Raw genomic sequence first — 144179 nt, 5'->3', positions numbered from 1 at the left:
TTCTCCCATGAATCCCCTAACTCCTCTCTATCTCTGGGCTTCAGTTTTCTGAATGTAAAATAAATATATTATACCGGGTCAGTCCTAAGGTCACTTCTCGCACACCATGTGTCTGTGATTATGACCATGGTCCCCACTGTTCCTCCTAAAGTTCTAATTCTACTATTTCAGCCTTGGCAGCTCTGGATCTCAGTTGTTTCATCTGTAACAGAAGAATGTTAGACTCAACAAAGTCACTGTCAGTTCTAAAATGCTGCAATTCTATGTGCTTCATAACTGCTTTGGGAGAAGGATAGGACAGTAACAATTTGCTCTAATTTATAAAGAAACCAAGACCCAGAGAGGTTAAGTGGCTTGCCCAGAACCACACTATGAGAAGTACAAAAGCAAAAACTGATAGCTCAGGCTCTAGAAGTCCAACTGAGGCTTCTGTTTCCTATATTATTCTGTCTCCCATTTCCTTTACATTCAGACTGGTTATGTGACTCTGTCTTCCTTTTGCATGACTAGTCACAGCGTAGCCTTAGGCCCGTACTTTGAATTCAGCAGCAACTGACTGGAATGCTAGCTAGTACCAGAGGTTTCAATTTGTGTCAGGCTCCTGACCTCCTGTGTCAGGGATGAACCTGTTGTTGCCTCAGGAGAAAAGATTGGACTTATGATACAATCCGTACTAGATTGAGATAGTTTATAACAGAGTCTCACTATGTTCTTCTCAATGTCCTATGCTCATTTCGCTTTTGTGCTTTTAAAAGGTGCTTCATGTTCCCTGTCCATTTGGACACAGATCATATTTGGAAGGACAGTTCATTCACCAGGAAGTTTTGCTTGATCAAAAACACATGATTCAGCCTGGGGATGATATCAAATGGGAGAAAAGCCACATAATGGGGAGCCCATAGGTAAGTTCCCCGGCAGAGGAGAACAGCCACATGAGACCTTTGCAGCATACCCAAAGTAGCATATTGGGCCTGTTGACCATGTCGCACAGAGAGAAACTGATTCTGTTGTTTAAAAAGGTTGCTAACAATCCCCTTTCCCTATTCTGTGTTTTGACTAGCTGGCCACATTCCAACCTCCTCCTGGGGATGAATGGAAATACATCAGTGGGCCTCCTAGGTGGTAGACCAGCACATCCATTCCCGGACACAGCAAAGGTCAAGCAGAGACAGGCAGCAACAGTTGTCCGTGGGTTGCACCAGGCATTTCAGTTCTGACACATCATGCAGTGAATGCAGTGAACAGGGAGACTGCACAAACATTATTCCTCTTGGCTACAGCACTCTCCTCTCCTGGGCATTTCCCAAATGTTTCCCTAGAATTACCTAAGGTGCTGTCATCTCTAGATTGTAAAAAATTAAAGGCAAGAAGTGGAACATAGAAGAAGATTAAGAGAACTAACTAGGCATAACTTAGCTTAATGAAAATGCCAAGGGACCTGAAAGTCGCCTCCAAGTATTTGGTGTGCCTAGGTAATTTGACAAAAGGCAACATCTAAATCCATCAGTGGTGGAAACAATGACTGCTTAAGGTAGGGGAAGAAATCAGAAGTAGTCAAAAGAAGCAATATTATCAACTTTTTATTGAGCACCTGCTATGTGTCCCACCCTATGCTGCATACCAATGAAGACTTAAGACAAAAGCGAAAGGAATTACAACACCACTGTGGGAGGACAGCAGAGCCAAAAAGACAGAACAAATACCCTTGAACAGAGTCCAGAGAACAGACAATATTCTAAAAAAGTTCAGGGCAAGGAAAGATCCCCCTGACCGGAGGTGGCCAAAAAGCCAGAGAAATGTGTAAGAACCTGATTTAAAGAGTGTTGTCTCCAAAATGAGTAAATGTCTCTAAAAACCAACCTGGATGAAGCCCCAGAATCACAAGGTATGTCACTGAGAATGCACTGAACGAATGCTATTTCTGATTTCTTTGATTCCCAGGAACACCCTGTGGCTCAGATAGGGTTGATTATAAAACAAACACACTCACAGCCCAAGGTCACGGGGAGAGCACGTTCATCACTGTGAGGGAAACTTCTCAGAAAGAGGCTGCAGTTCAGTCTCCTGATGGCAGAACCAGCATATCTCTGTGTGCTTGATAATTAGGCGGCTCAGTTTAATTCCAAATATCTGGACGACAATCGATAGTGGGAGCATGAGGGGTGTGAGGCTGGACTGGTTTATGTGACGGGTCACACATTAGGTGTCTAATTGATGTGGTTTCTCTGGATGTGGCAATGCTGCTTACGCACACCACTTTCCTATTACTAGGCTTAATGGTTCATCTTTTGATTTCTGCCTCACTCCCAGCTCCATGTTACTTAAATAAGACCCTATTAGGAAATTTATTTATCACAAGGAAAAGATTTATCCAGGAAAAAAAATCTACTGAGACACAGCAGTACCCTTTTCAGAGGTGCCATAATAAAGAAGACAATAGCAATATTTTTACTGTTTAGGTCGATACAATTATAGGATGGGAGAAAGCAAGGAGCAAAAAGTATAAATTTCACACTCAGTGACCTAGTAATTTGTCAGTCATTTTCTACATTAAACCTAATGCACCCTCTGGGACTAGGGGATACCAGGGAAATGGCACTTTTGGCCTGGCCATGTTCCGAATTCCACACCATCTTCTCCTTTATCCTCCTTCCTTCCTGATCTTTCTCTGTATGTGTTAAATTGTCTTTGTCTTCTCGGTTCCTGTGCTTTCAATGAAAGTTGTCTTTAGTCTTTTATTCTGATACCAACTGGGAGAAAAATAATTTCCTCTTCACCTACCAAATGAACATTTTGTATTTCTAAATTGGAAGAAAGGAGCCTAATGTGGGATGGTGAAAAAAATCTTCACATTGACCAATTAAACTTTGCCAGCCATGGGAAAAGAGGGCAATCCTGTTCTTCCTGGGTTTCCAGGCCACATAATCTCCATTTTTTCCAACATGACCTTTCTTCCCTACACTTACACACTTTTCATTCAGCAATGAATGCCCACTGTGTTTTCAGCTAAGTATTGGGTCTGAGAAGTACACAAAAGAGGGAGAAGGGAAATTGTTCCTTCCTAGAGCTTACACTCTATATGAGGAGACGAGACACACATGGAGCATAGAACTGAGGACACTGTGGGAGTAGGGTGGACAGTAGATGGGATGAACTGAGTAGGTGTGACAACTGTATCCAAGTGTCAGAAGGACAGTGAAGGGCAAGGAGGAGTAGATGTCCTGTGGGGGCTCTGGGGAACATGAATGGGATCAAAGCATGGGATCATCAAAGACAGAGATGTTAGGTTGACATGAGGAAACCTTCTCAATCCATTAAGTGGAGTCATCTGGCAAAAGAAGATGAATGACATCTGTGAGGGCTATGGGCGTAGAGTTACTGTACTGGACAAGTCATGGGACTGGGCCCGTTTAAACCCCACATTCTCTGATGTGACAAATATGTGCTTTAGGAGTCTGCAGAAAGAACACATTTGTGAGGGCGTTAGTTATCAAGGCAGACTTCAAAGAAGAGGTCATTAGTTCCTATGTAAGAGCTGAACTGCTGGAGAAGATATGGGGAAGGTGCTTCTCAAGAGGTACAGCACATATTCACCTTGAGCCCACACTCCTCCACACCCACTGTTTCTTACAATTCTTCATCCAAAGAGTAAATTTACCTCTTTTAGGCAGAGAGACAGTAGTTCATTACATGTTTATCTATCCCACCAAAGTGAAGGAAGAAGCACAAGAAGTAGACTGAAGTTTTTAAGTTGATGCCTTTGTTTTTTTTTCTTTTGTCTTTCCATTCATCTATTTTTCTGTCTTCTAAAACAACTTACTGAGGATCTAGGTACTAGGGCCCAGTGCTAGAGTATAATGATGTGCAAAGACAGATGTGGTCCCGGCCCTTAGAGGGTTTATGGTCTATCAGGGGAAAAAGACATTAGCCAAGTAATGTCACAGATATATATATATATATATATTTACGTATATGTGTGTGTATATATATATTTACATATATATGTATATATATTTACATATATATATGTGTATATATACATATATATTTACAAATGGCACCAAAGGAGAATACAGGAAGAAATGAGAAGACATAAGAGAGAGTCCAAATGTAGGCTGCAGTGGAGACATAACAGGCTTCCCTAAGGGAGGGATAGTTGAGCTGAGATCCAAGGTTAGGGGATGGTAACAAGGTGAAAGTTAAGAGATTCAGGAGGTAAGGAGAGGAGGAATAAATTATTCCAGGAAGAGGGAACAATATAAACAAACACAAGAAAAACTACACATTTAGAGAACTCAAAGAAAATTCTAGGAAACACCAACATGGTACCTATCCACAATGGTAGAAAATAACTGAATTAAGATCATGATTAGTGACCAGAGATACAGGAAGGGAATAGGGGTAAACTGATGAAATTTGGGAACCTGAGATGTCTGTAAATAGTACAGTCCTCCTTTATACAGTTCCTTGGGAAGACGGGAAGATTAGTGTTCATTTTATAGGTCAGTTGTGTTACAGAAATTATTTTGGATTGGGGTCCACTTGACTTGTTTTAGCACAATTCTCCTGTAGGCCCAGACAGAATTTAAGCAATAATCTCTTAATTATCCATGCATGCATCCTCCCTAACTTGGGCCCATAAGTGGTTTTCCTTTCTACCATGTTAGTAATCCTCAGCAGGACAAGAAAAAGAACATATATTAGATGTAGAGACATCCTGAGCTGGGTACCAAGGAGATGGATGTATCTGAGAGTCTGAGTGTGGTAGGCGTACATGAAGCCTGTGACTAGTGGGGTTTTTTCACACCTCCTTCCAAGATTAAACATAGGTCCCTGTATTATCAATCTTTTGTATTAATTTACCTATGGCAGCTTAGCCTGACTTTATTCTGAAATCTTAGAGATTTTAAGTCAAACGGACAGACTAAATGATTTGCTAATTGTTTTCTTTCTGAGATTAAAAATATTTTTAACAAGATGAATGGGGACTGTTTTAAGAAGGGCATAATGAGTGGAGATGATGGGAATTATTTGTTCTCAACTGCTCTCCTTCCATTATGAGAAAGAAGCAAAACTCTTAGCTTTATCTCTTTAATATCTAAGGCACTTGATGTAATTTTTGGAGGGGGTAGGTTTGAGGCAAGCTATAAAGTGAATGAATAATTGTTCTCTTTAACATCAATACTAAGTAAATATAAAGACAAATTACCTGTGCTATAACCAGTAGAAGTCGCTGATTCAAGCTTATCTCAGCTATTGATGTTCTCTGGCTCACCAGTCCAACTTGTTAGCATTCTATTTACCTAATCAGTAGTCTTCAGGAATCCCCGGTAAATCAATCAGTGAAGCTTCTAGACATTGGGAGCAGGCTGATTTCTGAGGAACCTTTGGAAATAGACAGGGACTGGATAGGCTGGCTTCTGGGTATTGGTGTTAACAAAGGTTATTTTGATTCATTCCTCCAGTTACCAACTTGAGTAATGTTGACTGTGTGGCCAATGCTAGAGAAAAGCCATATAAATAATAGTTTTGACTTGTGGAAGTTCCCAGTTCAATAGAGCGGACAAACATGTAAGCATATCCTCAGATCTCTGGGGGTACTATCCCTGAGTCCTGTCTGGTGGAGTTGGAACAATATCCCCAAAGCTGGTGGCATTTAGCTATCTAGTGGGGTGAGGTTGTTAATGCCCTGGTAAAGCCACTGCTTTGGTAAAAGACAATTTCCATAGAAATGACCAAAATGAAATTAGGAAAAAGATGAAATTTTCATAATTTCACCCTGTGCACTGCCCACCCAAGCCCTCACTCCCCACATGGCTCAACCTCCAAATTATCTGTGGTTCTCCCCTCTCAAATCCCAAAGGATTTTCAGCTGTGTATACTGGGAAGCATCAACTAAGAACACCAGCTGAAGCATGTCAGTGACTGATCACTCCTATGTATTTTTTTAAAAGATGTGTAATATGTTAAATGGATCATATATTAATGGAACTGCGGGAAGATAATATCATGGAACAAACACTTGAGGCTGACCTGCCTTTGAGACATGGAGACAGGGCCCTTTTACCTACTGATTCTGTAGCCTGGGGTAGAAAGATGCTCATGCATTTCTGCATTAATCTCTTTGAGTCCAAATACCCTAGTCTATGAAAAGATCATACCTGTCTCTTGCAGGGAAACAAAGTACACAAAGCACAGGGCCTGGAACATAGTAGGTGTTCAGTGAAGGACAACTTATAAGGCTGATAATGATTCAAATCTCACACAGATGTAAGAGACCATCTTTTTCTGGCTGCCAAGGTAGGTTGGAGAGGGGAGGCATTTTTGGATAGGAAGCACAAAGACCCCTGCCCTATGCTCATACTGTCAGAGTCTCCATAAGGCTTGCCCTGGCTTCAGACAATACCTGGGTCCCAAATACCTAAGAATTATTGTCTGAATGTTCCATTCCATCTCAGAGCCCTGGGTGGGCTGACCAGGTTCGGCTGCTGGGGAACAGTCAGGGCAAGCTTACATCCAAGGCAGTAAGAATCAAGGAAACCAGAGGGATGAATCCCAACCTGGGTACACGGGAGAAGCTGACTGCTAGAGACCGAGAAGCAGTTGCTGTAAGAGTCGGAGGGCAGTCCATAACTGCTGTGAACACCTGAGGGATGTTGTGGTGGCTCTGATGGAGAGGAGCTAAGGGCTTTGTGGACACATCAGTTTTCTGACTACATTACCATGCACCAAAAGTATAGCTGTGCTCAGCAAGCTGTGACCTTCCATGCTCAAAAAGTCCAGAAAGACAGTTTCTATGGATCCTTGTACATACCCCTTGCCTTCTCCAGGTCTCAGTTTATAAGTCTGTACCATCGAAATGACACAGGTATTATTAGAGCTTTTACTAGGACCAAGTGAGATCATGGATCTGGAACAACTTTGTTCCCTACTATAGGTGACTATGACTATGACTGTGAATATCTTATTTTCAATGATCATCACTGTACAGGGGTGCTAGTGACACAGCAAAGCCCACTCAATGGACTTGTATCCTCTTTACAGAATTTTCTAGAGTGGGATCGTCTCCCACTTATAGATGTCTTGGACGAAACCCATCACATCAGCATAGATAGCAACAAATTCGACTAATGAGGAGTGGATCAGAATCAGGAATGATGTGGAAGGTGGTTGAATCTGAGACCAGAAAGCTGGCTCTCCCAAAAGTCATGGCTGGAGGAAATAAAATGTAGGCTAAAAGTCTGGGTACAAAGAGATAAAGATACAGATTAACAATGATATAATAATTAGTGGTCTGGATTAGTGGTCCTTGAATGTGGCCAGCTCTTACTAGAATTAGCCAGGAACAAAATACAGACCTAGTGAATCAGAATCTCTGGATGGTGTTTGGGGGGCCAAATCTTTTTGAAAGTTCTCTAAGTAATTGGTATGATCCGCCAGGTTTGAGAAGCAGAGGTCTGAGCCATCAGCCCTACAAATTTGAGTGCCCAGAAGCCTGGGGCCTGCAGTCATCTGGACCACTACAGGGATACCAGTGTTACATGGCAGGGAGGATGATGAGGGCAGACTTCACTGGCCTGTGGGTTTTGTTTACTTGCTTAATTATAGAGATGTGGGAGCTAGAGTTCAGGATGTTGGAGAGGCTGGGTCTGTAGGCTTGAGGAGAGGGAAAGCTACAGTTAGGATGGGGAGCCTTGGAGGAGCAGCCGAGACAAGCAGGTCTTCTCTTCTCCTGACTTTCTTTCCTGAGGCAGTGGGCTTAGGACACAATTTATTTTTTTTTTTTTACCACTCCTATCAGGACAGGTTAAGAAAACAGAGCTCGAGGGAGAAATACGGTGGAATTATAAGAAGAGGGAGAAAAATAAAAGTGTGCGCATTTGGATTTTCCTCTTCTTCACCCCATCCTCCACAACTACAGTCAGGAGCAAGGAGAAGCCACGGGTGCCCTGAGGAGGGTAACGCTCCCAGGCTCATGTTCTCAGGTGTGTAAGAAGGAGACTGGCTTGGTGGGCTGACAGGATCCTGGAAGAAGCTGTTTTCACACCTTGGTGAAGGGCTTGGACCTGCCACATCTCAAGACTTCTAGAAAACCCTTGCTGTCAGACATGGCGCTTTTGATAACCACAACACAGGAAGAAAAAGAGAGAGAGAGAGAGAGAGACATGATAAAGTTTGTGAATCAGCACAGATGAGAGGGTAAGGGTCCTATAATTCCCCAGTCAAGGTATTCGATTGTGCATATCTTCAGTTTGAAAAAATAATAAAAAATAAACTCTTTGAAGGAGAGAGAATGAGAGAAAGGTTTAGTTGTCTATCCTTTGTCCCAGTGAAGTGCCAAAATGAGGATTCCACATTAAATTCTCCAAAAATTTGCCAGAGGGACTGAGTTGCAATGAAGAGTATGCTTCAGTAGAAATGAACTTTATCTTGCTGGCCAAAGCCTCACTACCCCTAGAGGCCACTCTTTCTGGAAGCAGTGCCTGCTTGAGTTCAGATGAATCTTGAAAGGGGAAATGTTGGTGAGGATTCTCAGAGCCCCGTGGTCCATCAGAGGAACATAATAAAATACTGTATCATAAAACTTGACTTGGTTTAAGTAACCTTTCTTTACCCATAATTAAGTGCATAATGTGGGACCAAGGTGGCACAACATAGAGAAAGGACTGTGAACTTGGACCACCAGGTCCAACCCTGGCTTCTAACAGTTCTAGTTATATGGCCTTGAGCAAGTTAATAAACACCTGAAAAGTGGACACAAGAGTACCTACGACCGCCACCTAGAGTTCTGGAGAGAACCAGATGACAGAATGTGTATACAGTCGCTCTTGACGGCGTCTTAAGTATAGCAGGCAGGCATCAATGGTATGCCTTAAATATGATGCCAATTCACTAATCTGTGATCCCTTCCAGTTTTCAGCCAGTTATGTGTATTTCTTCAATGTCCCCTGGATTTTTCTGCATGTAGAAGGTCACAGTTGGGTCTAAGAAAAAGTGATGTTTGAGCTGAAAGGGAAGTGTCTGGCTAGATGAGGAAGACCAGAACTCCAGGCATGAGCTAAAGGAAGGCCTTTCTAGAGGGCTCTTTTGAGCTGAAGTGGAAGAGTGTGCAGAGGTGGGAGATAAGCTGGGAAGATAGGTCAGAGTCAGATTGTAAATCAGAGATAGGAGGCAGGGCCCACTTCAAGCATTGCTTCCAAAGTGGCTCTCCAGGGCAATGGCTCCAGCTCCCACTCCCCACACTACACCCCCTCTGCCCCCTTCCCTGCCTTCTGCATTGGCCAGTTAACGCCCAGCCTTTTGGTTCGGATACCTGTGGGGTGGGAGGCCCCAGAGCCAGAGTCTTCCTTTCCTGGGAGGAGATAGGAGCACCCAGGCTGCATACCTCCATGCCTTTGGCTCGCCAGGGTGCACCTCCACGATCAGGTGCTTATCTCCAGGTGTTCGCCTGAAGGGAGGTCATGAAAAATCAACACCAATCAGGGCAGTTTCCTTGGAAGCTGAAATTATCTTGCAGGCATCTCAGAGCAGGTGCAGGGCTATTTTGGGCCAGCAATCACTGCGTGCAGAGGAGGGAGCACCACCTCTCCTCACAACGAGGTAGCAGCCTAGAGAGAGCCAATTATGGCAAGCCGCTTCCAGCTCCTTCCGTCTGTGCCTTCGAATGCTGCAGAGCAACCTGGTACAGGTTTCAGCTGTCTGACCACTGACCCCTGTTGAGGGCTTCTCTCCAACTGGTGAAATGATAGGGGCTCAGTTGCCTGGTCCAAAAAGAGCTTCTCTCGCCTACAGGAAAAAGTTCACATCTCTTAGCTTGAAATTCAAGGCCCCCAGTCTCCAAACTCATGCAGTCTCTACTCAGACTCTTTGCCCACATTCCCCTTATGCTCTTGGCCAGCCCAAACCCTCCACTCCTATCAGGAGATGTCTTCATTTTAACCAGATATGCTTAACCCGCCTCTGGACCTCTGCCCAAGCTACCCCTCTACCTCCTCCCTTCCCGGATAACCTTACTCTGTTTGATTTATCTTTTCTCCAGATTCCCCTTCTTCATCAAAGTTACTCCCTCCCCTGATGGCCACTCCAGCCGCACAGAGATCTCTACCTTTTCTGCTCTGCCACTGTTGGAGCCACAGAACCCAATAGTTCTTCTCTGTGCACCCCTTAACCAGCAAGGATGGCTTCCTAGGTGTGTTCTATACTACCTCCCCTGGAAAACAGAAAGTGACTCAAGGGTCTTCTACTTTTTGTGTCCCCCACAGTACGTGGGACTAACGTCTAGGCATTGAATAACTTACTAATTCAATTTCTGTCCTAATTCCTGAACCTTCTGCAGGGCTCAGCTCACCCCCACACCGCAGAAATGTCCTCTCACCACTCAAATGGTCAACACCAGCTACATTCATCGACAGCTTCTGGTGGTTTTTCTTGTCTCTCCAAGGAGCCCATTTTTGGAGACCAGGGCCCTGTCTTATGTGGACATCCTCATACCTCACCTCTACCCCAGGAAGTGGGTGCTCCATGTGTGTTCCGTTTGCCTAAAGGCTCTCCTTCTGGTGATCTGGTTTCCAAGGAAGGGAAACACTTGGAATGTAAACTGATTTACTAAAATACCTGCCCACCATTCTTGCCTTTTAGAAGCCAAAAATCTAAAAATATGCCACAGGGAGAAAGGGCACACAGACAATTGAAAAGACAAGAACTAGGAGCAGACAGTATCTAAAAATATCAGGGTTCTGAACAGAAAAGGGAGGTTTTACAGTGTTCCCCACTGAAAGCTTATCCAAAGCAGACCTCTCTCCCTCTCTCTCTCCCTCCTCCCTCACCCCTAAATTCTTCACTTTTTTCCTCTTCACTCCCTCTCTTCTAATATTTAAACCTTTAAAAAGTCAAAACAGAACCCACTGGGCAGCAGGCGCCCACATCCATCCCTGCTTGTTCTCTCCACAGAAACTGGGTAGCACATTGTGTAGCTCCTGTCAGATCACTGAGATGAAAGTCTCCCTCCTTCCTCTGAGAGCATTTGGTGCCCTTCTGATGCAGTACTGATGAAGTGGTCCCGCACTGCACTCATTGTATGTGTGGTTTTTGCCCTGATTAGCGTACAAACCCCTTCACAGAAGGAACCGCGTCTCATTCACCCCAGGAGCAGCAGGACACAGTGCCGTGGTTTTGGTATAAGAAGGTGGTCTTTTGCTAAAGGAATGAGTGAGCTATTCTTTGAAACCATGATTCTCTCCGGGGCTTGACAGCCCATGGACACACTGATATTAATAACCACATTTTGGTCCCACACAGCTCCCACCTACACAACCAGACAGCTGTCGCACATTGACTCCATATGAATCAGGAATGGAGGAAAGGGGCAGACCTACAGACAGACCCTAATATAAAAAACAGATGGGACAGGTTAAAATGTCTGGATTTGGCAGAAGGCTGCTTTGCAGAACGCAGAGGCTCCAGAGCAACAAGGGGGCCCCAGTGCTCCGTACCTGGACCCAAGAGGCCATCTAAGGAGTGAGAACAAGCAAAAGCCAAGCACGGCCCTGGCAGCTCACACTCCCTTAACCAGGGCCGCTCTGCTTCTCCCAGGTTCATAGTCTGCAGTTCTATATAGAACTTGATCTAAAGAAAGTCTTCCAGTAATTAGGAAAAAAAAAAAGATGGGTTACAAAAAGCTTCCTAATTACTGCTCCATGAAACAAAATGCCACTGTTCATGCCCACCTTCTTCCCAGGAGCACCCCTGACCACAGTCCCCTGCAGTATTAGATCACTGACCACCGGGGGGTAGAATTTGTGAGGGGAATCTGGCTATGACCTGCCCTCCTCCTACTGGTGGAACTGTGGAAAGTCACCTTTCCTCCTGCTCACCTATAGGCCCCCAGCTCCCCCACACCCCCCAGGCCCTCCCACAGGTTCTCATAAAAGCTCCGCATTATCACGAGTAACTGAATGTGAGAGACCCTCCTTGGTCTTGGAGATGGAGAACCCCACGGTGAATTCTAGACAGGCAGGGGAAAGGCCCAGTCACACTGTGAGACTACGGCTGTGGAGACTCATGCTCCATAGGGTGTCTGCATATTCAACAAGTTTAAAATCCCACACTGCAAGGAACCAGGGCGACCACAGAGGTTCAGGCGTCAGGCACTTCCAGACTGGGCTGTATGCGGTCCAAAGTAAGGAGAGCGTGGCTCTCCTGCAGTCGGACTCAGCCAGGGGGTCGTCCCCCATGCTGCCTGCAGAGTGCAAAGCCAGCACTGCAGAAACTATATTTTCTGAAAAACTGAAGAATTTCAGCCAAACGAGAGTAGGCTTCCCCTCCAAGGCCAGTATTTAGCCACCATCTTCCCCAACTGACCTGTCTCCGGCTTGTGCTGGAGCTGCTCCCCCAAGCTAGGGACAGAGCTGCTGTAGGGCCCAGAGCTGTCTGGCACCAGCCTAACAGCCTGCATGTGAATGGAATCTGCCCTGGCCTGGCATTTTTCTGCCTGCTCACAACCAGTCCTGTTGCCCCTTGCCCGCCCCTCTCCCCCGAAACCTCCCCCCGCCCAGTCAAGAGCGTTGTATTTCCCAAACCCCATTTCACGGCTACATTGTTTTATAAGGCCCCTCCGAAATACCTTGAATAGTCCCTTTTTATGGTTCCCATTTTCTGAAAACTCCAGCTGCTCTTCTGAAACCATCCAAATCTAATTAACCGCGTGAGCGGGAGTTAGGGAGAGTGGCTCACTTTCGGGGCCTTAGCATACCCATTCAGGCCTTCTTTCAGTATGGGCACAAAACCAGGAATTTCTAATAATTGTATCTATGGGCTTGGAAGGGGGAAAAAAAGAGAAAAGAAAAAGAAAGCAAGCAAGCTGCTAATAAGTAGGTCTGTGAAAGCAGGGAGATCAGCACCTCGCATGAACTTGGCAGCCTGGCCCCGAGAAAACTTGGAGACAATGCCATTGGGGGATCTAAAAAGCTTAGCCTCCTGACTCAAATCTGGTGAGAACGTACCCTGGCTGTGAATAGAGATCCGAGTCTCAGCTCTAAATTGTCCCGGCTCAGACTCATTGAAATGTCTTCTCACAGAATTAGACAAGAAGGGGGCCAGGAAAGTTTGCAGAATATCAATGAGGCTGTGCTTAGAAGTGCAAGATGGAGAAACGCAGAGGTTGATTCTGGAACACCATGGATTAAGACAAAAGCAACAGTTGGGTTTTTGCCAGGTGCCATTGATGGGAGGGACCGTGCTACTTGGGGAGCCAGGAATGGAAGCTACCTGGGCATGAACCATCTCCTGGGGTGTCATGCCTGAGCTGAGGCCTTGGGAAGTCACCTACTCAGTCCTCACTGCTCCTTTAACAGATGAGAAGAAAGTGTCAGAGTGGGGAAGGGGCTTCAGCATGCTGCCCTCACCCCGGGCTCCCTGCCTCTCTCTCGTTGCCTTGCCAGGCCGCCTTCCTCACCATTAAAATTCAGTCCCCTCCCTTACCGAAAGAGGCCAAGTACAAATAGATATCTGTACCCATCCTTCCAGACTCAATTTCAAATGCCAGCACCTTCCCCAGTCCTCACCTCGCACCCCTCCATGCCCCCTTTACCTTCCCCATGCCCCTCCGCCATGTCCCTTTATCTTCCCTGTGCCCCCCATGTCCCTGAATCTTCCCTGTTCTCCCCCATGTCCCCGTATCTTCCCTGTACCCCCGTGTCCCTGAATCTGCCCTGTTCCCATGTCCCTGTATCTTCCCTGTGCCCCCCATGTCCCTGTATCTTCTCTCTACCCCTATGCCCCTCCACCTTCCCTGTGTCCTCCCACCATGCCCTTTTATCTTCCCTGTGTTCCCCCATGCCCTTTTATCTTCCTCATACCCCCTGCCATACCCCTTTATTTCCCCTGTACCCCCATGTCCCTGTATCTTCCCTGTTCTCCCCCATGTCCCTGTATCTTCCCTGTTCTCCCCCATGTCCCTGTATCTTCCCTGTTCTCCCCCATGTCCCTGTATCTTCCCTGTTCTCCCCCATGTCCCTGTATCTTCCCTGTTCTCCCCCATGTCCCTGTATCTTCCCTGTTCTCCCCCATGTCCCTGTATCTTCCCTGTTCTCCCCCGTGCCCCTGTATCTTCCCTGTTCTCCCCCATGTCCCTGTATCTTCTCTGTTCTCCCCCATGTCCCTGTATCTTCTCTGTTCTCCCCCATGTCCCTGTATCTTCCCTGTTCTCCCCCATGCCCCTGAATCTTCCCTGTTCTCCCCATGTCCCTGTATCTTCCCTGTTCTCCCCCATGCCCCTGAATCTTCCCTGTTCTCCCCATGTCCCTGTATCTTCCCTCTACCCCCATGTCCCTGTATCTTCCCTATACCCCCATCTCTCTCTATCTTCCCTGTTCTCCCCCATGTCCCTGTATCTTCCCTGTTCTCCCCCATGTCCCTGTATCTTCCCTGTTCTCCCCCATGTCCCTGTATCTTCCCTGTTCTCCCCCATGTCCCTGTATCTTCCCTGTTCTCCCCCATGTCCCTGTATCTTCCATGTTCTCCCCCATGTCCCTGTATCTTCCCTGTTCTCCCCCATGTCCCTGTATCTTCCCTGTTCTCCCCCATGTCCCTGTATCTTCCATGTTCTCCCCCATGCCCCTGAATCTTCCCTGTTCTCCCCATGTCCCTGTATCTTCCCTCTACCCCCATGTCCCTGTATCTTCCCTATACCCCCATCTCTCTCTATCTTCCCTGTACCTCCTATGATGGTATCATGTACTTATGGTATTCCCCACGATCCTTTATGCTTAGGAGATAATTAATAAACATTGCTCGAACCAGCTACATAACTAACAAAAACGGAGTCTGGAATTCAGCTCTCCAAACTCTTAAAAGCAAATTTCCATACACTGTGCTTCAAGGCTCTTCCCCATGGTTGGTCGATTTACTTATTTCAGTCATTGCAAGGGTGAAAGTCAGATAAGAGCAAGAAGGTGGTAGCGCTTCTATAACAGTGGCGTGCTGAAGATGGACAAAGTAAAAGAAGAATTAATCTGTACATGAACATATATACACATGTATGTGTACCTGTTAGATATATAGGTGTGTGTATGTATACAAAGGTACAGCTATCTGTACATACATACATGGAGCAGGAGTGATTGTATCTATAACAGAGAAATTACAAGAGAGAAAACCGTTTTCTTCTGGAAAGGAGTCGATGGTCTCTCGTTGTAAAGAAGAACTGTAGGTTTTTACAAGCAGCATAGATTAGGCAACACGCAATTTTAGAATAGTGCTTGGCACCTAGCAAGCATGACACGTTTTTGTTCATTTTTATTATCAATGTTGTCTGAAGTCATTTTTCCAGGAGTGGGAAGGGTTGTCTCATGAATAGGAATTCACTCACAGAGCCTCACTAGTTTTTACTGAGAAGAACTAAAGGAAAGCACCATTCTCTCCTCACATCTTTGCTCTTGGTGACAGTGATTGGAAGCCCCACTGTAGCCCCTGATGTGAAGGGTGACAGACCCGGAACAGGATGAAACACAAGCTTTTTCAAGCCATGAAATCCTCAAATGAAATCGCAGACAGGTATATAAGTCAAGAGAACCCTCTCTCCCCTTTGCCCTGCCCCCGTTCCACTCAAACCCCAGTAGCCCCCGCAGGACACATAGACTTCCTAAGTCCCCTGGCTCAGAGGAACACTGTGCAAAACCTCTGTTTTCTTCTCATGTCCCAGCTTTACAGTTAGAAACGGTGGGGTAGGTCCCAATTCTGCCTTTTTTTAGCTTTATGGCCTTGTGAGATCTTTCCCTTGGAATAATTTTAGTAATCTTGCCTAGAAAATGGTCATTACAGGTACTTCTTACTTCATATACAAAATAGTGTGCATTGTCTTGTGCAGCATGAGGATCACCAAACACAAAGCAGGACACATAACAGTGAGACCTTTTGACACATAACAGTGAGACCTTTTGGTCTTGATAGTCTTCTTTGCTACTCTGATTATTTAGAGAAGAAGTTGAGGATAAGAGACAGCATTGTGCCCAGTCTCACAGATCCAGGTCACCTACAGCTCCCTACCTTGGTGCTTTTCCCCTGTCTCACTTGGGTTACACTCTTGGTGAGAAGACATCTGTCTTTTGATGGGGGGTGGTCACAAACTCTAGAGCCAGAAGGACTGGGTTCAAGTCATAGCTCTCTCACCTGGCTTATAATAACTACTATATCTGTTAGCTATTATTATTATTACTATTACTGTTGTTACTTTTCATTGTTTTTCCGGGACTGTGAATGGGCTCTCTCCTGTGCACTCAGCACACATAAGTTGTCTACTTAGCCAGTTTAGGGCTGCAACTGGGACTAGATTATCCCATAAACAGCTTAAGCATGTACACTCAAGCAAAGGAATCCAACAACAACAACAACAAAAAAAAACCTACAATAAGCTTAGTTTTATAACTAGAAAATGTCACCAGTAGGGGTCAAGTGAGTGTAACTATATATTTTAGTGTTTCCTTTCCAAAGGACTTACCACGAAGCAGAGTGCCCTGGAGGGGAGAACAGAGCACAGCTCCCTCCCCAGTCAGGAGTCTGAACCCAGCCTGTCCGCGGTCAGCCGAGCTCCATCAGCCCAGCTCCATCAGCCCAGCTCCTCCAGCTCCCTGCACTCACTAGCCACAGCAGTCACCACAATCGCAGTGTCCTTTCTGGCCTTGGTTCCCCACTTCACCCAGGGGCCTCCTTCCTGGCCTCCCTCCACATTTGTTCTCCTTCCGTTCAGTCCCCTCCCCAGTGTGTGGTAGCTGGATCAGCTGCAGGAAAGGTTTTGATGAGGACAGACTCTGAGATCTGTCCAGCCAGGAGCTACCAAGTGTGGAAGCCACTCTTGACAATCAAAGAAACAAAGGCACTAGAGTAGCTCATGCCAAGGACCCCTCCATCACCTTTCCCATCTATATCAAAGACAGAAATGTGCAAGATGGATCTCAGCAAAGAGTGAGCTAGAGAATTCTCTCACTTTCTACCTTCCTCTTCAGGGTCCTTCTTATTCCTTTAGTGCCTTCCCCTCTCCCACCACCCGGAAGCCCCCCACTGGCTGGCCTCTGGCTGCCCAGGGGAACTGGCTGCAGCCTTCTGCCTGGACCATACACCCACCTCCCCAGGACCTCAGACTGACTCCGTCTCCTGCTTCTCCCCCACCACACATACCTGGTGTGTCTCTCAGTATTGGGAGAATTGGCTCGGCTGGTATCTGGTAGAGTACTTGTGGATACAAAAGCATTCATGGTGACTGATAGATTCCATCTGCTTCATCAGAGTGGTCTATGCACTTCAGAATGGAACAGAGTTTATATATAAAGGTAGAATGTCAGGCCAAGTACTGGGCCAGTGGGAGAGCAGTTTAAGGACAAAGGCTGGGACTTGCTGGTATCCTTTCAAATCACAGGGCATGCTGAGGCCCTGCATGAGGAGCGAGAAGGAAAATCTGTCAGAATCACGGCTCCATTTGACTGAGGGGCAGGGAACTGGTTATCCGACAGCATGTAAACAGAAAAAGGTGTTTCTTTGACTGGAAATTTTCACTTGTATTTTATATTTTGGATTTGTAGTTTTGGGATTTTCAGTTTTGGATAAGAGCAGTGTTAAAACCATGAGGAACTTGGGAGGTTTCGTAATCTACCCTCCTTATTTTGCAGATGCAAAAACAACAGTCCAGAAAAGGGAAATTACTTGACCAAGGTCCCACAGTGAGATGGTGGCCTATGTGTTTGGCGAAAATTACCAAGATTGTACAAATGTAAAATGGAATAAGGTTTCTTCTACGTTATAGAGAGAATGAGGCCTCTTGCCTCAATATATCCTCCTCCTTGGTTTTGGGGTTCTCAGAAACTAGCTGAATCTGGCATGCCCAAGAACAAAAAGAAACTGCATGTGAAGAATTACCATCTTTGGACGTGAGAGATGATCTGACCGTGGTATCTGTCACCCCATTGCAAGCATTGAGTTGGCTAATCTGGCTGGCTAGGCAGGTGTCCCCTTCTTCTCTCTCCACTCCAAGTATACCCGTCCCAAAACTGCATGCTTAGTGGAGGAGGGTAATCTTTCCCAATAGAGGTTTCGGTCTTTGGTCCAGAATACATGAGTGGCTCTGCTCCCCTGATAGAATCTCCCAACAAGCTCTCAAGGTCCATTTGTAGGAGAACATAGGGTAGTCAAACTTCCAAGACTCCAGATACACCCATGAGGTGCTGCATGTATCAGTCTGCCTTTCTTAACAATAAATAAATAAATAAGGAATTAACATCTTCCCATTTTAAATAGCAGATTGATTAAACAGTGAGCAAGCACGCTGGAACATCATGTCAGACTGTGGTTTGACATTTTAGTGACCTTGTGACCTCGCAAAGGTCACTCTCCCATTGGTGTGCTGTAGCTGACTCACACCAAGCCAACTGTGCTCATCTTTCCCCAATTCCAGTTTCAGTAACTTCATGTTGGTAGCTTGAAATTGGTCATGATGGAAGTATTTACACCATGGAAATCAGCAAATGCTACAAATCAGAGCTTTTTGTTGATATTGAGCTGGGCATCAGCTTTCTCCCTTCCCAGGGCCCCTACTTACCCTGCTCTCAGAGGCTATTTTGGCTCAGCCTACTTCTGGTTCCTGAGTTGAGGAATTGTAATCAGAGCAAATCAGCAGCTCTTCATTAGAGAAAGAGACTGAAAGTTTAATCCTTTTTTCTTTTGATTAATGAAAGGCAAATGTTAGGCTCACTGGCTGACATCTTGGATCAGAAACATCTGGGGGTGGCGTGACCCTTCATGTCCCCTCTGTGCTCTGTCCATACTCGTTCCTCAATCCTACTGTGGGGCACAGGAGGTCAGGAACAACAGGTACATCCTTCGAGCAGATTTATCTAGGGAGGGCTGAGGGACTCTACCCTTACCTGAACGAAGGTCTTATGATCAGTGCTAAAGAGCAAGGCCTCCCAAAAGACTGACATCCTTGTGCATATGGTTATTCATTTCCTTTGAATGTATACTTTGGCTTGTTGTGGTTGAGTTTCATGACATTAGAATATATAGAAGAGGCATGAGTTGAGGGTGGCAGCGTGGGAGAGAAAAGAAGACTTAAAATAACAGCCATATCTTTGCTTACCACGAGCTAAGATCTCCTTGGTCCCTGGGATTCATTGTTAGCTTTTCCCTCAGTATACGTTTCTAGGAGTCAGAGACTGAGATGTGGGTAGATTTGATGACTGCTTCCATGGCAAGATTTAAGGAAGGACCCACGGAATATTTTCCATCACATTAGGTATACGACTTTATGTAATGTTGCTTCCCTTGTTAGCATCTGTGAAGTTGGGTTTCTTTCCATTTAACAATTAGTGATACTGTGCAAATGTCAAACCCAGAAAGGTTTTGGGCCTCCAGCGTTGAGAGCAGAGAGGAAAGGCCATGTGGACAAGAGAGAGATACAAAGAACAAATGTAAGGGGTTTAAGGCAAATCTCAGGTTCCTCATAATTTTGCTTTAATCTGGCTTAACCCCTTGCTTCTTTCACACCAAAGAGAAATTGGTCCTATTAGACATTGAAGAGTTTCAAATGATGTTAATAGCCAATAAATACCAAAGACCTTAACCACCGAACTAAATTAAATCTTTCTAAATTTTTGGTCATTCAACAGTAGAATGGTAGGCCTTAAGAAGCAAGAGCCATCTTCAGCCAAGAAAAATCCAAGCAACACCTTGGGATGTTGTAATGAGGGTTCCTGAATGAGTGACCACAACCAGCTCACCTGGGAGAGGCTAAGAGTCTCTGTTAGGCAAAAGTAATTATTCTTTGTGAGTCTCAGTTAACATGGAAAAAACAAATAAATACTGTCACTGCTCATCTTTTCAGAGGGTAACAACCCCTCTATCTATCCTGGTTTTTTTTCTTCCCTACCATATAAGAAGAAATTGGGCCTGATCACCTGGATCAGAAAGATGGGGTCAATCTCTGATGAAGACTCAGTTTCCATCTTTCTCTTCTAATATCCTTCTACCTACCCACTCCTCTTTAGGGCTAAACAAAAGGGTACTTGGTCTTTTCTGCCTATCTTAGGAAGTAATTTTTCAAACTAGTTCACATAAAGAATTTAATGTGATGCCCGAACCAGGGGCATTTGCATTTTAAAGGTGGTCATTAGGAAAATATAAGACTTAATCAAAAGAAATATCATACATTTAATGGTGAAATCTCAAGGATCCAAGGTGGGTATTTTATATATGGATGGGTTGGATGAAAAATAGTGTTCCAGTGGAGGGTAAGCTAAGATGAACATATATATGTATATATATGTATGTATATATTATGCTAGGAGCATTGTTTTTAGGGCATTGTTCATAGTGCTTTCATTTAATCTCTTTTAATAGTAAAAGCACGCTGTGACTATGTATATATATACATATGCACATGATATATTTAATATATGATCTTGCTCCAGATCATATTTTCATTGTTAAACACCTGCTGTGCACCAGGCACAGTGCCATACACTTTCTAAAAGGCCTAACCAGAACAAAATCAAGACTCCTGATATTAAGTCCAGTTCTTTCTACTATGTTATAGCTGTTTCCCAGGGAAGTTATAAAAAATGGCAAAAGCTCATATTGGTAGATTTCTGCCCCCAGAGTCACCCCTGGATTGCAATGAAACCGTGGACTGAAAACTGTTTGTTCCAAGCCAAGCTATTGTCTCTGATTGGCACTGAAAGAGTGACCTGATGCTTTCTCGATCTTTCCCTTCCCTGTTCCTGATACACATTCTTTCCTTACATCCTCTGCCAGGAAACACATAGAGGATAACAATGGGGTTAATCACTTCGTGGAAAAGAGTTTTAAAGACTGAACACACAGGGAGAACCCAAGGTCCTGAATGTTTAGCCCCTACCTCAACCACTCCCTATGGACCCTGTTTCATTTTTTCCTAAGATCCCCCAGAAACCCCAAGGAGAATCACCCACAAGGGGAAAGATTTAGGCAGGCCTGAGCAATGAAGGCTGGTGAGGAAGTGAATCCAGGCAACTCTATCATCTGCTCCGTGGGAGAGGAGGCTGGTGAGCTCGGAGGCCTGCTTTTCCCTTAACAGATGCAAGAAAAGAGCCGGAAAAGGTCAGAGATAAATGCAGCCCTCACTTTGTTCTGCATATTCAAAAGAACTTCTCTAAAGAAAGACCCAAAATATAAGTGTGTTCACTCAACCTTTTCCTGTCAGGCACAGGGTTCCAGATATGGAAATGACAGGGTAACTACTGATGAAATTTGTGCAGGTCTGTGCAATAGCAGCGTTTCTGAGCTGGGCCCCCCAAAAGAGTACACTTCATGCAGGACCCATCAATCTGGCTGGAGAAAGGGAAGCTTGGAAATAGCATATTATCTTGAGAAATCACTCCCAGAAGGGAGCAAAAAGTTCACAGGGAGAATGCCAGGGAGGGGGAGAGAGAGGGGGACTGGAACACTGTCATCAGAAGCAGCTGGAATTGGAAACAGTCCAAGACCTCATCATGGCTGACATCCCCGCGCATAATCAGAAATTCCTTTCAATTATGTGGGAAAAGTCTCTCTGCATTGTCAGCCCAGATGCCCCCGTGAAGAAATAGCATGAAATGAGTCTCAGGGAAATGTCAGCATGGGAGCGAGATCCGATTGCCAGTGGCTTGGTTGGGGGAAGACAGGCCAGAGAGATGAGGCTGATGGAATAATCTGTGGTACCAAAAGTACACAACACTCCAAAGGTAAAGAGGCTCTGCATCCTGGTTTGGTAGTGTAGACACCCATTTTCTTAGTGTTAATCAAAAATGTGTACTCCTGTAGCTCTGAAATCTCTTCCACCTCAGTTTCCACAACCAAGGACCCAACCTGCCTTTTCAACCATCATTCCCATTATACCCTTCTGTTCACCAAACTAGATGATCTACCATTTTGCAAATATGCCTAGGTCTTTCATGCTCCATAGGCTGCATGTTTCTTCTACTGAGGATCCCATCCTCCTCTCTTCCATCTCTCCGAACATTATTATACTTCAATAGACCATTTCAAATTCCACCTCCCCAGTGTGATGTTCAACTACAATTAAGACTTTTTCACCCACATAATACCTAGCCCCACACTATATTAGTCTCAACTAATAACGTTAATAATAAAATACTAATAACTAATATTTATCAAGCCCAACACCATGCTGAACTAGTTTAATCTTTATACAGTCTATTCAGTAAATAAACAGTGACATTTTCCCTATTTACAAAGAAATAAACAGGCTTAGGTAGTTAAAATTACTAATCTTTAACTATACATATGGGCAGAGCCTGGATCCTCCTGACTTGAAATGCTCTGCTCTTCACCCCTATGCTTTTCTACTTAATGTTTGCTTACTCTCTGTCTACTGAGAAGGAACTGATGAATGCCCATTTTGCAGATCTAGCCCAGCGAAGACGTTCAAAAAGGCAGTTGTAAATAATGCCTTTATGTCTGACCATTTTCATTACTCAGTGCATATAGTCCAAATACTTAAACCCTCCACTGCTCGCTTTATTAAGTAAATTTATTCATAAGTATGAATACTGGAATACAGTTTTCAAAAGAACATGAGACTAGGTTATCTGGTACAGAGTTAAATATTCTTGAAAAGAAGTGAAAAGATACTACTTTCTTAGACAAGACCTCGACTGGGAGCTAGAGACTCTAAAACTAACTGTTATGGCGAAAAATTAAGTTCTTCTACCAGAGAACAGAATTTCTGCAATATAATTATAGGGCCATAGTATGCTAGATAGGACTGAAAATGACCCTAAGGGCAGCTCCTTTTTGTCTTAGATGAGAAAATCTAAGGCATAGACTAAGGACACACCTTGTTCTTGATCCTTCAGGTAGTTAGTGTCAATACTGGCATTGTTTAAGTGTGAAGACTAGAAGAACAGCCCACAAAGGAGACACAGAACATTGGTGTTATCTAGTGCTTCTCAAACTTCAGGGTACATACAAATCAATGGGGCCTGCATTTCTAACAAGCTTGCAGGTGATGCCCTTGCAAATGGTTCATGGGCTAACTATACCTTGGGTAGCCTGGAGCTAATCTGGACCAGCACTATCTAATAGAAATATTATGGGGGTTCTGGGGCGCCTGGGTGGCTCAGTCAGTTATGCGGCTGCCTTCAGCTCAGGTCATGATCCCAGGGTCCTGGGATCGAAACCCGCATCAGACTCTCTGTTCATTGGGGGGGGAGCCTGCTTCTCCCTCTCCCTCTGCCTGCTGCTTTTCCCTGCTGGTGCTCTCTCGCTCTGTCAAATAAATAAATAAAATCTTAAAAAAAAAATATTATGAGGGTGTCTCAAAAAAAATATGGGGGTTTCTCAAAAAGTTAAAAATAGAACTACACACTGATCAATCAATTGCACTACTAGGAATTCACCCAAAGGATACAAAAATACATATTTTAAGGGGTACATGCACCCTGATGTTTATGGCAGCATTATCAACAAGAGCCGAACTATGTATGGAGAAAGCCCAAATGTCCATCGACTGATGAATGGGTAAAGAAGATGTGGTGTGTGTGTGTGTGTGTGTGTGTGTGTGTGTGTGTGTGTGTGTGTGTGTAATGGAATATTACTCAGCCATCAAAAGAATGAAATCTTGCCATTTGCAGCAATGTGGATGGAGCTAGAGCATACTATGCTAAGCGAAAATAAGTCAGTCAGAGAAAGACAAACCATATGATTTCACTCATAATGTAGATTTAGGAAACAAAACAGATGAACATATGGGAAGGGAAAAAAAGGAGAGGGAAGGAAGCAAATAATAAGAGACTCTTAATGATAGAGACCAAACTGAGGGTTGTTGGAGGGAGGTGAGTAGAGAGATGGCTAAATGGGTGATGGGTATTAAAGAGAGCACTTGTTATGATGAGCACTGGGTGTTACATGTAAGTGATGAATCACTAAATTCTACTCCTGAAAATGATGTAATATATGGTGATTAACATAACAATAAAAATTTTAAAAAAAATTCTACTCCTGAAACCAATATTACACTGTATGTTAACTAGCTAGAATTTAAATAAAAATTTGGAAGAAAAAAATATATAATGGCTCCACCTATGTCATTTAAAATTTTCTAGCAGCCACATTTTAAAAAGGAAAAAAAGTAAAATTAATTTTAATAATATTTACTGAATCAAATATATATACAATATTGTTATTTGAACAATAGAAAATATAACTATATGTATTGCATTCTTTTTTTCATACTAAGTCTTCAAAATCCAGCATGTAGTTTAAATTTATAGCACAATTTGGTCTAGTCACATTTCAAATGCTCAATAGACACATGTGGCCAATGGCTATCAAATTAGGCAGCACAGCTCCAGACCACACTGGTGTCAATCGTAGGTTATCTTGTGGAGTCTATTTCATTTTGTAGTTTGGAAACCCAACTAGACCAGCTCACCCCGCAGAACAGGGCTCATTCCTATGTATGTCCTATGACATCTTACCCAGATCTGGGCACATACACATGCCATCCGTGGAAACTTACTGATTTCTGCTCACCCTAATCTCTTATGAAGAGACAACAGCCTTTCCCAGCATCTTCACACATTTATATTGTTCAGCTTAGGGCTCTCTGGTTCCAACATTGCATATAACATTAGACAAGGTGACTTCCAAGTTTTTCTTCTTGCAAGAGTCTCTGATTTTATCCTTTCCAACATTAGGGGTAGTCATTGTATCAGATACCCTCTCAGCCTCCTCTCTTTCTTAGTGGCAAACAGTTCCTACCCTCCTCCCTCACTTCCCCTTTTAAAAACTCATTAATCACCCCCACACTCCCTCTGGAGCCAGCTTCAGGCAACCCTCAGATTTAAAGGCTTATGTGGAAAACGAGTCTAATAGAGGACAGTTGGGGGCATTATATCAGATGCTCTTGTTTCTACATGCCCTCAGAATTCAGTCTTGTGTTAATATACGGCCCCAAGAAAAATGGCCCTTGGTCAAAGTAGTAAGCGTCTGAGGAAGAGTAGCATGTACTGGTTAAGTGCACAGGCTGTGGGATCAGACAGCCTGGGATCAAATACCAGTTCAGCAGGAGGCATATATAAATTCTCTAAACTTCAGTGTCTCCTAATAGCTATGAGGTTAAATGAAATAAGCCAAGTGAAGGACTTAAGACAGTGCCCCTATGTGTCAGTGCTCAGTAAGTGGCAGGTATCTATTAAAGTTGGTGTTTCTTACATTACAAGGAAGAGAGCTGATCATTGCATGGTTCACCCAGAAGAAATGCGATGGCTCTTAAGGACTGAGCACATCTGATCATTCTTGTATCAAGACCTTCTCGTTGCAGCCCTTCTCTTAAAATCTTATCACTGGTTGCTTTCTCATCACCTCACTGCCCTGCACTCACTGGTGACCTTCACCTGGTGTTAAAGGGCAGATCCTCTCAGAGAGCCCCACGAACAGATCTCCTGGCTGAGGCCCTGTCGCCTTGCTTCCCAAAGTCACCCTCATGCACTTTGCAAATAAACAACTTCTCCCCTGGAAGAAAGAACAAATAGTTCATAATTGGCAATCTGCATAATGAGTGGTGCATCTATGCAAATATAACATTTGGAATAATCTATTAATATCTCGGCTGTGATGTCTGTGGGCCACCACTTCCCATACTAAAGAGCCAGAGCCAAATATTTTCTGACTCCTCTTGAGGTGAGAAGAGAAATTGACAAGCTGCTGTCTTCTTGGGGTTCCAATTAGAAGTCTGGAGACCACTAGGGTTGGAAAGGATCTCAGGAGCTGTTCAGTCCCTACCCCTACCGACCTCTCACATTAAGGATGAGGAGTCAGAAGTCCAAAGAGGCATGGGTGCTCCCAGGTTTCCTGTGCTGTTAGTAGGAGAACCAAGGTCACAAGCCAGTGACAGACTCCCAGTTTCAGCCCTCCATGAGATGTTAACACATGTCTCTCCTGCTGATTTGGCTTTTGCTGCTATAAAATGCAGCCTTCTACATGGAATTGTCTCTAGCTTTCCCTCCCTTGCCTTTTCTCTCTTGGTTGAACTCTCCTTGCTGATCTGGACTTCCAACCTAGAGAACCAACTTCTAGGGCTGCAGGACAGAGGTTTGGGGGACTCAGACCCAGTATCTGGTCCCAAAAAAGATAGCCATTTGTGAGTTAACTGAAAGATACAACTTCCTGTCTGGGCTGAACCCCTTTTCTCTTAAAGTAGAGAGACTCTTGAACACACATACCCACAAATAAATAAAGCCTCAGATTTACAAATGTGATACTACTGAACCCACACGCACTGGGGGATGCAGTGCAGGCTCTGTGAGCAATCCATAACGACATTTCCTTAACCTCTTCCCTTTTATCCCATGCCCTTCAGCCAGTCTTAGGCAGCCTCACCACATCCATCATGCTCCTCCCCTTCCCTAGAGACAACAGTGGCTCCTTCTGTCACCTAAATATCCAACAAGCACCAGTGCATGTCCCCATACCTGTTGGCCAGGGCAGGGTAGGAAGCTGTGTCAGGAGACCAAGCAGTCAGTTACTCAGTCAGGCAATTAACCACTGCCCAAGTTGGAAGAGAAACAGTGTGAATAGGGGAGGCTGGGGCTATATGCTGGCATGGATGCTAACAAGCTGTTAAGTTCTTGATATTTCTTTTAAGGCACAGGGAAAATAGCTCTTCCTCTCCGATGCTTTTTTCTGGACTTGACCTCATTTCCCAGATTTAATTAATAGCCCCTCCTCCAGCTCCAGCTTGTGCAAACCACTATTTTACTTTGTATAATTTATACTTTTCTGAGCTGTGTACATGTCTCTCTCCCAGGTTAGATTATGAATCTCCTTGTCTTCTAAAGTCCTGAGCATCTTGCACAGTGTCTGCCACAAATATATGCTTAGCAAGTGTTTGACAAAGGATGGAATGAGTAAACTAAGTCATAAAAACCTCTCCAGATTTCAGTTTCCACATCAGGAAAATGATGTAGTTGGACTTCCTCAACTTAATTCTATGACTCTAAGAGATTATTGTACCACTGTGTACTCAAATTCTACTAGGAGTTACTAGAATCAAAGGAAGTATGAAACCTGGTCCTGCCCCTCGTGAGTCTAGTTAGAAAGACAAACACATTCAGTAAAGAAAATCATTTTAGGCTAAACTTAGTTTTAGTTGATACAACAGAGATTCAGAGAAAAGAGAGATCTCTGCCAAGTAGGGCATTTAAAGAAGGTTCTTGATGGTGGTGGGTGGGTGGGCATAGGGGATGCTCTTGGGAGCATCCCAAGAGGAAATGACTGTGGGAGCCACAGCATGGCTTTGGGGTGGGTGTATAAGTCAGTTATCTGCAGGAGGGGAATGGCAACCTCAGGAGCCATGGACCATGATTTCTGACTGTTGTTTCAATAAGAGACATTTACAACTAGAATTTGGCTCTTTTATCTTCTTCATACCTTTAGCCTCTCACTTACTACCTACTTCTTCCTAAAGATAAGTTCTTATATCTCTGTCTCAACAAAGCATGTTGTCACCCATGCTATCCTCTCAAAATGCTCCCTTACAATCCTTAACCCCTTTAAAATGTGGCTTCTATCACTGCTTCCACTGCTCAAACAACCCCCTGAGATCTGGCTGCTGCTTCTGCCATGTGCTGATGCTACTTTCTAAAGGTCTCCAAAACATCTATAATTGCCAAACCTCAAAGCTGTTTCTTACTACTGATCCTCCTTGACCTCTGACACTGTTTGATCTATTGACCACCAACCTACCTTTCTTGAAATGTCTCCTCTGGTTTCTGTCTGCTCAATGGTGGCTTCTTCATCACAAACCTCATTCTCTGTTTTTGGGGGGTTTTTGTTGTTGTTGTTCTTTTTTACTGCCTTCTCTTTTTCCCTAAACACAGCTGAGGATCCTCAATCCCTTGATGGTTACATCTTTTCATATACTGTTGGCTTCTCCACAGATGACTTGTAAGCCCCTAATGTGCACTGCGACTCCTCACCCAAACTGTGGACACTGGTTTCCAACCACCAGCTAAACTCTCAGCCTGGCTTCAAAACCAATGTCTAAAACCCAGCCCTTCCTATTTGTTCTTAACCTAGCCTTTTTTGTCCCCAATCCATTCCTCCCTACTCCCCCTTTCCTTCCCTACTCCCCCTCTCCTTCTCCACTCCCCCCTTTCCCTCCCCAGCTGCATTTATTCCAAAGCTAAAGCCTTGTAGATTCTCCCACCCTGCATCTCAGATGCATCCTCTTCTTTTTATTTCATGTGTTCACCCTTTTGTTTGGGTAATCTCTACCTCTTAGACACCTGCCCTGTCACTCTTACTTCCAATCCATTAGAACTGCCAAATGCACCTTTTTTCTATGGTATGACTCTGATTACTCTTCTTCTCCGGGTGAAAGCCTTCCATAGTTCTCCATTACCTACTAAACTTAACATAAACCCTTGATTTGGGCATCCAAACCTCTGTCTTCTGTGATCCTATCTTCTAGTTTACCTCCTACCACTATCTACTCAACCACTCAATTATAGGGATCTTGACTATTTTCCAGAGTTGTCCTACAAATTCCCATCTCTGTTTTTCTCTCAAGCTCACCTATCTTCCCTGGAAGATCCTACCCCCCACAATTACCATAAAAAATTTACATATACATCAAAATTCCTATGAAATTACCGTTTCCTTCTTGAACAGCAACTACTGTAATCTCTCTCTTTATTTCTCCCCTAAGGCACTTAGATATTTTACTTTGAATATACATTTATCTGTGGGCTCCAAACTAGGCAGTAAGCTCCTAAGGCTGGGGGCTAGGTCTTACTTGTTTCTGAATTCTCAGGAGTACTTAACACAGTGCCTTAAAGGCTCCCATTAAGAAGTGAATTGAATTGAACTGAACTGAATTGAATTATTGGCAAAGAGGTCTGAAGACATTTCCCTTTATTCCTCATCTCCAGAGCAAAATCTTTGGGGAACTACTTCTTAAAAAGAATCTCTGAGCTACAGCACAGCTCACATTTAGAATTGAAATTGGATTACCATCTCCTTCTCTGGTGGAAACTGACTTCAAAGGGTTCCAGAAGTTGTTTTTCCTTTAAAAATCTTGAGATAATATAATAGAGGCAAGTGATTCAGCAGAAGGTATCTGGGCTTGGACAGTTGTCCTGAATTCTAATTTGTTCTTGCATATATGCCACATTTAAAGGCCATTTTACTGATGCTCTTTGGGAGGCAAAAAATTAGATTATGATATAGTTCCTCCCTCAAGTTTAGGATCTTGATGGAAATCTATAAGAAGAGGGTTCATGTCTGTTTTACTTACCAAGGTATCCACAGAGCCTGGGAAACATAAGTGTGCAATACATTTTTATCAAATGAATCTGATGGGGAGATGATACCTAACCAATGAGCTGATTAAATTAAAATCCAAGGTAGTAAATGATCAAATAAAAAACCATAAGATAGGAAAGTGACTGCATCTTATTAATCCTTGAATCCCCTACCTCACCGTCACTCTCACCTAGAATCTAACATAGTGCCTGGAATGACCCAGATGGGCATGTTAGAGATGGAACAGCCACAGGGGTCATGGAATAGAAACTTCCACCTGGTACAGGTTCTGCTCTCAAGTGTCCTTGACAATATGTCCTCCAGCTTCTACTTAAATTCTCTCAAGGATAATAAGCTTTCTGACATCTACATTGTTGGACAACGCTTCATGTTAAAAAGACAATTCCTATATTGAGCCAAAAGCTGGCTTCTTATAAATTCCACCCACTGGTCCTAATTCTGACTCCAAAGTAACATGGTGAATCTATTTTCTCTTCCATGCGATGGCCTTTCCCATGTCTGAAGGCAGCTATCATGTCGCCACCATGTGAACTATTCTCCAAGCTAACTTCTCCTGCCCCCATTCTCTCAGCCATTCTTCCTGTGACCTGGTTTCAAAGCCACTCTTCATAATCACTACCCTCCTCTGAATGTGCTACAAGTACACACCGATCCTCTAAAATGTGGTTCCCAGGCCTGAGCAAAATATTTACACTCTGTCCAAACTGCTGCCGCTCACAACTGAGCCCCATCCACCGTTTAATGAGGCCTAAGAGCACACCAAATTTTATCGAAGCTTCATTATTTGCTCACATTAAGTGTATGATTATGTTAAAACTTCATGCCCATTTTAGATAAAATCCTCCCCATCCTCTAATTTTATGTTTATCACGAGACTTGACCACAGCCAAAAAGAATGTTTTGCATGTACTCCGTGTGGTACATGGACTTGTGGGAGTATTATGGTAGACAGGGGAAGGAGCTATCCGCATACTAGCTGAGGACCATCACTTCCCATCTCCCCTATGGAATAGCACAGTAATACTGCCTTCCTCACCAGAGTAAATAAGGTTCAAATAAGATAGTTAGATTTGAAAGGGATTTGAAAAGTTGAAGTAGAGACTCAAATAGAAATTATTAAGTTGATTCATTCTCAAACCCCAGTGCCTTGCAACTCTCCTACTGGCTGCCACTATACTTTCAGGGCCTCTCTCCTATAGTGGTGGTGAAGGTCAGCCTTGGTCAGTAGTATTGTGTCCTGGAAAGAACGGGGGGCTAGGTACCATAAGACCAGCACCTACTAACTGTGTGACCAAGACAATCCATTTAGCCTTATGGAAATTCTCAATATCCTCCAGCCAAAGACCACCAAGAGTATACCTATAGTTAAACATGTTGGGCTTATTACTCTCTGCAGCAAGGGAGAATGCTCACCATGAGGAATCACAGGTCATTCAGTAATAAAGTGTTAGAAAGAACCTATTAATAGATTTGGGGCCTTGATTGGGTGATCTGAGAGAGGGTCTAAGAAAATAAAGATTTTCTCTAGATTGGATGCTATCAAAAAGTGAGGGGAAGTCTTAATCTCATTTATAGTGAGAATGAGGATAAATCTATAACTGGTAAAGAAGTAAAAGGTCACTCATTTTACCCAAGGGAGGGTGTTTAGCATTCATGGGTGGCATGGTGGCCTTGTTTTTGTCCGTATTTAGACAAAAATTATGAAGTGACCGTGCTTTGTCTCATTTCATTATGGTCTCAGAATACACTTGTCTGAGTTTAGTATTCTTTGAGATTGTTTTTGTCCAATAGGAGAATAACATGTGGATGAATAACATGATCTGGATGTGAGTGCCAGGCCAGCTTTCAGATGTCAGGAGCTGCTCTTTTTTTTTCTTTATCAAAATTAATTTAGCTATCTGTGAACCTCCTTGAATCTTAGTCTCCTCATCTGGAAATCAGAAATAACAATTCTAAGCATTGTGGTCAGGGGGCAAAAGTGGTAACATTTGTGAAAATGCTTTGTCCTCTCTACCATTGTTTGACAAACATGGAGCTTCCTTGTTCAGTTCTTTCTCCAGATCTGTGACCTGTGGAAGTTCTTGAGTTTTCTTGGGCCTCATTACCCTCGTGTTACCTACCATGCCAAAGCAAACAAATCTTCCTATAGCTACATAGCTTGAGTCTTCTGAGAAAGCTGCTCTTGAATTTTTCTGATAAACCTCACTCCATCGGTGAAACCAGCCAATTTTCTGCACTTGTTAGACAGTAAATTATGTCCTCCACCAGTAGAAGCTGAGCTCTCTTGCAGGAGAGACCCTAGCAGGCCGAATCCATCTTCCCATGTAAGGCAGTTGGATAATGATACTCAGCATATATTTGGTGAATTAATGATTGCACTCTTCAAATCAAAACATCATTGGGTATTAGATTTGGAAGACTCTAGCCATATTCTTGACCAAGCCCCTTATTTTATAGTTGAGGAAATTAAGGATCAGAAAAGGAAAGACCTCCTGAATTTAGTTTTCTGTGGTCTTTTGACTACAGTCATCCCAAACTGCATGAACCACAAAGACACAAGATGGGATTTGATATATTCCCTTTGCTTCCAGACCCTGACCTGAGCCAATTGAGAGCTTCAACATTTGAGTTAATATTTTAGTTTTTTCCTCTTCAGTGTGTCTTGGGCATAGCTCTTAGGTATCCAATAATAGGGACTATAAGTGCTTTAAGGGTAGGCTGGTTGGAGACAAAATTAGGACTTCAACTCGATTCAAGTAACATTTTGGAGTAATAATTGTGGTAAATGCTCTGTTAGATGCTAGTTTAATCATAGGAAATGATTAAACACAAATTCTTCCTTCAAAGAGCTTATACTTTCATAGGAAAGATAGTACGTGTCAGAATGTATTGAGGAGTATAATGGGTGTCAAGGACAATGAAAAACAATGGTTTTTCATTCTACCTGAAGATACAGGGAAAGACCATGCAAAATAGTCATTTATGCTAGAGTATGTCTGTATGATTTGTTCTGCAATACACCAGCTACCATATTATGTCTCCCAGATTCTCCCCAGTAAACTCTCTCCACCGTACTTTGGCTACCTGCAGACTAAATGATTACCCACACTGTACTATTAGAAAGAACCATAATGCCCTTATGGGTTGCAGTGAGTTTAAGTCAGGTGTCATTAATCCCTGGAAATATTTGTATTTTAGGCCTAGTCTCTGTGTAAAGAACTTATGAAAGTTCTAATCACTTGATAGGCACTTCATAAATACTTCTAACAGATCAAATCACACCAAGATTTTCAGATGTCTTTTTTTAATATATATATTTCATGTAGCTGTTTTGAAAAGAGCTGCTAGATATGCATTTGTTCTGTGACCATGGCAGTCTTGTGTAATATATGGCAGAGGAAGAGTTTAGTTTTGAACTGTGAAAACCTTTAAGATTGTCTAGTCCAGTGATGGCAAACCATTTTAATTTCAAGAAAAAGCTCTGTTTGGTTGATAATGGCTGTTTCAAATGCAGCGTTGAGAGGGATTCTGAGTCTTGTTCAATAGGAAAGATGGCTGTAATCTATTAGCACTATGTGCTGTGGGCATTGGCTTTATTTGTGCCACACATTTGCCTTCCCTGATATATTACAATGCCTATATTTGTCAAAAAAGCAAATTAAAAACTAGAGAGGGAAAATGACTTGCCCAGGAGGACACAGTGAGTTAGTGGGAAAAGTCAGACCAAGACCCAGGTCTCTTGATTCCAAGTATATTGCTCTTCCCATAACCCCATGCAGCCCCCAGATGCACCTGGGAGGTTCTGTGCAAGGTGTCTCTGGAAAACAGAGGAAATTGGCCCATTGTATACTAAAACAGCTCAGCTCCAAGTGGAAAACACAGTGACCATATGGAAGCTTCTTCAACCAAAGGCTCTTCAAAACTCCATCCCGCTCTTAGAATCCGAATCCCAGAGGCTGAGAGTTGAAATGGGCTTAGCAGTCATCCAGTAAAACTATCCAGCCGGGGCTGCAGTCTTTTTACAGCTTTTCTGATGGTCCTAAACAAAATTTTGATGTAGGCAAGATTTGTATTTATTACACTCCCACCTCCCTAGCCCTCTGTACTTCTCCCCAACCTCCTGAGGCTCCTTTCATGGGCCTCCAGGTGTTCATACCTTCATGATGCTCTCAGTCCAGTTTAGACCTTCAACCCAGGCTTAATCTTGCTCCAAGTTGTTCCATAATTCAAAATGTCTGAATCACTATCTCTGCTGAATGTTATATGAAAGCAATCTGAAAAATATCCTTGGGTGGTTGCCCTGAGCTCTGCTTTTCCAGGCTTCTTTACTTGCTCCACTTCTGGACCTGTCAGTTCTGTCCTCTTTCCTCCCTGCAGCTCCCAAGGGGCCCCTGACAGTGAGATGAGGTGCGCAGGATGAGTGAGGTTAATCTGAGATTCGTTTGCAGGATGGATTTGAGGAGAAGGACCTCAGTATCAAGGGTAAATTCCCAGAAACACAAACAAGTAAAGAGAGCCAAGGAGAGTCTCTGGGTTGAGTGAGGGGGGAAGAGAATTGCTCTTATACACAGCACATGTAGTGTAGGCACTGCGCAAGGAAATAGAGACTGGACGTAAATTACATTTCTTTGAAAATGAGAGAAGCCTTTACACGTTCTCTTAAACCACTGGGACCTAACCCACCACGCACTGAAAGGAAGAGTAAGAGCTTGAGGGGACCACATAGATCCTCTCCTCTGCTGACTGTGATATGCTGGCTTCACCTCCTGCAGTGGATTTCACCTTCAGAGTAAAGAGCAGCACAGAACCCTCCCAGGCCTGCCTGGTAATCCATGAAAAAGTTTCCTTGCTGTAAAGTGAATGGATTAGACCTTTGCTCTCTGAAGACTCTCCCTCCAGGGCTCTAGGATTTTCTGTATTCCTCAGTGGAAATCAGCACACAGCCTTTATAAAGGAAACATTCCCCACTTTCTTGGGGCTGCAGAGGACGTCCCAGTGTCATCCCCAACCTGCCTTGCCCTGTCTCTGAAGATAGGGATGGATTTACGATAGACTGTTAGGCACTGCTGCCCTCTGCTGGGTGGTATGTAGCCAACTGCCCCCACAAGGTGTTCTGTCCACCCCCCAGTTGCTCAGCCACGGCTCCTGTGTTCCCTATTGTAACCTATCTTGCGCCTCATATTCAAGCGGAAAACCACAAAGAAACTGAGGACCCGGGATGGTGTATGTACATGTGTGTGTTGAGGGAAGATGGCACATAAGTGTAAACCCAAATGGCCACTTGTCCTCAATTAGGTGAAAGCTCCCTATGACTTGAGCAAGACCTTAGCTGAGGTCTCACTCAGCGGACATCGCCCCGCTGGTTCTCAGCATGATACCACCTTTAAGCAAAGATGACCAGGGGGCTTTCAAGCTTCACCTGCCTTTTGCTATTGATGAGCTAAAGCACAGAAGCAAAATGTGAATAATTGGATAGCAGGGGAACATCAGGATATTGTAATTGTTCTCCTTGGAGATGAAAAGAGAAGCTGAAAAACATCTGCACACTGAAATCTGCTCCGATGCGCTAAGTGGGCCAAGAAAACCTGCAGCCACGAAGTGGGGCTAATTTACTGCTCTAATCACCAGCATCCAATCTGAAGCCAGACATTATCTTAAAGTACACACCAGTTCCAGGTGGTGCACAGCAAATGTTTGATTAGTGCTACCAAATTCCCTGCAACTTGATAACGCTTCCAAGCACGCAAGAATCACAGGGCTGCACACCGATGGCGGGGGCTGCTGCTGGCTCGGCAGCAGGCTGTTTCCCTTAGGTCACAACCTTCCTCAAGAAGCACAGCTCAGCCCTTCCCAGGGTGCTGAGGTGCTGGGTTTAAACAGGCAGGGGAGAGGGATAAAAAAGAACTTAGCAGGGGCAAGGGGAGGTAGATTTAGTAGATGAGGAAGAACCAGACTGTTTCCAGTGAGGCTTGAAAATGGACCAGAGGGAGCATGGGGTATTCAAAACCCATACAGTGTTTGCTGTGTGCCAGGTGCTGAATATTTTATATATTTAACCTCCTTACACAATAGTACATGGTTACATCACTGTCTTCCCATTTTGCAGACGGGAGGACTGAGAACTTGTCCAAGATAACTCAGCTAGGAAATTATGGAGTCATAATTTGAACCCAGGACCGACTTAAGAACCTTCAAAGTAAATGATTGTGATGGAAATAGGGGGTTCAAATGAGGTACTGCAGATGTTAGGATGTTCTAGAGGTTACACAGAAGAGTAAGAGGAACTAGAAGCCAATCAGTGACTTCAGAGGAGATGAAAAGAAGTGGACCAGAAGCAGCCAAGGTCTTCACTGAGCCCCTTCCATGCCCCAGGACTGCAGTAAGTTCCATGAGTGCAGTGAAAGGCATAGTGCCTGCCCTCAAGGAGCTGTTTGGGGTCTGTTTGAAGGAGAGGGGATTTGTTGGCCCAGAAAGGAGAGGTGTTTTGGGGTTCAGAGTTGAGAGCTGCACTGACAAAAAAAAATGATTCGAATGAGCAGAGAGAAGAACATCAGCCAAATGGTGGAGGTGCAAGTGATGGTGGTGAGTTATTCGGGGTAAATCAGGAGGCCCAAATGAGAAATTACATCTGTCTTGCTGGAGTGGGTTCAAAACCTGCAGCTGGAAAGTACTTCTGGCTGGCTTTTTAAAACCCAAAGCGAAGGGTCAGAGGTCTCGTGGAAATTTCATATCCAAAACCCAGAGATGGGAGGGGAGATCATATTAAAACTGAAGAGAAGACAGGGTAAAGAGAGGACTGGTGACAAGGAACTCTGTTTTCATGACACCTGGAGTTGGAGCTGTTTCCTGCAGTGTCTTCTAGAAATCAAAGACCCCCAGGAGGGTCTTAGAAAACCAGGGCCAACCACAACCTTGTAGTCTGAAGGCACACAGCGCCCCCTAATGGACCCAAGCATTGCCTCTGTACCAGGTTTCTCCTGTTCTTCCTCCATCATAGCTCGCCTCATGGGGTCCCCTCCCAAAAAGGCTCACTTCCTCCTCGGTGGCAGTGTGCACAGCTACTTTAACGGGTAAACAGAGTCTTGCTAACACATAACCCTAGAGTCCTCCATTCAACAGCTGCTAAAGTGCCTGCTTTCAGAAGAAGCACATCAGTGTGGTTGTCAGCATGGACTGTGGGGTCAAGCTGGGAACTGAGTTTTTGCAGTGATACTAACTGGCTCTGGGACCTGGAGCATGTTACTTGACCCCCCGGAAGCCTCAGTTTCCTCAACTGCAGAATTGAGATGATGACAGTACTTACCTCTCAGGGACATTGTGAAGGTTGATGGTAATATATGCAAACAACTTAGCATATAACCACGCACAGGATGAACACATGCAATAAATAGCCGCTTGTTAGTAGTAGTATAATTGTGATTCGATTCGTGAATTATTCTCTATCACCATTTTATGAATGTTAACTCTCCCTCCCTCCAGACCTGGGCTCAAACTGTTTGTGGAATGCTCTAGTCTGAATTACTGTTTTTCTCTAAACTGAGCCTAGCCCAGTTACCACTTCTTCCACTGGGTTTTCCCTTACACTCTACATATTCAGGAATCTCTCTCCATAAGAATTCTGTTGTATCTCCCTTACAGTTTTCTTCCTTATATAATAGTCATTTATGCCCATGTCTTACAAGGGTAAGCTGCCTATTTCAGTCAGAATGGGCTAGGCTGTGCTGCACCATCCAATGAGTCCCAGTCCCAAAGGTTTTAAACAGGAAGGGCTCTTGTTCCGCTCACACTCCTTGTCCATGGGTGCGGGGAGGCGGGGTGCGGTGCTCTGCTCATGGCAGTCACTCAGAGGCCAAACTAATGGCAGCATCTCACACCTTACTGGTCACCATGCATGAAGAATAGAGAGCCGGGGAGGGTCTCACACCAGCATTTAAATGCTCCATCATGAAAATAGAGCACATGACTTCTTGCCAGCTTATTGGCAAACTAGTCATATGCCCTGCCCCCAAGACAAGGAGGCAGCAAATGTAACCCTACCACATGTCTCCTCACCCCCAAAGTGAGAACCAGCTATTAGTAAGAATGAGTAGTAGGTACTACATTTCTGGAAAACAAAGGCAATATTCTACTTTGCACTGTCCCTCTTGTTTACCCAGCAGTGTGCCTTATACACAGTAAGGGCACAGTAGAAATCTTTGAGTGAATAACTGAATGAACATATTTGTTCACATTTGTTATTTTTCCCAATCAAGATCAATGCCTTAGATCAAAAGTCTCTTAATGACTACTTGTAGAAATTTCAGGTATCCTTGGGGCAGGTCTAAAGGGATGGTACAGGTCACAATTTTATTCCCCTCTTATTCACACCGTGTGTTTTTACATGTAAAAAGTTGTATGAATTATGACAGCTAGTAACTGGGAAGGATTATTTGCCCTAAGAAAACTGATTCACACATGAAATAGCGTTTACACATGACATAGCTGGACGATGGTCCACAGCTACTTGTAGAAAGTGCATGAGAGCTGGTACATACTGTGTCCATAGGAGAGACTGAAAAGTAGATGGATCTTCGAGAGGTCAGGTTATATGGGAAGGAGGTCATTCTTAACCTGCTTTTTTAAAGGCAGTGTACAGTTTGGGAAGGCTCGGAGGAGAAAGAGTCCCCAGTCTCCTGGAGCTCACCTTGCTCGTATCTTCAAGAAATCATGAACCTGAAGTGAGGCCTTACTTATTCATAGATGAAGAACAGTTGCACTCCTTAGCTCTTAACAACAAAAGCCATTGTAATTTGTAATTTGTAATTGAGAGCTCCTTCCTTTCCTTCCTGGCAGCTGGGGCCATTCTGGCATTTCCCTTCAATGCCCCAAGGCTGGCAGTACATGGGGTTGATCACTCTTATATATTCAGATATATCTCCATCATCTCCATCTCCACCATCTCCCTCTTCCTCCCCAAGAGATCGTGAAAAAGTAGGAATTGCACCCATGTTTCTGATTCCAGATGCCAGCTAGAAAGGAGGAGCATCTCAGCACTTGCAGGGAGAAGAGGTACAAATCACAAACAAGTCCACTGCAATCCATGAATATAAAGGGCACGTAAAGGCCACATGTACGCACAAATATGTGTTTGTGTGTGATAGGACTATAAGCCAAGGGATTCTTACACCTCCGAATGTGGGTTGGCTCCTTCAAAGAAGTCATGCTGATGTGCTAGAAGCATCTAATGAAGATTTTTAAAATATTGAATAAATAATTAAGACAGAAGTAAAATATTCATAATAAAAATATGTGCATATAAATAGACACACAGTAATCTGGCATGGATAAGCACAAGAGTTAACCATTTGAGAGGTAAAACCTTTTGATTTCAAATTGTTTTGCTAGAAATCTTTCTAAAATATATGGCACAAGCATGAGCCTTTGTATACAGAGAAACCTGACCATCCTGAAGCCATTTGCTGGTGATAAAGATCATCTTTCTAACCAGTTATTAGCTGGCTGTTGAAGCTTGTAGCTTGAGTGATCGCACAGAATGTGTGCTAACTCCAGGGTAGGCTTGCAGCTTGTTTTCCTGACTAAATTTTGATATTGGTTTGGTGCGTTATAAATTTTCTTTCTCATAAATGTGGGCTTCATCATTTTTTGAACCATCTTCATCATTTTTTGAACCAAGGACCGTAGGTCTCTTTCTCCAAAAGTAATGACCCACCCAGTGGCCAAACTAAGCTTTTCCAAAAAGACTGTCTTATCCTTAATCAAAATATTATCATTCCTCATATTCAAGGTTTGACCAATTTTGCAGGATAAAAAGCACTAGCCCAAAAAGCACTGTTCTTGTAGTTATTCTCAGAGTCCCAAATCAACTTCAACCAGCATTCTGTCTTCCCTGGATTAAGTTAATAGGTAAGCATTGCAAAATTGTGACATTCTAGAGTTGTGCTACAAAATGTTTCTCAAATAGTTATTCAACTAGAAAACCAAAGTTGCTGTATATATGAGGCTATTTTGCGTATAGGTACCAGAGGGTTAGACAGGCTTTAAGCAAAATAAGAAAACTGACAAAGTTTGGATACCTCACCTGGTGCTTCTCTCCTCTCTCTCCTTTTTCCTGAGCCTAGTGTCCCATGTTCATTTCCATTCCAAAAGATCTGTAAATTAGGTTTTGTACTCACTCTAAGTAGTAAAAATGTTGACCCTGCTAAAAGATCTTTGCATTTTAACAGATAACACAAGTTTTAAAAAGATCACGGTAGCATGCCAAAGCCCCATGGGCATTTGGAGAGAATTTGAGAGGAGAAAAACGGTCTTGCCAGAGGCCCTGGAGCTGCAGATCATAGGTGGCCGTTTACTCTCCCTCCATCCCAGGCTGCAGACATGGTGCACTGGGAGAAAGCTGAGTCGTGGGGCGGGCCCTGGCACGTCCAGGTGGTGCTAAAGAGAGACCTGCATCTGTCCTGCTTCCTCTCTTCTACATGCCATCCCTCTCACTGGGCTTCACAAGGTAGGCCGTGAGTGATCTCAGGTGGTACCTCAGCACTGCCTCATTAGCTTGTGGGGTCCCGAGAATGGGACAGTCAGGATGGACTGAGTGATCTTGCAGTCCACTAAGCTTCACAGTGGGAATGGCTGTCCACCATGTGTCCATTGTGCTGTCCACCCCACACCCTCATCAGCTAATTCATTCATTCCTCATTAAATAAACATTCCCTACGCACTTGCCAAATGCCAGGCACTTAGTGAACTAAGAGACAAAAATCCTACCCTAACAGAGCCTACATTTTATTATCCAAGAGATAACTTTAAAAGATGGACAAATAAAATAAGACATATAGAGAATGGGAAGGGTGTTAGGAGGTGAGTGTGAATAGGGGGTGTGATACTAGCTGGGCTGGTCAGGGGTGAAAGACCCAAAGGAGGTGATAACCATTGCCACCTGTCACAAATGGTCACTGGGGCCACGCACTGAGCTGGGTGCCTTCCACACTGCTCACTGAATGCTCACAATAACCAGGTGAAGCATTCAGCATGGCTATGCCCCTTTTATAGATGAGGACAGCAACATTCAGAGAATTTAAAAGCATTGTCCTGGACACACAGAGAAAGGTGAAAGCAGGATCCAAATCCCCAAATCCTAACCACTGTGCTTAACCACAATGAGCACAGCCACCTAAGGCCATTTGGCCCCTTCAGGAACCTCAGGACACACACTAACAACCTCTCACCCTCAACACACATATGCTTTCACCTATAACATGCTGGTTTTTTACTTTTTATCTAAGTGTGTAATTTTGTTTGATGTGTATGAATTCTCATTGCTAAATGTTGAGGGGGAGAATTGAAAAAACACAGATGACCGGCCCCAGGTATTACTGGGGCCAATGAAAGTGCTCATGCTTCACAGCACAGCATGGTAATCAATGTGCATAGTGTTGACCCGGAGTTCACCATAAAATGTCAGACTACATTTAATAGCTCCGTTTAAAATGGGCCAGAGTAGAATAACATATTTTTAAAAGATATTCCACTAAATGGCTGTTGTGTACAGTATTTGCTTTAACTGGCACATAACATGCTTACATAAAAAATTCACTTATCTGAAACACTGAAATAAGGTATCATTTTGTGCGACAATACACTTTCTCTCTGAACCTTTGAACATATGTATATGCAAATATGTATGTATATAGTCTTTCTATCTCACTTTGAAATAAAAATATGAAGATAATTAGAAAGTCCAATCTTTATTTAAAATGTTGGGATTAAACTTGTTTTCTTTTTAAGAGCACATTTGCTTTCTAAGAATGTGAGTTGACTTATTTTCTTTGTAAGAAAGCAGTGAATTCTTAGTGAAGATAGAGCACGAAAGATTTTTCTTCATCGGCTCCACTAGCATTCTTTCTACAAAATCCCTTCACTGGAAAGCCTCTCCGCTCTCAAGGTCTCCCCTCATACCTATGTGAGCGTACTGGTTAATATCAGTTTTATAAGTTGATACATTTTTAGAGCTATTTGATATGCATATGATCTCAACCTATATTTGAAATAACTCAAAAGGGTCCAGGAAGACCCAAACTCCTGAACATGCCTTGCTCCCTTCTGCCAACCCATGCCTAAAATTGTGCTGGTATTTGATTCACCTCCTTAATCGAAACCTTGTCCTCTGCTGGAAAAATTTATAAAATGTATGCACTGCTGGGAGAGATGGCACATCAGTTGCTGCTTTAACGGGAAAGTATGCATCAGTTCATTTTTTTCCTACAGAAAAGGTTGTGACGATAGATTGTCCCTGTGCATCATGGAAACCCAGGGTTGGAAGCAAGGCAATACTCAGAAGCTTTTGAAGGTTTGCTGGCCCAAGAGGGTGGGAGAGATCTTAAAGCTCTTGAGAGTACCACAAGCACTAGGAGTAGACCCGTTCATCCACTCTGACTTGGCCTTCTCCAGGTTATCTGAGGGAGCACCCAGCTCACTCTGTTCCCCACCCTTTCTGGCATAGCTTGGCTGGCTTTGTGCGCTACATGCACAACACTACCATTTTGCTGCCAGTTATCCATCCCAGAGCAGCCGCCAATACTCACTGAGTTCTTACTACAAGACAGTTCACCTTACAAACATTGTAATCCTACTGAATCCTCCCCAAAACTCTCTGTGGTATCATAATCCTTGTTTTACAGAAAGAAAATGGAGACCCAAGGTCTCAGCATCAATAAAAGACAAAGATGGGATCCAGACTCAGGTCTAAAAGGCTCCAGGCTCTTAGCCTGTCCTTGCCCTGTCTCTCAGATAGTCTTAATTGATTCAAGTTTGCCTGCTTAAGGCAACTCAGCATTTTATCATTTGTCTTCTTAATGAAACCAGAAATATTATGCACATTAAATGCTTTGCTGTGCTGTGATGCATTGGTCCAAGTATTACATGAGACCAATCGACAGTGAATTGAAAATTTCTGTGCCTACTTCTCGTCATTGTTTGGTAGTGTACCAGGCTGTCAGGAGTCACTTTGCACTGACATCAGTTGCTACTTTAACTTAATTGATTCCATATAATTTGTTAGGGTGTTGGAAGTCAAAGAATCATGCTCTTAAAATGGTGTGCAAATTGAAAGTAAAGAGACACAATCAAGCCCTCAGGCTTCACCATAAATAAAATATATATGAGGTTTGTAGCATCCTTTGCAACTCACAGTCTTTTGGTTATTTTAAATTTAGAATCAGAACTGTCAAAGTAGAAATTACCTTTAAGATATTATCTATTTATTTTTATACTGGCTATCCTAGCAGTCATGAAGTCATAGCTCATGGTGGTTTTGATTTGCATTTCCCTAATGATTATGGATGTTGAGCATCTTTTCATACACCTAATGGTCATTGTAGATGTTTTTTGGAGAAATGGCCAATTAAGGCCTTTACCCATTTTCCTCATCTGGTTATTGTGCCACGAATTGAAGGGCCTAAGGGGAATTAGATGTTTAGCAAGTATATCCCACAACTAGAGCATGAAGCATTTCTGGCCAAATAAGTCATTCTTAAAATCTTTTTTCATTTAACTTCTGACAAGTCAGTTCATCTACATTCCAGTTGTGCAGTTTTATTTTGTTTTTTTTTTACCTGAGTTAAGCTTTTTATATTTATTTTTATTAAAACTTATGTTGTTTGTTCTGCATTTATTTCATATACAGAGAACTTTTTGCCATCCAGTAGCTGGCCTTCCTAGATCCACATGATTGTATAATTATTCTTTCGATGACTTCAGATAAACCATTGATAAAATAAAACTGCTAATCATGTCAAAGGCAAAGTCCTCAACTTCTCTCCATCTTTGTATTGGTCCATTAACCTTCTACCCTTGAGGTCAGTTATTTACTCAGATATATGTTCATCCAAATATACTATCATCCATGTTGTCCCCCTCCCCAACTTGTTTACATGCACTCATGAAATGTGAGAATTTCATCTTTTCTTTTACTTTCTATTATTTATTTTATTTTATTTTTATCTTTATTATCCCATTTAGTTAGTTAGTAGGGGCAGTGTTGTGGGAAGGTAAAGACAGCTCTGGAGTCGACCTGCCCAATTTGAATACTATGAGAGATAACAATAGGACTTACCTCTTTAAAGCAATATTTGGAGAACTGCATAAATTCATCTATGTAAAAAAAAAAAACCAACTTAGTTCAGTGCCTTGTCCATTGTAGACCCTCAGGAACTAGCAATAGTGATGATTATGATGTTACAAATAAATCGCCTAGCTACCAGCTTCTGTTACGTTTTAACATGAATCCTAGCAGGGGATTTAGGAAGTAGCATTTACTGAGGACCTACTATATGCCAGGAGTTTATTTATATAATCTGTTATTTTTCACACACAAAAAGAAGTAGATATTCTATGCATAGAATTCATTTTACGTATAAGAAAACTGAGATGAAAACAAGCTCATAGAGATGAAATGAAAAGGACCAGGCCCGTATGATTTAAGATAACAGACCGGGATCCTAAAGGAATTCTTCCGAGTCCAAAGCCCTCCCCATCAACCTTTCTTCTTCCCATTTCTCTGCATTGAGTGTGTGACTGACATTGAGGCTGGATGTTAATTTCTGACTGAAATCAGGTAATGAAGGCCAAGGTTCTTGAGGGAAATCAGATGGTTGTGCCACTTCCAGGCTGTCTTGGGCATCAGACCAGATTTTTGTCATGAAGCAGCAGGGGTTGGGTGGGCAGACATTTACTATAAGACAATAGGGTGCTCAAAAGCCTTGAAAGCAGGGACTCGAACAAATATTTGTGTACCAGTGTTCATAGCGGCATTATTTACAATAGTCAAAAGGTGGAAGCAACCCACACGTTCGTTGACAGACGAATGGATAAACAAAATGTGGTCTATACATACAATGGAATGTTACTCATCCCTAAAAAGGAACAATTCTGACACACGTTATAACATGAACAAACCTGAGGATGTTACGCTGTGTGAACTAAGCCAGACACAAAAGGACACATACTGTATAACTCCACTTATGTGAGTTTCGGAGAGTAGTCAAACTTACAGAAACAGAAAGCAGAATGGTGGTTGCCAGGGGTGGGGACTTGTTGTTTAGTGGGTACAGAGTTTAGTTGGGGTTCATGGAAAAGTTCTGGAGATGGACAGATGGTACAACAATGTGTGCATACTTAATGTTGCAGAACTATACATTTTAAAATGGTTAAAATTCCGTGTTATGTATATTTTACCACAATAAAAAATATATTTAGAGAGCCAAGAAATAATGTGGTGACACTTATTAGATGCTAGGTTCCATCTCATTAAATCCTCATTATAATTTCAAGAAGTAGGTCTTACTATTGCTCTCAATTTTGAGATGAGGGACCTGAGGCAGAAAGAGGTCAAGAAACCTACCCGTGTTCGCGCAGTCAGTAAGGACTGCAGTCAGGATTTGAACCCTGTCTGGCTTCTGAGTTTATGCCCTTAACCCCTGTGTTAAAATTGGCAAAGCAAACCAGCACTCCAGAGTCTAAGGAGAACCTTCAGCTTTAGGCAGCGGAGGTACTCCCTGAGCCAGGGCTGAGGTCCGCCGGGGGGGAATCTGGTGCCCAAGTAGCGAGCACCTGAACCAGCAGAAAAGGAGCTGCCTGACCCGAAGGCCCTGAAGCCATCACACTTCTCTGAGAGGTAGGGTTTAGGGTTTATCTCCAGTTCTGAATGCCTTCCTAGAGCCTCATAAATATCCCGGACGTGGGAGACCCAGCTGGGGTCCATCGTTGAGAAGTCCGTGTGGGTGAAATACCACTTCCTTGGCTTCTGCTGTTTTTTGGCACCAAAAAACTTGGGAGGTTTCCTGCTGATGGCTGATCTTTGTTGTTTTCTTTTTTGTTTTTTTTTTTTTCCTTTCATTATTCTATTTGATGGGGTTGTAGGGGAGGAGAGGAAGAATATATGTTACGATGGAACTTTTTTTTCCATTTGCATCTATTTTTTTCTACTTTTTCAGATTTTTCTTCTATTTGCTGCCACCTACACACTCCCAACCACACAGGAAGACAACTGGTGAGCTTACATTTAGAGTTAAAAGGGGTCTGATTATGCTACTACTCCTGCAGAGGAATTTGCAAATGAGAACGGGTGGGAAGAGCCAAGTGACAAAGCCATCCCATCAACATCCTCTTCATTCCTTGCTTCCTCCTCATCCTCATCAGAGTTGGCTGCAACCCCAAAGGTCTTACAGACCTGAGGTAATTGACTGTCTTGTCACCATGCATGGCCACATCACAGTCAATTGCAATTTGTGTCACAAGAAGCGTGTCCCTAGCAGTGGTTGAAGTATGGAAGTTTAGGGTAAATTTTTTTAATGTAATATTATTTGAAACAAATTTATAAAAAGAGTTGCAAGAATAGTACAATGAAATTTTATGGACTCTTCATCCAGAGACCCCAGGAGCTACACCCAATGCCCCAAAGATGACCTTTATAGCAAAAGGTTGCTGGGTTACACCCATTTGTCACGACTCTCTAGTTTTCCTCCATCTGGAACAGTCCTTCGGTTTGTTCTTACGTCTCACACGCTTTACCTTTTTGAAGATTACAAGGCAGTCATTTTGTGAAATATCCCTTAACCGGGGTTGGTCATATCCTTCCTCGTGACTAGACCCAGGTTGTACATTCTGGGCAGGAAATCCCAGGATTAATGCCATTCTGCATGTTGGCATCCCTCAGGTGGCACACAGTGTCAGTTTGTCCCGTTCATGTTGATACTGTGATCCACTTAATTAAGAGGTGTCTTCCAGGTTTCCCCATTATAAAATTATTTTTCCCTTTTGTATGTCATCAGTAGTTTGTGTGTAGATACTCTGAGACAATGTAAAGATCTCTTTTGTGATCCTATTTTATCCACTAGTTCTAGCCTCCACTGATGTTTCTTTCTTGCCTGAGTTGTTAGTGTGATGATCGACAAATGGTGACTTCCTAATTCCTTCCTTCCTTTTACATTTATTAGTTGGCATTCTCCTGTAACAAAGAGCTTTAATTTCTCACCATGTTTTTATTCATTTGTTTACTTATATCAACATTGACTCATGGATTTCTATTTTATTCAACGGGTCATAATTCATTCCTATCATCATTCATTTTGAAAGTTCAGCTTTGTCCTAGGTTTGGCCAGCAGGAGTTCCTTCAAGCTGGCTCCTGTGTCCTTTTCATCTAGCTGTGTCATTCTTGGAGCAATTCATTGAATTATACTTTCCCTGCCCCATCCCTGGAGTCAGCCATTCCTCCAAGGCTGCCTGGTTCTTTTTAGTGGATGATGGCAGCTGGAAACTAAGATCTGGGTGCTGGGTGTGCCCAACGTACTAGGGTCCTGCTTCTTTGAAGACTTCTCAGTGACAGGGCTCACCCCCTTCCCCCTACAGGTCTTTACTCAAATTTCATCTTCCTGGGCCTTCCCTTCTACCCTGTTTAAAATGGCAACCCCTGACACCATCCCTGGCCACAGTCTATCCATCTCCCTTTCTTTAGTTTTTCCCTGTCACCTATTGTTATTTAATACTACAAGTACTTTATTAGCCCACCCCCTCCCAAATATTGGCTTAATGAGGGTAAGCACTATGCTAGGTGACCAAAACAAATGAAAATCTTTGTCCTCATTAATGAATGTGAACAATATATAGAATTACCTAGGAAAAGAAGTCAAGGCAAAGTATATATAATAGCCCTAAGCTTAGAAAAGCCACAGCCATGCAAGAAATGGCAGGAGGCTGATGGCTGGGGAGAGGAGAGACGAGTAAATGAGGGCATGGCAGCTAGCTGAGCCCATACCAGGCAGACCTGTGTAGCTCAGCAAAAGGATTTGGTGTATCGCCTTATAAGTGCCACAGGAAGCCCCTATAGGGTTTTAAATAGAGGGGTGACCTAATCTACCTTATATTTTTCAAAGATCACACTGGTTACTTAATGGAGAACTAATTATATGAGGGCAAGACTTTTAGCAGAGATACTTATATGGAGATTATTGCAGTGGCCAATAGAGAGATGATGGCCTAGGGTGGTGGCAGTAGATGTAACAGTTGAAGACTTAGGAGATATTTGGGAGACAGACTCCCTAAGACCACTGGTGATGGATTAGATGTGATGGGTGAGGAAGAAAGAAGTGTCAGTAATGATCCCCAAGGTATAGTTTCAAGAAGAGGGAATTGAAGGACGCCTGGGTGGCTCAGTCATTAAGCGTCTGCTTTCGGCTCAGGTCATGATCCCAGGGTCCTGGGATTGAGCCCCACATCAGGCTCCCTGCTCCGTGGGAAGCCTCCTTCTCCCTCTCCCACTCCCCCTGCTTGTGTTCCCTCTCTCACTGTGTCTCTCTCTGCCAAATAAATAAATAAAATCTTTAAAAAAAGGAATCTGGACCTGTCTGGCTTCAAAGCATGTCATCTTCACTGTCTTGACATCCCCAGATGGCTATAAGAGAATGTGGCTTTGCAGGTGAATATTTGGATCAAGAGTTTCTTTATAAAATCTGTCCACACATCCATACCTACCAGGGAGCCAAATCCCCTTCTAGTCAAAGAAGTGAGGATCTAGGCCCTCAACACCTATGACAGAGGCCTACAGTCCCTTCGGAGTTCTTAGCAGAGACCCAGGAGCTGGCAAAGGAGCCCCCAGGAAAACCCCAGAACGAGGAATCACATTCCAGCTTTCTTACCCAGCACCCCTCCTCTCCTTTCCTCCCGCAAAAATGTTTCTCTTTGTAATTGTCTATAAAAGATTATTGTCTGCATTTTATTTAATTATTCTGTATGAAGTAATTATGAGAGAATAATCAGCCAGTTCGCCGATAATAGATGTTTCATAAAAGAACACAAAAGACACTAATAAAGGCAGAGCCAGCCCTCATCACTGTCATTATTAGTTTCTCTACATCTTTAATTTTCACACATTTTTATTGTTTGCCTGAAATTAATTGTCCATTTCTTTCCCCAATCAGGTTTATTGCAAGTGGGCCACTTCTAGATAGCTACACCGGTGGTGTGTTTATCTGGCGAACGTCCCAATAGATCTTGTCAATATTGAAATATCTATCTGGGAGGCTAGGAGGAAAAGAATCATAAAATCATTGTTTCTGGGTAGTCTAAAGGATATCACAAGAATTCAGCCACCCCCGCAACCCACCCCCAGCCAACATCCTCATTTTACAAACAAGGAATCTGAATGCTTGAGAGGAGCTGACAGACTTGTTGGTGGCAGTCCTGAGACCAGAACTCAGACTTCTTGCATAAATCTACAACAGCGGAGCTATAGTAGGATTTAACCAATCTCAAGTGGAATTTAGCTTCCTGTCATAGGTGAACTGTTCAGAGGATGGCGTCTGGGGCTTCACCACTCCTATGCACACTTACAGGACAGATCTTCCTTTAGCTCCTAGCTCCTAAAAAATTCTTCTACTTCAGTAGCCCCTGACAGGGTGTATTAATCTACTAGGGCTGCCGTAACAAAATACCACAGACTAGATGGCATAAACAACAGAAATTTATTTTCTCATAGTTCTGGGGGCTGGAAGTCCAAGATCAGGGTTCCAGCAGATTTGGTTTCTGCGAGGCCTCTCTCCTCAGCTTACAGAGAGCCGCCTTCTGTCTGCGTCCTCACATGGCCTTTCCTCTGCGTATGCAGAGAGCAAGAGCTCTGGTGTTTCTTCCTCTTCCTATCAGATTAGGTCCCCAGCCTCATGACCTTATTTAACTTCAGTTACCTCCTTGAAGGCCCTATCTCCATATTTAGTCATTAGAGGTTAAGGCTTCAACTTATGAATGGGGGGGGGCACTATTCAGTCTATGACTAGATAATAATTAATTCTATCACAGAATTCTAAGGATAATAATGTGATTTTATCTAAGCATCTATTTTTTTTAACTTTTAATAAAAGCTAGTAATGGTAATAATTGCTTGGAAGCCACAGTAGTGCTCTATAGCTTTGGGCCATGGATGTACTGGTATCTCTCCGACTCTTGAGCCAGGTTGCTCCTGAGCTCTCTGCATTCCTGCTCACTCGTGCTCATGTGAGCCGGCTAGAGAGCCTGTGCCAGGGTGCAGCCTTGGCACAGGAGGAGGCAGGAACTTAGTGGGCACTCCGCAGCCTCGTTCATGGCTTCGGCATGATTTACCCTACATGGTGGGTAGGGACCATGCTTGGTCTATCCTCCTTTGTATTCCCAGTGTCAGAAACAGTTAGAGATGAATGAATGAGTGGATGCTCTGTATGAGTCCGATTCGATCACCAAATTCCTCTGCTTAAAATGCTTCAGTGGCTTCCCAGCACCCAGAGGGTGAAGGCTGGTGAGGACTTCCATGATCCAGCCATATCCACCCCTCTAGGCTCAGGGCTTCTCACTTTGGCACCGGCCCCTTTTTCCCTCTATCTGTCCATGCTAAGCTTCTTGCAGTTTTCAGAATACCTGAAGCTCTCCCAACACATCTGCATCTTTGCTCATACTGTTCCTGCCAAATCCAGAGTTATATGTGTCATTAACTGGTCTGTTTCCCTCCTTTAGGTATGACACTTTTGTCTGTATATTCTTACAATCTAGCACAATGCCTGGTACCTGAGGGGTTAATTAGCCAAATGTATTATGATATTACTAATTTTTGCATTGTATAATAATAAGGCTAGATTTCCAATCCATAAATCAGAAGCCGGTGCAGTACACACCTATGTAAGAAAGTTTATGGTCTGGGGAGCTCAGAGAATTTGGCCAACTCCTCAGTTCCCTCCCTATCTTTCTTCTTCCTATCAGTGGGAGGTGTCTCCCGTCTGGTGCTTCATACTTGCTGGAATGGGAAGCTTGGTGGACTGTGGACATGATACAGTAATTTCCAAATCTGTCCAAATCTCCTGGGAAACTTATGATTACATATTACCAGACTATACTCCCTATTTCTAGTGAATGGATCTCCCCAGGAGAGAGCCCGGGTGTCTCTGTGATCAGCCAGGTGGTAAACCACTAGTATGGTGGGAAGAAGACTAAAGCTGGAGTTTCTCCCTGGTCTGACCACTGACGAGGTGAGTCTCTGTGGTAAGATCACTCACCTCTTTAGATTTTTACTTTGGTTTCTGTGCATGTGGAGAGGGTGCAGCTGTATTAGTGTTTGTCAATCCTACTTTCTCAGCAGTGGAACAAAATTTGCACAGAAGCCCAATACATAAAACAGAAAAAAAAAAAAGTGTTGTAATGATTGAGGATGGAAGACTTCCCACTCAGCCTCATTCTTATTTCCACCAGCACTGTCCTGAGAAGCCCTCAAGACTTCCATGTGGGACTTCTAGGGCTTTCTAGCATACAATTTGAAAAACCTTAGACCAGTAAATGTAGGTCTCTGCCAGTTGGCATTTTGTGACTCTGTGTTAATAATGTGCTTACTTGGAGAGAAGTCCTCAGGTCACTTTATAGAACAGTCTGGAAAGCTGCAGAACATCCCCCAGGGCAGGAGAGTGGTCTGAGAATGTGCAGGAATGGCTCCAAGAAAAAAAGGCAGAAAAGCAGTTGAAATACCTCTGGAGCTCTGAGATGCAAAAGGTTTAGGGAGAAGGACATCAGTGAGCAGAACACATCAGCACCCTAAAACCAGGAGAGTTAACACATAGCAAAGGGTTGAAGTGGAAGAATTCAGATGAATCCAGGGCATCCAAGAATTCTTTTTTTTTTATAATTTTTATTGTTATGTTAATCACCATACATTACATCATTAGTTTTTGATGTAGTGTTCCATGATTCATTGTTTGTGCATAACACCCAGTGCTCCACGCAGAATGTGCCCTCTTTAATACCCATCACCAGGCTAACCCATCCCCCCACCCATCTCCCCTCTAGAACCCTCAGTTTGTTCTTCAGAGTCCATCGTCTCTCATGGTTCATCTCCCCCTCCGACTCACTCCCCTTCATTCTTCCCCTCCTGCTTTCTTCTTCTTTTTTTTTCTTAACATATATTGCATTATTTGTTTCAGAAGTACAGATCCGTGATTCATCAGTCTTGTACAATTCACAGTGCTCACCATAGCACATACCCTCCCCAATGTCTATCACCCAGCCACCCAATCCCTCCCACCCCCCACCACTCCAGCAACCCTCAGTTTGTTTCCTGAGATTAAGAATACCTCATAACAGTGAGATCATATGGTACATGTCTTTCTCTGATTGACTTATGTCACTCAGCATAACACCCTCCAGTTCCATCCACATCATTGCAAATGGCAAGATCCCATTCCTTTTGATGGCTGCATAATATTCCATTGTGTATATATACCACCTCTTCTTTATCCATTCATCTCTCAATGGACATCTTGGCTCTTTCCACAGTTTGGCTATTGTGGACATTGCTGCTATAAACATTGGGGTGCACATACCCCTTCAGATCCCTACATTTGTATCTTTGTGGTAAATACCCAGTAGTGCAATTGCTGGATCGTATGGTAGCTCTATTTTCAACTGTTTGAGGAACCTTCATACTGTTTTCCAGAGGGGTTGCACCAGCTTGCATTCCCACCAACAGTGTAGGAGGGTTCCCCTTTCTCCACATCCCCACCAACATCTGTCGTTTCCTGACTTGTTAATTTTAGCCATTCTGACGGGTGTGAGGTGGTATCTCATTGAGGTTTTGATTTGGATTTCCCTGATGCCGAGCGATGTTGAGCACTTTTTCATGTGTCTGTTGGCCATTTGGATGTCTTCTTTGGAAAAATGTCTGTTCATGTCTTCTGCCCATTTCTTGATTGGATTATTTGTTCTTTGGGTATTGAGTTTGATAAGTTCTTTATAGATTTTGGATACTAGCCCTTTATCTGATATGTCATTTGCAAATATTTTCTCCCATTCTGTCGGTTGTCTTTTGGTTTTGTTGACTGTTTCTTTTGCTGTGCAAAAGCTTTTTATCTTGATGAAATCCCAAAAGTTCATTTTTGCCCTGGCTTCCGTTGCCTTTGGCAATGTTTCTAGGAAGAAGTTGCTGTGGCTGAGGTCAAAGAGGTTGCTGCCTGTGTTCTCCTTTAGGATTTTGATGGGTTCCTGTCTCACGTTTAGGTATTTCAACCATTTGGAGTCTATTTTTGTGTGTGGTGTAAGGAAATGGTCCAGTTTCATTCTTCTGCATGTGGCTGTCCAATTTTCCCAACACCATTTGTTGAAGAGACTGTCTTTTTTCCACTGGACATTCTTTCCTGCTTTGTCAAAGATGAGTTGACCATAGAGTTGAGGGTCCATTTCTCGGCTCTCTATTCTGTTCCATTGATCTATGTGTCTGTTTTTGTGCCAGTACCATACTGTCTTGATGATGACAGCTTTGTAATAGAGCTGGAAGTCCGGAATTGTGATGCCGCCAGCTTTGCTTTTCTTTTTCAAGATTCCTCTGGCTATTCAGGGTCTCTTCTGGTTCCATACAAATTTTAGGATTATTTGTTCCATTTCTTTGAAAAACGTGGATGGTATTTTGATGGGGATTGCATTGAATGTATAGATTGCTCTAGGTAGCCCTGACATCTTCACAATGTTGGTTCTCCCAATCCATGAGCATGGAACGTTTTTCCATTTCTTTGTGTCTTCTTCAATTTCTTTCATGAGTATTTTATAGTTTTCTGAGTAGAGATCCTTTGCCTCTTTGGTTAAATTTATTCCTAGGTATCTTATGGTTTTGGGTGCAATTGTAAATGGGATCGACTCCTTGATGTGTCTCTCTTCTGTCTTGTTGTTGGTGTATAGGAATGCCACTGATTTCTGTGCATTGATTTTATATCCTGCTACTTTACTGAATTCCTGTATGAGTTCTAGCAGTTTTGGGGTGGAGTCTTTTGGGTTTTCCACATACAGTATCATATCATCTGCAAAGAGTGAGAGTTTGACTTCCTCTTTGCCGATTTGGATGCCTTTGATTTCTTTTTGTTGTCTGATTGCCGTGGCTAGGACTTCTAATACTATGTTGAATAGCAGTGGTGAGAGTGGACATCCCTGCCGCGTTCCTGACCTTAGGGGAAAAGCTCTCAGCTTTTCCCCATTGAGAATGATATTCTCTGTAGGTTTTTCATAGATGGCTTTTATGATGTGGAGGTATGTACCCTCTATCCCTATACTCTGAAGAGTTTTGATCAAGAAAGGATGCTGTACTTTGTCAAATGCTTTTTCTGCATCTATTGAGAGGATCATATGATTCTTGTTCTTTCTTTTGTTAATGTATTGTATCACGTTGATTGATTTGCAGATGTTGAACCAGCCTTGCAGTCCAGGGATAAATCCCACTTCGTCATGGTGAATAATCCTTTTAATGGACTGTTGGATCCTATTGGCTAGTATTTTGGTGAGAATTTTTGCATCCATGTTCATCAAGGATATTGGTCTGTAGTTCTCCTTTTGGATGGGGTCTTTGTCTGGTTTTGGGATCAGGGTAATGGTGGCCTCATAAAATGAGTTTGGAAGTTTTCCTTCCATTTCTATTTTTTGGAACAGTTTCAGGAGAATAGGTATTAATTCTTCTTGAAATGTCTGATAGAATTCCCCTGGGAAGCCATCTGGCCCTGGGCTTTTGTTTGTTGGGAGATTTTTGATGACTGCTTCAATTTCCTTAGTGGTTATAGGTCTGTTCAGATTTTCTGTTTCTTCCTGGTTCAATTTTGGTAATTGATACATCTCTAGGAATGCACCCATTTCTTCCAGGTTATCTAATTTGCTGGCATAGAGTTGCTCATAATATGTTCTTATAATTGTTTGTATTTCTTTGGTGTTGCTTGTGATCTCTCCTCTTTCATTCATGATTTTGTTGATTTGGGTCATTTCTCTTTTCTTTTTGATAAGTTTGGCCAGGGGTTTATCAATCTTGTTCATTCTTTCAAAGAACCAGCTCCTAGTTTCGTTGATCTGTTCTCCTGTTCTTTTGGTTTCTAGTTCATTGATTTCTGCTCTGATCTTTATTATTTCTCTTCTCCTGCTGGGTTTAGGCTTTATTTGCTGTTTTTTCTCTAGCTCCTTTAGGTGTAGGGTTAGGTTGTGTATTTGAGACCTTTCTTGTTTCTTGAGAAAGGCTTGTATTGCTATATACTTTCCTCTCAGGACTGCCTTTGCTGTATCCCAAAGATTTTGAACAGTGGTGTTTTCATTTTCATTGGTTTCCATGAATTTTTTTAATTCTTCTTTAATTTCCTGGTTGACCCATTCATTCTTTAGTAGGATGCTCTTTAGCCTCCATGTATTTGAGTTCTTTCCGACTTTCCTGTTGTGATTGAGTTCTAGTTTCACAGGGCATCCAAGAATTCTATATCTCAATAAGAAGAGAGTGTTTATTGCTGAAACAGAGGTCAGTATCAGGATTTGTCTCATCGAGTTCTTCTCCGTGGAGGAAAATATAACCCTAATAAAACCTGAGGACCCATACGGTTCTGTTTTGAGGCAGTGTCATATTCAAAGAAATAAAATTTAATGACCAAAGCCAATTAAAAGTATCTAATCTATTTTCGTATCTTTGAGGTTCAAATCATAACATGTAACAGTACTTCTCTAAGAACTCCTTTTCTTGCCTCTCCAGTTCTTTTCCATCCTCAGTATTAGGATTTTTTCATTCTAGAAGTTCATTTTCCCCTGTACTCACCAGACTCCACCCACCACCCAAATGTAAACCTCCTTGGCTGGCAAAGATTTTGACCAGGTTTTACCATGTATGTGTCCACCTCATAGCCTCACATTCATGCCTAACTCAAGTTCATTCCTGAATGTCTCTCCTTTCATTTGAATCTACCTCATAATTTTAACCCAGCTGCTCACTTAGAAGAGGTGCTTTGAATGCTCTCCCTAGCACAGCTTTTTTTCTTGATGCTGAGCCTTGCTGTTGGATTCTGCCTGGTTTGGACTGCCCCTTCCTCCCACCCCACACCCACCCAGTCTCCTCCTATCCTGACACTGAGCAGACCCACCCAGGCCCTCAGAAGAAAACTCCGGGTAGATGAGAGTTCACAGGGGCAGACTCCAAGGAGCCAGGTACCGGATATTCTCACCTTTCACTCCAAAGACTCTTCTCATAAAGGCTGAGTCTCCTCCATACCTACTTACAAAGCAAACTGTTTGCACTCACTCAGGACACCAATATTAGTTAATTGCCTGAGCTCAACTTTTAAAATCCTGTGTTTTTTTAGCTAGTGCAAGACATAGGCTTGGCCCTGGAGTACAGCACCGCTGTCCCTTCAAACAATACATGACGTCCACCTGTCAGCAGTGCAAAGGGGCAACCGCAAGCTCTAATCTGGGGGCCTGTGTAGAGGAACTCTGCCACAGAAACAAATCTTACCGTTTTCGCTCACATAATAAGCAATTGCAATTGTGAATCTCCCCATGTTACTTGCTTAATTATTACCTAGGTCAGGCTGAAATACATTTGGTGGAAATCGAGCTGCCTTTCTTTGCACTGAAGCACAAATGCTTTACTCTTCACTGTTAATATCATTGCTGGGGAAATCAAGCTGGCATATGTTTTCAGTAACCACCACTGAGATCATTTCTCTCTCTCTCTCTCTCTAGGGTAATTCTGGGAAAGGAAAGCATTCAAAATATTATATTTGTCATCCCCTAGCACATTCATGTCATGAAGCACCTACAATTAATGAGTGGTACTTGTGAGGATGTGTGTCATTACAGCAAAGCATTTAATTCCATTCTCCAACGCACTGATTTAATCCACCCTGAGTTAAACCAGCGCAGTAACTACACACCTTCCCTGAATAGAGCTCTATGAGATAACATGGTGTGTCCGAATGACAGGAATTTTGCACATGTACATAGCAGCTTCCAGGCTAGGATCTCCAAGAACTGCTTCGCACATGGTAATTGATGGCACCTCTAAGCGTTACATTAAACATTTAATTGAACAGTTAAATGTGGATTAATGAGGCCATTAATTAATACAGTGGGGAAGTCTACAATTCTTATCTGTGAACCACAGAGAGGATTTCCCCACACCATGTATTTGAAACTCCATCAGGAAAATTCAAAATTGTGAAGCTGTGGGAAAGGAGTGCAGTGACAGTAGAAATAGCATAAGGCTGGCAGGAAGAAGACCCAGAATTTGGAGGCATGAGTTCAAGACTAGGCTTTACTACTAACTAGCTCTATTACTATAATTCACTTTACCCCTCTAGGACTGGCTTCCTAATCTGAAAAATAGAGATCTACAATGTTATCCTTAAGATTTATTTTATTTAACCAATGCTCTGAGTCTATGAATTTAACCAGATGGATTCTGGGAATGGCTCAGTTGCTCAGCTATTCAAGTATCTGTTGACTCCTGCTCACCAAACGTTTGGCTCAGAGCTCCAATCCCTCCAGTTACAGCTCTTCAAGGGCAGGTGGGAGAGCATTGACTTGGATTCAAAAGTCCCACTTCCACACTGCCACTGGAGAGGTGAGATTCCAGAAGTCAATAAATGCATCTGATTCTCTGCTCATCATTCGTCTCATGATCAAATGCAAGAAATTGTTATAAGGACTAAATGAGATACTTTATACAAGAACTAAAGAGTTTAATATATATATGAGCTACCGTTTTTGTTTTTATTATCATCACCACAGCCAGTGACAGCTGGTTGTGGGAGTCACATCAGGGCCAGTGGCTACTCCCTCGTCTTTCTACTTTCCTTCCCTTCTTCTCCTCCTACCTTAATGCTCATTCTTGAGTTTTTCTTTTTCTAAATATAGAGCAGACTATTTATCATCAAGCCTTTTGGTGCCCATGATTCTTCACTCAACAAAATATAATTAAACCCTTTTATGACTAAGAAGTGAAAATGAACCAGAAAGAAAATTCTAGAGTTCTAGATGGTGGCATTGCCTCTTCCGAAGTAAACCCAGTCCATTGACCTTCAAGGCAAACTCTCCTTCCATCCACCCCTTTTCCAAAAGAGCATTTTCAGGACTTTTCTTAGATGAAAATGAAGAAGCAAAAGGATTGACTAAATAATTGTGCTTCCCCACCACCACTATCCCCAAATCCACATGAGCAGTATATTCTAGAGAAGTTATTTAACTTTAAGCGAACTTTTATAAACTTTCATGATGAGGTCATTTGGGATGGCCTTTACAAGAATCTGTGAGGCAGATGATCAAAAGATTAAATTATGTTCAGTAGCATTTTATTACTGAATATGCTTTATAGTACCTCATATGAATTATATGAATTCTCTCTTAATCAAAATGTTTTATTTTTTACCATGTTAAATAGCAAATCTTACTAATTCATTCAAAACACGTTTATTGGACACTTACTGTATGGCAGGTAATGTGCTGAGGAATATACCTATGTATATAGATATATTTCTTTCTATATATTTATACAGACATTTGATCCTTATTTGCAGATTTCATATTGAAAATTCACCTACATGCTAAAATTTATTTATAACCCCAAAATCAATACTCACAGTGTTTTTCACAATACTCATAGTGTCATTCAAGGACATGTGGAGAACGGTGAAAAAATGAGTTGCCTGACTCACACATTCCCAGCTAAGTCAAACAAGAAGACACTCTGCCTTCTTGTTTCAGCTGTCATATGGCAAACAAGTGTCTTTTTGTGGTTTATGTAGTGCCACATTTTTTTTTTTTGCATTTTTGGCCTTTTTGTTTGTGATTCTCCTGTTTAAAATGGCCTCCAGCATAGTGCTTAGGTCCTATCTAGTGTTCCTAAAGTTCAAGAAGGCTGTGGTGTGCCTTACAGAGAAAATATGTGTGTTAGATAAGCTTCATTCAGGCACGAATTAAATATCTGTTTCCATGAGTGATATCATGCTGCTGGCCATGACTTCAACATTAATGAATTAATGATATATAAGGTGTCTTTAAACAGAAACACATATAAAACAATATTATGTATTGATCGGTTGGCAAAAATGTGACCAGAGGCTCTCAGGAACCTAATCCTGTATTTCCCGTAGGAGCAATTGCTCAGTATCCACTAATTCAGTGTTAGAAGCAACTTTCTAGAATGTAACTCCCTCAAATAATGAGAATTGACTGTATATATGCACGTGTGTAATTGAGTCAAGTACTAGACACTGCCTATAGAGGAGTATAATTAGCAAACTTATGCAGTACTTTTCTATTTAACCTGTTAATCCCACCAGAAGTTGCTAATTTAAATGAACATTTCTGCCTTTATTAGGATAAATGAAAACTAGTCAGCCGAGTCTCAGGAAACAAAATCGTCAGCCTTCAAAACCAAACTTCACTGTGTTAAGAGCTCTGATCTACCCAGATGGTTTATCTTTGTGTAAGCCAAATTTGAATCTCCCCATAACACAGACTCAATTCCCCACACCCACAGTGCAAACCATGTCATCTCTGTTCTCTCAGAGATCACCCATCCACTCCGCAGCAAGCACTGACCCAAGGTGGACTAGGTCCTAGGTAGCAGAGATGACGGGCTCTCATCTTCCCCTTGCCACAACGTCATGGTTTGATAGGGAGATGTGGGACGATGATGGAGGGGAACTCAGCCTAGGATAGAGGGTGAATGTCAGTCAAAGCTGCCCTGAGGATGAGATGCTTGAACTGAAAGATAAGGAGCAGTGAGCATGGTGACACGGGTGGGATCCCTGGAGCAAGGGTCCCCAGCACTTTTCTATGTGAGGCTCCAGAACAGACATCACAGGCTATACCCTCAAAGGACAGTTTCTCAAGAAAGCTTACCCTGGACACACCCTCCCCTCCCTGGACACATACATTCCCAACCACGGCTAGATCTGGATCCTCCCAGAGAACAACTTTCTTTTTCATCCTGGTACTTACTTGATTAGCCTCTGTCTCCCCAAATAGACGGTGTGCCCCTGAAAGCAGGGTCCAGGTATTTCTTTTGTTGCTCCCCATTGTACCTCCCACTGCCTTACGCACTGCCTAGCCAAACCACTGAACAGCTGAATAGAGATTGCAGAGTAAGGCTGAGTTCTTATCCCTAGGGGGACAGCTTTGCTCAAGGTTTGGCAAATCAAAATATTAGCGGGATTTTTTTCCCATATGGAACAACGTTTTGTCCTGGGAAATAAGTGTGCATCCCATAGGCATTTTTATCATCATGTTCTAAGCTTTTTGTGGACTCTTTGACCTGATAATGGGTAAATCAGCAGTAACTAGAATTGAAAAGAGAGAAAACAGAAAGGTTTCGGGCCCTCTAACTTATGGTTTTCAATGCAACATTTGGTCCCAGGAGCTTGACCTGTGTTCTCAGCTCAGAGTGGGAGACTGTCCAGTTGAGCAGGGGAGGTTCACATACCTGCTTTTATAATCATTTGATTTGATATAATCACCAGATTTGAGCTTGAGGATCAGTCCATCCCCAGAGAATTATTTGCTTGTCCTTAGTCCCCTTAAGTTTCCTTACCGTGAAGACCCCAAATCTCTGGGTGTGTGAAGTAAGATAAAGCACATCCAAGTGGGACAAACGTCATAGGATGCAGCATAGGTGCCAATCAGGATCAAGATAACCAAAATGGCTAATCTTGAGATGGTAGAGGAATGCTATGAAGCAACTGAACCAGGAGGCCTTGCCCTTTTCCTGTTTCTCACTTCTTTGTTGTGGGGTTCTTAAACTCAGCTCTTCGTGCAGCTGGCCCTGTGATGTAAACATGTGGAGTGGCCAGGTAGAGCCGTGACAAGCCCTGTCCTGAGGGGGCAGCTGCAACTCAGCTCTGTGCAAGAATCTGGAACTAGTGTTGGGTTGCCAAATTTTCTGATTTTTTAAGATGAAGCAGAAACTGGCATTCTGTCTTCAGCTTGTCAGTTTTGTTGCTGTTACTATTTTTCTGAAGTGTCCTTTGTCTATCATTAGGGAGAAGATAAAGATAAATAGAACCATGTGCCCATCTAAAGGAGCTTAAGGTCCAGGGGAAGAGCTAAAGCTCATGCAAAGATCATTATACACAGTAGCTTGTGTTAGCTAATGTTATCTACAGAGAGTGTTGGAAAGTTTTATTAGGCACTTTTGGTGAGGAGAATCTCCTCTCTTTAGAGGAGTAAGAAGAAACTTCACTATTTCTGCTCCCCAGAAAAGGAAGCTTTTTCTGCCAATAGGGTCTCTTTGCTGAGCTTGTAGAGTTGGAGAATTGCTTAGAGAATTGTGTTGCAATGTGGTAAGAAGGCTACCAAAGGTGGTTGCATCAAAGACGTGCCTGAGTTAAAGTATATTCAAACAACCATACTGTGCTAGCATTCCTCAGCTTCCTTTCCTTTTTTTCTTTCCTCATCTGGACTCAGATCCAAGTCCCCGACTTCCAATAAGGCATTCTTTCCTGTTCCTTACTTAGGAAAAAGGAGCAATCAGAATTTTAAGGTAACAGCAACATTTAAGATTCAGAATTCCAGTGCCTTTAAAAAACATGGTTGCTTTTTCTCCAACTTTGTCCTTCAGCAAGGCGATCAGACTTCCCCTGTTTCTGCCAATGCTGAGCCACAGTAGTTAATACGGAGGGTTCTGGAGCAACTGTTCTTGATCCCAGTCTCATTACTTCTCACACTAGCAGTGTGACTGTGGCTGAGGTGCTTAACATGGTCTGTAAGCCATCGTTTTCTCATCTCTATATAAGGTAATAATAATACCTATTTCTGGGTTGTTTTGTGAGGCTCAAATGAGATCATACATGTAACTTTATGTAGGTGAAAAACCCTACAAGTATCCCCAGAGAGTTTGGTAAGAGAGAAGATCATGTGTAGGTCTGTATGTGAAGCACAGATATCTGTACCTGACATTAAAAAAAAAATGCTCAGTTAAAGAGAGTCAATATCATTATTATCAAACACGAGCATAAATACTTCCTTGCTGTGGAGTATTGTGAAAGTAAGGGTACATCTGCAGAATTTCTAATTTACTGCGAATGGAGCAAGTCAGCCTCGGCAAAGCCACATTTAATATCGTGGAGGAGGTGACTGAGCTCCGGGTGGCCGAAGGAGAAATGTGCCCCTCTGGGCCCAGCATTCAGCATGCAGCATTGCAGGCCTGAGTTACGATGCAGTGCATATAGTCCAACCCCATCTCCCACCGGTTGGAAAGTGGCCCTAGTTAAATCATAAACAATGGCACACTCAGAGTTTTCCAAGATTTTCGGAATCCTAGAATAATGATTGTGAACAGAGGAATCTTCTGAGAGAACCCAACAATTTAAGAAGGAAATTCCTTATCCTCTCTTTCTCTCATCACTCTTTTCTCTCTTCCTACCAATCCATCCATGTATACAATGAAAAGTGCATTGGAACATTCGGACATACGAGCAATTCACTTTTCCAGAGGAAAGTTTGTCCTCTGCAGAGTTACAGAATTGCATCAGTTCCTCAGAGATGCAGTGGGCCTTTCCATGTGCCAAGCACTGTGCTGGGCATTGAAGATATAATAACTGGAAAATACAGTCCCTATCCTCAAGGGTCTCACGGTCTTGGAGACAGGGTTATCTTTGCGGAGCCCCAGCCATCCCTTTTCTCCTTCTACGGCTCTTCCCATCCTGAGTGCCCAGTGTGTTCTCAGCAAATAGTCCGATCAACTTCTTTGTACTAACGTCTGCATGGCTAATTGCACTCAGGTCTGCATGCATGTTTAACCTCTTCAGATCACAAGGGTGTCTGCTTTTTAAAAGGAGAGGATACATCTTAAACCAAAGCGATTATCTCAAATGACAAATTTTTAGGCATTCTTAAAAAGGTAGGTGGAGCAAATTTTGATAAACTGGGTATGCGCTTGCTGACTATGTGAGTAGGCCAGCTATGCGGCTACCAAATACATCTTGGTCAGGATCCTCCTTGACCTACTGAGTAGGTTTAGAAGTCCCATATCCTGTAGGTATTCTTGCTCACAGGGTAGCGGAAAGACTTAAGCTTTCGCTGAGAATTAAGACCCGGGTGCAGTGGGTGTGTTTCTGTCATCATTCTCTAATTTTCTGTCGGAACAGTTCTGGTGTTGCCCAAGCAAATGTGTGGTTTGTTGTACTCCTCAGAATGCCACAACATGTGCGTATACACTGAGACTTGGTCACATATTGAACGTGCCCATCAAAGCTCTCTGATTGAGCCACCTCCACTGTGGGATGGCATAAGTCAAATATTAGTCTTAATTTAAACTAGACCATTAACATACTAGAATTCCCTGTCATTCTAGATAACTTCAGGCCAATGGCTCTCACATTCCTAAGTGTTAAAGAATTGCCACTTCAAAGGGTTCAACTCGTCCCCAATTTTTATTTAGAAAACTGATAATGGTTGAAATAAGCCACAGGGGGTCAAAGAGCCAGGTGGCCAGGGAGCTTATACCGGAGATGAGAAACCCTTGCTACCTGCTGGTTTAATAGGCTGCCCTTATTTCTAATAGGGCTTGAGTGGAGCTGAAATTGAGGCCGAGAGACCATATCAGAGCGATCTTAACATCGAACCACCTGACACTGGGTCTGTGGGGGATATTTCATCATTGTCTGCTTGACCTTTGGCCTCTTAGACTCACAGCCCATCATTTATGGGAAGCAGCGACTAAAAAAGCCATTTGTTCCCCGTTGAATGTACCTGTCCTGACGCACTGTCAACAGCTGTTTGCATTGCTAACCGTGCCAAGGGAAAACAATTGATGCAGGCAAACTCGAATTTCTAACCACCTCTTTTATTTTTGTCACTCCTGGTGCTAATGATGACCTATATTCTCTACCATAATGATTATCTTAAAAGTCTTTTTAGCTTTGAAGAGAGCATTTGAGTCCTAAGTGCCCATATTGTGAAAGAATATAATATGGAGAGGTCTATTATCTTAGAATTCATTTGCCCATTTTTTTTTCTTTTTTTGAGGCAGCACTGTAAATTAAACCGCTTGAGTTGGCTTTGTAGGTTTCTTTTTTCTTTCCTTATTTTTTTTTTTTTTTTTGCATACACAGCAAGGATAACTACACCTCAGATTTATGAGCATTGTGAACAGGTTGCCATAGTAACCACTCTGGCTGCTCTACACCAAATAACCTTGTCATGTGAGCATTTATCACAGGAACATCAAGGACTGGATTGCACTGTACGCTCTTTGGCTAAACAGCAGGATTTTTCTGAATAATAATTGGTCGTGGCCTTTTATTCCACCAGTCAGAGTTAATCATCCTCGGAATCTGAAATTAACCATAATGCATTCAAGACGCAGAGTGCAGCCATTCAAAAATTCCTCTTTGGAAGAAGAAAACTTTCAAATGATCTTTGCTCTTTGTTGTATATGACCATTGTTGTTATGGTTATTGTCATTATTATTACTGGGAAGGCTTCAGGAGAGAAGAATGAGGATTGGGGAATGGCACATAGAGCTCATTACTATGATATAAGTAAAATGGGCATTTTAACTAGCCTATTATTTATGAGAAATAAAAGATATTTTAAACTGCCATCAAGTGCTCACTTCAGCAGCACATATACTAAACTGCCATCAAAACCGGTAGTTTTTTTTTTTCCTCTCAAATTACCTTTACAGGACATTTGATCATTTGAATGGATTTTACTAGGTTAATTTATTTTCCATAGATTCGTGTTTTACTACACACCCAGAAATTTCAATGTGCTTCTGATGTAGCATATTAGGAGGGAAAATGAATGGGGTGTAAAGGATCAGCGAGCTGTCTCCGTGCCTACACAGCATGCCCGTGTGCACACACACACGGGCACTTATGTGCACGTACATGAACCCACAGGATGGACCCCAGAAAGAAAATAATTACATCACAGGGATACAGCTGGCTCTCTGTCACAGGCAATTAGGTTAGAGCGGGGGGTGGGTGGGTTAAAAAAAGTGTCAGGATTGTTGTTATTCATCAGCAGAGAGGTTTTCTGATCCATGAAGAGTTGCCATGTAAAATTCTACTAGGGATGAGAACAAACTTCAGCAAATTCACCAAACTTGTTTTCTTGGGTACTTTAGCACTTACTGTTCTCAGTGATCCTCTCTCCTACCCCTGCTTCTTGCACTTCCCTAGTCCCAGAGCCTTATTTCTTACAGCTCATCTCTCACGGTTATTGTTGATGATAATCTTCTCACCTTAAGTGTGGCCTCTCCCAAGGATAGTTAATATAAAAAACTAAACATTGACTCTTAAATGGAAGAACTTAAGAAATAAGTTAAGAATAGTTTTTGGTTTTTTTTTTGCGGGGGAGGGGTGGCGCCTGGGTGGCTCAGTCGGTTAAGCGGCTGCCTTTGGCTCAGGTCATGATCCTGGGGTCCTGGAATCGAGCCCCGCGTCGGGCTCCCTGCTCAGCAGGGAGCCTGCTTCTCCCTCTCCCTCTGCCTGCCACTCTGCTTACTTGTGCTCTCTCTCTCTCTGTCAAATAAATAAATAAAATCTTTAAAAAAAAGAATAGTTTTTTTTTTAAAGAAGGGATTGAAGGAGGAAAGGACATTTTTATGTTTTTATTTTTTTTAAAGATTTATTTATTTGAGAGAAAGAGAGCAGGGGGGAGGGGCAGAGGGAGAGAGAGAATCCTGAAGCAGACTCCCCGCTGAGCTGCAAGCCTGATGCAGGGCTCGATCCCAGGACCCTGAGATCATGACCTGAGCCAAAATCAAAAGTCGCCGCTGAACTGACTGAACCACCAAGGCACCCCAAGAACATTTTTTAAATTACCATCCAATTTTACCTTCAAGGTAGCCATGTACTTTACCACCTTCTAAGACCTGCAGTCAGTCCAGTCAAATAACTGATTGGATTTGGAGAGAAAAATAGCTAAGTGGGCACATTTTGAATAAAGTTATTCAGGGAAATGGCACTGCCCATCCCATGTCAGATCCATTCTCTCGTCTTTTTGCAGTTCTCCCTTGGAAATAAATGTATACTTGGGGCAGGCAGTAAGCTGAGTTGGAAAAGCAAGACATAGAGCAGTAGTGGGAGCACAGTAATCCATTCATTCACCAACTATATATTAAGGTCCTTGTAAATGCCAAGGATACTGCTAGGTGCTGTGGGGAAATGGCAAGGAATGAGATCTGATTCCCATCCTCTAGGCACTTACCAGCTCACAGGGACATAAAATATATACAGAACCTAGGCAGCAGCTGCACTGTTGAATGAGGAAATAATTTAAGTAAGGGGCATAAAAGTCCAGAAATGGCAATAGTCACTGGCAATGTTGGGGGGTTGGAGGTGCTCCTATAGTTTGTGGTGTTGGAACTATTGGACTCTAATGTATGGAAAGCTGGTGATTGGAAAGAGAACATTTCAGGGAGAAAAGATGACAGGAGTGAAAGCAAGAGACCCAGAAGTGTTTGGCGTGTTCCAAGGATGGTCAGCATTTGCTGGGACTCCAGATTCACATCCATGAGTTGTGGGTAGACAGAAGACTGGCAAGTACCTTCAGGCTATATTCGAAGTGTCATTATCAAGTCCACTTAAGTGTCATGCTAAGATGCTGGGACATTTATTTGGTGGCTTTAGAGAGTCATTTCAGGTTCTTAAGCAGAATATTGATCTGATCAAAACTGTAGAAAAATTTAAATGAAACTGGGGTGAGAAGGAGGAATCCATTTCAAAAGTTGTTGGATCACTTGGAAAGGTAGATTTACCCCAAGTCCCTGATCAACTAGCTTTCCTTCTTATTTTGTTTCCGGGGGAAACGGGGGCACCATCTCCCTTTTGATGATGGCTTCGAGGTGCTTTGTTTGAGGCAGGCAGAGGATTCCCTCCTGGTGCAAGCCTCAGATCCATGGCTTAGCAATTAGGTAGAATAGTTAGGAAAATGCAACTGGTCATACATAGTTGGGTTGGTCAGGTTGAAGCACCAGACTCATCATTTGATTTCTCAAGTTTTAGCAAGACTTTTATAAGGAGGAAAGAAGTGATGAGTATTGACTGGAACTCAGTAAGCTATGACCAATCTGCCAGGGAGCATTGCTGTTATTAGACCCAAGAGTGCTTTACTTAAAGAAAAACATGTTCATGCTATGTGGTGGAGAATCTTCACAGAATTGTGTCTGGAACCCAGGGTTCATGAAGCCCACCCTGACCTGGATGATCCCCGGGGCTCCTCATCATTCCCTCTGTTAGGGGGTATGTGACGTGTGTAGGTGAGCTTTAAAATGTGAATAGAAGGGTAAACAATTCTCTGTGGTGCCCGTTCACTCTGCCTTGCTCTTGACCATCAAACTATTGAGCAAATTTGTTTTGCATTGTAGTTCTGTCCCAGAAGCTATTGAAAATGAAGTTTTCTTCTTTCTCCTTTCTCATTTTATAAGATCCATGAGGACAAAAAGCAATGTGTCCTTTGTACTCTCAGTAGAGTGGGCATTCTTCTTTTTGTTAGTTCTCAATATCAGGTTCTTCCTGGTTAGAAATAGCAGCTCTGTTGGGAAGATTGTGTGTTATCTGTAGTTGCATAACAGATCTCTCCAAAACATGATGGCTTAAAGCAAGAATAATAATAATTTAGTATCTCTCACTGTTTCGGAGGATCATAAATTCAGGAATAACTTGGCTAGGCTTTCCTGGCTAGGGGCCTCTCATAAGGCTTTAGTCAAATGTCAGGGAGGGCCACTGTCATCTGAAGATTTGGCTAGGGCTAGAAAATATACTTCGAAGTGGCTCACTCACAAGCTGGCAAGTTGGTATTTGCTGTTGTCAAGAGTCCTCACTTCTTCACCACAAGCGTCTCTCCACAGGGCTGCTTGAGTGTCCTCACAACATGGTGGTTGGCTTCCCCCAGGGTGAATAAGTAATATAAGATACCAAGCTCAAAGCTCTTATGGCCCAGTCTTGGAAATCACACACTATCACTTATGATTTATTCTATTATGTTTATTCTATTGTGATATATTCTGTTGTGACACAACAGGACAGCCTGATGGGATGAGGTGGGGAATTATGCAAGGTGTGAACTCCAGGAGGTATAGGTTACTGGGAGGTTTCTTAGAGGCTGTCTACCACAGAAGTGCTGTATCTCTGCACCTCACAAGTGGATGTGTGAGCTTCTGGCATTAAGAAGAGGAACTACCCTGTTTCTGCTCAAAAACTCTGGGAAAATTTTTACTGTGCTAAGGTTGAGCAGTGCTCACTGGAGAAGAATTGCTTTAATCTGACATAGTTTGGAATATGGTCAATAGTGGGGCAAAGTATTTTAAACATATATTAAAACAATAAACCTTTTATTTTAGCTTAAATTTACAAATGTGAATTCATTTACCAATATTTTCATTTTTCCTTTTTTTTTCTCAGAAAACAATAATTTTCCTTTGAGTAAGGGCCTTCTAATTAAAGTTCTGCATTATCTTTTCCCCCAAACCATTCCCAGAATACATAATTTATATAATCTAGTTTTGGTTTCCTTAAAGTAAAGCAAGAACCTAAAATGTGTTTTCCAAGCAATGTGAAAACAGAATTTGTCAAGACCTTTATAATTTTTGGCTAATTTCTTAGAGCTGCTTCACCCACACTCAATTAAACATCATTTTTTTAAAAAATCAACTTCCTACTTATTGACTTTTTCCAAAGCAATCAACTTGGACTTGGTTTTATCAATGAAACAATTCTCTTTGCATTTGTATTTCACATTTTTGCATAATTTTTAAATAAATTACATACTTATAACTACAACCAGCGTAAAAGGGCTTGGGAACAAACATAATTGGTGCTTGCAAAGCATACAGAATAACAGATAGGAGTAGAATGCACTGGCCTCCTAGAGAGGACTGTGCTAGCCCCAGAGTTCATCAGGATATCTTGAAGACAGGATGGACAGCATCAGATAAGTGGTCATGTGTTAAGGCAATGTTTATGGTCAATATTTTTACTTACTTGCATTTTCTTAAAAAATATGCATTGAAATGACTGATCTTTATGCTCCTTCCTCAAAAGTTAAGTCTGTAAATCATTGAACCAGCCATGTAGCTGATCAGATAATCATTGACTATCAGTGAACCCACAATGCTCTTACCAAGCATGTAGGAGAGGTCCGGAGAAGGCCTTAAGGAATGGAAGATGAATTCTTAAGAGTTAACTCTATTTAGCCCCAAACCTTAGGGTGATGATGTGGATCAGCTTCTAATCCAATGCCGACTGGCAATATGTGGCAGGAAGTGTGTCTGCATCAGTCTCAGTACTCGGGGTAGGCTTTTTGGAGGAAAGGATCTTAGCTTTGGCCTTGAATAGGATATAAGACATCCAATGGGACAGGAGATTATACTACAGTTGAGTATGAGTGGGAACAATAAGAATATTTGTAGAATAGCAAAGAAAACATGGAAAAGAAAAGCTGAAAAATGTGATCTCTTGGAGACTTTTGAGGGTATTTGAGGACTATCCGACTGCCAAGAGGGCACTGGGTAGATTCAAATGGGGAGAAGAAGCTGGGGTCAGGGTCAGCATGCAGGAGCTATTAGAGTGGTTTGGAAATAATGTGTGAGAGGGTCCTGACAAAAGTAGTTTGTGGGTACAGAGATTTTGCTAGGAAAAAACAGCTGAATCTGGGAGCTATGAAACAGGTAAGATGGGTAGAAGAAATGCAAGTTTGAGTCTAGGGAAATATGAGAAATAGTTGGTGCCAGTGTCATAGTGTGAACATATGGGAAAGGTAAGGAAGTGAATGCAGACTTAGGTTGAGTAGGGGTGGGGGTTGGAAGAGGAGGGGTGGAAGGTTAGAAACATGGGAGGACTGGACCCAAGAAGAGAGGATGGAACCCAGGGGGTATATTCAGGAATCATCTACACAGCAGCCTGTGGGAGACCCCAAAAGTGGGTGGGTCAAACCTCTAGGGAAGGTCTTACGGGGAGAAAGAAGGCCAAAGTCAAGTCTGAGCCTTGGCCAAAACTCTGCTCCATCCCCTGAGCCAGAGCTTTTCATGGCCCAGAAAAGGTGGCTAAAGGTGCTGCTTTCTAAAATCTTACAGCCCAAGCTTTTCATTTCCCCATTCTCTCCGTTTTGGGAGTCCCATCCTCTTGTGCTTCCTTTCTGGGTTTCCATCTGGACGATAGGCAATCAGGCTTTGTGTGAGCATGTGCTCCGTTTCAGTCCACTTTTTATTTTTCTATGTAGACTCAGCCTGGCTCCCCCAGCCTCTCATTTATCTCTGCCCTTTCTTTGTTCTCCCCTCCTAACTTTTCTACTCATTCCATTAGCTAACATTTCTCCCTCGTTAAAGATGGGAAGCCCTCCATTAGGACCTACACTCCATTGTGTCACACATCGTTTAAATATCTTTACCACCTTCCCACTGGGAAAAACAGTAATTGATGGTATTTCCATTTATCTTCACTTTCTCTGTTTCTTTTGGGGAAAAGATGACTGTTTCAAATAGCTCATTATTTATTTTCCACTCAGGCTCAAGCTGGATTCCAGCACCGTCCTTACAGGGACCCAGACTTCCCACAATCCCATAATGTTTTATGAGCAGTTTTACAATCCAGACACTGCATTATCATGTCCTTCTGAAGGATGGTTATGTGAATTGTCAGGAAACAGGAGCTGAAAGATAGGGTAATCGGCCACTGCTTGACAGTTAGTTCACAATTTGCCCTGGTGAGAGCCCTTTGCTCTGGAGCTTCTGTGTGGAGGAGCTGCTGCAGTGGGCCAGGTGACCACTAATTTTTAAAAGGTTCTCATATTCAACAACAGTGTGCATAAGCTGAGGGGCTACACCAGAACCTTGACATGGAAAGATGTTTTAGAATCTAGGCTATCCCACCCATTTTTATGGATGAAGAGACTGGAGCTCGGTATGGGATGTGATCATCCAGGGACACACATATAATGACAACCTTAGGACTAGAAACTAAGCTTTCTGACAGCCAAAAAAAAAAAAGTCTTAAAAAAATTGTTTTGCTAAATACATACAAATATGACACCCAGCATGTCTATTCCACTGTCCCAAGTAGAAACAAAAAACCACAGATGACGGCATGCCGTAATTGTAACTTGACGTTTTGTGTTGAGAAAATGAAGTGAACAGAAGTCCTGGTAATTGACATGCCTTTGTCTCAAAAGTTGGTACTCAAGTGCTCCATTTTTTATTTACCTTGTCGGACTGCATCATTCCACCCAAGATTTATTGAGATGGAGTTTTTCCCATCCCTTATTCATCTCTCTTTTGCTTTCCCAAAAAAGAAAGAAAAAACGAGCTGGGTGAAGTAGCTTCTCCCTACCGTATTTGGAACGTGCTAACCAATGCCACTCTTGGGGCTGGCTTTCAGGGAGATGCCTGAGATAGCAGAAGGAGGAGAACTCAGACTCACAGACTTCACATAACAGCATCTATTAAGAATCTCAGCGGAACCCTGGGCAGATGGGATTTCCTGTAAAAGTTGGGGTTGGGAAGTACAGTGTTTAAAAGGCCTGAGGTGACACGCAGTAAAAAGAACACTGGACTTAACCCAGGTTCTGGTTCTGACTTTGCAGCCAGATAGCTGCATGACCTTTCTGGGCCTCCATACTCTCATGTATAAGATAAGGGGTTCATTCTGTACACTCAGAGACCCCGCCCAGCTCTAACATTCGGCGATTCTTTGGAGACTCTGCTTTCCGGCGATGGTGAACCGTGATTGCAAGGAACATGGGCCGGAAGGGGAATGCTGAGGAGAGGCTAATGGGAAACACATGCTGTGGATGACTAGAAGCAGGAAGAAAGGAAGGCCTGGGAGCTCCCTGTAAAAGCTTCCCTTCTCCAGGGGCAAACTGTTTTCAGAATCACAACCGAGCACAGGCAAGAGTTAGACACCCATAACTTAACTTTTTTATTGCTTATCAGAGAAGAGCAATTCATAATCATCTCTGTTGACTTTCAAAACACCCCCGCGAAGTAAACAGATTCTATAATCCTGCATTTATATATGAGATAACAGAGGCTCTGGGAAGGTAAAAGACTTCCCAAGATGTGTTATTTATGGGCTGAGTTGGACAAGTTCCGAGGTTTCCTCGGCCCTACTCACAGGCCTTTTCCAACTCAGGTTATGATAATGCACTTGCATTTCTACAGAACTTTTTACTTTTAAAATGTGTTTAAAATCCATTACCTCAGGGAGCCTGGGTGACTCAGTAGGTTAAGCGACCAGCTCTTGATTTTGGCTCAGGTCATGATCTCGAGGTCAAGTGATGGAGCCCCACATTGGCACATTGGGCTCCATGCTCAGCGGGGAGCCTGCTTGAGATTCTCTCCCTCTCCCTCTGTTCCTCCCCCCACACTCTCTCTTTCTCTCTCTTTCTCTCAAATAAATAAAATCTTAAAAAAAAAAACAACCAAAACATTACCTCATATTTCTCCCAGCATGACCCTACTAGGAGACTAGGGATTATTTCTCCTATTTTAGAGATGAGGAAACTGAGTCCTAGGGAAACTAAGTGCTTTTCCCTGAGTTATCTATTTGCCCAACAAAGACTCATAGAGCATTTATGATTCACCAAGTATAACTGAGACACAGCTGGCTAATGTCAAGGCCAGTTTTGATTTCAAAGTGTCTCAACTGCATAACCAGTGCCCTTTAAGGAGCTGTGATTTTTTTTTTTTTAAAGTAGGCTCCACACTCAAAGTGGGGCTCGAACTCATGACCTTGAGATCAAGAGTCACATGCTGTATTGACTGAACCAGCCAGGCACCCCTAGGAGCTGAGATTTTTAACCTGAAAACAAAAGCTCTCAGAAGAAGCTTCCAAATATGGCATGGACAACATGGCCCTACAATGGTAATATCCCATCCAAATATCCGAATAATGGTCCTCCATCAGCCACTCTTATTTTAAGATGGTCTTCTAGCCCCATTTAATGGCTTAGGAGCTACATAATAATTCTTAGAGATATGGCAGGACAATAGCAACAGTTCATGAGGGCACCAGGCCCAGGCTTCAACTTTGATTTGAAATAAGCAAAGCATGTACCACTGCTTTCCAACCTCCTGAGGCTATGTCATCTCTCCCTTCTCAACACCGATTCCACAGCCTCCTCCACCCTAGAAATGTATCTTTGGTTCAATCCCTACTAGTCCCCACTGATGCACCAGTGCATCAGTGGAATAAGCAGTTGCAAGAATAGAGGCTAGATGGCCGGCCCTTAGAGATCACTCAGAAAGAGATCTCTGCCCTGGGAGAGGGCTCTGAGACTCCCACCACCTTTGAAAAATATACTCGCTGGAAGTACTACAGCTACCTCATTACTTGACATGCCCTGGAAATTGGTCCTTCAGTCCAGCCCTCATATGTATTAGTAAGTTGTCCAGTACTCTAGTTGACAAACATGACATTAACCTTTACAGATCCTCAAAACAATCCCAGTTTCCACATTTCCCTTCAAGTCTTCTCTGTAGGTAGGTAACACAGCCCTGGTGTATTTTTTTTTCAAGTTGGGGCAAAGGGGAGGGAGATTTTATTTGTCTGAAAAACTGTGTGCTCTCCCTCCACTTCAGAAATGGTGTTTCTCACCCAGGATGCTCTTAGAGCTTCTGGAAGTGCAGGTAGGTTTCTCCTGCACCATCCACATTGCCTTGTGTAGTCTTTTGTGACTATGAGAGAGCAAATCCCGGGCACAAAAGGGAAGTCTATGTCCAGGAAATGACCAACCCGATGTTCCTCCTTTCTCCCATCTGCACTTCTCTTCTTGCCTTTGGCATCACCTTCCTGACAACCCCTCCTATCCAGCAGCAATCCAGTAGTGAAGACCTAACTCTAGCCCCACTCTTCTGATTCTGTGCAGACCATCCCACCTGCCTTGGACCTCTCCCTTTCCTGGGCTGGCACAACCAACCTTTCTCTTCTTCACTTAATGAAGTTGCTCACTGACTTGTCAAGTGTATAGTCATAACTTTCCAATTGGAGTGTAGGCTCCCTGAAGGCAGAAGACATGCTTTCTTCATCTCTGTTCCTCACTATGGTTTATGTTAGCTGGTCACATGGAATATGTTAGTTTGTTTTAAAAATGACTTCCAAGCAGAGCACGCCCTGACAACGCAAAGGAGAATTGAGTGAAGCATATGTATACTCAGTGGAATAATAGCTCTTGAATAAGACTGGACATTTTCTAAGAGGAGCATGATGCTGTCCCACAGTTCTGGCTCTGCCCCAGGGAAGTTGCATTGGTCACACATGCCGGTGTGAGGAAGTCCCTTCTTTGCTGATTCTGGACCACCCATCACAACAGCAGGAAATCTATCCATCTGCTCTCCTCCCTCAGGGAATGACTACATTGTAACCATCTCCTTTCACCTCTTAAGATGCCAAATGTATTCATTCCTTCTTCAACACAGAGTTGGGGAAATATTAGTATTGGCTGAGTTGAGACTATGGGTCATTTTACTTAGTTAATAGTGACTGAGTCATTCCAAAATACCTACTGAGGGACATAAGTAGTGTGGAAATGGACACCCGACCACTTTTCACTGGAAAATTGTGGGAGTGATTCTTTATATTTGTCATGGGTGAAACCAAACCCCTGATCTGAGATCCACTTAATTTTTCTTCATGGTAAAAGCTGTTGACTTCTCCTATTAGTGGGATTAGAAAAAAATAGCACTGGCCTGGAAATCAGGAGGGCTGCCTTCTCACCCTGGCTCTGTGCCCAAGACCTCCTCCCCCTGGTTCTTTCCCTGGGACCACACCACTTGCACACCTGCCTGTCACTTAGTACCAAGTGATGGGTTCATTTGGGTGGCATGCTTCCTTTGAAGACCACCCAGAAGTTCCTGCTGACACTCATGCTTTCTACTTAAAATTATTGGTAGCAGGGAGACCAACCTCTGAGGTACACAGTGTGTGTGCAGAAAGGTGTCAAAGTTCCATCTGGAGGGTCTGGGAACCAAGTTCTCCCCTTTGTCATCCACTGATCCACATGTCAGCTAAGACCCTTTAGTTTCTGTGTTTGTTTCTCTGCCTATAAGTTGGAAACAATGATAAACCCCTGCCCAAGTGTTTCTTCCAGGATTCTTGAGAATTAAATGGGATTAGAAATATGATCATATTTTAGAAGCAAAATGATGTGGAGAAACAGATGGTTGTCAGAACATCATTGTTTGTGTAGCCAAGAGGATAGCCCAGGCTGGGGACCTGGCATGTGGTTCTAGTTGGCTGCTATATGATCTTAGGCAAGTCATAAGATCTCCCCAGGCCTTGCTTTCCCCATCTGTCAAATGGGGATTAAAATAACTGCCCTATCTTTCACACAAAGGTGCAGTAAAGATCTGAAAGAATACGTATAAAAGAGCATTGACAAGTATACAACACTATTTTCAAGTAAGAAAGAGTTCACTGTTTTTAGCAAGTCTATCTGGATTGAAGTCCATTCAGTCCCTGTAAGAAACTTACCCTCCTAAGAGAGAGTCCCAGAGGGAAAGCTTATATGCAAATTACCCAGCTACTGCACCTGCATTACTTCTGAAAGATGTGTCATTCAACACAAGGAGCACCAGCCTGGGAATTAAAGATGGAAGGTAGACATTTACAAGGAAAACTCACAACACAGCCAGTCCCTGGGGATAGCATATATCTTAGCGATATTATATCCAACTCAAATAAAACAACACCTTTCAAGGGCACAGTGTCACTTCTTCAGATTGTTGGATAGAAATGATCCATGTTTAAGAAGCTATAAAATGGCGACCACAGACCATAACTTTAAAATAAAAAACCTGCTTTGCAGAATTGTAACTGAAGAAATTGTACACAATATTGCAAGTGCCGAGGAGAAATGGTGCTAATGTGAATATAGGCAGAGAACAGCACCGACAATGGGCACCACAAAATTGTGGGGAGGGAAATCCCTGAGGGCCGGAGAGAGAGCTCCCCCTATGAGCTGGAGGTTATGGGCACATAACCCCCACAGCACATACAGTATAAGTTTGTCCTAAAACATGGGTTATAATTGGAAAATCAAAGGGGCAGAGGACCATGCCAAGGTGACATGGGTCTGGGTAGGGAAGTGAGCAGAGGGAATAACAAATTTAATGATAGAATGGACCAATCCCTGGGACTGCACTTACAAAAGACCTGTGCCACTTGCCACCCCAAGTCAAAAGAAGAAAAACTAACTAAAACTTCCATGTGGGTTCTATTTAATAAATATAAAGACACATAAAATTCAGCTTCTCTGAAGTCATTCAGGATGACGACTGGTGGTTTTTCATGAATAGTGGTACATCGTTGGTGATGAATTGGTGGTGAACTGGTTCTTGATGAGCCCCCCAACTTGTCCCCTGCCATTGGTTCTAGATTTTGGGGAAGAGATGGGCATCTGTCGCTCTCCTGAAAGAAATCCTATAAGCACTGACACCATGCCCTCACAAGTGCCTGATGGATAGGAGGACTAAGTAGCAGGTGCATTAATGAACAAGGATGAGAGAGAGTCCAGAGACCGAAGACAAAATTTACTCTCTTATATATTTGGAGGAACATTGACCAGGACTACAAATGAAGTTATGTAATGGAGGACAAGGGAGACAAGAACAAAGATGTTAGCGTTCTGAATTTATTGGTATGAAGAGATGTTCACGACATATCATTAAATTAAAAATTACCTTATGAAATAGTATATACTCTATGTTTTCATTTTTTAAAAAGAAAAGTACTTATTGGATAAATTAACACAGTTACATTTTTAAAAGCTAAATCCATCAAGCCAGGAGTCTGTGGGGAGCTCACATTTCTAGAAAGAACCTGCTTGTGACAGTAGACTGGCCATAGCTAAGCACAGGAAGTTGCTCTTGGTGCACTGTGATTTGAGAAGCAAGGACCGATCTGAGCAGAAGCATGCCGGGGGGCTCAGGGAGGACCATCTTACCCGTGCACTCTCAGGGTGTCCCACAGTAGTACTGGGAAAGCCTGGAGGGAGGAAAATAGCCCATCACTCCATTCGTTCTTGTCAGAGCTCTGTGACACGGACAACTGTCAGCTCCCAGGGCCCTGCACTCATAGTCCAACAGACCTCTCCAGCCTAGCCAATGTTGGAATAGAATTAACTCATATTTTTGCATACATTTTAGCCTCACAGAGTCTAGTCTTTGAGAAGAGTCTAGAGGGAAAGGAAGACAGAGTGGTTGAGTGTGATCCTCCAAATCAAGCTACCTCCTAGGGCACCTGGAAGTCTCCTTCTGTGGCGCCCCAGGGGCTCTGAGTTCTAATCTCTGCATTGAGAGGACCTCCCATTGCAGCCAGGTCCAGTGAAGGTCTGTAATGGAGGAACCTGATCCTCTTCACTCCAGAAGTTCTTTTCATCACTCCCTAAAGACTCAAAGGTGCTCAGTTAAGGAAGACCAAGTTGCTTGGACCTAGTGATTTTTTTTTTTTTAAAGAAACTCAATAATCTGTCTTAATAACTGTGCTATCTCTCACTCCTTCATTCATATAGTTCACACTCAGCCTCCATTCTCAGAACATTTGTGTGTTAAATAATGAGAGTTTGGGCCAGGCCCTTCTTTATAATTTCCTCTCTCTTCAGATGTCTAACCAGTTCAGTAAACTTTGTAAAGAGTGTTAGAAGCCATTTGCTCAAACATCACCATTTTTGCAGTTGGGGAAAACAGTCTTTGAGAATTAAGTAACTTGCCCAAAATCACAATAGCTGGTTTGTAGCAGAGCCGGAATGAAAGACAAGTTTCCAAGTCCTGAACTCAGTGTTCTTTCTATGGCTTCATTTTAGCAGTTAGATTTGTTGAACATTAGCTACAAGGAGTTAGAGAAAAGCATAGGCCTGGCCCCTACCGTCAAAGCTATAAATCGAATTGAGTAGACAAAACATACACAAGGGAAATGAGAGGGCTATCATGGTAACCCATTTAACACTGCCCGAAGGATTTCAGGAAAAAGGGAGAGAGCTGTGTGGGTTGGTCTCTGGACTGGCTCCGCCTGTGAAAGGGAACTGTGACATTAGGAAGACACTGAAGGGAGAAGCTTGCGAGGTAGGTTGGAAAGCGAATGTAACCCAGATACAGAGGACCTAACAGGTGAATGGGCTTCACATGGTGGTAACACGGAAGTCTACTCACTGCCTACCGAAACAGGTTTATAGGTCAGTGGAGCTGACAGGTGGGGTGGGCACCCAGAGAGCCCCACGAGCCTTTGGCCAGCATAAGCCCCATGCTTAAGGAGACTTCTCTGGCTGGGTATGGATGACTAAATTTTAGACGGGGGAGGAAACAGGGAGGGAGCTTAGGACCCAGGCACGGATACAAAGGATCTGGAGAAGGGTGAAGAAGGAGGTAGAAGACCTTACATAATCCACTTTAGATCTCTTACCCTGGATTTCGAAACAATCATATAACATTTCATTTATGTTGATAATTGGGTAAAGCTTAATGCCGAATAGGCAGAGGGAATATTTCCTATATGGCATTATTGGTGCTAAAGGCTGACCGGGACCATTAAACTGTCTTCTCAAGGAATTTCTGGAGACAGAATTTTTGGAAGAATTAAGAAGTTATGTGTAGCATGCCTATTTTCAAAAAGATATATAGAGAGCTCTCTCTCTCTCTCTCTCTTTAGATAGGTATGTAAGTAGGCAGGTAGGTAGGTAGGTAGGTAGAGATAGAGCGATAGATAGATAATCTTATGCCTAGCAAGTGTGTGGTGTGTGTGTGTGCATGCAGTGTCTGGTTAATGAATCTTGGCCTATCACTAACTAGTTCAGTGACCTTGGGTAATTTGCAAAACCTCTCCTGTGCCTTAATTTCTTTACAGTGAAATAAAGATAAAACACTTACCTTGCAAGATTACCCAAAGAAGTAAATAAGATAAAAACACCTTAGGGAGCACCTAGCACATAGTATGCACCCAAATAAGGTTGGTTCTCTTTCCTCTTTTATATCTAGAAAACAGGAGGACTATGAGGGAATTGGGCAGGGGCAGGCAACAGGAGGCTGGAGGTTAGGACACTGTGTCAGCACAGTTAGAAACTGTTAGAAACTTGAAGTCATGGGTAAGCGATGTGTGTACAGTGGGCTTCAGGCAGAGGAAACAGGCACTACCCAAGCTCAACAAGTCTGATCTAGGACTAATGGCTCACTAGGATCACTCTCGCCTCGGTGCCCAGGCCTGGGCTTTGCAAGGTGCGCGGGGAAGTCATTGTGAGGTGATGATTCATTCATTAAGATGAAGGAAATAAGAAGTATGGTGCTGGGGAGAGGAAGAAACAAACTGCCCTGGGTAGAGCCCTTGGCCCTTGGAGGGTTCTTGTTTTTCCAACTGAGTCTCTCTTATTAGGTTACTTGACAATGGAAAGCAGTAGAGTGCTAGTAAAGGAGTCCACACAGTCCCTGGTTTGTGCAGTCAAAGAGGCTTGGAGCACAGAGCTTCACTGTTGAATATCCTTCCCCCCACCAAGACAATGCCCCATTTGCATATTTGTTTTTTTTCTGAGCAGCCATTAACCTCCTACTATGTCTCCATCTTTTATAATAAGAATAGCAGTGTTCAAAAGGATAACAGCATTCCCCAGCATGGCACTCTGCTCACGCAGATGCAGTGTTTTCCATAGCAAGGAAGGAAGGAAAATGACAGACACTACCATGTCACAGGGGCAGGACAGACCCAGGTGACTATTTGAAAGAAGTTTCTGGTGTAGCTTTGGGGAAATCACCATTATAGAACCCTCTTCTGAAGAAAGTAGCTAAAACAGTAAAGGGGTGATTAATTAACAAGTGGCCCAGAATACTCAGTCCCTGATCAGACCCTCACTCGACTTATCGCAGGGAGTCAGCTGGGCACATGCCTCCTAACCCAGGAGAGCCAACCTCTGTGCTGGAAAACATCTGTCCTGATCAAGGGCAGGCAGAGCCCAAGAGAAGTCACCAACTCCAGTTTTTCTGCTATTCCCTGATGCCCAGCCCCTGATCTTCAATCTTGATTCAGCCTTGTAAGACAGCTGAGGTGTGTTCATGGTTCTTGCATGGTTCTCTGCAAAGGCCTATACTCCGTCTACCTAACATTTTTGTCTCCCTAGTACAGGGTCATGTGGATGCTCAGGACAGCCTGGTGGAAGATGTCTGATCCCAGGATGGGAGTTGATGGCACAGAGACACAGCCTCAGTTACTGAGTGTCTGCTGGGTTGACCTTGAGCCATCAAATCCAACATTAGGGGCAAGAGTTTATCTCAGATTTTGATTCCCTTATATTAGCAAATAAATCCCTTTTGTATGTTTTCCAAAGGCTCTTATTTGTCAGCAGACTTTCTAACTGATCTCTCTTCCTCTTCTCTGGAGATGTGCTCCATCAGCTCTTCTCTGTTACTTCCTCAAAATAAATCTTTACCTTCCCCAAACTATATCCTTCTCCATATGGATGAGACTTGGGTCCTGGCCTCAACATTTATTAGCTTAGGGCCTGCAGCTGTCATCCTTAACCTACTGAAGCCTCAGTTTCCTCATGTGTTTAGTACCCACCTCACATGCTGATATGTGAGGGTTAGTTGAAATAATGCTCGTAAAGAGCAGAATGTGAAGCCTGTAACAGAGAGCATGCACTAGATATTATTTTATAATTAATAAAATTGTATCATCAGTGCACTTAGTCAAACAGAACTATTTGCTTTTTCCTGAATGTAATCTCAGCTTGCCTATGTCCATGCTCTGCCTCCACTGTGCCCTTATTTCCCTAGGCCTTCTTCTTACGATGAATATAAAAGGCCCAGTCATTCGTAAAAGTCATCTCAAATGCATATAACTTGCTCTGATTCTCCCAACGGGACTTAGTTTCTCAGAGCACTCCAGGCTGTTCTCCTGGCCCTTCCCGTAGCTGTCACACTTCTCTACCTTGTACCTGCTACTGGGGTAAAAGGATCTGGAAGGCTGGTGATGTGCAGTGTCCATCCATTGACATGAGATCAATAAATGCATATGGAGTTGCATTATCTTAAAGTTTCATGATACCTGTATTTGGGGATGGAAAGGAGAAGTTTACCTGGATCTGATTCAAACCGTGAGGATGTGTGAGTTATCTCAAGTCATAGGACATTCAAACCCTGGGGAATAATGAGACCCAGGCTATGGAATGGGTATGGAAGTCCTGAGTGGGCACTGAGGGTGACTGTGGCTAAAAAGAAAAGAAAGTGTGGCTTTTCCTCCCCTGAGACGAGGTGGATGGAGGGGAAAGGGTCACTGTGGCCAACTTCTCACTGCTCATAATACTTCTCATCAGCACCACATGGTCCTCTCCACCTCACGTATCCCCATCACCATCTCTGAGGGACCTTCCTTCACCCCCTTGTTTCTTCCATCTCTGAATCACAGGTGATCCCATAGTCTGAGTCTTTCCCCCCTTAAATTTGTGGATTGTCTCATATTATTCTCTCTCTAAAGCATGAGCTCTCAGGGACTGACAAAATATCTCTGCTTCCTTTACTTGCCAGCCAAGGATGGGTCCTTAAGAAGTATGTGTTCTAAGACTGATGGACTGAGAGCCCCTCTTACGATGGAGATTGTCCTCAATGATAGGGAGAGACTTTTCGGTCTGATGAGACTCTGGGATGTCAACTGTTAACAAATAAAAGAAAAAAGCATAAGACCTATTTTTATTTCATGAACTAAAAGTCTGAGAGTTTAAGTCAATTTCATCAGGACTTTGTTTTTGTTGCTTGTACAATTCTAAATAAGTTTAACCCATTAAACTGTTTTGTACTTGTAGTGCAGCAATGGAAGTCCGGGGTTTCTTGGACAGAACCAAGAGGAAGGAAAACCCACAAGCCAGGGCAGTCCTTAGAATCACTGCATTGTTAGTGGGTTTACTAACTGACAGCCTGGAGGCAATCTATTTTATTAAGAGATTGAAAAATAGTTTAAAAAACCAGCATGTGAAGATTTCAATCAGAAATAGATGGGCACTTTTTAAACTGCAATTGGTTTCTAAAGAATGGACAAGATAAGAATTGATAGAGGTGAATAGCTATCAAAACTTGGGGTGAAAAAAAAAGAAGCAAATTGCCACCTACTTGAAGTGAATAGCTCTTGTAATATAATGGGTTTTAAACTTTAAAATTGTTTTGTACTGTGACATACTAACAGTGGAAGTCTGGATTGAGAGTGTTTATTGGTTTTTTCCAATGGAAGATTGCCTGTTTGGTATTTGAATAATAATCTCCATATAAAAATATGGTAATGTAATTATGCTAACTAGTATTTTCTATAATTCAAGACTCTGTTTATAGTAATATATCATATTTTGCAGTCGAGTAGGAATCCATTTGTCCCCTCCACCTGGGCCCAGAGATAGGAAGAGGAACTTTAATATATAGTTCTCTGCAATCTGCTCCTCTCTGGAGTTAGCGTTTCCTCGAAGGTGATACAATAAATCTCACCAGAAATACCTTCATTTGCCACATGCTGCCAAGTGGAGATGAAGCTGATTCTTCGAAATTTTGCAGATAAACTTACTTTGATCAAACTCACAGATGGAAACCTGCTAGTGTGAGGATATTAGTCAATCTCAAAGGCAAAGGAAGTAAGAGTGTGTTTTATTTAATTTGGAGGAAACAAATAGAATAAGTCAATTACACTTGATATTACACAGTACGTTATTGAGAAATTTATACACAAAAAGTGAGTACAGCATCAGCTAGTATTATGATACCACCCGCACAAGAAAGCACAAATTGCAAAGTTGTGGATGGGTCTGCACTCAGTGGAGTCCTCTTTTAAGTTGGTGTTGTACTAAGACAATTTGGACAAGACTAGTCCATTATTCTTATTTTTGTACTCAAAAGGTCAGCAGTGGTGGAGCCCCAGGGACCTTCCAGTGTAAGAGTTTGCCTTATGATTGGGAAAGCTAGCCCTGAGAATACTGATTAATGGAGTGATAGCAACCCATTGGGTGGTGTCTAATGGCTTGTCCCAGGGTTCTGTATCAACCCTGTCCAGGCAGACAGCTTTAACACCTAGGATGAGGGTACAGAAAACTACAGTTTTAGTACGAGTGGTAAATATATTGGGAGGTATGTTGCCATCCCAACTTGTCTTCGTGGCTCGTACAGTGGGCCAGACTTAACCAATAAAAATGTAGAAGGCTAAGTATAGATTTCTGCATGTAGGTTTCTCAAAAGCTCACAACCAAGGAAGCACATCATGGAGAATGTGGCCAAACAGCAGCATAGGACATGCCGAAGAAGCTTAAAAAGGAGTGGTGCTCTATTAATAGTAACGCAATGCCCGGAGGGAAGGAGGTGATTGCCCTTCACTGCGCATAACACACTTGGAGTTTTATGTTAAATTTGAGGGCACCACCTTTTAGTAAAGAAGTTGATAAGTTGGAGTAAAATGCCCAGAATGGTGAATGAGGAATGGTTGAAAGAAATAAAGCTGTTTATGTTTTAAAAAGCAATCTGTTTCCAAGTATGTGTGGAGCACTCAGATAAATGAGAAAATGGACTTATTCTGGTAACTCCAGAAAGCAGAAACAGCTCCTGTAACAGCCCAGATCTATAGACCACCTTCTCTTTCCTCTGATGACCCCAAGCTCTATGTTTCTGTTCTCATTCTTCAGCTTTATTGGGGTACAATTGATGAAAAAATTGACCTCCAAGCCTTCTGTATCTGTTCGCATGGGTCCTCGCAACATCACTAATAGAGGAAATAGGAAATAGCAAGAAGCTTCAATTCATGCCCCTTCTAAGGAGGGGAGAGCTGGGAAGGAGGGAAATGTAGGGAAAATCAGGGGAGCAGTACAGACCTGTCCTTATGACAACAGAGACAAAACCCTTCCAGTCTTCATCCCCTTTCCCTCCACACTCTTTTCTCCTCTCCCTTCCCTCATGAGCGTCCCCCTACAATTTTTGTCTTTGCATATGGGAGCCTTGAAAGGAAAGAAATGACCAGGAGAAGTATGTTGATTCAAACCTCCTGCAGCATCCTGGTTGCCCTTCTATTTTTCCCGACCACAGTGACAGGTGATGTGAGGTGATGATAAATCCATGCATTTAAAGCCTTGATTGCCTGAATAAATAGGTTGGATAGCTTCAGTAATTGGATAATTAAAGCAAAATGGAGATGCTAGTGGGGCCAGAAGCTGAGAAAATCAGAATGACTGGAGATTTCATTTTGAAAAAGTCAAAGCTGGAAACCATCACAGTAGAGCAGATAAAACCAAAAGGTACATATTCACATCCATCCATCCATCCATCCATCCATCCATACATACATACATACATAAATCACCAGGCTGAAAGGGAAGAGGGGCTTGATTTAAATGAACTGAGATGCAAATAGAAAGGAAACTTCTATTTGAAGTTGAACTTCTTTGCATGATTTCTCCTAAAGCTTGCTGATCCCCAGCTCAAGATTCCAATGGGGGTTGGACCAGGGAGGAGTCAACGGAGGGTGGAGTGCTCTTCTGAATTAGTGCTTCTCACTGCTGGACCCTCCCCTTCCCTCCGCCACCCCCAAACTCTGCTTTGCTCTGTCTTTTCATCTTCTTTCCATTTCCCTCCCGTTCTTATTGCCCTCTAAGCATGGTGCTTGAGAACTGTGGTTAGACTCCAAAATCTGTAAAAAAAAAAAACACTAAAGAGGGCACCCACTGAGACACAGATGATATCACAAGACCCTAAGGGAGCATAAAAGAGATCAGGTCTTGGAACTGGCATCTCCTTGTTTCTAGACAGTGGAATCACACCTCAAGGAGATAGAGTCATTCATCCAGGACCCCGCTGCCAGACAAGAAAGTTGTTTTCTCCTTCTGCTGATAGCCAGATATGCTCCTCCCACCGCTCCAGCTATGCCCACCATCACTGAATACTGCAAGGATCCCCCACCTCATTCAAGCCTCCCATCAGGGAGCTGACCTGTCTGCTCCAGCCTTCCAGCCACCCCCATCTCCCGTGGCCCCTCTCTTTTCCCCATGCACAGCAACTTGCACTGGAGATTATTAAGTGTTTACTATGCCATCCACCCAACCTCACCAGCAACGTTATGGGAGTTGCACTTGTGTGTTGAGCACTCACTATGGCACATCAGCAATGGCTTAACCCTCAAAAATCACCTATTGCTTCCCATTTTATTGATGAGGAGATTGAGACCTGAAAAGGATACTTAACTTCTAAGCAATTAGTAATTCCCAGAAGGAAAATCCGCACTCATACTGAGAATAAAACCCATAGTCTTATTGTTTATGATTCCCTGCTGCCTTCTGAGGGCCTGGTAATCTCGGGTTACAAATACTCTTATACCTCTGACTTCCTGTTTCCATTATGTCTTCAGTCACACAGCCAACAAAACATTTATTAGGCACTTACTATATTCGAGGGACTATGCTAGGCACTGAAACTATAGAAATGAAGGAGCATGGTGCCCTCAAGGATATAGAAAAACAAAAATAAAGACTACTAGTAAGTATAAAATGTGGTAAGTTCTTTGCTTATGGTAGTACTCAGTGCATATTTGGTTAAATAAAATCACTTGAATTAAACCTTCAAAATCATTCCTGTGAAAGTGGGCAGCAAATCAGCATTTCTCTGCATGACTGGCTCAGGCAGGTCAAGGAGAATATATGGTAATGGGGGGCAAGGGTCCCTTCTATTACTATTGAAACCACAAGCCTGCCTGAAAAACACCAAAAAATATTTTTAACCCTACAGCTGAGAATCACCTCCCGTTACCTGTATCTGTACATACAAACTAGTTTGACAGAGTTCAGGTACAACTTTAAAGAAAGGCTCCATCCATGTGTGTGTGTACAAAAGAAAGATTTTGTATAAGACTCTGATTGTTCGAGATGCTATATAATAGCCAAAGCAACTGTTTAAAGGAAACCCATTCTGCTGGAGGCTAAGCAGTACCATTTCCACTCAAGCTATCAATCACATCCCTCACATTGAAAACCAAGAGTAAAAATATAGTAATGATCTAGCAAGAAAGTTAATTTAAAGGTTCATGTCTGTCCTGTGATAGGAAAATGGGCAGGAAGACCAGCTCCTGGTACCTAGAAGGTAATCCGGTGCCAACAAAGTTACTTGGCTAAGAATCCAGCACAGAGCTATGAGGGACACGCACGCAGATCATTATTGACCGTACTAGGCACTGGGCACTTTCTGTCCAATTATCTCCTTTAATCTTCCCAGTGACCCTATGTAACCCCAATGTTATCTGGGACCTCTAGCACCTCAAGATTAGGGGAAGACATTGCAGAGACGGCATCAAAATGGCAAAGGTACATCGTTTGCTTGTCAGATTCCAACATGTGATTAACTTGGGGTAGAATAAGGGATTTGGTGCTTGGCAGTATTCAGTAAAGAAACTACTAATTTTCATGCTGTCTGTATTTCCTGGGATATTTTCTTTTGGTTTTCCCTTTGAAAAAATGTCAATGAGCAGCTATTCCTGGAGCATCTACAATGTGCTTGGCACCATGGTGGGTGCTGAGATATGGAGATGAACACAGTCAACTTAGTTCTTGAAGTCGAGTGAAGAAGAGATGCCAAAGAAATCATTACATGTAATTAGCCACATCATTATAGACTGGTCTCTGCTCTGCAGTGCTAGGGAAAATCACAGCAAAGAGTTGTGTCTACACTTGGTGAGGAGTTTTCAAGGAGACAGCACCATGTCGAAACTAGCAAGTGTTGGGGGTAGGAGGGGTGCAGGAGTCATGGGGTAGGGGTCTCAAAGAGAAGAGACCCCTCCAGGGAGAGAGGTGGTGCCAGCTTACACTTTCTACCTGGACAGTCTCCCCCAGGCTCTGCTCTACACAGAGCAGTCCTTGGAGACTCTGTGCTTTGTGTTCATAAGCAAGACCCTTGCCTTACAAGGGAGCAATTCAGCTTTGGAAAACTGGTTTCAGTGCCCAGTGACTGGTGTAACTGAATGTTTCCCTTCTCAATGAATTGCTTTGGCATTATTTAAGCCCAGTCATAATATTGTGGTTCACAGGAAGCTAAAGAGTGACCTTTGTAAGTTGATCAAATCATAAAACTAATGAAAATGGATGGCTGGGGCTTCCAAAGGGGCATGCATATAGGCCTCCTCCAGGCAACTCAGCCCGAGCTCCTCTCCATGAAAACACAGCTTTAAAGAATTTTTTTTCAAAGTCTTTCTTTTACTTCTGTGAGCCATTAATTCATGACAGCCTGTACTAAGTCCAGAAGTGTTGCTCTCTAGCTTTTGCTCCCAGGTACATACACTGAATCCTACTTGGTTGCCCCTTAATGTTCCATTCACCCCCGGCCCCCAGCCCTGGCCAGGTCCATCCATGGCACCCACTCCAGGACCATAACTGAGGTTGGGTAGCCTGGGATTTCGGCATAAACTCCAGACCTGTGTTTCCTTTCACTCCTCACCAGCAGAACTATTCCAGCTTACTGGAAATGAAAAGAGTTCTCTTGGCACCAAACCACATGGTCACATCAGCAATTAAGTGGGAGGTGAACCTAGTAAGCCTAGTAAATGGGAGGTTAACCTATAAGAGGACAAGGTCCGAAGACCACACTTTCCCTATCTGGTAGGCAGAATTCTAAGAGTAAATTATCTTAGTGTCTGGCACTACTACTTACTAGTTGTGCTACATTTGGCAAATTAGCCTCTGAAAGTCTCCACTTTGTCATCTGTAAATGAGGAGAGTAATAGAAGCTACCTCAAAGATAAAGTCCGTAGATTGACCCAGGTCACAGAGACATTGTGCAGTAAAGAAAAACCATTACTACCATTGCTTTGAGTCCTGGACGAGAATCTTCCATGAGCTCAGAACGGTGGACACTTTGAGTTTGTAGGTCTCAAGCTGGTATTTCCCTGGGACTTAGGTGTTGGTACCTGCTCTAGCTGGGAAAATAACTTCCTCTCTGAGGAATAGCAAGGCCGCCTTGTTGGTACTATACTGTTTTGATCAAGTATTGACCCACTTTCTTGTTTCTGGTGTCTTGCTTTGCTTGGCCTCAAGGCTAGACCCTTGGTTTGCAGCTACCTGCCCTGCTTCTGCCAGCTCCTGGACTGTCCCTTCTGATGGACAACCGTGCCCTCTCCTCCTCCACTTTGGCTCTCTTTGTCTGCATCTTAGTCATGCCAACGTTCTAACCTGATGGGTTGGGAAAATAGCAGCATCCCCTTTTTAAAATACAGTTTTACATAATTTCTCAGGTTGGGAAATGCTGAGAAGAAGTCCCTCCTTGCAGAGATTCCAAGGATAAGTCTCTGAGTACCATCCTGCTGAGGGGCACTGGATTCAAATGATTTTGGAAATGGAATCAGATCCAGGCTGATAGCTATTTTGCTGTCCTGGGGCTCCCCTTTTCTCCACCCAGTCAAAACCCTGAAACAGGAATGCCATAGCTGCTGAGGCAGGACCTCCAGGGATCTTGACTTCAGGACAGATGATGGAAGAAGGCTTCTGAGGGTGGGGCCACTAGAGCTTAGAGCTGGATGGGTGGTAAGGTGAGGAGGCTCTAGAGGAAGCTGGTCTGTTTGGCTTTGGTAAAAGAGCCAAGTGCAACTTTCAGATGTGTGTGTGTTTGAAGCTGAATAGACGGCGGCAAGAGGGCCCTTTGACCACAGAAATTAGGAATGAGGGAGCATTTTAGTTTTAAACTTGACTCTCCTTTCCACTCCTGGTGAATTTTGGAATTCACCCGCTCAGAAACAGCATGAAAGCATACACTGTATTTGGGGGCCTCAAATGTATTCCCGGGGCTAAATAAAAATTAAAATAAGATAAAATGAGAAGATTGAAGTAAGAAAATTTATTATTCTAATGCTAGCCTGGGGCATTTGATTTGGGTTCTGAAATTGCAGAAAGAGGGGAAATGTGGGGGGAAATAGAGGATGCACCTCATGGCTCTGAGTTAGTGATGGGGGTGCAGACTGGGAGACCCTGGCACCAGCTGAGAAAGAAGATCTATCACATCAGGCTTGAAATGGAGAGAAAATTGGCCTTTTCTTTTCTTGCCAGGATAGATTCCCAAATAAAAGCAGCAAAGCACGCAGAACTAAGTTTAAATCCTGGCTCTGCCCCTTACCAGCTGTGTGATCTAAGGCAAGTTATTTAACCTCTCTGAGCCTCAGATTCCTTGTCTGCAAAATAAAGAAAATAGTGCACAAAGGCTTTAGATTCGTTTGTTAGGGCTGCCATCACAAAGTACCACAGATGGGGTGGCTTTAAGAGATACTGATTCTCTAGCAGTTCGGGAGGCCAGAAGTCTGAGATCAAGGGTCAGCAAGTGTTGCTGCCTTCTGAGGCTATGAAGAACTCTCTTCCATGCCTTTCTCCTTGCTTCCAGTGATGTACTGGTGATCTGTGGCAGTACAGTTCATCGCATAATAGGATTGTTGTAAGAATTGAAAATTATGACATATATAAAAAGTTCTTAACAGAATCCCCATTACAAAGTAAGCATTCAATAAAAGAAACTTTTACTGTTGTTTTTTTTTTTTTTTTGCTAAACTTTCATTTACAAAAGATTTGTCTTTAGTTAGGCTGGATGATGGGAAAAAATCACTTCCCATATACATCATCCACATCATGTAAGTTACCCAGGGTTTGGGTGTGCATGGGAGGTGGGGGTGGTGCTAGGCTGTAGGAAGTTTTAGGCTATGTCCACACAATGTCAATATATGGGCCAGGCATACTGGCAAATGTATGGTTATACACATGCATCTTTTGAGAAGTATATAAAAAAAAACTTTGCTCTAAATTCAAAACCCTCTGGGGCACCTGGCTGGCTCAGTCAGTTAAGCAGCGGACTCCTGGAGCCCCAGGCCAGGCTCCATGCTCAACGGGGAGTCCGCTTGTAGATTCTCTCTCTGCCTCTGCCCCTCCCCCTGCTTATGTGTACACTCGCTCTCTCTCGCTCTCTCTCTCTGTCAAATAAGTAATCTTTAAAAAAAATCAAAACCCCCTGAAATTGAACCACGAGATTCATCCTAGATTAGTTGCTAGTCAGTCAGATCTCATTTTGAACGAGAGTATAAGGCATTCCTCCTCTTTGCTTGAAACACAGGACCAGAGAAGGAGGAGGAAGGGGTCTTTCCAGAGGCTGGGTCCTGTGGAGAGAAAGCAGGGCTGGCTAGCAGTGTGAAATTCTGGGGGAATGTGCCTAGAGAGTGAGTCACCTGGAAAAGACAAAGGAACCCAGAGAAAGGAAGTAAAAGCACAATAGAGTGAATAACACCAATTTTGCAAATTTGCTTCTATCAAAAACAAAGAAGTTTTGGCTCCTCTGTGAAACCATCAGCCATTTACCTGAATGTAGGATTAGGGAAGGTGCTGAAGAACCCAAGCCCCTGTTCTGGGGTTTTCTGTGGTGTTAGCAATAGTCATGGTGCTAAGACACTTGAGAGCGCTGGGCTGGGAATTGCCAGTTTGGGAACTGGTGCTGCCACCTGCTCTGCAGCAACCTTGCTGTGTGACCTTGGACAAGCTTCTTCCTCTCTCTGCGCTTCAGTGGCCTCATCTGTAATATGAGTGGCTAGAATGCCTTCTCTCTGTGGACTCTGCTAGCCTGACATTCTTTGATACTCTGATCCCCGCTCAGGTCCAGCCCCAAAGTCAGTTAGAAAGAAATTCTGCTGAGTTCTGAGTGTCATGAGGGATAATGCTGTCCTCAGCTTAGATTTCTTCCTGGCTGGACTGCTGCTGTGCTGAGGTTGTGCCTCTGGATCAGGAACTGGAAGGGAGAAAAAAGAAGGAAAGATCATCTGCTTGTATCTAAAAAGGAAAGAGAGCAAAATGGGAAGCACAGATCAGGCTTGCTCCTACCCATCTTTGAAGCGCAGAAAGGCTCTTTCCCTGAATAGTGTGAGTGAATGTGATGAATGAGGCTATTTGATTAAGCAGGATGAAACTGGCGAGCCAGCGTTCTCTGTGTTTTAGTTTGCCTAATGGCTGTAATCAGAAATCACGCCGTCATCTTTTCAAAAGTGGAAGCCAGTGGCGAGGCTCACAGGTAGTTGTGCGTCTGCAGTCCTTTTGAAGACCCCACATCTCTCCTGGAGCCTCTGGGAGATTGAGACTATGGAGGGGTCTCTAATGAAGTCTCCACCAACACCAAAGTAATTGGATCACTTTGTCAATTCAGTTAACAGCCCATTGGTTCAATTTTCCTTTTGTAAATTTAGATTAGATAGCCAGTACCTAGGACAGTCGCTGGCACCAAGTAATGCGCTTCAAAAGTATTTATTAAATTAATTAATCAGTGAGTGACAGGAACAATGAGGGAATGCATGAATAATGGATGGGAACCTTGTAGGCTTATAAGGGGAAAAAACGTACAGATGAATTTTTGCTCTTTCTGTCAAATTGACCTCGTGTTTAATAGGACGTGAGAGACATTCATGATGTAGAATCCATCTGTTTATTGGTTTCTTATTGATTAAAACAGAGATTCCTACTTTTGAGCCCTGGGTCTCTCCCTCACTTGCTGTGTAAACTTAGGGAAGTTGCTCAACCTGTCTGTGCTTTAGTTTTCTCATCTCTAAAATGAAGATCATAATAGTACCAACCTAGCTCCTGAGGATGGCGGGAAAATGGGAGATATTAAGTGTGAGCAGTAATTACACTTTGTGACCCACGGAGCTACAGATTAGTCTAGGTGAGAATGAAGTTGGCACTATGTGTGTGCCACAGAATGCACTAGGCAGTGGTCTCTATGGCATGATTCAAAAAGGTTGATGGGGCGCTTCTCTTCCACATATCATACCACTGAGCCAGTGGTGTACCTAAAATTCCTACTCTTAGAATTCCCTTTGGGAAAAAGAAGAAAGGAAAAAACAAAAGAATTCCCTTTGAGCTAAAGAAATGCCCAAAGAAGTCCCATTGGTGATATAAATGACATGAGAAGGTGAACACATTCAGTCATTAACCACTAGTTATTCCCCAGACTTCAGTCTACCTTCAAAGACAGGGTGGTATGCATACTCATTAATGCCTTGGCTTTGGAGTCACTCAGTTCAAACCTGGTTACACATCTGGCTGTGTGACCTTAGGCAAGTCTCTAACCTCTCTGAATCTCCGTGTTCTCAACTATAACCAGCTAATGATATTTACTTCTTGGTGTTACTATGGGGATAATATGAGATAATGTACATGAAACTATTTACTCAGTTAAAGGGAGTGATTATTATTAACATGATTTTTCTCCCATTGAAAACATGTTCATAAAAACATTATTATGGATGGATTGTTTGTGTCCCCCACTCCCATACTTATATGCTGAAGCCCTAATCCCCAATGTGATGGTATTAGGAGGAGGAGCCATTGGGAAGTAATTAGGTATAGACTGGGTCATGATGGTGGAGCCCCCAAAATGGGATTAGTGTCATTATAAGAAAAGGAAAAGATTCAGAGCTCTCTCTCTGCCCTGTGAGAACATAGCAAGAAAGTGACCATCTACAAGCCAGGAAGAGACTCCTTACCAAGGACCCAACCATGCTGGCACCTTGCTCAGACTTTGAGCTTCCAGAACTAGGGAGATAAATGTCTGCAGTTCAAGCCATCAAAGTGTATGACATTTTGTTACAGCAGTGCAAGCTGACTTAAACAAACACGAAAGGCAATTCTCAAAGGTTTTCTTTTTTTTTTTTTTTTTTAAAGATTTTATTCATTTATTTGACAGAGACAGACACAGTGAGGGAGGGAACACAAGCAGGGGGAGTGGGAGAGGGAGAAGCAGGCTTCCCGCCGAGCAGGGAGCCCGATGTGGGGCTCGATCCCAGGACCCCGGGATCATGACCCGAGCCGAAGGCAGACGCTTAACGACTGAGCCAGCAAAGGTTTTCAATCATATTTGGAGCACAGCAACATTATTGATACAAGTTACAGCTCCCAAAATGACCACTTTGAAGGACACCCCTCATCCTCATGTAGCCCCTTTCCCACCTCCCACAGATCAGTGACCATTAACTGACCCACACTGTGGGCAAATGCTGCTGGAATGCACAGAGGGTTAGTGAAGATATCTTGAAAGAGATAGTCTCTGAATGGGGTTCAGAGAGATGAATAGGATGGGGTGTGAAGTAGGGGGGGGGAAGTCATTCCTGCTTCCTTGTGACTGTGGCCACTTTCATGAGCTCCTGGTGTCCCGTGTCCCCCTCCTCTCACTTCCCACCCTGCTCTCCATCCCCCACCCCCATTTATGCCAAAGGGAGTCAAGGAGAGCGATCTCTCCTTCTCCTTCAGAAACCTCTGTTTCAATCATTTGTTCCCAGCATTGTATAGTCCGAATGCTAGGAGGCTGCTTCGTGCATCTTGCTCCCCGGCCATCACATCTGGGGTCAGGCACTTCCTCTGGAAGATGCCCAGGCTCAAGGAGAGAGTACCAAGCAAGAGAATGCAGGGGCACATGAATTCTACTCTTGCTGGTTTTAAAGAGTGTCTTTCTCTTTTGACTGGAATCTTGCCTTGCCTCTTTGCTCCAAGAGTCAGAGATATCACAAGGTCTGGAGACCCAGATATTCCCTCTTTATCAGGCGAAAGGTAGGAGTGCAAGAGGAGCAGAGAAAGAGACACACCAAACAACGAAATGCAACATCATATTTGGGTTGCAGCTGAGAAAAGGGTTAAAGAGAGCTTTTCTTCTCTTATCTTATTGAGATCATTTTATGGCTCCGATCTCAAGGGAAATGAGCGGTTTGCACATTTACCGTTTCCTATCAGTCGACCATCTGTAGGCACCACCTTTCACAAAGAGCTTATACATTAACTGGTCACTTTATCATTGTAATATATTTGGAAAATCAAAAACCAGCTGTTATAAAGCTATAAACTGGAGACTTTATTACATATTGTTTATCATTACTTTAGTATTTGGAGATTCATAATGCACGGACTTTGAGATCTATCTGTATTGCCAAGGAGGCCAAAGTTTATTTCCCTAATAATATGCAAATAGAGCCTTTATACCAGATAATGAATAATCACTTTAGATTAAAGGCTGAATTTTCTTTTAGTGGTACTGGCAGTGCAGCCTTTTGCATGCAGTTAATAATTAATTTAAAGAATTACCACTTCAGTGAGCCCTGCTTACATTATTTATTAAGTGTAATTAAAGTATTTATTAGTCAAGTAATAAATGAGGGACAACCCCCAGCACCTTCACAGTGTTGTTAAATAATCACAGACCATGTTTATCTGCAAAACAAGACTGAATGTGGCTCAAGTGTGTTAATAGATTATTTGTGATCATTCCATGTATTATCAGTGTACCTCAACAATGGGTGTGTGTCTGGCATGCCCACCTGCTTCCATCACTTGGCTCATTCTGCAGAAAATGAGTGCCTTGGCTTTTTCTCATTGTTGATTTGTATGTGTTGATTTGGAGGCAAAATAAAGGGGATTTCTTGGTTCAAGGGCACATCCGCCATCCACCGTGTTGGTGCAGCTCAGAATGGCTGCTCCTGAAGGGCTGCTGAAAACGTTACCCATAATTAAGATGATTATATAATTGTCGTCCATACAGGGACAATTTGGGGAATGAAAGAGGATGTTATTAATAATACGTAAAATGAGAGGGTTTTAGGCAAAGCAAGACTGAACCTCCAAAAATTAGCATGGCCTTTTCCATCTAGCTGGGTTGCTTTTACCAGACTGTGAATATAAGAATCACCTTTTACCCCTGACTGCCACTCACCACGTAAGGTTTTAGATAGAAAGCTGGACCTCTGCCTTCTCTCATTTTCAGGCAACTTTGGGCTGCCCATAGTCTTCAGGAAACCTTTCCCGGTCCCTCCAACCAGAAATGACCACTCCTAATCCCCATCACATTGCTTACACTGCTCTTGGTGCCTGTCTCAATGGCTCGCAGCATCTTTATTTATGTATTTATTTTTAACCACTCCATGAAGAAATTGCAAACTCTTTACAGGAGACAAATTATACTTGCAGATTTTTAGCTCTTCCAACATCCTTACGTTGGTGCCTCGCTAAAAGCAGGTACATGGTAAACATTTACTAAATAGATTTTATAGTTGGGAAGCACAATCCCTTGTCTTTCTAATCAGCAATGAAGGTAAAATTTCGATCCAGGATCACTGACCAGAATCTGCAGCTGAGCAGATGAGTCTGGGGAGTGAACATAGCAGAGGAAGGTGTGACTAGCAGGCACCATTCCAAGGGCCACTCAAGTCTGCCTACTTGACAGTAGGATTACTCGCAAATCAGTGAACAAAGTCTCAAGGCCCACTCCAGTCAGATCAGTGCCTCATTGGCCCTAGAGTATCATGCTCAGCCTTTGTTCTTTGAGTCCTTTATCTGGAAAGTTCTCCACCCTATGCTCTCTGAAAAGGGAGGATAAAACCTACCAAAGTGTACATAGGTCAAGAGGCTTTCCTAAAGTTACCCAGACGATTGGTGAATCTCTGCAAATCTGACCTCTTCATCTGTATGAATCCTACCTACCTCATGTTCCACCTCCTCTCCAAAGGCTTTTCCTGACCACCTCTCTGACCATTTAAAAATCTGCATTGTCCATACCTCTCATTTCGAACCCTTTGCATCTTTGGGTTGCCCTGCTTTCTACGCATACACCTCCAGCCATCCAGAAAAGGGTGCTGTGTTCTGCCCTCCCTATATTTCCCCCACGGTACTGGGCACAGTGCTCAGCCAGTGAAGAAGGGAGAACCAGACCCCACCTAGTTTTCCCCGAATGCTTCCCCCTCCTGTGTGCTGCCTCCACTTCCCAGAATCCCACCTGAAAACTGTTGTCACTTATCAGAAGATACTACTGTATTAAAAAGGAAAGGAAGTGACATGGGGTCAAAGTGAAAGGGGCTGAGTGGCGTTTGAGAAAGCAAACCCAAAGAATCAAACTTCATGTTTTAATAATAGCCAGGACTGCTGGGCCCAAACTGGTGGGCTTATAAATTGATTTGTCTTTGAGCCCCTTTACAGAGCTGTTTCTAGGCGACCGACAGGTTGGCCGTATATCATGTGCACTCCGGCCTCATGCTGTGGCAGCCTGCTCCTGACCTCTTAATCAAGCCGAGTGCTGGGGCATGGAGAGGAGATACGCGATCACTTATGGAAACACCCAGCTGGCGTCAGGCCCACAAACCATCTGCCTGTCTCGCTTTGGTCAGACTGACTGTCTGCTAATGCCCCCTTCTCCTATGAGCCATTTATATATTTCCCCAGCCTTTTTTTTAAGTGGAAAACAAATAGCATTATTGGACGTGCTCTGCTTGGCTACAGCTGTGAATCACAAAGTTGGAAAGCAGTCGAAGACGGAGTCGACAGCATATTCTCTGCTTGGGTGGGGAGAGGTCCAAACTGCTGATCTAGCCTCATTTGGTCTTTGATATTTTATTTATCTATAAATTTGACATGGCCCTGTTAGGAAGCATCTTTTCTGTTGTTCATTTTCTCTTTCTTTTTATGTTTCCAAAGGGAAGGGGCCTTTGCTGAGTTGTAACCGAGGGTCAACATTTCTTCTTGGCCTTGTCAGGAGGTAATCAATGTAAAGACAATACGACATGAGAATTGCACATAGCTGGTAGCAGCAGGGATGGGAGAGAGGTAATAGAGGTTTGACATAATTCCCCTTGGCTCTTTGCTACTTACCAAAGTCAGTAATAGATCACAAATACAGAATAGTAAGCAGAGCTAGGTGAACCTGGGGTGGGATCCTTGCCCATCATCATTGTTCCATTCAACTAAGGTTGAATGAGTACCACTGGGTAGAAAAGCACGATGGCTTCTGAACAGAAACACACAATCCCTGTACCTACAAGGTAACACTGACAGTTCGCTAATCATCCAATCGATAAATCAATATTGACAATATCCTCCATGCCTGTCTTGAGTTCCCCAAGAACAGACCCTGAGATAAGGATGTGAGTGTAAACTTTACCTGGGAACTGCAGGCAGCACTAGGAGACAAGAAAAGAAAGTAACATGGGGAAGAAAATGCAGTGAATAAAATGTACATGATTTATTTAGCCAGCTACTACTATGGACCACTGGAGGCTAACTCTCAAGGAAACTCTGGGAAATGGTGCAAAGCATATAGTTCAGAACCACTTCAAGGAGTGAGGGAGTTGGGGTGTTTATACACCAACTTCAGAGATTCATTAGTTTGAGGGCTATTGCTGGAGGGTGGTAACTCTTTGAAACTCTAGCCTGCCATATATACAAAGAGCAAGCTTTCCCCTACTGAGGGTGAAGGAAGGAGAGCCTTTGGGCACAGAGAGGCAGATACTGGCATTTGTAAGTTAGCTGGAGTTCACTGAAGGGTCTAAGGAGTAGGGCAGGCCCTGAAAGCACCTGTTACAAAGCCGATCCCTAAGTGAGGGAGCAAGATACTGAACATACACTTTCTATGTCCTTCATGCAATCAATCTGGAAGGATAAAACTATTAGAAAGCATCCAAAAATCAAGCACTAAGTGACATAATGAAGACAGAAAAATGGAAGTTCAGGGGAAGGAAAAATAACTATCCAACCATTGGGAAATTTCATGAAAAAACTTACAGTTAGGGGCGCTTGGGTGGCATAGTCGGTTAGGCATCCAGCGCTTTGTTTCATCTCAGGTCATAATCTCAGGGTCGTGAGATTGAGCCCCACTTGAGGCTCCCCACTCAGTGCAGATCTGCTTGAGATTCTCCCTCTTCCTCTGCCCCTCTCACTCATGGTCTCTCCCTCTCTAAAATAAATAAATAAATCTTAAAAAAAAAAAAAACCTTACAATTAAATTAGGACTTGAAGAATGGATAGAACTTGGATTATGAAAAGGAGGGAAAGGAAATTTGGGTTAATATTTATTCCCAAAATTGGATATAAAAGCCAACTTGAAAAATAAATAATCAAATTGAGTTCAGTGAACTCTTCCCTCCTATTCACAATTCACATTATCATCTTAGAGATAGTTTACCTATATCCATGATTTCACTCCAAAAGAACATTTTAGTTTAAGTTTCTTGCGAACTCAATTCAGTAGTCAAAGATATTTGGGTCAGATGACTTCTAAATTCCTTTCGTATCAGAGATTTTAAGAAACATTAGTCATCAATAAACTATTCAAAGGACCAATGATACTCTGTTTTGAAAGATTATTTTGCTGGTTATGTGTATAACTACCTCCTGGTTTATCTGTTTTCCCATTCAGCAAGTCAAACCTCAGTTAAGCAGAACGTTTTAGGATTGAGGGGTGGTGCTCATATAAAGGGTGGGGACAGGTCTGTCACATGCTCCTTTGACAGAGGACTGGATACATGTGTAAGAGATGTCCTTGGCCACTGGTTTGACCCTCCATGGGAGTCAAAACAGTGTTTGGGTTAGGCTGAGAGCTTGGACTCAGAGAAGACTGGGTTTGAATCCCAGGTCTACCATTTGCCAACTTCATGACTTTGGCAACTTGACTCCTGTAGGCATTAGTTTTCTCATCTGTAAATTGGAGGTAATAGTATCCACTGTCAGAATTGCTATAGGGATTAAAGTGAAAAGGGACAGTGCCTGTAAAGTATGTAGCCAGTGTCTGAAAAATTAACAATCCAATATTCAATGATAATGAAAACAAGTGCATTAAAAAAAAAAAGAAAGGAAACCAAGTGCATTATTTGTAGCCATCAAATAGTACATGTCCTTCTGGTTTCAGGGCTTCTTACTGCTTAATTTTACATACTACATACTAAGTCCATTATATTAGTTCATACCATGTAGGTGTGAGATAGGAATGTGCTATTTCTGGCTGGGTAACTTGCACATTAGTCCATACATACACTTTAAGCTCAGGACAAACGATGCAACAGAAAAGGAATTGACTATATAGGTTAATATTATAGAAATAAAGCCTTTTTTAAAAATTGGCATTAATTTTATGTATTGATTATTTTTCTTGTCGATTTCATTTTTTCTCTCCAACACTATGGACTAGAAAAACACGGTGCTTCTTTGTGAGTGTTGCTCCCAGGACAGCTACTCTGTGGTGTTGGCAGCAGGTCACAAGGCAAGGCTGTGAGGGGCCAAGAGTCCCGGAAAGATAAGGGCAAGATCAGACGTGTGAAAAATGGCCACAGGGCAAGGGGTAAGCTATGAAGCATAGCTGAGGTCTGAGACGGGTCCGGAGTGGCCCATTGCAGCCCTGGCATGGACAGCAGCCTGACCCAGGGTGACCATGGCCCAACCCTGGACACTTTAGAGAGCAAGAGGAGGAATTATTAATCATTGCCAAGACAACTGATGCAATCAAGACTGTCCCAGGCAAACCAGGCCCTGCAGTCTCCTAGGCCTGGAGTCCTTTTCCTTTTCACTTGGAATCAGACCATCTTCTCAGTCCCACTCTGCCCTGGAAGCCCAGCCCTCAAATTCTAAGATCCCACCAGCTATCACAAAGCTCCCGCTCCTTAATCCCCGTTACCTAGTTAACCCATCCCCTACCCTGTTTCTCTTCCTTAGGGATGGATGAGAGGCTCCTCTCTGCCTCTAGATGGTCCATTGCTCTCCAGCATCCCCATCTGCGGGCTGGGCCCCAGGTGAAGAGGGTGAGGCACTCACCCTCAGGCACAAAACTGAAGGAAGTGACAAAAAGCTCAGTAATCAAGACGAATCATATTTCAGTGCAATTTTTTTAAAAAATCAAAATTCATGCCAAAAAACTCCTTGATATGAGAAAGATATAAAAATTTCAAATAAAGACAGGATCAGTAGCAGCACTGGGCCAAGGCACATTGGAGCCTGAAGCCAAAGGAAACAGTCGTACTGATCTTGTCTTTAGCCAAGGTCTTGATGTTCCCTTCATTATGGATTTTTGCATTAATTTTTATTTTTTAAAAAATATTGCATTAAAATATTATTTGTCTTGATGGCAGAGTTCTTTGGAGACACCTTCAATTTTGGGCCTCTCTTGGCCTCACCCTAATCCTGGCCCTGAATTGTGTGTAAATAACAGTAGCTGCCACTCATGGTGCATTTCATGGGAAGCTGGCCTTGGGCGAAGTGCTCTGCTCTGCTTGTTTAATCCACGCGTTATCCCCTCCAGGTCGGACTCCACCATACACGTTCTGCCTTTACAGTGCTCCCTACTGAACCTGTCCTCTTGATCATCCAAAGCTCCCACGTCAAGTTACTCTTTCTTAAAGAATGAAAAAAGCTTAAAGCTGGAAAGACCCATTGAAACATTCTGATCCTTCGCTTTCTTTTTCACATGAGAATTTCAGTCTTCCCAGAAGAGATACATGACTGGCCCAGGGTCACACAGCTGCTTGGGACTGATGTCCATTTATTCAATAACTCAACAAATGTTGAGTGAGCATCTACTACGGCCTCTGATGTAGACACTGGGAATAGAGTAAGGAACGAAAGGGACAGTGTCCCTGCTCTCACGGAGCATATGTTCCGGTGTGGGAAGGCAGTTTGTTTACTAACTACTAACTAACTACTACTAACTACTAACTAACACAGACACATATATATACATATCAGACAAGGAGAGGAGCCCCGAAGAATTGAATCAGGGTTAGGGGGAAAGGAATGGTGGAGTGATATTGGGGTTTTATTTTGTATAAGATGGTCATGAAGGGATTTTTGTTGGGTGGTTTGAGCAAACATCTAAATGAAGAGAAGGATGGAGGAAGCTATGTGGACAGGGTGGAGGTGGTGGGAGCTAGTTCTAGGGCAAGGTGCCTCCACTTTGACACTACTGACATTTGGGGCTGGATAATTCTTTATTGGGGGGCTGGAGGGGGTGACCTGTACATTGTAGGGTGTTTAGGAGCACCCCTGGCCTCTACCTACTTGATACCAGTAGCACATCCCTCTCATTTGTGACAACCAAAAATGTCCCCAGACATTGCCTAGTGTCCTCTGAGGAGTAAAGCTGTCCCCAGGAGAACCAGAGTCTGTGTTCATAGTAAGAGGCAAGTGCAAAGGCCCTGAATTTAGGTCAGGCTTGTCCCACAGCTCAGAGCAGTGCTCTCTGGTACCTGTTAACCCCACCAGCCCTGCACATTCACCACCTGCAGAGCCAGCCTCACCCCCCAACACACCACTTGTCTCTGAGTCATCTCATGCTAGCTGGCTGTTGGCCTCCTTTCATCCCCAAGAGCAAAAGCTCCTGGAAGGCAGGTGTCCAGCCTTCATCTCTTTGTATCCTGTGGAGGCCTGGGCTCCATGGAGGCTGGCTGCGTGCCGGCACACTCCCTTCTGCTCCTGCATGGTGGAGACACTGGGAAGAGGGGGAGAGACCGGGAAGCTTGGGGCCAGCTCAGGAGAACACGGCGTCCCTGTACGGCAGCCTAGCTCATACCCTCCTGTGAATTGCCCTCTCCGTGTACTTAAGCTATGCCACTCTCACAAAGGGACAACATGTGATGCAAGTTCACCTTCCACTCAATTAACCTTGAGAGAGAAGGGTTGTTTTTTTTTTCCTTTTCTCCCCCCAAGAGACTTCTTTTTTTATGACCTTTTTGAAGCATCTTATTTTCTGGGCAAAAAGCCAAATGATACACTCTCTTCCCAGCTGCAGAGCTGTTGTAGATTCTCAAAGCTGAGGTAAAGACAGCCTTTGGAATAAATGCAAGATGGGCAGTGGGGTCGAGGGAATGTGAAGAAATGCCTTATTATTCCAGCCGAGATGTGCCTGGAGATATAAAGTCTACAGGACCCACGAGATGCAGGGACCTGGAGACCCCAGGGCTGCCAGGTACTCCCCCCAATTAGGGAGCATGCATGAATATGAATTATAAAAAATCAATTCCACTTTGGGTGAAAGTTGAATATTAATAAGTTATAACAAAGCACATCTTGCACAGTATTTTGCAATATATGAAGAGATTTTTTTTTTTACCTATGTAATCTTTGGGTCTCAGATTCAGTTATCACATAAGACTGGATCTTATTTAAGATTGGATCAGTAGGGCACAATAAATGGTGTAGCACATTTTCAACTGATTTGTTGGACAGTGGCACCCAGAGACTCCCCTAGCCCATCCCAGATGTTCAGCGTCCCTGATGGTAGGTTGAGAAAGGAACAGCGAATGCCCCCCCCCTCCCTGATGCAGGGCCTCCAAAAACAACTGCGTGTATGTGCAGAAGGGAAAATGAAAGAAAGCGCCCCAAGCAGCTCCACCTCTTCATGGGGTCTTACCGCAGCTCTGGTGGCAAAGGGAGATTGGTGAAAGTGGCCAAGTTTGCTTCAGATCTAGTTTTGCCCCCTCTCTCCAAGCCCCAAAGGCAGTTGGGAGACTTGTAGAATCTTAGAAGCCTTATTTGAAAGCAACAGTGTAGAAAGAATCACTGGGTGGTGGCTTGTTTTGTGGGGACCAGGAAGTTGTGACTGGGAGTCGGAAGGCTATGCTGGTGAAAACGCGGAAGAACAAGGTCAAGAGCACAGTCGCAGGTGCTGGACTGCCTGGCTTCCAATTCCGGCTTTGACACTTGCCCTCTATCCTCACGACCTTGGCCAAATCCCTTTACCTCCCTATGCCTCCATCCTCCCATCTGTAAAATGGAGATAATAGGAGTAGCTGCTTCTTAGGGGTGGGAGGAGAAGGGGTATCCCGGATTCAGATGCACTCCAACAGGGAACTGAGTATCAAGGATCAAAAGTGGCCAAGAGGGGAAGCAGGAAGCTGAGGACAAGCACGTGCAGGCTCTCCCGGGAGAATGGTGTTGAGAGGCGTGCCAAAGGGCAGATGCCACACTGGGGCTTTGCTCTGGGTGTGAGGGAGCCGGGGGTTTCAGGCTACAGCACGAAGGGAGAAAGACGTAGAAGAGATGCCCACCCCAGGGGAGACACTGCTGCCTAACATCTGCCATCCTGCAGCCCCCAGGGGGCGGCCCTCAGGCCAGGATCCAAGCAGCACAAAGGAGCTTTCTGGAACAAGTTTGCAGAAACAGGCACTAATGTAAAGGCATCTCTTAAGTCTCAGTTCCTATCATTAGTCTCCATTTGCTGTCACAGGATGAAGGACCAGTGATTTGTGTTCCATGAAAATGTTCTTCCCGGAACATTAGGAAAGGAGAATTGGCATCATTGCAAAACCCAGAGTGGCCCTGTAGCTTCTGGGCAGGGAACCCCCACTTGGGGTGACACTCAGGAAGAGAAGCCTTTCCCTGTGGGTGACTCACACCCCCAAATCTACTCACCCCTGCCCCCTGCTAAAGAGTCTTCCTGATAGCGTCTTGAAATGATCAACTAGCCATGTGCTGATTTCGGCACCACCTCTGCTGGCTCATCAGCCGTCCCTACCTCAGTGAATGAGGCTAGAACTGAGAAAGAGCTTTGAATATTTCTAGTCCGGCTCCTCTCTTTGTAGAAGACCAAGCTAGGACCCAGAGAGATTTTTAATCTGCCCAAGAGCACATTTACCAGCCACGTGATGGTGTCTGAGCCCCCATGTCCTCATGGGTTTGTGCAGCTGTGACAACAAAGTAGAGGTAGAGTCACGTCACTTAAAATCTGGATGGTGCGCCGCATGACCTTTCACAGCTGTGGCAAAGTCAGAAAACTCACAGAACGTTTGATGCAAGTGAGTACACTGATGTACAGAAAGCTATACCTCGGGCTACAAATGACAGTTAAAATAGGACAGTTATAATGAGGTGTTCTCTGTATAGCAGGGGAAGATTCCAGATGGGAGGGCCATGCACGGCCATCAGTTCTGGGCTAAGGTGGATTTTTTTTATTTTTTTATTTAAATTCAATTTAATTAGCATATAGTATATTATTAGTTTCAGAGGTCTAATTTAGTGATTCATCGGCTGCATGTAACACCCAGAGGTCATTCCATCAAGTGCTCTCCTTAATGCCCATCACCCAGTTACCCCATCCCCCCACCCCTCTCCCCTCCAGCAACCCTCGGCTTGTTTCCTGTAATTAAGAGTTTCTTATGGTTTGTCTCCCTCTCTGGTTTCATCTTACTGCGCTGGGGTGGATAGGTAGAGATCCGTCAGTGTTTCAATGCAGCACTTCTGCTGAGCGAGTGAGTCCATGAAGCTCATTGTCAGATCCAAACTCCCTCCAGCAATGAAAAGAGCACCAGCTCAGGTAGGAGACACTAACCTGCCATTCATCTCGCCAAGGTGCCCTGCACCTTGCGACCTTCTTTTCCCAGGACCTCACCCGGTGCCTGGTACACAGGCTGCTCAGAAAATAGTCAGGAACCTAGGGAATATACGGTCCTATCCAGTTCTGACATTTGGGGACTAGATTTGGAAGCTAGAAGCGCTCATGCTGTGACCTCTCTCACTTCAGTGGGTGACTCTCCTCATGGCTTTGAGGAAGGAGCCCCCTCTTCAGCAGAGCCTATATATGTGTGTGGTTCAGGCCTATCCTGGTCAAATCGGAAGATGAGAAAACGGAGTGTTCAGCCCTGGCATCTTCATTCCCCCATACCCCCGACCCCCTTCACTGAGTCTCCTTCCTCCCGCCCTCAGCCATTTCCCACCCAGCACCCAGTGCCCTCCTGTGCCCCATCCTTGTCTACCTTCTCCAGTCACTAGGTCACTCTATATCCTGGGCCCTTCCAGTTTCCTTTAATACTCGAAACTGCTCTCAAAGTCAGAGCCGTTGGGTTCTGAGGGATTGAGAGGCCATTTTCATGAAGCTGTAATCTGTTACCTTCTCAAGCATTTTCTCTTCTGACAGGAAACGGTGCTGTCTTAAACATGGCACATCTCAGGCAGCCACAAAGTCAAGTACAGGAGCGGAGGGTAGAGGCTGAGCCTCCTCGCTGACCGCGCTCCACAGATCACGCACTGACCCCTCACCTATTTCCCCCACCACCACTTCCATGCTGTACCTTCCTACCAAAGTCTTCCTGTGGGGGGGGCTGTCCCCATGTGTACAAATCGGGGTTGCCCAATCCACCCTGGGATTAAGGCCAGCCCCAAATTTGTGATTCAGAGGAACTTCCTGACTATTCCCAAAAGCCCTCCATGAGGGGAGAATTTTCCTTTGTGAAAATTCCAACCCATAAAATAATAGAATTAGAGTCTAGGTTTAAAAAAACTAAGGAAGCCCTAACAAAATCTACTCAGACCAACAACAGAGACTATGCACTAAATAAAGAAAATATCAGTAACATTTCACATATCTTAAATTAGTAATAATGAGTCCTAATGAGTTCTGTGCTATTAATTCCATTTACCATCCCTCCCTCCCTGGAAACTTTTCACGTTCTTCCTCCCCTGCAGCTTTAATGAGATACTTGTAAATTCATTTTGCTTTGTTGCAGAAAATACTCACCCTAAGAAACATTTGGAATGTGTGGGCCTGGTCCTTGGGTGTCTTTAAGATTTTATTGGCTCCTGCCTCCTGGGTCTCACTGTGTGACTTGGAAGCTGGAGAGAAAAGGCTTTGGCTTGTCTTTATTTAACTTATTTGGATGCCAAATGGAGATTGCTCAAGCCCTTTCTCAGTACGTAGTGTCATAGGCCCAGGGCACCTGCCCTAATCCTTCCCACCAGATTTCACCGCTTACCTCCCTCACAAAGGCCATTTGACATTATTCTCCCCAGTTCATCTTCACTGTCCCCCCCAAACTTTATCTCTCTTTCCTGTTTCCTACTGCACTCTTTCCAAGTCCTTCTGTATCTTATTATTCCTGACGCTGACAACCTGCTGGCCCCAGTGGCCCTGGTTGCTGAGCAGACCTGCAGAAGTAAATCGGAGTTTGCTAGTTTTTATTGCATTAGGGCAGCGTGCACGGGGGACAGCGTGACTGTGGTCACTTCTCAGAGATGTTCCTTTGCATTAGGGACATTGGAGAATGAAAGGATGAATCTGAGTGACAGGGTCATCTCCAGGAGCTGCCTAGTTTGAGTGTAATTGAGCGATTTATTAATGAGAATTGCATTTCTCTTTCTTCCCCCCCCCAGCTAGGAGCAGCATTCTGAGCCATCCTTCAGTAGAACCAGACTAATCTCCTTTTTTTAGGACGTACTCTAATTTAGTCTTGGCCCTAGGAATCTATCCCTCAACTCTGCTAGGCAGCTTCACACTGATATTTGAGATCAAAGTGTCTAGAATAATTTTGGCTCTCTAAAGAGCTTGTTCTGAAGCAAAATCCATGTTTATAGTCAAAGCCAGCCTCATGTTTAGGCATAACCCACTTTTGCTTATATGATATAGTGTTAAGGGCAGTGAAAAGACCTTCAGATTCCACCTGAATTTGTTTCTCTCCCAAGTGCCTTAAAATCACATCATTTGAGAGTAAGAATATATTTAAGTTAGGTAGCATTACTCACCTTCAGTATTTAAAAAAAATTTTTTTTTAGATTTATTTATTTATTTGAAGGGGGAGGGGCAGAGAAAGAGGGAAAGGGAGAGAGAACCTCAAGCAGACTCCAAGCTGAGTGTGGAGCACAACATGGGGCTTGATCTCACAACCCTGAGATCAGACCAGAGCCAAAACCAAGAGTTGGGTGCTTAACCAACTGAGCCACCCAGGCACCCCACCTTCAGCATTTTTTTAAAGACAGAAATACAAAAGGAACTGTAACCCATTCATTCTTCATAATTTCTATGAATTAATGCTAGGTGATTTTCCTTGCTGGGAAAGTTTGGGTGACGTGGGACAGTGGGATCATTGTAGGTAGGAATCAAAAGGGAACATAGGATGGGAGGGATGCAGAAGGGTAGAGGAGAAAGTGCAAGAGATAAACTTCACAATTTCCCCAGGTGCCAGGCTTGCCTGAACGAAACGCGGCCCTCTCAAAGCACCCGAAAACATCAGGCTATCATTTAGAAAGTGACAAACCCCAAGCAAAACAAATCAATGTTTCTGTTTTCATAAATCCGTAGAAAACAACATTTCTTTTTCCCTCTTCAGCAGTTTCAAACACAGGGCAAATATTTTCATACTACTCCATAAATCTGGAGGCTGTTGAACTGTAGGGAATTTCCTCTTCAACTGTCCCCCATAACAGCATCGAAAGGGAAAATAAAACCTCAGTACCATAGGCATAGACTTTTAGAGCCAGCTGACTGCTGGAACCAGGCCCTTGCTTCCAGGGTCTTCGGCCATCCGGTATCCTGCATGCCGAGCAGGCAAGGGCCTTGTAGGCCGTCTAGCAGGGCCTGTAAATTCCCCAGTTTTAGGGCCCCCTCATGAAGCTGCCAGGCAGGAGATATATATTGTCCACTAGAGCCTGAGGGTTTCAAGATAATACGATTTGAAACAGAGCCGAGGAAGAGTATATAGACAGAGAGACTGTTCGGCCTCAGTGACTGTTCTAGGTGATTGAAACAGACCCTTTAAGGACTGGGACCATTCTGAAGTGTTAATTCTTTAATTGGAAAGCTTTTTAACTGGTGGTATGTACTTCCTTGAGAGCAGGATGGTAGAAAAGCTTTGGAAGCAGGTGGCTTGACATTGGAATCCCCAGTCCTACACTTAAAATATGAATAAATCTGAAGAGGTTTTGTGGGGTTTTTTGTTTGTTTTTCACATCTTTGGACTTGAATTTTCTCACCTGCAAAATGGGATAATGCCTAATTCACAGATGTCTGTGAAGTATAAATGAGGCACAGAGCAAACTGCTTGTCACCTACTGGGTACTCAATATACGGTCTCTGTATTATCGGTCACATCATTAGGATTATTCCTCCCCTTTTAAAACAAAATATGCTGAACGTGCATTAACTTTTTGTTTCCCTTCAGGTGGATCATATTTGATAAATGTTCATTTTTATAATGCACTGTGATCCGGAATGCCCTTGGGAGCCCAGGAAGTAGGCGGGTTCAGCCTCCCAAATAAGCAGACCCACCTGCACTAACCTACATGGTAGCTCTGCTGTCCCTTCTTTGCCAGGAGCCTTGGCTCTGGATTCCCTGTAAATGGACAAACCAGGAGGCAGTGGGCAGAGGGTGAGTAATAGGGACAGCCCTTGTGGCTAGAGAGGCTGAACTCAGCACTCCACTCCCTCACCCCGCAGCCCTGTGGGCTGGTCCTCCTCCCTGAGCCTCAGTTAGGGAAACAGCCAGCAAGGGTGGCCCCGGCCTCCTGGGGAGCAGTGAGGATCAGGGGAGATGGTGCGTGGGGAGCCTCTGACACAGTGTCTGGGGCGGGGCAGATGCTCAGTACATGGCAGCTCTTCTCATTAACTCATGGCCACAGGGGAACAGCAAGGCCTTCAAGCTGCAGCTTTACACTTGACCCAGTAGCAAGCCGTGATCTGGTCACAGGCAGGTGCCTAGGGTCTTCTAACCCTTCAGTCATCCTTTCTGCAAACCCCCATTTCCACTTAGGGTTCTCCACACGTTGAGTGAGGCTGCAGCCGAGTGCACAGTGCGCAGCACACAGCCTTCTGTGAGGCTCGTGGCAGTGAGCCACTAACCCTGGACATGAGGGTCTCCAAGGGAGTATGTGGAATGTGGCGGCGTGCACACAGCAGGTACCGGGTGCCCTGCCATGAAATGAACCTATGACACACGGTGGCCCCAGGGGGAAGATGCATTGAACATTAGTAAGCACTTTCTGACAGGCCTTTGCTTCAGTATTGATGCTTGGAACCAGCTGAAAAGGCCCAAATCAGCCCAAGGTGATTAGCCCTGCCCCCCCCTTTTTCTCTCTATCTCTGATTTCCAGGATGCATCATGACCAGTTGACCAGTTGCGAGGACAACTAAATAAGATATCAGAAGATGTCTTGGGACTCTGACACCTAACAACTGAGTGACCTGGGTAGAATTATTTGTCTCCCTGGAGGACCTGTTTCCTCCCTCATTAAAGGCATTGGGGTGCAGAGTGAGATGGGTACTTTACCAGGAGCCTGAAAACAGGAATCCCTGTCTGGCCTTTGCTACCAACTAGTTGTCTGACTTCGGGTACCTTTCTCAGCTGCTCAGGTCTGCAGGTTTCCCAGCTCCAAAATGAAAGGCTTGGCAGAAAAGCTGCACAAGCCCCCATCAGCTCTGAAATCCCATCGACCTCTGAAAAGAAGAGTGCCAGGGCACAGCTGTGACTCAGTTTACAGAACTGCACAGCATCCTATAAATGTCAGCTCCCATCCTGGTGGCCCCGGGCACACTATCTTCCAGTGATGTCATGTAGGTGAATTAGTTATAATATTTCAAACAAGGTAGATTCAAAAGCCACCCTTTAAAAAAATAAAGAAATGAAAAATCTGGAAGTATGGCAATGTTAAAGTGTGCGTGTTGGGGGGAGGTAGGGGCACTATGTGTAATTTATTGTGTTTTTTTGCACCTCATTCCTTGCCTCTGTGAAACGCTAGCAAGTCTGGAGGGACATTTGCAAATCTGCCCAATGTCAATGCCACTCGTAGAGCAGTCCATCTTCTCCGGAGTGTGTGTGACCTTTGCAGGTTGTCACATCCTGGGCACGGCACCAAGCAGTCCTCCAAGGGGGCCGGCGTGGGGGAGCAGGCCCTGAGCCGCGGGGTGGAACAGGCGGCTGTTTCCGGGCCCTGTGCCAGCCCCAGATAATTGCCAGCAGTGGGAGAGAGGTGGTCGAGGCTGGCCGAGCCCGTCTATGACAGATCGATGGTCCCCTGCTCACCGCGGCAGCACCATGGTAGTGAGGAGAGCAGGGGAGCCAAAATGCCGGTGGGGAGGCAGGGAGCAGTGGGGTGGCAGGAGGGAGGAAGACAGAGACAATAAAGGGAAGGGGAGAGCTGGAGAAATGACAGAAAAGCAAGAAATGGGAATCACAGCGAGGTGAGCTCAAGAGAGAAAGAAGCAGATCTGTAGAACGGGACAGGTGGAGGAAAGCCAGAGCCAGACCCAGAGCGAGCAGCGCAGAAGCAGGAGGGGAAGGGGGGAAGAGAGCTCCGTCAGAGCACTCCACCCCACTGAAAGCCTCTGGAGCTCTCTGAGCCTCCAGCAAGAGAGGAGCCTCCAGGGCCAACCGCAGACATGTGCAGAGAGGCAAAGAAAGGAAAGCACCCAGACCAGCTCTGTTCCCTCATAGGGCGTTGCCATCTGCAGCTCCGGGGGGAAAGGGGAGTTAGATGCAAGCAGCCAGTCTGGCTTCACATGTCAGCTTTGTCCCATCTCTCCCAGGCCCAGGCCTCAGAGTCCGTGATGGCATGGCTGTTCCCTTCCCTTTCCTTCTCTTCTGGCCTAGGAGGTGAGAGAGTAGTGGTGAGGGGTGGGCTCAGACTGGGGAGAAGCTGGCTGCTTGGCTGGCTGAGAGGCAGCCCCCCGGGGGAGACCCTTGACTCGGGTAGATGTGTGGGAAGCCACACTGCTAGGTGTGAAGTGGAGATGCCTGTCAGGTTGTAAATAACAGAGAACTCGCCTGGATGGGAAATGGAAAGAAAAGTGTCATCCTGGCTCTCAGGATACCTAAGACCTATCAGTAAAAACCACCGACATTTATCGAGCCCCTCATTATGTGCCAGGTGTTGGGCTAAGCACTTTGCATACACTAAGTACTTATCAGCCAATAAAGTCTGTAGTTTTATTAGGCCCACTGTGCAGATAAGCCATGCCCCCTGATCCCACAGGCTTGTGCCAGTCGGGCCAGAGTTCCTGTTTTGCATTGATGTGCACGAATTTACTCCTGTATAATAATATTCACTGGACATCAGTTTGCATGAGGCCATGCTAGGACCTGGTTGGCAGGAAAGTGTGGTGGTACGTGGTGAAGGGGGTGGGGGGGGCGTGGGCAGAAGAAAAAGATGGTGGACAGAGACAGAGAGACAGGACTGTTGCACCCAAGGAGCCTGGAGTCGGCTGGGGGAGAGAATGCATGTGCATCAGAAGCTCTTGTTACTGCAAGTGCAGAGGGCAAAGGCTGCAAGAATGGGCTGTGAGGGCCCGGAAGAGCACAAGGTTCTTTCTGAATGGGAGGAACCGGGCCAGCACATGGTGTGAGCTTCTTCTGAGCCAGGCCCTGAGGCATGAGTTCAAAACATGAGATTGTTAAGTGCAGAGAAGATGGAGTTGCCCGAGCGAAGGCTCAGAGGCCGCAGAGACAGGCTGCAGTCAGGGGAGCGTCAGGCCTACTTCACACTGGGAGGCCCTCTGATCACATGGGGGAGCAGTCAGAGACGAGGCTAGACAGGTGGGTTGAAGTTGGGCTGAGGGAGGGTTAAGTTCGGAGTGCAGTGGGCAGTGACTGAAGACGTCTGATCAGACAAAGAGAGGCAGCTTGCCCCCCGCCCACAGCACCACCCTGCAAATGAGTGAATGGCCACATTTAGTGCTTCTTTCACGTAACAAATACTCATTGTGTACCCACTGTGTGCCCCGCGTGTCTAGACAGATGGGCATACCAGAGAACAAAGCAGGCCTTTGTTCCCTGCCTCACGGAGCTCTCATTCTTTCAGGAACACATGCATTTTATGCCTTAGCTACCAGTGATGGGACTGGGTTCATGTGGATAGGACTTTCAGGGTTCAGACGCAGGCAGGAATCAACCCACTAGGAGACACCAAGGCTGCCGTGTAAGGGCATCTGGTCTTGGGCGCAGCCGAGGGCAATACAAGGGCATCTGGAACCTGTGATGAGAAAATTCACAGACAGGAGGGGACATATAGCCAGGACTTTCTTGGTTGCAATTAACCGATTAAACTGGCTTCGGCAGTAAAAAGTGATTTATAGACTCATGCCTCCAGACTCCTGAAAAGCCAGGGTTGGGAGCTGGTCTCATGAATAACAAGAATTGGCGATGTTAGTGCCACCCATCCCTCAATCTCCATTTACGTTTCTCTGTGGGTGTTATGTCATGTCCTCAAATTGGCACTTGTTGAGAATTTGGCATCAGCCCTTACAGCTTCATATCCTGACAGTTCAATAGCCAGACAGCAAAGTTGGCTCCTTCTGCCCAGCTCCACTTTGCACCTCTCAAGGAAGAACTCTAGCTGGCCTGGCCTGGCCTGGCCTGGGTCACACAGCCACCTCTTGGGCCAGTCTGATAGCCCTTGGGTGAGGTTCTATGAAGTACCCAGGCCAGGTGACCCATTCCCCTTCACAGCTGTTAGAGACAGAAGGGGAAACAAAAAACATATATATCCGCTACTAGCATTGTGACAACTTAAAGCCCACTTTACTTAATGGACAATTATGCTGAGGGGTGCCCCCAGCATCTATCCAAAATGCATAATACAAGGTCACTCCTACTCAATTAGTCTGGGACATAAATAGTACTCTCCCCACTCCACCTCCACAAATTATAGTAATAGCATTGAACAATTTAGAGAAAGAGAAAACACAATATGAACGAGCTTTCCTGGAGGAAATAAAGTGAATCATTTTAAAAGATGCAGTGTGGGGGGTGAGGGGAGAGTGGGTCATTCGAAACAAAACCAGGTACCAGCAAGTTCCAGGGCTCGCCAAAGCTGCATTAGCAGAGACTCCTGCCTGTGATCGTAGTCTATCAGCGCAGGACTGCCCCACGCTCTCCTGCCGGCCGCCACCCCCACCTCCCAGCAGGATTGGGAAACTTGGTCAGAAACAGTGCCTTCAGCTAGAGGCTCCTCATTAGCCGAGAAGGCCAGCCCTGCAGGAAATCCTGAGCTGAGGAACAAGAACAATTTGAAAGGATGCAGGAGGCATTAAGCCAGAATTGTTCTCCGGGGGGTGGCGGGGCTAAGTGGAAACTCAGGCAAAGAAAACCAAAGGGGGAGCAAGTGGGGCCATCACTCAGGAAAGAAAAAGCGTGCTTGCCGTCGGGGGGGGGGGGGAGGGCAGGGTCTTCCCTGGGAAGGAGAAATCAGAAGCAAAATAAAGAGCCATTTTAGCAAAAATCAATATTTGAAAAACACACATTCACACTTCCAGAGAGAAGTTCTAGAAACTTAGGGTAGAGACACAGCTTGCCCTGACGTAAAAGCTAATAGACTAGAAGTATAAGCCAAGGGTCTGGTCTCCCTGGCACCAGTGATGCACTGACTTTATTTCCCTGTTTGTAAAGTGAGCTTACAATCTCTGCCTTGCCTATGACACGCTGTCACGTGTGGGTCCACCAAGATGATGGATAGGGAGGCAGTTTTTAAAATATTAAGCAACTCTATTGTAATTAATTAGGCTTGGTGAACAATTAGAATGACAGTCAGAAATTGGGTCACCAAGGGCGCCTGGGTGGCTCAGTCAGTTAAGCATCTGCCTTCAGCTCAGGTCGTGATCCCAGGGTCCTGGGATGGAGCCTCACATCGGGCTCCCTGCTCAGCGGGAAGCTTGCTTCTCCCTCTCCCGCTCCCCTGCTTGTGTTCCCTCTCTCGCTGTATCTCTCTGTGTCAAATAAATAACTAAAATCTTTAAAAAAAGAAGGAAAGAAGGAAAGAAGGGAAGGAAGGAAAGAAAGGAAGAAAGAAAGGAAGAAAGAAAGAAAGAAAGAAAGAAAGAAAGAAAGAAAGAAAGAAAGAAAGAAAGAAAGAAAGAAAGAAAGAAAGAAAGAAAGAAAAAGAAAAAAAGAAAAGAAAAGAAAAGAAAAGAAAAAGAAAGAAAGAAAAAGAAAAAGAAAGAAATTGGGTCACCATAACTCTGGGAAGGAGGAGGCAGTGAAGGAGGCCTTTTAAGGCTCAGGACTCAGGTGAACTGCCATCCTGCTAAAGGACACAGATGGAAGCAACAGATTCTCTGTTTTTAAAAAAATGTGTATGATTGCTGAGCACCTACTATATTCTCGATCCCTTGTAAGATGTCAAGAATAATGTAGAAGAAGCACAAATGCCACTCCTGAGGCTTACTGTCTATCAAATAAGATGAACACGTACAAATACGTGCAGCTCCTGGCATGAGTTATGATAAAAGCCAAGCTAGGGTGTTGATAATAAAAGTCCAAAGAGCTCAGAGTAGAAATCTGTGGGCTGGTGGGCCCAGGAAGGGTACCCCTGCAGTTGCTCTTGAAGCAGAATTTGGATTGGTAGACAGAGAAAAGAGGAGAGAACCCGAGGAGCATAAGGTGCAGGTCAGGAAGCCCATGGTGTTGGCATGGGTGCATGGCATGGTTGGAGGGCCTGTCGGTGTGAGTGGAACAGTGTAGAAGATGGGAATGCTGGACAATCATTCTGGAAAGTCCATCATGACCAGTTGCAGAAAGCCTTGACAACAGATGAGGGAACTGATCGTAAAGGAAAGGGAACCCATCAGAGACATTGGAGCAAAGCAGCTGGCTTGACCAAGTGGTGTTTTAGGAAGATGGATGCAGGGGCAGAATGTTGAGTCAGCAGGAGAGGGTGAGGCTGGTGGCAAAATACTCAAAGAAGAGGAGCTCAGGAGTACGGGGGCAATGGTCAGATGGGTGCAGAGGGAACGAAGAATGATACGGGAAGAGAAGGCAGGACTTAGTACCTATCTGCATGTGGAGCATGAGAGTTGTTACAGAGTAAAGATGTCACAATTGCCTTAATCCTAAAGAACGGATTTGTTACCAGGAGATGTAAGCGTGTCCTAACTGTATCCTGTACCTGGCAGGATTGGGGGCAAAGAAGGCTTCCCAGAAAAGTGACATGTTCGTGAAGTCTTAAAGGTTACGTCTACCTGCTGTCGGAGAGCATCCAAGGAGAGGAAACAGCCTGAGCCAAGACAAAGGCAAGGAAGTGTGGAAAAGAGAACCCCATTGTGGGGACATCTCTGAACACATGCAGAGTAGGAGAAGGCTGGAGGAGGCAGGGGCCAGATCAGAGAGGAACTTTAGAATTTTGGGTAGCAGGACTGGGAAGCTTGGAAGGCTTTATAGCAAGGGAGAGACACTGTCGGGATCTCTTATAGTTTGTGCAAATATAGGGAGTTGAAAAGTATAGATAACTGCAAAATGAATTGTTATGTGACTCTGAAAGCATTCTCTGATTACCTTGAATGGAGGGAATTGTATTAGTCTCTTACTACTCATGTGTGTCTGCCTTTATTTTTATATGTACCACCTTTCAGCAGGTACTGCTATAAAAAAAATGGGGGTGCATAAATCCTCCTAATACTTAGAGCATCATTGAGATTGCAGTAAAGTTCCCATCTTTGCATCATTGACTGTTTTGTGCCCCAAACTCAACCTTGTCTGATACGTGTCTAGATATTAAAATTGGGATCTCTACTTGCTGTTTTTGTTTTGGTTTGGTTTGCTGGTTTGCCTTTGCCCACCTTTTATTTTCAACTTTCCAGTCACTTTGTTTTAATTGTTTCTCTTGTATACAGCATGTGATTGGGTTGTTTTATTTGTAATTTAAACTGAGAATCTATTTCCTTTGATTGATATATTTTAGTTTTATAAGTATTAATATGATAGGTATGCTTGGAATTAGTCTGAACATCATGTGATTTCTGCTTTTATTTCACTTTATGGTCTTTGTTTTGTTTTGTCTTTTAATTTAATGTATGTGTGAGTTCATAGTGATACTTTAGAAACTTTTAATATTTTTTATTTTTAAAGTGATTATCTTTATAACTTATAATATAAATATAATATACTTGATCCTCTTTATCCTTAGATATGGCTCTGCAAGATAATGACCTTCATACTTAATCTTTCCCTGCCTCTCATGTTCCTATCCTACCCGATTTTAGATGATGATGATGATGATGATGGTGATATCTCTATTAATCTTAATTTTATAATTTTTAATATGTATTTCTTTCTATTGCTTGATTCATTAGCCCTGCCTGGTCATTTAACCCCTGGCTATCTCCCACCTTCTCTCTTTCCTCACCTTCTGAATTGTATTAGTTTTGCTGTTTTTCATGTTATTATAGTTTATTAGAATTCATCATTTTCTAGAACCATAATTGCCACATTTTTTTTATCTTAATGCTAAACTAAATTGTTAAAAACCCAGCACCAGACTTTCTGCCACAGTTTCTCTATTCTCTACTGGTTGGTTGACGTGAAGTTTATTCCAGACAGGATGCTGGTGTACATGTTTTCTGGTTTGTTAGATGTTTAGTAGCAGCGTTTGTACTTGAACAAAAGTTTGAATGTAACTTTTTTTTTAATGTTTTAAATTTAATTCTTAATGAGGTTTTTGTAAGCACAGTTCCACTGTCTTCTAGCATGAGATATTGCTGTGGAGAACTCTGAAACCAGCCTCATTCTTTTCCCCTTAGAAAAGACGTTCTGGTTTGGGTTTTGGTTTATATTGTTTGTTTTGGGTTTTTTGTTTGTTTGTTTTGATGGTAAAGAGTCTTTCTTTACGTTTTGGGCTGTTGGCTCTGTATCGGTATTTTCTCAGACAGTTTATGTTTGGTTTTGGTTTGGTTTGGCTTTGCTTTGTACATAGACTTAAATATCTTATTTCTGGAAAATGTGTTGTGATTATATTTCCCCAAATACAATTTCTATTCTATTTTTTTTCAGTACTCTTTATCAAATAGTGCTTGGTCTATTTATGCATATACGTAGGTCTATTTGATGTTTCATCTTCCATAGCTACCATGTTCTTTTTCTAATCCTTTTTAATTATTCATTTCCATTTTGTTTTGCTCACTTCAGCATTCCTCTTCTTAAGCCCACTTTTTTGAGCAGTGTCTGTTTACCTTTTTGTTGCCTCGGATGGCTTCCTAATCTCCTCCACTTCTTTCCTGAACCCTGCTAGCTCATTTTTTGTCTCTTCCATTTGTCTTGACATTTCTTCCTTGAGTTCTTATTTTATATAAGAGATCTTTCTTCATTAAAGCTTGTTGTTTTTTTGTCTATGCTTATTTGCTTGGCCAGTTCCTTTAGCTCTGTGACAACACAATTTCATATGTGTTCTTTGTCTATTTGTTTTCTCTAATCATTACCTTCTTTTCTTGCAGTATTTTTGTAGAGCTCTTTGAATGCTTTCTTTCTTTCTTTCTTTTATTAGTAACTCAGGGCTTGAACTCACAACCCTGAGATCGAAACCTGAGCTGAGATTAAGAGTTGGACACTTAACCGACTGAGCCACTCAGGCACTACCTGATAGTTTCTCTTCTATTCTGACTTGTACTTGATGGAGATAAGCTCTTTCTTAACCAGCTATTTTGCAGAAAGTTTATAGGGCAGGGTCCAGGCCATGATAGCATCCAGCAGAATGTCTCTTTCATTTACAGAACTGCACTTTATGATACACAGGGTTGGGTGTATGCCTATATGTACATGTTGATTTAGCCTTTACTTCAACCCAGAAGAAAGAAGAGATTGGCAGTTGCAAGACTGATTTGTACTGAACCTGTCCTCTCCAATCTGCCTCCCCAACAGACTGCTTCCTGCAGAGATAGCACCCCTAAGTGTTTTCTTGTTTATACCATATTCTCTGCTTCTCGATGGAACCAGACAAGGTCTGGGGATGCTCTGATGGACAGCTGATTCACCATAGACCAGCTGCTTGCCAAAAGATGGTGTTGGTTCTGTCCTCTTTGATGAGCTCTGTGCTCTGCCGACCTTGCTTGAGGTCTTTGGCAGCAGACATCCTTCAGCCTCTACCCACTTCTGGTCAGAGTTTTATTGCATATGACAGCATTTCCTCAACCAAGTTGAAATGTGCATTTCTGTTTCTCATTTTCCTTATTGTTTGGGGATGAAATTAGAAGGAAGTGGGCAAGGCTTTCTTAACACTGCCATCTTAAAAGTAGAAGCCCCATCTAAAAGGTTGTAACCCCTCTCTTGCTCCTTCTGAATCACCAACACCCAATATTGTATCTGGGAAAGAGAAGATGCTCAATAAATACTTGTTAGGTGAAATGAATAAATGAAAGCATGAACAATTCTCAAATGTAGTAGTGGAGACATAACTGCATTTAAGACCTCTCTTCCAAAGAACTTCAGGAACTCATCTCCTGGTTCCTCTTTGCTACAGTGTAACAAGGCATGTTTCCCAGGGCATTTCTTATGGTTTAAAGATCTTCTGCCCACATTTCTCCCATCTTTCATTATCTTGTCTGAGCATCCTGATGTCACTCACTATTGGAACTCAAGAGTCCCTGGTACGCATGGAACAGTGAATTCTACAGAACACTTTATATAGTTGGGGTTTTCTTTCTAGTTTGGTATCTAGCCTGTTTTTATGGATGCATTTTGCAAGTGTTTCTCCCCGGCTTACTTCTGAAATTGGAAAAGCTCTATATCTTCTTTACCATAAATCATCAGAAAATAAAAGCAGAATGATGTCATTCTGCACCCTGTTTTGGTAAGGAATGGAGATAATTGTTCACATTTCCCCAGATCCCCCAGGGTCCCACAGTGGTCTGGACTCCATCCAGATGCAGCCAGAGAGGAAGGATCCTTGGCGAAATGAACACTGCAAGATGCGGACACTCTTTTTAGCCCTTGTGAATTCCATGGGGGTCTTTAGCATACATGTGATCCAAGAAAAGATCAGCCTGGCTGTCAGAAGAGATACTGAGTCCAGCTTTCTCTCTGGTTTCCCTTTTAAAAGAGAAGAGCTTTTAACTCAAGGAATCTACTTCTTAAATCCCCTGAGAACAAGATGTATGTCTCAGATTATTCTTATGCCTTCCATATAGGATATAGTAGGCATTTGGGAAATACATGTTAATTTCTGATTGTCCTTGGAACTATAGGTAAAACCCAAAGTCCTACTTGCTCAAAAACCTTCAGCGCCTAATCTGACAAAATTCCTCATTCCTTTAAGGGATCTTCAATGGATGTTTTCCTTTCTTATCTTCCTTTGTCTCCAGTCACTTAAACTCCTCCAAATTGCTCCTGCTCTGCACCCTTCTCATTGATGAGCTAACTGTAATTGGTTGCCCATAACTGCCCATGTCGAAAGATGTGGAATCCAGAGTCATGTTGACTGCCCATGGACTGTCCATGCCAGCCTGCAAGATTAAGATGGGTAAGACAACAGGAGAGGGAGAGCCTGGGAGACGCACACCCATAGTCCTTATTACAAGTATCCCAAACAAAAGCACAATGACCAGCCATGTCTGCCTACAACCAGCTGTGTCAGTGCTCTTCCTTCCAGACGTCCAGTGATATTACCCCTACAGCCCACATAACCAAACCAGAACTCCCACTTAACCTGCCTGAACACCTATGTCCACCCCAACCCTACCCCAGCCCTGGAGGCCTCGATGGGTTTTCAGTAGGGGCTTCAAGCATCCTGCTTTGTCAGGAACAGTCCAGCTTATGTCTGGTGTCCTGGCAAATTAAGCATTTGTCCCAATCAAAATTGATTTTTGTATGACAAATTATATGCCCTCCCTAGTTTAATTTAATACCTAATTTTCAAAGGGCCACATGAGTCAGAATGCCTCTGGTTATAAGAAAAGTCTTTCTCTTTTTCCCACCTTTGTAGAAGAATATTAGGACTCACCAAAAGAATGACCTGGGGCCGGTGATTGGGGAAAGATGCTGCAGGGTGTCCAGACAAGCTCAGACAAATGTTGTATGTGAGGCGTGAGGGAAGAAAGCTATCCCAGAGATTAGGAGGGAGGGGCAGGACTCCAGGCTCAGGGAAGATATTTTGGGATAATACAGTGCCCAGGTCAGAAAGAAGGACATTTATGGAAAATCGGCATTTTGTGTGCCCTCTTTCCTCCCTCTTTGTGCCTGCACCATCTGACCAATAATGCACCAGTGATTTCTCTCTGTTATTTCATTTATGGCAATAACTTCAGGTCTTGTGTCTGGTCTTAATGGTGATCTATGTATGCCATCTACAGTGGGCATGGACGATGAATCCTATTTTATTTCTTAATTAAGAATTTGAAAGTATCGCAAATTACTGCAATTAACATGGATTTTCTTCCTCATTTATTTACTTATTTAGATGCCTGAAATTGCACCCTTAGCCTAAACCAACGACAGGGTTCAGAGCCTGTTAAAATATATAGCATTCATTAAAATATTTATTCTTCCCCAACAGTGAAGTTGCAATTTGGAAATGGTGGTGATATCTATGTATGCAAAATTCTCCCCCCCAAATAAATTATATCTATCTATATAAATACACACATACACGTACATATATGTGTGTGTGTGTATATATATATATATACACATATATATGTATAAAATTCATCCAGCTAATTTAGAAAGTTGAATTTATTGATAATCCTTTGTGTGACTGAAATAAACTAAGATTTTCAGAATAGCTCATTATTATTTTAGCTTCAACCAATGCTGCTGTTTTCCCTCTCAAAGTTCTTGGGGATTTGAGCATCATCATATTTTCAGAAGTTCAGTGCTCACTGAAAGATAGGAAAAACAATTTGAGGGTGGTTTAATTCATCTGACTGACTTCAAAACAACAGTACTCTCAATAAACTGTTTAGCATCAAATTATCTAGTAATTTTGAAGATTCAACCTTAGTCATCATTCTTGGGTTTTGGGATTTGGTTTTAGTTTTGTTTCTGACTGGTTTGCCTAGAGACACAGCTCAAGAGAGAGTGGTTGAAATTAACCAAAACTATGCCTCAGAAACGTAAGCCCTTCGGTGTGGGCCAGTGGCCACTCCAGACTACAGGCAGCGGGGGTGTAAATGGGTACAGTTCCTACCAGAAAGCAACTGGGAAATAGCATCTCAGAAGCCTTAAAAGAGGAAAACCCTTTGAAATCCAGCTATTCCACTTCAAGGACTTTATCCTTAGGAAAGAATGAAGGATGTGTACCAAGGTGTAGCTATAATGACATTCATTATTGCCCTATTTATAATAGCAAGATAAATAAAATAACCAATGTACAGCAGTAAAAGATTGAGTAAACCTTACACTGGAATACTAAACAACTATTAAAAACTACGTGGTTTGTATTAATTATCCATGGCTGCATTACCCCAAAACTTAGCAGCTTAAAACAACAAACATATTATCTCACAGTGTCTGTGGGTCAGGAGTCTGTGGGCAATGGCCAAACTGGGTTCTCTGACTCAGGACTTCTCATAAGGCTGCAGTCAAGGTGCTTGAACCATCTCAAGGCTTACCTTGGAGAGGATCCACTTTCAAGTTCACTCAAATGGGTGTTGGCAGGATTCGGGTCCCCTAAGCCTGCTGGTTGGAAATCTCCCTCAGTTCCACTGCCCTCCTTTCTGTGGAATAGTTCACAACATAGCAGTTGGTTTCATCACGTAAACAAGCTAGAGTATAGGAGAAGGTGAGAAAGACAGCAGCCAGAGTGATTTTGTGACCTAATCTCAGACTGATATCCCATCACTCTTGCCATATTCTGTTGGTTAGAAGTAAATCAGAGGTCCCACCCATGCTCCAGGGGAGTGCATTCCATGATGGTGAGGATGCAAGAGAGCAGGGATCACTGGGGACCATCTTAGAGGTTACATACCATACCACTGACATTTATCTAGTGGCAAAAAAATATTCATAACATCTTAGTCAGTGAAGGAAAAGCAGGTCACCAAACAGCATAGGCAGCATGATCTCAGGTCTATAAATGAAAAACAACAGAAAAAATACATATCCATATATACATAAGTATTCATGAAATAGTCTGTAAGTGTTCCATGAGTTAACTAGTTATTATATCTGGATGATGGGATGACAGATGAGTTTTATGTCTTATTTCCTAATATGTATTTTCTATTTTTCCTAAAATGAACATATATTGCTTATAAGTTTAAAAAGAGCACATGTTATTTAATTAAAAAGCAAAGCAATTAAATCCTCTAAAATTCTTGTTTCTGACCTCCACTGACCATCTTTACAGGACTGTTTCTTGCTTACTACTTGAAGGCACCTAAATAGAAGTTCACGAGACTCCTTGTAGACCCCATTGATCCCACTATCAAGGAAATCGTGAGTATGTTCTAGAATTTTCTATATTTATGTTTTCTGAAACAACTGGTACCACCAATAATGCTACCATGGAAAAAACTAAATTTTTCCCCTTTGAGTTCACTAGAGAGAGCTGGGTCCTATGAAGATATTCTTCCCCTGGAGCCAGTGTCTTCCCGGCTCAATCATGGCTGCTTTCAGACATGTGCTATCATAATCACATGGTATCTATCTTCTCTGCAAAATTCCAACAGGATAGGTTCTATTTATGTGTCAAAAATAGATGAACCAGATCTGACACTGCTGGAAGTGTCAAGTTTGTAAAAGGAAAGGGGATGGATGAGTGAGAAGATAAAATCATTAATAATCCCCACACTTCATTAGTTTCCCTGCCTTGTGCCACCAAGGGGGCCTGAGTTAGGATGCTGCTGGTTCTGGGTTGGAATGACTTCTCTAGCAATGTAAATGTTATCTTAAGGTCACTTGCTGATGAAAACTATTGTTTTGCCAAACATAGGTTTATTGGTTGTTTGACAAGTTGATCGGTTTCTCTACACCTATATAGAGCACAAAGAAAGCTGCTTAGGATGGGTGAGCTGGTATCCATGGAGAAGGAAGGCAGTGGTTTTTTAAATGGTGGGGAACTAGGACCAGGTCTGAAATACTGGTGGATCTCTTCTCATTGGATCTATTGTACAATAGCTGTTGTAACATATAGCTCTCAGATCTTGGTGGTTTAACACAAGAGATCATTTTCCCTTATATAAGACCCAAATGGGTGTTTGTCAAAGTGGTGATTCAGAAAGCTAGGTGCCTCCTATTATCTTGTGGCTTCACCATCTTCTAGGGCCTTTGAGTTTTATGCTGGATCTTCTACATCTACCTGGTTGATAGGGAAGAAGACAGTGAAGATGGCACACCCTCTTCCTACAAGCCTTGGCCTGCGATTGACACACATTACATCCCATGGATGAGCGCTAGTCACATGGGCCTTACCTTGGTAAAAAAAAAAACCTTGACTTAGTCCCTGATTGGCAGTCACTTCCCAACAAATCCACTCTGTGGTAAGAGAACACACATCATGGGCTCTGTCAGGAAAAATCATAGTGTTAGAAAGTTCCTGCTGAGAAAATTCTTAGTGGGCATTTGTACATCAATCACAGAGCAGGGATCAGCTGACTCATCAATGACTTTGAATAGTGAACCATTCTGCTCCATGTGAAGGGACTTCTAATACCAACCATACCTCCTTCTCAAGATTAAGGTAACAAGTCCCTGGTAACAAACAAGGTTCTAAAGATTCAAGGTTGTTCTACACAAGAAGTGCTAAGTTGCCTGCCAATGCTGGAAGTCTGCAGAAACCACTGGGTTCTCATGATATCAGCTTTAAAACCACTTCTGAGGTGCCTGGGTGGCTCAGTTGGTTAAGCATCTGCCTTCGACTCAGATTGTGATTCCGGGGTCCTAGGATTGAGTTCCACATCGGGCTCCCTGCTCCACGGGGAGCCTGCTTCTCCCTTTGCCTCTGCCTCTCCCTCTCTGTCTCTCATGAATAAATAAATAAAATCTTTTAAAAATAAATAAATAAAACCACTTCTGCCTTATCTCTCTCTCTCACTCTCTCTCTCTCTCTCTCTCTCTCTCTCTCTTTCTCTCTTTCTCTCTGCCGTAGCTTCTTGTTGTGTCAAATGACAGTAACAAGTTCTACCTCTTAGGGTTGTTGTAAAGCCCCAAGGAACTAATTCAAGAAAGGGCATGGTACACACTGTCTCAACACCAGGGACTTTTCCAGCAAGTATCCACACGTGATGAATAATCTCTGAAGTGCCTTACCAGCACTACCACAATTGCCGATTCTAATAATATCCTTGTTACTACTAAGCTACAATTACAATGGTTAGCGCTACCACCAATAATAAAACCGTAACATTTCTTCTCAACAATGCTTTACATTTGGGTATTTAACTCTCATGACAACCTTATAAAGTGGGAAGGACAGTCACTATTATCACACCCATTTCATAGGTAAGAGAACTGAGCCTCATGGAGGCTAAGTGATAATGACCAAGGTCACATTATAGCCCAGTCAGAGTCACCACTTGGCTCTCAAACCCAAGTCAAAATGATACTACTGCACCAGATGTAGAAGGGGAACTTGCTGGAAAAAATGGCATCATTGAGGAGACCTCATCTCACCCCCTCACTGTTCAGATGACTTGCTGATGCCTTTGAGGGCTGCTCCTATTTCTGCCACTGACCTCAGGTTGTCCTCTCTCCTTCCAGGTTAGTCACGCTCATTGGACCTGGGTCACGGGGTGGAGGTAGAGGCAAGTAATGGCCATGTTGGGGATGTCATTTTATGGAGGCCATAACACATGGAAACTGTCGGAAACTTGGAAACTGTTCCAAGGATCCTGAGCAGGATCCCAGAAAGGTGGAAAAGGGGGCACTTTGCCTCCTCTCTGGCTCATATGCCAACATCACTGGCCAGCACCACCAACCCTGGTGAGGTGGGTGGCAGACTAGAATCCACTTCTAGATTTCTTAGAGTTTTCTTTCTCTTCCATTCAATTCTTTAGGACTTTTCCCAGCTAATGTTAATGACTAATTCTTTAGTGACTTTATTCTTTCTATTGAGAGAGAAAGAAAAAAAAAAAAAAAAGAACTATTACCGGTAGCCTAGGTTCGCAGTATAAGGTCTCTGGAGACAGTGTTTGACCCTGAGTTGGGGAACTCCAACTGCCAAGGGCAGTGAGCTATAGCAGACATAGATCGCCATGTAGAGCGCAGCCCCCAGACCCAGACCCGCTGCTCACAGCTGTGATGATGTGAGGGTCGTTTAGACACTGTAGGTCAAGAGTCCCTCATCTGTTAAATCAGGTGGATGATGCCCCCCACACCACCTCCCCCACTTTCTTATGGAGATACTGAGACCTGGGGGCTCAAACAAGTAAACAGACAGAAAGTGCTTTGAAAAGCATAATGTGCTAAATAAATGTAGCAAGAGTCATCATTATCACTGTGCTATTCCCATTATTATTTTGTGGTCAGCTCAGCTTTTCTTAACGCAGAGCAGTTAATGAAGTGGCAACTGTATTGGTTTCCCACTAGGAGGGTGAAGGGGCCAAATGAGGCTCTATTTTTATCCCATTTTAGTGTCCAGTTGTTTTTTTTGTTTTTTTTTTTCACAACAGCTATGTCTAGTGGGTTTATCAGTATTTTAATTACAGTGGCACTTCATTATACTTATTCCTAACAAAAATCAGACTAAGGGCATTTTTTAAATTCTAAAAATGGTGGATTTCCCTAAAGAAATCCTAACTTTCACCAGCAACCAGAACACGGCTGCCTTTGATCCCAGCTCTAAGCTTGGTACCTACAACTTTTAATGAATTATTTTCAGCATCACCAAAAATGTTTTTAGTTGTACTTGAAGGTCTGCTAGTAGAGAGAAAAATGACAAAATCTATTGGTCATTAGGCTTTGGTTTACAAATTGTTCACCAGCTGAGATGCATTTTTCCTATGGTCATGATGAGTTATGGGAATAGGAAATTTAGTAATCAACGTGAAGACAGACTGGTAGAGCCAGACAGACAAAGGGAAAGAATATCTCCCTCTTCACCCCAGTGCATGGCCATTCTGTTGTTCCTGCAGTATCTCAGGTAGGCTTGCCTTAGTGTCATCATCAAAAAGACAAGCAAACAACTGCCCCATTAGAAGGAAAAAAATAAATGTTGCAAAGTAGGGAATCTGGCCAGTGAGGGCCATAAAATATCAAGTTAGAAGTGGTTATGCAAGCATATGGCCCAAAAAAATCATTTTATAGATGAGAGAAATAAGGCTTATATAGGCAAAGGGCATATCCAAGGTCATACAAATGTGCAAGTATTAAGTTAACCCCTAAGGGGAGTATATTACTTTCCTATTGTTGTTGTAACAAATTACCACGTATTTAGTGGCTTAAAGCAACACAGATTTATTATCACACAGTTCCATAGGTCAGAGGCCTTACATGGTCTCACTGGGCTAAAATCAAGGTATTAGCAGTGCTACATTCTTTTCTGGAGACTCTGGGGAGAATCCACTTCTTTGCCCTGTCCAGCTTCCAGAAGCTGCCTGCATCCTTGGTTTGTGGCCCCTTCTTTCATCTTCAAAGCCAGAAATGTTGCATGTCTCTGATCTTTTTTTCTGTAATCACATCTCTGACCATAGCCAGGAAGGATTCTCTGCTTTTAAGGACTCATGTGATTAGATTGAGTCCACTTGAATAATCCAGGGTAATCTCCCTATCTTGAGGTCAGTAACCTTATTCACAACTGCAGAGTCCCTTTTAGCATAGAAGATAACACATGCACAGGTTCTGGGGGATTAGGGTATGAACATCTTTGGGTGGGGATGGGCATTATTCTGCCCACCACAGGGAGAATGAATTTACGGAGAAAGAAGATGCTGAGTTAGAGGGTTGGTTGAGCAAAAAAATAACTGGACACCTGTTGGCTAGGGACTCCAAGAATCCGACTCAGCATGGAGACTCTTTGGAAGTAAGAGTGTGCTCAAGATCAAGCCCTGCAGGGGAAGGGAAGGAGAGAGGAATGGGCAGAGGGAGGAGCTGGGTTACAGGCTGACCTAAAGACTCAGCTCACCCCATGGGGATCCCTAGAATGTAATGGTCCTTCAGAGTTGTCATGTGGGTCTGGACCTTTAATCTCTTTCCCCTCTGATTGCTATGACCACCTTAAGCAGTCACAGGGTGTGGGCTGCCCCAAGGAGGGGTTGTGACCATGGGCAAGTCCACTGTCTGCTGAGAGAGCAACTCTCAGTAGCTAGGGGAATGTGTCCTTCTTTCACGAAGGAGGCTCTAAGCAGACAATCACAGCTTCTACTAGAGAGCTTGTGCCTCCGTTTCATGCCAACATTTGAAAAAAATAACAATAATGAAGTCAGCTATGCTCTGTTTGGAATGATACCTAACTGACAGATTTTGCCAAGTGGTTTGCGAGACAAGACAAGGATCTGGAAGGAGAGTCAGACTCTTGACATTTCATGAACATGGGAGCAAGAACAGGCAGGAGTCCCATGGGAAGAGGAGAATGAGAGTGGGTCAGAGATGGTGTGGACCCCAAAGGAAAGGACAGGCAGATTGTAAGTTCTGGGGACTAAGATCCAAACCCAGGTCAGAAGTCCAGGACTCTGCCCAAACCACAGCAGAGAAGTGGACATTGTCAAAGGCCACAGGCAGGGGTGGTAATGCTGATAATAGTTTAGGAGGATTCCAGCAACTTGTAGCAGTGACCAGTGGTCAAAACATGACAGTCCAGCATCAGCCATGGAAGTAACTAGGGAACAGGTAAGAAGTCCTGTTTCCGTAGAACTGAGGAAAAGGCTGTTCTGTATGAGATTGAGCAGGTGGACTACAGCCTCATGTCATCTGGCCAATAGATGTCATTTGGCACAAGCTCAAGTCTGATTTTGGCACAGGAGCACAGAATGCTCCAGCCACCTGAGTAGCAAGGGTTAGAAAGATGTGGGGGCATTGCCGTATGTTCACTCCAAGGGAGGTCTCTTCACAGAACATTAGGGCTCACCTTAATGTTCATTTTAACGAAATGGTATCTGTGAGGGGGGTACAATGACTCATTTTGTCCCCACCCTTAAACCCCCAAGGCGCTCACTGTCTCCTGCCAGTGCTGAGCCCAGTCCCCGCACCAGAGTGAATTCTGTTTGTTTGTCCAGACAAACCTCATGGGATCTGGACTGCAAAGTCTAAAGGAAATGGTATTTAAGAAAGGCACTAACCTGCATCTTCTAGAAGACTGTATAAATACTGTACCAGGTCTAACCATAATTATAGACAAAGTGGGTTTGTTCCCCTATATGCCTTGCTTCAAGTGGTGAGAGCAAAACACTTTAACACAGTATGCACCATTACCTTCCTGTAAGTCCTTTGTCACATGTAACTATCAGCAAGAGCACTAAGAAAAACTTCTGTTTCTTAAAGGCCTCACATTTTACCAAACAATGGACTTTCATGTCATTGTTTCCTTTCAATTTGACAATACTACTCGGGGGAAAGAATTATCATGTCCCTTGTAAAGGTGAATAAACTGAAATTCAGGAAGTTGGAGTGACTCACCTCAAGTCACAGGTTAGAGTCTGAAATTGGACCCAGGCCTTATAAATCCAAGTTGCCTCTACGACATCATCATGATAAATCTACTCCAGTGAAAGAGCTCTGTGTCTGTCTCACAACCCTGGAAGTTTGGGCGAAAGGAGAGTCAGGAAGGTTAGAGAAGGCAGAAAACTGGGGAAAAAATTGTCTGACTTTCACCTTTTATCTCAGGCCAGTCCTGAGATTATAGTTTTTGACTTTTTTTTTAAGATTTATTTGCTTATTTAGGAGAGAGCACAGAGGGGGGGCGGGGGCAAGGGGGGGTAGAGGCAGAGGGAGAGGGACACGAGGAGACTACCCACAAAGCGTGGAGCCCGACAAGGGGCTCGATCCCAGGACCCTGAGATCATTACCTGAGCCGAAATCAAGAGTCAGAGACTCAACCGGCTGAACCACTCAGGCATCCCTCTTTTTGACTTTACCTCAATCTTTTTAACCCACATATTCTTACACCCTTACCTCATTTGCTCCGCTCAGCAGTCCTGTAGGTAAGCAGAACACATCTGACTGATGAGGAAGCTAAAGCCCAGAGAGGTTAGACCACTGGCCCAAGTACAGTTGGCCATCTGGTGGCAGCATTGGAGCTGGAACGCAGATCTTTGTGATGGGGATGGGATGGGGGGAAGTACCTGCTGAGAGAGGTAGGAAGGAAGCATTCCATGAAAAGATTCATCAGTATTCATACATATTTCACAATATACAAAATGGAAGTCAAACCATTATGTGGTATGCATTAAACATGCACACTGATGTAGGTCAATGATAGCTCAATAAAACTGGAAAAAATAAACTTAAAAATTCATATGAAAGTAAAAAGAGCCAACAACAGCCAAAGGAGTTTTGAGAAAGAATATAAAAAAGAGGGGCTTACATCACAGACATCAAAACACATGATAAAACAGTCTGATAGAGGTGTAGGGGTACAGAGATTAATAGAGTAAACTAGAAAGTTCAGAAAGAGACCCACACATTTGGGGAAGCAGTTGATTACAAATAAATAGGCAAAGTATGGACTTTTGATATTAGTGTCACAACATTTGGCTCCCCATACTGGAAAATCAACATTAGAGCTCTATTTCATATACTAAATAACAAAATATTGCAAATAAACTCCATGTGGATTTGAGGCTAAAAGTTCAAACAATAACAACTTTTAAACTATTAGAAGAAAATTCAGAAAGATATTTTTATATCAAACCAGGAAAAGATTTCTTAAGATTCAAAAAAGCACAAAAGGAAAAGATAAATTGGATCACATTAAAATTTAAGATTTCTATAAGACCAAAGACACCCTGAACAAAGCCAAAAGACGAGTGAGAGACTTGAAGGAGGCAGTTGCAATGCATTTGACCAACAAAGGATTAATATCTAAAATATGTGGAGAAAACACTGCCATAGGCAAAAGACAAACAGCCCAATAGAAAAACAGGCAAAATATAAAAATAGAATTAGAAATCAAAATGGCCTATAAACACATGAAAAGATGCCCTACCTCGTTAGTAATCAAGGAAATGACAAGCACAGCAAACAGATACCATTTCACACCTATCCAGTTGTCAAAAATTAAATAGTTCAACAGTGCTGAGTTTCTGTGGGAAATAGGCACTTTGGTTCTGGAGGGAGCACATTGTTTTAACTCCTTTAGAGAGCAATTTGGAAATATCTTGTAAAAGTGAAGAAGTGTGTCCCTATGACAACTAGTTTGACGTCTAGATATATACCCTAGCAAAACTCACTCCTATGTGGAATATGACTTGGAAAAGGATGTTTGTTGTTGCATGCCTTGCAATTTTGAAAATTTGGAAACAATCTAAATGCTCAGGTCAATGGAAAAGCAGTGTACATTTCATAGCAGTGAGCCTCCCTGACTCACTATCAAGAAGGATGATTTGGGAAACTCCATGTTGAACAAAAAGAATCAATTTGTGTCAATGGGCCATTTACATACATGTTTAAAGCATATAAAACAATATTGTCTATTATGGATTCAAGCAGAGGTATGGTAAATGCATAAAAACACAGAGAAAGATTCATGCAGTTCAGAAAAATCGTTTCTCAGAAGGTGGAGGATGATAGGCTCAAGGACAGTGCAAAGACGGTTCAACTGAACCTATGTTTTATTTCATTAATTTAAAAAAACTAAAACAAATTCAGCAAGATGTGAACATTATAACACTCTGTGCTGTGGATATTGAGTGTTTGACATAGTAAACAATTCATGAAAGAAGAAGTTATTCATCAGCAGCCTCTCTTTCCTCCGGTGGAAATGAGAAGGCAGTGGGGAGCATGAGTCTGCAGGAAACAGAGCTGACAGCTTTGAAGATTATTTTGGCTTTGGATTTCTGCTCATGCACACACATCGAGACAGTTCCACACACGGGAGCAGCGGGGTCATGCAAGAAGCGCTGCCAAGCAAAATAGTCGAGGCACACGGGGGGCCCTGCCAGCCCCAGATCTGCCAGGGCATCAAGAACATTCTGTGGCTAGGAATAGGGCCCAGGAATGACAACGGCTTAAACACAATAGGACAGTCTCTCCCTCAACGTAAAAGAATACGGAGGTTGGCAGTCTGCGGCTAATATGGTGTCTACTTTCTGTCTCCAGGATGCAGATTCTCTCCGTCTTTCTGCTCTGCCATCCCTAGTTACATGAGTTCCATCTCCAAGGTCACCCCATGATCTGAGATGGCCCCATAGCTAAGAGCCATCCAGGTCAGAAGCAAGAAGAATCAGGGAAGGACAAAATGGCTCCTATGGGCTGTCCTATACCCCTCCATCAGTTCTTTCCTGGAAGCCCTTGAACTTACATGGACATTTTATTGACCATCCCTAACCCCAACTAAAAAGTTGGGAGCTCTCCCACTGAGGAAGAAGGGGAGAGGCTGGTTGATTAACAGCTAGCGGTGGCTGCCAGTCAACAGTATCTCGTTTTGCGCCCCTAGACAAAAGCTCACCTCCTCTGGACATTGCTTTCCTGTCCATGCAACAAAGCATATTGACTAAGTGCCTTCCTCAGTGGAGACAATCAGCTTTGCTGTTCATCACTTCACACTTTGGTCAAACTTCTACTTGGGATAATTACACCTGAAGCCCTTGTCTGCCCATTTGGCTTCTACCACCCAGGGATAGGTCTGAGTTGGACTGCTAACCTTTTTCTCCCCCCATAGCTGTGGTTCTGCACTTAATGCTTCATACTCCCCACTCTTTAGGAACTGCAGTTTCTCTTCCAGGCTCATCAGTTGCTAGAAGTAGCCAGATTCTAACTTTTCAACTCAGCTGTTCCAGGGAGCCTTCCCTGGCTTGTGGCAGCTCCCACTGAGACCACTTCATCTCTCTGTCCTTTGTCAACAGCATCTTTCACTTAGGCAATCAAGTACTTTTATTGAGGATGGGCCTTTGACTATCTGGCCCAGTGATTCTCAACTTTTTTTTTTTTTTCAGAACTCTTTCTTCTAGTGAAAACTGTGAAACCCCAAGGAAATGGATAAAATGAGTAAAATGGCGATGCACAATGGGGTGGAGCCCAAAGTCTTCAGAACACACTCTGAAAAGAGAATATCTTGCCCTTATTTTATGAGTGAAGACATTGCTGCCCCCAAGTCAGAATTGAATTGTCCCTGGTCATACAGCTCGTGATAACAGCAATGATAATGACAGCATTAGCTAACACTCACCCTCTGTGTCAAGCACCCGTCTACGTGCTTTTCATAGATTAATTAAAGGCACTAAGAGTAAAAAAACAAGAAGACTCTGATTGTACCTTAGAAGCAATATGAGAGTCCATTTCTGTCCAAGACCCAGCGAAAAAGCTTTATACAGAAATTGCCAAGTATATAATGTATTTTATAGCTATAAAATGATGTAGCTGTACACTGTGTAGCACAAATTTTCTAAAAGGTTTAGCAATCAAATAAATCAACAACGAAGAAGGCCATTGCCCAAATACATTTCTGTATTTTGCTGCTGAAATCACCCCAGGAGAATTCTGTTTGCTGGGGGCTTAAGGAGAGGCCACAGGGAGCAGTTGGAGAAGCCCCTGGACAGGGTCAGTGTCAGATGCCGGGAAATAAGAGACTCAGAGCAGGAAGGGCAGTGAGAAGCTGCCAGCTCCGCCCACCCCCCCACCCCCACCCCCAGAGCCAGGAGGCCTTGTGCCTGGAGGTGACAGGCACAGCCCGGCTGGATGGCGTCGCGCGCTGCGCGCTGTGAGTGCCATAAGTAGTGCTGTAGATGAAATTGGCAGGAAATGTGCGCGAAGCTCACACTTTCTCTGCATCTTCACCTCTCCCTCCCACCACCACGCCTGCTTCAGGAGAGTCTCAAATCTATTCTAAAGTTAACCCTCCATCTCAGCTCAGGATTCATCTCCCCCTGTCTCCTAATTAGGCTCCTGCATTCTCACCTGGTCTCTCCCTTTCAATTAGAGTCTTCCTCCACAAACACATCATCTCCCATTTTTAAGGGGAATAAAAAGAGAGAGAGAGAGAGAGAACTTTCCTTGGTCCTGCTTTCCCCCCAAGCTAGCACCCAGTCTCTCCACTTTCCTTAATTGCCAGATTTTAAAGAAGCACTTCTGTGTTCACTGTCATGCCTGCCTTATCTCCACCTTTTTTAACACCTCTCCGTCTGCTTTCTGGTCCCGTGATTCCACAGAAACTTCTCTAACTGCCAGATATGCCCGTTTCTCCAAGCCTCTGGTCTCGGCAGCATTAATCACTGTGTAAGCATTACCTGGACCCAACATCTTAAAGTAGTCACCTCCTTTGGCCTGCATGACCTTGTTCCCTGCTGTCCTCTGAAACCTTCTCACCTCCTTCCTGGTCCCAAGACCCCCTCCAAAACACCATCTTAGTCATTTGGTGGAAAAGAGACCAGAATAATCCAACTCACTGGATGTTTGGAGGTAACACACTCTCAAAAATCTGCTGGAAGTTATTTAAAAATCTCCTTAAAATATGTTGTGTATACATATGCATGCACAGAGACACACACACACAAACACACACACACACATATAAACATTGCAGGGGAAGCTCACGGACTCCCTGAATTAAGGGCCTCGCCCCAGAGAATAACCTTTTGTACAAAATGTAATGATAATGTCACGTGGCTGTTCCGTGTTGCTTTAAATTTCTTTTGTTTCTTTTTTAAAAGATTTTATTTATTTATTTTAGAGAGAGAGAGCAAGCATGAGCTGGAGGAGGGGCAGAAGGGGATGGGCAGAGAGAAAGGGAGACCGACAAGCAGACTCCTGGTAGTCCTTAGTCCGTAGTCCAGAGCCTCATCTGGTGCTTGATGAAGGGCTCAATCTCACGACCCTGAGATCGGCGCTGAGATCATGACCTGAACCGAAACCAGGAGTCAGATGCTTAACCGACTGCGCCACCCAGGTGCCCCTCCATGTTGCTTTTAAATCGCATATTCTAGTAAGTTCTTGGCTTCCAGTGGTGCTGTAATGGAGTCACACGCTTTATCAGAAGGCAGGAGCCCACAGTTCTCATCCGTTTTCACACCTTAAAGGCTTGAACGAGTCACCTCTCTAAACCAAAGTTACCTCCTCTATGAAAATGGGTATTACAATTTCTTCTCTGCTGCACAGGATTATTGTAAAGGTCAAAGAAGATGGAGAATTTGAAAACATTTTGCAGACTTCAAAGCAGTACGGAAATGATTGCAATTAAAATCACCGATCAGTATCCTTAGGGCTTCACTAGCAGGGTGTCAGCATGGGCTTGAATCCTATTCCGGGCACCATGTTATGATCTGACCTGGGTCCATTTCCCAGTTCGCAAACTGGAAATAACAGCTATTCTAGCTACCTCATAGAGCCAGGATGTGTATCAGATGAAATAATGAATGTGGAGGGACTTTGCAACTCAGCAAGACTGAGGCGCCTGCCATTTCTCATCCTCTTCTTTGTCCCTCTCCATGTGCATGAATTGAGCTCCATGAGCCCAGCAGAGTGAGGCTGTGCTCACAAGAGTCCCACCGTGCCCAATGATAGAGCATTCCTACGAAATAAGTCTGGAGTCAAATTAGCCCCCAGTGAGTTAATCATGGATAATGTAATTATAAGAAGCAGCAAATAAATTGATAATAATTGGCTACTTGCTATTTTTATAAAAGGCCATGGAGAGAAAGAATATAGTGTGTGATAAAGATTATCCATTGTAGAAATAATCATTCCTCCTAGCCACTTGGCCTATATTTGAACCCACCCCCAGGAGCACGCACACATGTCTCTTTAGTACACCGAGTTGCTATAAAATACTTTCCAAAAAAAATTTTTTTTAAATAAATAAAATACTTCCTGACCTGAAATCCTGGCTCTACCTTGACACACGAGTGTTCATAGCCTCTAATAGGTTTCCAGCTCTCCAAGAAAGGGCACGGTTCCCAGTCCTTTTTTCTGTGCTCCACTGTGCCCAGCTGAGGTTCAGAGTGGTGGGGCTCAGGGATGGGTGCAGACAAACTATCAAGCTTAAGGTGGATCCATCTCTGACTTTTCACCAGCTTCTCTCTGGTTTCAGAAAGAGGCAGGATTTCCACAGTGCTGTGGGAAGGGAGGACTAGCTATTATCTGGTGAGGACAAGCCAGGTTGCTGTCAGAGTCAGATGACACAGGAAGAAGCATTTCTCAACAGTCTCTAGGACCTGGGAGGTACAAAACTCGCCCTTCATTGAAGAAGTAAAGACCAACAGAGTGTCTTGGGCTGCATGTGCAGGGGAAGAAGAAGAAGGAAATGGAAGGGAAGCCAGAGTTTATTGAGCTGAGGATAGCACCTACATTATTTCATTCAATCCAGTCAACAATACTCTCTGGTATAGGCTTATTGTCCCATTTTCCCAGCAAAGAACCTGAGGGTCAGAAAAGCTAAAACTTGCCCAAGATCACACAGAGAATAAGGAATAGAGGGACTCCAAATGCCAGGCTATCTGCACTCCAGCAACCTGGCTCACCAGAGGCGTCAGAGGTCTTTCCAAGTACTGGACACACCCAGAAAAAGAGTGACTCCAGTCGTGTCCTGGCCAAGACATTCCCCTTGGTGACGGACCTTTGATTATTACGTGATAGACACAGATTTTGTTGAATAAGAAGACTCCAGCCTGAGACCTCGCTCTTCCATCTCCTAGCTGATAAGCTTAACTAAGTCCCTTAAACTTCTCTATGAAATAAACAGAACATTATCTCTCTTGGAAATGTATGAGTTGTTGTGTAGTTCAAATGCAGTGATATTTCTGAAAATGCTTTGTCTTCAGGTAGAGAGAAGGTGGCGTTGCCTCCATTCACAGGGCTGCAGCTGAAGGCCACATCCCTGGCATACGCACCACAGAGCAAAGGCTGTAGAGGTCCTGGGGACACCGGCTATGAAGAAAGCAGGAGCCCAGAATGCAGCTGAGGTCTGATAATGAGTTACTAGGTCACCACAGCACTAGCAATGACAAGGGATCCCCTACAAGCTGCTTAAAACCGTCCTAGGCTCGAAGGGGTCCCAGAGCCTTGGGCAACTGCGGTTAAGTCTAGTATCTTCTGTTCTGGGAAGAGGAAAGTCATGGGGGAGGAAGCTGGCAGGTCATTAAAGCTGGCTAGAGCAAAAATATCGTGAGCGATGAGCTCTAACTCTGCTTTTGCCCCCCTTATCCCTGGATATGATGTCCTGGTTGTATGGCTCTAGAGAAAAGTATAGGCTGTAAGATCCCAGAGGGAATGGACTTTTTATCTTATATGTTATTGGACTTCCCATAGAACCTAGAGGAGCACAGAGCTCAAATAAGTGGTCCATAAAGGCAGGATGCTGTGCCATCTTCCTGTGAGTTCCCACAGCTCACTTTTCCCATAATGAACTTTTCGTTAGGCAAAAGGTCCTAGAGGGCTCATTAAACAGACAGATTCCCAAGTTCCACTCCTAGGGATTCCGATTCATGAGGCAGGGATGGGACAGGAAGGTGCCTTTGACAAACTCCCCAGTTGTTTCCAGTGCAAGTAAGCCCTGTGGAAAAAGCTTTGAGAAATTCTCTGAGAGTCTATTGTTTCACATACTTGTACTGAAATGACTGCCCAAAGGTTAGCTACTCTAGGACAGGGCCCATGCCCTCTCATCCTCGTACCCCAGAGCCTAGCAGAGCACCTGTGCTCACATCAAAATACATCCCATTCCCATGGGAACAATTTCATATCTAGGGTTTGTGTTGTTGACAAGCATCACTGGGAACTCCCTGTATACCATAAAATATGGTGACAATATTGAATGGTGGGATGCCAGAGAGATAGAGCTGAAAAGTACCCAGATCCATTCTTTGGCATCCCTAAGCAAAGGCACCACTCTGGATCTCTGCAGTCATTTGGGCCTATAGGATTATGCTCTAAGAAAGGTTTTCTTAGAGATCATCTAACCAATGTAATACAGTGTACCTTACAGTCACTTTGTAGACAAGAGGATGGAGGCCTAAAGAGGCTGACGTGTTCAAGATTGTGCCCTGAATCAGTGTCACGTCCAGAACTCAGACCTGGGTCTCTGGATTTTCTGAGCAGAGCTTCCTTAAAACCATAAGGTTCTCAGAAGGACCTGTGTTGTTTTTTGTTTTTTCTTTTTTTAAAGGATGGTCAATAAAATCTTTTTTTTTTTTTTAATGCCTTTACTGCTTGCTACAAGGACATTTGTCACAAGAAGAAGAAGGCATCATTTTAAAGTTCCCTGGACAGCTCTTACCAGGGACTTGGGCCATGGAAAGTCTTCCCCAGAGCCCCTTGGAATTCTAAGAAGGAAACAAAATTAGAGCTAATTAAATGTGTAATTACTGTTGATTGTAGCAAGCATGCTTCTTTTAGGTCAGATTTATGATGCAGGGCCTGATAGTATTTGCAACACGTGATAGCATTGTGTATGTCTCCCTTGCCTCAGCCTTGGGAGTATGACTTAGAGGCTGGTTTTTAAGGATTGGGGGATGGCCTGCAGTGGATTTCACAAAACAAACTCTACAAAGGGCATCTCCATGTTATGCACATGAACCGAAATGGGACCATCCTGTGCTCTGCACTTACTGAAGGGGCTTCCCTGCCCAGCCAAGCGCTTAGCAAATCACATTAATGTAACTAACTCAGTGTCTGGTTTTTCTGTGTTCTCCTTCCATTTCCCTGTTCCTTCAATTTTGGGTTGTTTGTCACTGTAACCCTCCTATCTTAATGTCTTTCTGACTCTTCAGGTATTCCTGCTACTTTTTCAGGCTCCCTGTGAGATGCATTCCTTTTATTCAGTCCTCAGGCCTCATCTCCACTTTTTTCCCTTATGCAAAGTCTTGTTGCACTCCTTGGCAGCTCTAGTTAAAGTGCTCAATTACAGAAGTGGGCGGACCCCATTCATAGTAGATCCAATGAGCGAGGCGGCGCCCTTTCTTCCTTGCCCACCTGTGCTAACGATTTGAAAATAAATCTCTCTGATGGCTCACCTGCTCTCTGCTGCATTGTAATCAGCCTCATGGATTCAGAGGAATTTTCACCATCAAAGAGGCTTCTCTCACAAGGCTTCCCACACCACTGAGAAGTGGGTGAGACAGAAGGGATTGTGTCCATTTTGCAGGTTTTGAAGCTAAGGATCAAGGGTCAAGCTGACTTACCCAGAGTTAGTTAGTAATAGAGCCCCTTCAAGAATCATGACTTCCTGTATCTGATCTAATGGTCTTTAGTCTTTATTTCCCTCTGATCATGCTCTTGCATAGCTAAAGTGTACTCACAAGGTTGGCTGATGTGTCCTCAGTAGGATGGAAGGGAAGGAGGAGGAAATCTTTGTTTTCATCTCCTGGAATGTTCCGATGGTTCCAGCTGTGGCTACAGTTCATGACTGTGGGGATTTTTTGCTTGTTTATTTTCTTTTGAAAGATTCTATCTCGATTCCAGAAAACTTTCCAGCAAACAGTACTTTGAGGCAGCTGGGGAAGGGAGGGCTGTTCCTTCCCTGTCATATGTCCTTAAAATAACACAATGGGGGAGGCAAGCCCTCAGGGCCCCCTTGAGGTACCAAGGATAGCATAATGAATTGGCTAATCATAAACCATTCGCTCCTGAGTTCCAAGCGATGTGGTAATGAATTGCCAACGAGCCATTCGCCAGACTGCAGCCATATGGTGAGGGATGGGACCCTGGCACATTGTAGCCATACTGTGGATTTGTCTGTGTAATTGTTCCCATCCAGGACCTCCCCACCTCTATGGCTGCTAATTAACGTCCTGTTTAAGCTTCTGTTGTCAAAACTAATTATTTGTTTGTTTTATGCAGACAGGTCTTTCTCTTATCTGGCTAGTAATAGTGACCATTAAGAAATGAAAATGTGTTTGAGTTCACATAAAAATATTTAAATTTCCCATCTTGTATTATTTAGTGGGTATCCAGGCCTAGCAGCACTGGGCCTATGGTAGCAACTCAATCCAGGAGCTTATTAAAACCAACAAATTATCATCTTTCCCAATAGAAACACAAATGAGGATTCAGTTCATTAATTTCCCCCATTGTTCTTCCTGTCTATGGACATTACTCTAGTTGGATCTTCAGCTATAAAATGTGGATTTTATGATAACAGTGATGATGATAAAAATAATCAGGAGAAGAAGGAGATTCATTTATTAGAATAAGGCCCCATTTCCAAATCACATGCCCTGTTGGTTGAGGAGACGGTGACATTTTGGAAGGAACAACGTTGGTTTCCTTTCAGCTCCTCTGCCATTTTGTTTCCTTGCCTCTTTCATTGCTTTCCTTAGTCATCAGCCAACTAGGGCTAGAAAGAGAGTTTGGGGAAAACCGAAAGAAAACAGAACAAAGCTACCCTGAGAGGAAAAGGGAATGAAGACCTACTACCAGTAAACTGCAAAGCCAATTGGAAGGGAACCATTTTATGAAGGATTTAGGAGACCAGCATGGTCAGGGAGGCTATGATTTGGTGTGCTGCTTCCATAGACCAGCATGGGTCCAGTGTCCCCCGACCCTCACCAAGAAGGAACAAGGAGTATTGACCCTTTATCCCCCTTTCTGACAGCCTCTCCCCACTGACTGTGTGTTACTCCTGTGCATTGATTTTCCTTTTACGAGAATGTTGAAGGAAACAAGGAAACGAAGGCAAAGAAGAAAGGAGATGAAGGTGTGAGGAAGCCCACAGGGGAGTATTCTCTGAGAATGCTCTGGGCTCCTCACTGTCTACGGGACACAGTGGGAACAGTCGCTCCGTTTCACAACTTCCTGATTTTTCCCTGCATCCACATCCACCCCCCAGAAGCAGCCATCATGTTAATTGCAAGGTCGGGCTAGTGTCTTCCGTGGCATCTGGGACATGGTATAATGCACACAGATTTCCATATGCGGTCCCTCCCCATAGTCCTCGGCCCCGGAGCACCCACACCACGTGAGAACGTGGCTTCTCGGGAGATGCTGACATTTTAATTGGAAGCATCTGTTGCCTTTTCTGTTATTTTTGGCCAGGTTTGGTTTATTTGTATGAGCCGATGTTTGTGTACAGACCCGCCTACGTGTTTCACAGGAGGCGGGACGCAAAGCCTAGCATTGCCGCCTCTCTCATTTTCTTCTCAAGTAGCCGACTGGGACATGTGACAGGGCCACCTGCATTCACCCTACTCTGCTCTCTGCTGGGCTTCTCTCAGATGAACTGGGGGTGGGGATAGCCATGCTGAGAGCAGAAAATCACCTTCCTGGGAAAGTAGAGCTTTTGGTGAGAGACACCCGCCTCCCTCTTCCCAGCCATGGCTGCACAGTGCAAGCCCTGGACTGTGGTGGGGCCTCCCACCGCCAGCCCAGCAGATGTCCCTCCCCTGCTCCATGATTCACACACTGGCCGAGGCCACCATCCTCAAGTCACCTTCAAGCCCTGTTCCCAGCAGCCTCTGAGACCCTACCCTTCATTCAGAAAACCCTCCCTTCTGTTTGTCAAAGCCCCAGTCACCTCCACAGAGCCTCGCTCCAGCTGGCTAGCTGGCCTCGTCACACGCTTAGCAGTGCTCCTGCCAGTCAGCAAGCAGCACGTACTGTGTTTTTGCTGTATTTAGAGCCAGAGTGGGTTGACCAGTGCCCCCTCCAAAGATGTTCCCCCAGAACCTCAGAATGTGAACTTTTGGGGATGAAGGTCTTCGTAGATACCATTAAGGTGAGGATCCTGAGATGAAATCATCTGGATGAGGGTGGGTCCTAAATCCAATGATGGGGGAGACAGAAAAGGAACTGACAGAGAGGAAGACAGAGACTGAGATTGGAGTAATGCAGCCACAAGCCAAGGAATGCCAGGGGCCGCCAGATGCTGGAGGAGGCAAGAAAAGATCCTCTCCTGGAGCCTTCAGATCAAACGTGACCCTACCAACACCTTGATTTTGGACTTTTAGCTTCCAGAGCTGTGAAAGAATAAATTTCTATTGTTATAAGGCACCAAATTGGTAGTAATATGGTAAAGTAGCCTGAGGCTAGGGTGACATGGTGGACAAAATTCTAAAATTGGAAGTTGGAATCGTCCCTGGACTTGAAACTAGGGGCCCTGGTCTGCTCTGTCCCCTCAGAGAGGTCACGTAAGCCCCCTGGGCCTCAATGTCCTGGTCTGTACATTGAAGGAGGTAGACAGAACGATACGTCCATGACCCCTTGCGGTTCTAGTATTATATGTTCTGTGCAAAAGAGAGAGGTTACAACTACATAGGATGATGACATTATAAGCCTAGTGCCCACTGTGAAAAGCAGACTAAAAAAGCCATCATAGATCAGAGAAGTTCAAGTGCATCAGAGTCCATGAAAGCTCCACAGAGGAGATAGTCTCTGAGCTCAAGCACAGATTGGTGAAGGAGAGGAGCCGGGAGGGCTTTAGAGACAAGGGCCGGGGGGCTGGGGGGACCAGCAGAGGTTGGGTGAGTGGGTGACCATGAGGAAATGGGCCAGGGGAGAGCATGGAAGACCATGGGAGCACTACATCCCCACCCACCCAAAAGTCAGCCTTTGGTAATGTCTGCTCCACTGCCAGCATCCCAGCACCAAGGGATGTGCTTTGCTCCATGGGAAAAATCGGACTGCCCCTCAACTTGCACACATCTGTGCATTAAATAATTATTGAACACCACTGTGCACCAGCAGTGGCTCAAGCATTGAAGAATCAGTGGTGAGCACAGCCTCTGCCCTCAGCTTGCAATCAGATGGTGGAGGCAGATCATCAGCCATGGAACTGTGTTCCCGGTGGTGGGTATTTTAGTCAAGAACATACACAGAGGGGTACCTCATGCTGAGTCCTACCTCAGTTTGGGGGGCTTGGAAATCTTCCCAGAAGAAGTCACTTTTAAGCTACCTGAAAAATGAATAAAAGTTGGCTAGTTGACAGGAATGGTGAGAGCCTCCTTTAACTCTCCCTCACTTGAGTATGTGTAAAAATAAAGAAGCAGAAACATACATACAACAGGAATAAATAGGAACAGTAAGAAAAGGAAAAAGAATAATTAGTCCGAAAAACATGGCCATCTGGGGCCATTTGGCACAGGGACAAATACCCCTGCACAATCTAGGGCCTTCCAACTACAACCCTGAACCCAAAATACAAGCTTAAAATAGATTCACTGTCCTTTGCTTTTCTCAAAGGTAAGAAAGGCTGGAACATTTTTCAGAAACGCCATCACCCAACGTCATCAGCAGAGGCCTGGCAGTTCTCTGAAAGACTGATTTGGGTAGATCTGTTCCCAGCAGGGGCTGCCCTTCTGAGTCGTCTTATGCTGACTATTGACAGACTGGTCTTCATCTCTGTTCTCGGTGTGACCCTCCCCTCTCTCTCTCTCTCTCTCTCACTCGGCCTTTGGAAGAGAGTCCAAAGTTCCTCAAAGGCAGGGCCTTATTGTGTCTTTGCTTGCCAACCCACTCATGGAAAACTACAAAGTTTTCCTCTACCAATAACCAGTGTTGATTTAGTGAATCCCCTCAAGCCTTCTGGCATCCATTCATATGGGCTATTGAAAGCTGTCTGAGGATAAGGGCCCAGTAATTCAACAAGACTTTATTAAGGGCTCTTAGTTTCAAGGCATCATGCTCACACCAAAACACTGTCCTCAAGGAGTTTGGAATCTGGTTGTGGAAACCAGACATAGACATGTAAAAATGTAAATGGAATCCCAAAATGTAGAGATATTTGGGAGTCAGAGATGACCTCTGAGTTGATTTCATCTGTAGCAATGCCAGCATCCTCCAAATCATTGCTTTCAGGTCCCATCCAAAGCAAAATGTGGGGATGAAGGATCCTTGGCCCTAACCTGGGGACTGCAGATGGTGCTGGTCTATCCTGGGGCCTCCAGTGTAGCCAGGGGCCTTGAAATCTCTTTGAAAAGAATCTCTTTGAAAATGAAGACTCTGTATACCCCTTCATGGAATACCTTCTCTGTCTTACCCATCTCATCTGTGGACTTAGCAGCTTCCATCCCATCCCTCTTTGTAGTCAGCAACACAAAGAGGAGAGAGACCAGGCTCCCCATCTCTGCCTGTCCAGCTCCGTCCTCTCCTCCCTATTTTACTCCCTCTCTGTCTTTCTGTCAAGACCTGTCTCTCTCTTCAGATTCTCTATGAGCTTCCTTTCTGTGTTCTTCTCTCTCACTATCTCTTTCTGCCTCTCAGTCTCTCTTTGTTACATGCACACAATTATATTTTGGGGAGAAACCCCCTGCCCTTGTCACAGTGAGGCTCAGTTCTAATTTATTTGCATGGAGGAGATCAAGGTTTTAAAAGAAGAAGAAAAGACATTTACAGGAAAGCCTAGATAAGGTTGTGACTGCATTTCAGGTCACTTAGGGGACAGGGAAGGAAAAATAAATTGGACAGAATTGAAAAGTGAAGACCAGAAAGGCTGAGTTACATTATGTTAGCAATCTGCTACTCTAATGGCCGTGACTCTGCATTCTGTGGGCCCTCACCCCGGCCTCCCTTGGACTGTTCTCACAGGAGGCGTTGGGCCAAAAGCCTTTGAGAAGTTCCACTAAGATAAATTCTCTTTGTAGAACTGTCTGACTTGGAGCCCCCATGGTTGCTTCTTCTGAAATACAAAGCATTATGGGTCATGGGCCAGAGGCGTGAATGATGCTCCTTCAATGTCAGGACTGGAGGAGGCTTTGGAGAGTATCTGATCCAACTTCGACTTAACAGAGAGGGAAGCTGAAGCTGGAGAGATGAGCTTGTCCAAAATCCCACAGCTAGTTTGGGGCAGAGCCAGCCCAGAGCATTTCTCCACCACCTCCTCACTGTGCTTCCCAGGCTCCCACCTACCACCGTCTCTAATGGGCGGCACTGGCTGACATGCTTAACCTCTCTGAGCCTCAGAGTTCTCACTGCAGAATGAGGGAGGTTGGGAAGAGAACGTTTGTGAGGGCTTCTTATGGAGTAGCCAGGGTTTACAACTATTCTCAGGTTTAAACCTGACATGTCTGCGTTTTACAGTGGTCATCAAAATTCCCGTGTTTTGGGGAGAAAAATTAGTGTCTGTGAGATTAAGCAAACTCCTTAAGGTCATGAAGCTTGTAGAGTCAGAATCCGAACCCCGATCCCAGTGGTTTATCCAGTGCCCATCCTGCCCCCACCCCCAGCTGTACTTAACACAGGCTTAGAGGAAACGAGAGGACTATGGCCCCCCATGACCATGCGCTCCCACACTCCCAGGCCTCTCCGCACTGCTCCTGCCAGTGGAGGCAGGGAGCTGCCCCTCGCCCCCAGACCCCGCCACCAGTGGAGTGAAGAGGCAGGTCGCCATGCTCGCCGGAGAGCAGCCTGGCCCACTCTTTCATGGACTATCACAATGTCACATTCCCCTTGGCCTGCCAGTCAAGGTCCGGCCTCCAGAAAGTGGCCTAGGCCAGTGCTCCGGATAAAGCCGCAGAATAAAGGGGCACTCAGCCCAGCTCCCCACACCCAGGTGTCTGCCTGGCGGAGAGAGGCATCGAGATGCCCAGAGCCACTCTCCAAACAGCTAGACGATCCCCTGAAGTCACTGGGAAAGGTGACAGCTCACCAGCTTGTTCTCATCCTGTTTGCACAGCATAGCAGCACTTCCAGGTAGCATTTGCAAAGGCTGTGCCCCCTGCTCTGGATTCAGGACACCTCTCTGCCAACCAGTGCTCAGAGCTAGCTGCACTGGTAGGCATTTCTTTGGACCCACACTCATTCACACACGTGCACACCAAGGCCTATTATTTTTTTTTAAGATTTATTTATTTATTTGAGAAAGAGAGTATGTGTGCACAAGCAGGGTGAGTGGCAGGCAGAGGGAGAAGCAGGCTCCCACGGAGCAGGGAGCCCAACATGGGGCTTGAACCCAGGAGCCCGGGATCGTGACCTCAGCCAAGGGCAGACGCTTAACCGACTGAGCCACCCAGGTGCCCCAAGTCCTATTATTTTTATTTTCTTTTTTTTCTCCTCTCCTGAAAATCCAGTGGAGTCCCCTGCAGGGCAGAGGCCGAAGAAGCTAGCCGCCCACACCATATGACTTCACAGACAACAAAAAGGCCCCTGTTCCAAGCTCATGTAGTAACTCCCCTTTAATTGTCTGCTGAGTCACCCCAAGCCAGCAGCCTCACTCCTTTCCCAGCCTTTGCAGGGGGCTTTCCCTGGACCAGACAGCCTTCTGGCACCGAACACCTCCATGGCGCTTGTCTGTATTCAGAGGAGCACTTCATTATGTACAGCCTTGCATCCTTCCTCAGCTGTTTGCTACGTCAGGAGCTTTTCTCAACCAGGTTATAGCTCCTGTGGGGCAGGAACTAGATCTGGGCCAGTGGGCTCTGAAATTCTAGAGCGTATGTAGTCATTTAAAACTTGTTTTTCAGACTTAGCATCTTTCACTCTTAACAGGGGACCCTTTCAGGGTAACTTTTCCCTGGAAGACCCTTGTCTTCCCCAAATTATCCCTCTTTTACGGTCAACTTCCACTATTTTCCTTGTGACATTCTTGGTCCCGTCCCATACTCCAGTGAAATGAATAAGCTCCCTTCCCTGTACTCTCTCTGTGGCCCTTTATACATACCTTTATTATTGCCTGGTCACAGTGGTTCATTTCTGTCTGTTAAATATCTAGACGTCTTTCCGTCCAGAAGGTGAACACCAGGTGGATAAGTGCCATACCCAGGAACAGCTAGATAAGATCTCAGGGATATGAGCTTGAGGGAGAAGGCAGTTGGAACTAGGTAGGAAAGAAGAGGGACCTAATCTAAGTGTCCCAAATTCTCCCAGTAAAAATTCTCCCATTGGTGTTAAGTACCACCCCCCAAA

The sequence above is a fragment of the Eumetopias jubatus genome, unplaced genomic scaffold (assembly GCF_037043125.1).
Source record: "Eumetopias jubatus isolate StellerSeaLion01/CBP00866 unplaced genomic scaffold, mEumJub1_p1.0 scaffold_16, whole genome shotgun sequence".
Classification (NCBI taxonomy): Eukaryota; Metazoa; Chordata; class Mammalia; order Carnivora; family Otariidae; genus Eumetopias; species Eumetopias jubatus.
This window is presented reverse-complemented; position numbering follows the sequence as displayed.